The sequence below is a fragment of the Sebastes umbrosus genome, chromosome 9 (assembly GCF_015220745.1).
Source record: "Sebastes umbrosus isolate fSebUmb1 chromosome 9, fSebUmb1.pri, whole genome shotgun sequence".
In the NCBI taxonomy this organism is placed as follows: Eukaryota; Metazoa; Chordata; class Actinopteri; order Perciformes; family Sebastidae; genus Sebastes; species Sebastes umbrosus.
Window position 1 is genome coordinate 22907426 of NC_051277.1, and position 144179 is coordinate 23051604.

The window sequence follows — 144179 nt, forward strand, 5'->3', positions numbered from 1 at the left end:
AATGTCCAGTCTTTGAAATCTGTCCATTGATTTTATGCTCCACCAGAATTTATCTCCTCATATGAAATATCGTGAAATTTTGATAATAGACGCATGGGATTCCCTGTTATTGGCAACATTGACGTGTCAAAATAGAAATCCATAAACCTCCCTTGACAGTGCATTAAAGTGGACACATCCCCATGATTGATTGGACATCCAGCTGACAGATACCCAGCGATTGTTTACTGTGGTGGACCCTGGCAACGACTGGGCGTTTATTGTCGTCTGTCCCAGCAGTATTTCAACGTTGCATCTCACTCCCCGGAGCCATCAGCACGCTGGTTCACAGCAACCACACACTTCCGAGCAAGCAGCACTGGTTTGTTACCAAACTGCAGCACAGACCTGCTGTGTTTGCTTGTGCTGTCGCTTCCTCGTGCTTTCACTTGCAGGTATACTGCATTCACAGCGAGAGTAAGGAATGGATAATTTATGGGTAATTATGCATCGCACTTTGACGATCAACATTTTCGCTGAATTCCCTTCAGGTTTGTAAGTACTCTTAGAGGAATGAAAGCTTCTGTTTGCCATGTTGACATTGGGAAAAGGTAGGCACGTAAAACACTCAATGGATAATCACTTCAGTTGTAGTTTGTGTATTTTTTATTTCCTACAAGTTTTTTGCATATGAGCGGCTCAGCTTTTCTTCAATCTCGTATTCATTATTCAAAACACCGCTATATTTTTTGCAAGAGATGCTTCTTGAATTTTAAAGCCCTGAAGGGAGGGGCGGGGGGGAGATGTGCTTTTGCTGCTATCAGGTGCTGCTAAAAACATCTACACCTCATTATCTATTCAAATCACAGCAGCACATCAAGTACAAGTGACTGACAACAGCTCAAGATGGAAACCACAAATAAACGATGATGCTGGTGACATGCTCCCCACCAGGAGTCCTTACATCGGATAGAATCAGTGTCAGACCGACGGAGCATCACTTTCTCTCGCTGCAGTTTCTGTGACGTGTGAGGATTTCATGCTTTCAATGACCCATGTTTTGCACCTTATCAAAAATAAGGCTTGGACGAGTACACAGGAAGAGCAACATTACTTCCCCCCTTTTCCCCGCTGTTTCAAACGTATGTAGTTCTGTGAAGGTGTTATGTTTGGAGAAAATTTGATTCTACAATACTCTGTGTGAGATAGTTTCTAAGCAGGTCACTAAACAAACAAATGTTTGGGGGTATCAGTTCTGCTTGAGCTAGAGAGAAGAAGAAAAGAAATCCTGCATTTCAACAAGACATCATCTGCTGCGTGAGTGAGAGAGTGGGAGGATGTTCTCATTGAATTACTACACTTCTGCTGCTGCATTCAATAAAGAGTGACCCAAGCTCAGAGCGTGGTAGCTGGTTTGATACGTTTTTATTAAAGTAAATATGGCTGTGGGTGAGCTGCTACTCTCTATAGTTAGTCACATCTATTCATTTCCTTTGGATCACATGGACCCAAACAGGTCCGGATGATGTCATGGCTCTCTGCATCATTAATATTGAAAGGTCATTTCCCCTACTTGGAAGTCGTGTCGATCACAGGCCGGGTTCAATTTCCAATTTGCCAGAAGACTGCCTGGGTCATTCCTACTATTTATCTGGGAAAAGACTACCTAACAGTGTTATAAAATTTCCTTCAGAAATTAGCTGACTACTTCTTTTGTTGTCTCCTACGGAGCACAATGTACCATCTACGGTTTTCCTACTGTAGTCTGACTCAAATCGCACTATTTTCAGTGGATAGAATATATAAAAAAACTGACCAAAAGAGATTTTGATGCTCAAAATACTGATAATGTTGCACATAATATAAAAAATAAACTTTAAAGCAGCAGGAGGTAGAGTTGGAGCAAATACGATTAGAAAAAAGTTATTTTATAAAATGGTCATTATATCCTGACAGTAGTGCATGAGACAGGTAATCTGAATAAAGTCATGTTCCTCTGTGTCCTCTGGTATCCTCCGGTGCTCCTAATGGCATCTGCAAGATTTCCCAGACAGGAGGAAAAACAACCAATCAGAGCCGAGCTGGAGCCTGCCGTCCCTGAGCAGCTGTCAATCACTCACAAACTCCGATCAAATGGTCAAACTAGGCAGTGCTGATCAAATATGAATCAATGTTCTGTTACTGAATAACAGAATATTTTTCTTAAAAATGTTTTCAGAAACGTCTTGTAGTGCACTGTTACGTGTTGAGATCAGTTGAGCAAATACCAAGCACCACCCACCAGCTGGAGCAAACTTTCATGCAAGAAATAGGCATTACAGTAACAGAATATTGATTCATATTTGATCAGCGGTGCCTAGTTTGACTGTTTGATCGGAATTTGCGAGTGATTATCAGCTGCCTCCGTTGAATGAACAGCCAATAGGAATGCTCTCTCAATGAACTGACCTGTGATTGGTCAAAGTCTCCCGTCACAAGCTAGCTTTTTTAAAGCCTGAAAACAGAGCCAAGAGGAGGTGCAGAAATCTAGTTTTCTCTCAGAACACTTGAATTACAATATACTAAAAGGTTATTGTGGATTTTTTTGCCCTATGAAGCCAAAAATATTCTGCTTTTATTATGCTTTAATATTTAGTATAAAAAACACTATACCAACTCCATATGTATTGTAAAATGTTAGTTTTTTGAGGCATCAATAGTATTTGAGTCATGAACACAGGTTCGTTGCCAGTCTTAAGATCGAGTTTCTTTTGTTTTATTTCTTACATAGGTGACATAGTACAGCTATTTTTGGCAAAAGCCAAAGTCACAAGCAACTACACACTGACATTTTTTTCACAAAACCAAAACTAACTCAACTTCAGGCTGCTTTATAGTGTTCTAATTAGGAACCTAAGGCACTTTTATAGGCATAATGAGTTCTGAAACCTCAAAGAAATCTTACTTTCTCTCAGCCCAAATCCTTCTATGCATTCTATTTTATTCAATTTCCAAACTAGTTTCACTTCAAATGTATCCTGGGTATCGGAAACTCACTAAAAACGGATGATGTAATGTTTTTATTTTATTCAATTGGCAAATAAAAGCTCAACAGATACATTTGTATTTACATATGCAGATTACTACCACAAGTCACAGATTACATTTGATTTTTAAAGCCTGTGGCACACAGATGTTCTCAGAGGTCCTTATTAAAAACTGAAAGACATACAGTAATGTACCGTCTGATGTTACCCTGTCCTCAGCTCTTCCGTGCAAGTAATATTGTGACCTTGCGCATGTTTAATGCTTACAACAACTAAGTGTACTCTGTGAAGCACACTCTGATTTCAAAGCTGTTGATGGTGTCTAAGCCTCTCTGTAAGTCATTACAGCTTTGAAATGCATTATGTTTCATTTTGTGGCTTCCTCCACATTATTCACCTTCCCTTTTAGCTTGAATCCCATTTAGAAAGCAAGAAATTAGGGCAGTCGCTCCCTGGAGAATTTTGGAATAAAACGGTTTTCTGGAATAGTGCGTGCACTGTGAGTGACAAGGGTGTTTTCAGTCGGTGGTCTGCCGCTGGTAATTGCATTTCAGTCAGTGATCATTGATTGTGTAAAAATGATTATGAGCATGCTATTGTCTCCCCATCTGTGTAACATATCCGGGAACAGAGGTAATATGATCGCAAAAACAATTCCAGGGAGAGCAGGAAAAGCAAATCATACGCACGCTTGTTTAAATATTGTCAACAGCACCGTTTCCCAGAAAAGTCAACATCACCTCTTCAGGTGGAACTCTGAAGACCCCTCTCAGACTAAATACAACGCTTGAGATGGGATATAAAAACAGACAATCTGAGGGAAATGATTCACTATCAAAGGCTACTTCCTGCCTCTTCTAAAGCCGAGGAGAGGTGCTACACCAGAACAGAAGGCAACAGTCTGATACCATAGTCTAAACCAGCAGGTGGAGCTTAGACTGCCGATAATGTGTTAGCGGCAGTCTGGATATCAGACGAAGCAGCAGTTGAGTCATGAGAGCTGCGACCTTCTCAATGGTCCATTCAGATAGCAAGGCTGCCTTGTGAAACCATGACATCACTGTCCCAACATCTAACTGTAAAGATGTCATGGGACTTTCTGTTAAATCACTGCGATAATGTATGTTTCTTTTCACCTCTGAAAGAAAGAAAGTCACAGCGAGCGACTGCTATCGAGGATAATCATTAGTGTTACTAGCCTGTTGACTTTCCTCTCCAACCCCTGGGTATTGCCGTTGAAGAGCGACGCCTACATTGCACTACACTCATTTCTAATCATGGAGGTACAAGGTCTCACTCGGGCAAGGGAGAGCCTGCAGATGACATCACGCGGCTCCATGGACAGCTGTCAGGATGAGTCAGGTGAATGTGGGCAGACTGAAAGTCGTTATGTCAGGGAACAAAATCCTCCTTCAGTGAGGGAGCTTCCAATCCAGTCAACGTCAAAGTATGAGTAACTACCCTGACAGGAAGCTATAATGTACAGTAACTTCCACATCCGCGAAACAATAGATAACATAATTATGAAAGATGCTTTACCTGTGGCTGAGTGTTTCTCTTATCAGCATGGAGCGGTGCCAGGAGCGCCATTCGATAAGCACATTGTGCTTCCTGAATAGAAATGTAAAACTAATCTATAGTATTACTGGGCAGAAAGCTCAGAAAAAAATACATTTAATAACATAAAACATATTCTTTTTTCATATTTTGGAACATAACATTATGATAACAAATTCAAAAATCTTTTTTTACTTATTTTGATGCACCATAGTGCCACATACTACAGATTTGCATGTGCTGAATTATACATTCAGTGTGTGACAAACATGTGCACTTCCTCTTAATGAGAGGGAATTATTTATAGCATGCTGTGCTCTTATCATTTGTCGGGCCCAACAGGTACAAAAAGATTGAAGTTCAAGGACAACCCAAACTTGTCCTCCCAGCAAGCTGTTACTTGGACAAACATTCATCATTCAAGCACACAATTGCACCGCATCCAATTCCTCTTCACTACAGAGTATTAATTGGATAAACAAATCTCTGCTACATTATGTAAGTGGCAGGTCGTCCCGTGTCTGACTGAAATGAATATTGCACCCAAGATAGTTCGCTGATGTATCTCAGTTTGCAGGAATTTAATATTCCTATTTTATGCGCGGCCCTTCAGTTTCGGCATGGTCAAAAAAAACTCGGTGGAGAAAACAATCACTTGGCAAATTATTATTGCACAAAAAATATATTCAGGAGTGTCTTTCCAGAAGATAATTATATTTCGAGGCCTTCATTAAGAGCTTTGTGAGTACATTTGTAAACTCATTCTTTTCAGGACTGTAATTCATGCTGCACTGGTGGAGCTTCTTAATTAACACCTACTCCAGCCAACAAATAGAAGTGTGTTAGTTGTACTTGCCTGCAGAACAAAACACCATTGTTGTTTGTAATGTTCTTTGTGGCCACCTCTTTGAATTGCCGATGGCTGTGTCCTCATTTGTTTTTTTATTTTCCTCCACATATATAATTGGAATCATGACCTATCTGCCTGCATTGCTTTGACATATTTGATTATAAATTTTCTTTTGTGAATAGACTTATCTTTAACCAATGAGATTGACTGAGCACTCACACCAATGAAAAGGTGCTAAGAGGATGCAGGCTGACAAAAAAACTTTAAGTGGACTCGTCATGCTCATTTCCAGGTTCATATTTGTATTTGGGGTTTCTATTAGAACGAGTTTACATGCTTTAATGTTAAAAAAACACATGATTTTTCTCATGCTGTCTGTCTGAATATACCTGTATTCACACTGTCTGAAACGCTATGTTTTAGCGCCTGTCTCTTTAAAGGGCCAGTGTGAAACCTTTTGGGGAATCTATTATGTCTAGTTCACACTACAGGACTTAAAACCTGATTTTCCGCTCCCAGACAGTTTTTAGAGCTCCTTGTCAAAAGACACAGATCAGAGGCAAATCGGTGCTCGAGCGTTATGTGTGAACTGTTCAAAGACGCTTGCCGAAAGGCTCGCTGATGCCTCGAAGACAAATTCCAGATATCTAGCATGCTAAATATATGGACCTGTTGCGGACTTTAGTCGTGAGCTACAGCCAATGAGAGCACGACCCACGGGTTGAGGCGAAACCTGTGGGAGGAGGGGGTCGCTGTAACAAAAGGAACTTAATGTATGTGTTGCATTTGCAGCACGGAGCAAAGTTGTTGCACATAGAGGAATAAATAGTAAAAAAGACTGTGGAAAACTGGTGGAAACAGGCCTTTTTGTAAACACATGCTAACAACATCAGCAATGTGTCTCGCGTATGTTATCACGTCATTTACCTAGTGTTTCTCACGTGTGTTTTCGTGACAAAACGTAGTTTGGAAACCTCATCGAGGATTCCTCCCGGTGAAAAATCTTCTTGTGTGTGACCCTCTGTCACTGGTCACTGTGGTAAAGCCAGCTGCCGTCTGACTTCTGTTGCTCCTAAAGTAGGGTTATTATGGTAAGGATGGCCTTTGGGCGGCGTTACCATGGTTTTGCAGTCGGCACTTCACGTTACCGCAGTCTTGGAAAGGGAGGAGTGAGTGAAGGGGTACTCAGTTGGTTGCGATCTGCAACCAAACCACTATGTCGCCAAATCCTACGCACTGTATCTTTAAGCCCCCCTCCCGAAAAAGCACAGTCTGCTCTGATTGGCTTACGAGAAAAACATGGTGCACCTTTGCAAAGGTAGTTCTCAAGCTGTGGGTGATATATTCTAATGAGTCAGCATGTGACACATAAGGGGAACCAAATCTGAATGGCCTGTTCGTATGAATCACATGTTTTCTGATCTAGACAGCCCACAAAAGAATGACTGGGTTGTCTTATTTCACAGTTTGTGGGTTGGTAGGAACTCCAGATACCCAAATGTATGAGTACAAGCACTGAAAAAGTGAGGTTTTCATGATATGACCCCTTTAATTACAAAATTACCAACTGTCAGACTCTTTCCAGTTACTTTATATGACCATGAGGTAAAATCGATTAGCACTGAAGAGAGAGTGTATCCATTGTGTGTGTGTGTGTCTCTCTCTCTCTCTCTCTGTGTGTGTGTGTACGTGTGTGTGAGGTGGAAAAGTGAGACGGGAGGGGTGGCACCTGGCCTCCTTAGATAATCTATTTATGGCTTTCACACTTCATTAGGCCCAAACCAAAATACTTGGCTCTTGAATATGTTTATCAAGTGTCTCAATGTTATCAGTCACAGCGGCAACAAACCATACAAGTGTGACAACTGCATACTGCTCATAGCTTATACAGTTTTTCTTGACCTTGAAATTGTAAAATGTGAGGCATCTGCAAGCCATCTCTCGCTATCTGAATAAAAGTCTTATCTGAAATGTCAGTGCTGCTGTAGTTGGATGTTTCTTATATATAAATAAAATATGAGAAACCAGAGCTACAACTTGCTCATTGTGTGTGTGTGTACACCTGATGCTGCATCAGCTGACTTTGGAGCACTGTCTTTCTCTGGGGTCTTCTGTTGAATTTGTTAATCCAACATTTTAAACAGACAAATATATAATCTTAGGTAACGATAGGCATGGGATGAATGCAATGTAATTTCTGCTGTAAATTGTATTAACAAACTAAAAGGAAAGAAATCGAGGAAACAGAATGGTTTATATAGTAGCAATGAAGATAGGATGTAAAAAACTAAATAAATTATTTAAAAATCTGACACTTTGGGGTTGACAGACAGCTTGTTGCAGTTTGAAAAGGCCCTGTTTTGCATCCTGTGAGCTCAAACTTCAAATAAACAACAAAAAAAAATAAGCTTACTTCCAAAATGATACATCTACAATTTACAAAAATATGACACATATTCTGCCAAATATCTGTATGTAGAGGAAAAACACATTGAAGATTACAGTCACATATGATTTGAAAAGATTTAGTAATAGACAAAAGGTAAGATTTTGTCCCAAGTGGATATATATTGCTTGCGAATGACGTCCTTAACCTAAATCATTTTGTATTGTGTTGAACAAAGACTGTGTTAATGGGGGTTATAGCATATTATGTGTGATCCCATTATTCCAAAGCTGGAATAATTGGATAATTTTTTGATTAATTTGGGTTGTGAGTTTTTGACATAGTTCAACTGGACAGTAGAAAACTGAGGAGACGTGACAAAGACACAATTACATTTCCCTACAACAGAAATTAATTTAAATCCCTAACCCATGAAATGATTTACAACGTGACAATATGGAACTTTGTATGTTAAGATGAAAAAAAAAACATGGACAAGTGGAACAAGTGAACAAAATGGATAAGTGTAATTCAAAAAGTAAAAGTTATGGAAAAGGGAACTCACAAAATAAGGAATATGGAGGATGTTTTTGAGAAGAGATGGAGTCTAACAGAAGGAAAAATATAATTACATGGGTTAACACGCATGCACATATACATATGCTTGGAGGTGACCCGACGTGAAGGAGGATGCATGTGTGTGCCCATGTAAATTATATGATATTACTATATATTTGTGCTCCCCCCCTTTTTATTTTCTATTAACTTATTTGTTGATTTAATTTATTATTACTCTCGTATTTTTGTATTATTATTGTTTTTTTTAAACTCTATATTTTCTTTTTATCATTATTATTATTATTATTATTATTATTATTATTATTATTTCTTTTCTTAATTTTGTATCAATTTTGAATGTTGAAGTTGTTTTCTCTAGTGTACTTAATGAGTTTGTCTATAAGCTCATCTACTTACAAATTGGTTTATAAACTATTGTAATTACGAACTGTAAATTGCATATACAAGATAAGATAAGATATTCCTTTATTAGTCCAGCAGTGGGGAAATTTGCAGTGTACAGCAGCAAAGGGGATAATGCAAAAAACAAGATGTATCAGCTAACAGTAAAAAAAGAGCTAAACAAAGTGTATCAAAATATGAACCATTTAAATAGACGGAAGTATAAAAATAGGAGCAGTATATACAGTATTGACAATAAACAGACTATTAACAAAATTGCACAAGTGGAAAATGAATGAATGCATGAGTGAATGAAATTCCACCTCAAAATATCAGGTTATTGTCAGTTTGATGATATGAAAACAACCTTGAAAAAGGGAAAAAATAAAGTATAAAACCCCCCCAAAACATCAGTTTAATAACTCAATGACTAGAAACCAGTGCAAGTGAAATGTTTGTGTCTGCAGGCATAAATACTTTTCAAACTGTATTAAGAAATCTCATGTTCAAATTTATATGATACATCATAATTTATATATACATCAGATTTAGCACTACATGGTACCAATCACAGCTGTGGAGGCACTGGTATAGTTCTTTATATGTAAGGCATTGAAGTATGTATATATATATTTAATATATATATTTTTTAATATATCTTTTAATCATGACTTTTTATAGTGTTTCCTGTATTGTAATGTATTATATATAATGTATTGTTGTTCTTTTTTCTTATCTTGACCTTGAGTCTGCAATAAAGTTTAAATGAATGTTGTCCCACAGCTTGGCCTTTTTTTTTTTTTTAACTCTATTCTTTCTTTTTATCATTATTACCATCATTATTATTTATTTTCTTAATTTTATTTCAATTTTGAATGAAACTGTCATCTCATCAATATACATATTGTATTTTTTATATTTTATATTGTATTATATATATATATATATTTTTATATCTATATCTTTTTTTGTATTGTATTATCTTTTTTTAGCAGATTGTAATCTAATTTCGTTGTACTACATAATGACAATAAAGGGCTTGAATATTGAATCTTAAAAAAAGGGGGAAAATAAAGTATAAAAAAACAAAAAAACAAACATCAGTTTAATAACTCAATGACCTTTTTTTAAACTCTATTCTTTCTTTTTATCATTATTATCATTATTATTATTTATTTTCTTAATTTTATTTCAATTTTGAATGAAACTGTCATCTCATCAATATACATTTTGTATATTTTATATTGTATTATATTTTATTTTATTTTTTTATTGTATTATCTTTTTTAGCACCTATGGGATTGTAGCAATCTAATTTCGTTGTACTACACAATGACAATAAAGGGCTTGAATCTTGAATCTTGAAAAAAGGGAAAAAATAAAGTATAAAAAACAAACAAAAAAAACAAAACAAAAAAACATCAGTTTAATAACTCACTGACTAGAAACCATGTGACTTACTGCTATCAGGATTACTCACTTTTGTCTATCCCTATGCCTGTCTCACTCCAAGGTTTGTCATTCCTGGTTACTGCTTCCCTCTTCTAACTAAATGTTAAGTAGGTGAAACTGTGTTGTCGCACTGCATGGTCGCACACTAGCTTTTATGTAAGCAGTAATTAATCCATATATGGACACATACTGTTAGTTGCCACGCCCAAAACACCTCCTGGTCGTCGGGCCTGCTGTGTCCTGTGGTCGCCCTGCCCATGGAGGCCCTGCCCCGCTGATCCGCTGCTGCTGCCAGGAAGTTCAGGAACTCGGTCACCGCCCTCCTCCTCCTCCGCCTCCCTCATCTATTGTTGGGCAATAAGCCTGCGACACCGAAACAATCTTGACCGAAACTATTCAGGTAACTAAAGAACACTTTCAGCTCTCTATTGTCGAACTTTTTCTCGAGAGGAGGCACTTTATCAGGTTCAGGAGCAACAACAGCAGAACCGAGTCAGAGGAAGAAGGGAGTCAAACTTTTCAACCGAGGAACTCCGTAATTCCCGTTCCTCCATTTTGAACTTTTAAACTCCCAGTTTTTACTAACTAGTGGATTGTTTTCGGTAAGTTTACAACATTTACTACGCTATTTAAATATATTGTCTAATAATCCGTCGGACGGCGCTTTATTAACACGATAGTTAAAGTTTAACGCAGTAAAAGTGAGCTAAATGGAGCATTAGTATTAGCAGCGTACGTTCAAGGCCTATAGAAGGAGGTTAGGACACGCGTCATCATAACGTCATAGCTTCTGGGGGTTACTACACATGCGCAGTAAATTTCACTTACACTGCGCATGTGTTGTACATCTACACCAAGACCAGTGGCTCATCCTCCTTCTATAGGCCTTGTGTACGTTAGCAGGTAACGTTAACATACCTTTCGTTTTAGCTAGTTTGGCTCAAGTGTTGACCTATTGATAAGAAAATGCCTGTTTAAACGTATTGTTGTCAACACCTGCTTTAAAGCCTGCGTATTGGCATCGTTTAATGTTACTTTACCTGGGTAAAAACCAACGTTAATGTAGGTTAAAGTTAAGCTACAACAGGTGCAATTTAAGCTACTTAAAGGTGCTACTTATGTGTTACACACCTTGTTCTTTTCAACTAGTAATTAGCTTTTATTTATTTTTTATTTAGGACGTGGAAAAGGGCTTTTTCAGTTATCATAAACTACACCATATTGCTGTTATCTCTTAGGCTAAATGGTTTAATTTGCGGAGAGATTAAAGGGTTATTTCAGCTAAACACATTACCAGAAACCCCCCCTACTGGTGTCTAGCCTTGCAGATCAGTTTTGGTTTCATCTGAGCAGATTGTGAGATAGCTGTCTGTGAGACTTGTTCTGCCACACCCATGCAGAACATGTGCTGTCCTGTAGTCACTTGGAATAATTCATAAACCTACCAGTTTTATATGCAACTGTGGGGACAAAGGAGGACAAGTCTGCAGGACAGATAATAATTAACTATATTCAGTTTTAACAGTCTCTTCTGCACTATATTTACTTTACTTAATAGTCATGTATCACAGCTGTTACCCTGCACTATATTCAGTTTTAACAGTTTTTCTTCATCTCCTTGTATTTTTATATCTGTTATTTGTTCTTTGTACTTTGCAATACTAACTTTTTTACTGCCTTTTTACTAACATGTTTTGCACTATGGAACTGTGATGCTGGAAACTTGAATTTCCCTCAGGATAAATAAAGTTTCTATCTATCTATCTATCTATCTATCTATCCATCTATCCATCTATCTGTTGGGTAGAAGCAGTTTCAGTATACATGGTCCACACCTCAGCAAATAACACCAAAAACTATCTGCATGGTTAGACACCGCCAGGGGAAAATATTTTTAGGTGATTTGTTGTTGTTTTTGAATTATAGTGGATGAGAAACCTTGCACTGGTTGATAAGTAATTGTAGATTAAAGCCTCTGTGAGGAGTAGGGAAGTGCTTTAAGATTTTTCTCCATGATAAAATGAGTTATAACTGTTCCAGACAATCTGCATCCATCCATACTGGCTGGCTTTTTTTAGGGGGAGTAAAAATTAAAAGGGGCCATATATCATAACAAGCATACACCATCCAGATGCAAACATTAGTCAGGATTTTTTAGACAAAATTGAAAGCACACACACACAATAAATAGCAGTTCAATATTAATATTAGGTAGTCATCATTCAAATGTTGTTCTGGTGTTTTTAATATTTGAGCCTCTTTGTTGACAATGTAGGTTAGTGGCCATCTATGCCATTCTCCTCATAATACGGCTGACCAACTTTTCAGTTGAGGCCCCTCAGCCCTCAGGGCTGATTATCCCTGCCCCTCCATGTTAGATAGCTAATCGCTGCCTGAAAAGAGAAATCAAAATTGGGCCACAATGTTACTGTGCTCTGCCTTTGGCAGTCATTCTGCGAGGGATGGAGCCATTACTGTCTCAAAGAAGGACCATGATATTTTGAGTATTGTACAAACCTTTAGAGATTAGTCTGAAAATCTCAAAGGAAGCTTCATTTAGTAAGCAAATATCTCCTTTTTTTTCCATGGCAAACTAAAAGCCTGCCTTTTTTACAGACAGCTACTATCATCTCAGATAGATGTAGATATTCAGTGTTTTGGAAAAGACGTGGTTGCAGTCTAAATTTTGTTTCATCATTGTATTTGAAGAATGAAATTGACTCAGCCCTGTTCATCTGTTTCAACCTTTTTTCCTGACTTTGCCAATTTTTGTATCCTCAGAATTCCAGCCACCATGACATCAACAAACATCAACACAGCTAACATCAACTTTAAATGGGACCCAAAGAGTCTAGAGATTCGTACTCTGGCCGTGGAGAGGCTGCTGGAGCCCCTGGTCACACAGGTAATGTAAACACAGTGTGCATTTTTATTTAGAATAATGGGACACAGTCAGATAGCACACAGGTGGAATGGGCGCAGGGTCTTGGTTACAAAAATGCTTTAAATACAATAATATAAATGTGATCCTAAAGCAGAATTAGTTGAATAAAAAATGGAGCTCCTCACAGCTATATTTTCTGAAACAATAGCAAGTGACATGTTATCCCGAAGCAGCTGTTTCTGTTGTTGAACCATTTTTTATCCCCGACATAGGTCACCACTTTGGTCAACTCCAGCAACAAAGGTCCATCTAACAAGAAGAAAGGACGCTCCAAGAAGGCTCATGTTTTGGCTGCATCTGTGGAGAACGCAACCCAGAACTTCCTGGACAAAGGAGAAAAGATTGCAAAGGAAAGTCAGTTCCTTAAGGATGAGCTTACTGCTGCCGTGGAAGACGTTCGCAAGCAAGGTATATTGAAAATGCATATTGCAACAGTGTGTTGTTTCCCGCTTGTACAGAGTGCTTCTTAAGATAGGAAGGAATGATAAATAAATCATAAGCTATGTACATATCATCTGCCCCAGTGGAAGACTTTGAAATAAGAATATGCTTTGAGCCTGATGGATTTCCTTTTGCTATGGGATATTCAGGGAGCCCATTAAAGAGACTATTCATTAAAGTATGTAGAAGGTTCACATTCATATCAAGCTGTACACTGTCATTATCTTCTATCAGGATCCATGTTTCCCTTCAGAAGTGCATGTGCCCAGGTTGAGGTTAGCCAATCAGCGAAAGGGACAGGACTGTCGCTGTTGTCAAGCTTTTGTGAAGCGTTGTCAGGCTGTGCGCTGTAGACGGCATATCTTCTCAATACGGCCCAACATTGTAGTTTGTTTTTACTTTGCTCAGCTCCACTTTTAAAACCCTGGCAAAACCAGTGGCTACGCATCCTTGTCGACTTAGAATGCCATTAGATTCAGACAGATACGTTGGTCTCTAGTGATTGGTTAGGAAAATCAAACTTTGCTGTGAGCATTACTGTTGCTGCTCTAGAAACAACATTCTAATCGTGATCTGAATTTATTCTTGTCTGAAATATTATATGAAAAAGCAATTATTTAGAAATATGAGTATCGATAAAGCCAGCAGCTAAGTTTACAAGAATTTTAAGATATGTGGCAAACTAAGCTAAACAGTTAGACTACATACAGACAGCTTTTCTTTAAGCTTGTTTGTAACAATTCGTTATTAGCCGAGCTAACGCGCTGTGCTTGTGTAAAACATGGCGGCGGTGGATGGGAGCCTTCGGAGAGAGCAGATTTGAAACATCGCTTTTCTACATGTTAATGCTTGTTGAACAGCTGTTAGGGATGTTCATAATTAACCGTTTAACCGTTAACCGACATTAAGCATTTTAACCGATTAACGCTGTCGGTTAAAACGGTTAAAATAAATATTTATAATTAATTAAAAAGCTGAGCGGCTCGTCACTTTAAGGAGAAAAGCTGGTCCATCTTAACAACCCACCTTAAGAGGCGAAGCTGGAGTTGCAGGATACAGGAAGTCACACAGCTGACAACCTGCTAAACTAAACTAAATATGCGGTAGTGTGCAGCAGCGTGGCTGCTAAGTAAACGCTCCCGGACGGTGAACTGGGGTCTCAGTTGTCTGTTGTGCTCATACACTGCAGCTGGCGCGAGGCACAAATCTTGTCGGTTAACGGTTAATAATCGGTTAACGAGGGTCGGTTATCGGTTAAGAACATTTTTCAAAATGAGCATCCCTAACAGGTGCATTGATAAAGTGTTGTCTTTTTACTCGCTAAGGATTTATTGCGCTTACAGTATTGAGCATAGTTGTCGTAGTTATCTTCACTTCACCTGGTTCACTTCACTGTCTCCACCGCCGCCTCTCTGCTCTGCTGTTCGCTGACTTCAGTCCCTGTGTGTGTGCGTGTGTAGTTGGAGGAGCTCAGCCCCGACAGAGAGCAGAGTAGATGCTGCAGTGTGATAATAAATTACACCAAGACGGTAAAAAGTACAGATAAAAACACCGATAACGTCGGAGCTTATCAATACTCCGATCTTTAATAAGTTAGCACCGATGCCTGTTTAATATCGGGTTTAGTTTCCCATCTCAAGTCATTTTATCTATGTAGATTATTGAGGCAGCGTGGTGGTGGTGGGGATTTGTCTGGCATTCTGTGAATGTTATCTGTTGGTTCGCTTAGTGGAGTACCAGTTCATAGAGTCACAGAATGAACAACTTGTGCATCTCGAGACCAGATTCTACCATCGCATCACCAGCCAATTGCCCAATTAAATTACAATTTGGCTTACGATAGCGTATTCCATCATCTAGCAAGCACAGTTGCAAGTCTCATTTATTCCTCCCCTGCTCCAGATATTTGACTGTCTTTTGACACACTAGCAGACCACTGAGACCAGGGAGCTATGACTTGAGGGTGGCTGTTATCACCTTGTGAAGCGACATCTGTGTCACTGTGTCTTTTCTCCCCAGATGCCCAACGAGTTAGATGTCCCCCTGCTAGAGCTCCACTCTGAGTAGTTGGGAGGTAGATGACATGTCGCTAGATAGCCTGTGCAGTGCTCAGTGCCCAGGAATGTTACTGTAGTTGTGGTAAGCTGTCACTGGGCTGGAATTCACTGACTGTTGTTAGCTGGTGCCTGGGCCTGGCTGTCAGCTATGCCATGCTGCTCAGTGGAGCGTGCCTCGACTGATAATAAGGCTATTGAGTAGAGTAACACCCTCCCACCCCCTGGATTCAGAAAGCATTTTCCACCCAGCTGTGGCTTACCAGCTGTTTAAAGTGGGAGAAAAACATTCTGACATGATCATTAAGAATGCATACAATTCATGTTGAAGTGGCTAGTTTTTTTTCTCAAATCATTTGATATTTAGTGGATGTTTTTCCCCAGTTAACATATTCTCTGAATATTTTAAACCCTATTTTATGTAACATATGCATCACTAAAACCAGTAGACATTTCTTACTCCCTTTTAAAGACTTATTTTCTTTACGCAGCCCTTCCTGTCTGCTCTTGTCCTTGTTCTCTCTCTGTCTCGCCCTTCCCTCCCTGTCTGTGCCTTTGTTGTCCTGCTGTTTGGCGGGCTTATTGTGTGATATACATTTTAATCATTTCATCATGCACTTGGTTGGCCGCAGGTGAGCATTAGATGGATGGAAGTTTATTAAAGGAGCACTGATCACTATCTGCCCCCTGAAAATGGCCTTATTGATTTTGTTCACAGGGGGGAATAACAGCCTGAATCTGCAGACTGTTTGAGGTCTGTGTTGTCGATCATTTGCACAAACTGCTTTAGCTCTCCGTCTGGGTAAAACGATCAGATTCTGGGCGAGATCTCTGTTCTACAGGTTTGACAGTGCAATTTTTATTTCTCTTAAAGTCATTGCTTTAATGAATTTGAAAATGAATTGCAAATTGCCCATTTGAAAATACAATTTCTTTACTGGAATAGTGATGGCTGATTAGTTGAACAATAAAAAAAGTAATTGACATTTTTATAATCAATCAGTTGTAAATACCAAACACTTGAATCTTAGTGTCTCAATGTGAGGATTTGGTACATAACTCTATTTTTCATATCACTGTAACTCAAACGGACTTGACATTAGGGCTGTCCCCAATACAATTTTGAGCTTCGGTGAGAAATATTCTAAGATATTCGAAGCTTCAAGGAGCAGCAGGCTGACATGTTCTTCTGTCTGTCTGCCTTTCTGTCTGCCTTTCGGTCTCTCTCTCTCTCTCCCTCTCCATCTCCATCTCCCCCGTTTCAGTGCTCGGGACAGTGCCGCTGCCACACTACTGCACACACTCACCTCTACACATAAAAAACAGCGATATCCGTCTGAGAATAACTAATAATAATATGGGATTTATACATTATTATTACATAAAACAACCCCCAAAGCATTCGAATACCAATTTTCAGGTCGATTACCATGGCAACGGTTGAAGCTTCGAAGCATTCGGGTCATCCCCACTAAACATGTTTCAATGTAACTCTGTCTACGCTGGCTCTGTAACAAAGCATCTTTTTAAGCTTCAAGTCTGTTCTCTGTATACTTGTGCAGGTAAATATATTGATTTTGTGAATTGTGTCAAAACTCTTCCGAGCATGCTGCACAGCAGGCTGAACACAGCTACTGTAGACACTTCTATCTCTGTTTGCTTATTTGATCTTTTTTTTGTGTGTGAGCAATTCAGTTGGAAGTGTCTACAAAATACTTAATATGCATGGATGTGCTGACGAGCTAAAATAGAAATTTGAGGCAAACATTCCAGTAAGGGAAATTGTTATACCGTGGCATTAATGAGGAATCAGAATGGCACTCGAATGCCTATCAAACGTTTTTAAAACATCTATGAAAATTGCATTTGACTAGATAACTGCTAAGCATACCAAAAGTCTAAGAGTTAATTGTTTTCGTAACATTGTGATGTTCCCTGAGTTTCAAAATCTTGTCATCCATAGATGATTGGAAGTGCAACACTGTTGTTACATTTGTTTTTCTCTGGTGTTTAGCAGTGCTCGTACACTTCTAAATCTCTGATTGTTGAGTAAGTGACTATAGAGTTTCACCAAGTAATTGTTGACGTGCACATATTGAACTGAAAGTGCTAGTGGGCATGCACAATGCTGGCGTTAGCAAAGGTTGTGGGATGTGTGTATTAGCACGACCAGCAACATTTATCAGGGTTTCTTGCAGGTTGTCAGTTTACCTTTCCCTGAGGAGGGGGGGGGACTGCTGATGGCTTCTTATTGATGTTTCATTTACTAAGCCGAGTAGCCTTGTAACATTGCAACATTAGTTTACACATACAAATCAGTGTGGTTGCATTTTAGACAGTCTCCAGCTTGTTGCTACTGATTCACAGTGACTTGAAGGGGCACACATTTGACAATAAATCTTGATTTGAAGGCTTTATTACCAATAACCATCTTTATGCAATATCATATAAGTAATAAATAGAGGTTTAAAACTTTAATTATAATTCTTCGCCTGCAAGAATTTTTTATTGATTTCATTAATATATCCCTTATTGGATGCACAAAATAAGTCATGGCAGACTACTTAATCTTGTGATAACCTTATCGGATATTCTTACTTGACGAGAAATTATTGAAGTGCCAAAATGAAAAATCATGTTTTTCTTGATGAGAAGATTTATACCACTCTGTGTGAGCAGAGCTGGAGCAAAGGAGGCTAATAGCTTAGCATAAAGATGATTGGAAGCAGGGGGTATGACAAGCCTGGCTGTATCATGACTGTATCATGATGTTCTCATGAAGGTTAAGAGGCGAATATATAAACTTGGTTGGACTACTATTATCTAAGCACATCGTCCAATTGACAAACCCCAATTGTCCAAAGCAGATGCTGACAGTCAGTTAGATTTTACCTTGCCAAGTCTTATTTAGAAGTGAATGCAGAAGTCAGCAGACAGATTCAAACGTAGGCAAACAGAAGCAGATTTGCTTTAGACGGTGCAAATTATGTCTGCTCAAGTTGAAAATGTTTCTACTCGAGTGAAAATGAAGTGAGTGAAAATATGTAGTTATTCTGAGCTGCATGACTCAATGAATGGTAAGACACGGGGGAGAACGGAGATGGCTTGAGGAAAATAAGAGAAACTGGAGTTCCCGATAAATTTGGAAGTCAATCTGTCTCAGCTGTCTTACATAGAGTCGCCTTTTGTTCTCACAGCAAACATCAGTTTGGGGACTCATCCATTGACTGCTTGTGGCCAGAGCATACAGAAAACACTCCAGAGGTCAAAGCCAAAATGTCACTTAAAGTTGTATCTAAATACAGCTTCCTCATAATCTTAGAGTGTAGGAGTACAGTGACTCTTTGACGTTGAATGAAAAAACCCTCCACGACTCCTACGCTGCACCATTCACGTAGCCAGTTTATAAGATTTAGTTGATGTTGTGGCCCATTTTTCAGTGTTGCCTTTTTGTTTTATGAAAATACTATGCTGCAACATTTTGTTTACCTATTGTCTTTGAAAGCATCCATAATCGTCTAAACTGCTTACCCTGTTTAGTTTTGTGGTGGCTGGACTCAATCCCAGCATACATCGGTTAAAATGGGAAGTACAGCCTCTATCATAGCACGTCTTTGTAAGGAGTGCTTTTAGAAGAGTAGAGCTGCTCTACATACACGATTGTCACAGGAAAAGTGTTTAGCAAGATGGTAACAACTGATGAGAATTAGAGACACAACTAACGACAATTTTGATAGTCCAGAAGCACACAATTACTCAATGGCTCATATTTAGCTATCAGCTTTTAAATTTAGCTCAAGGTTGTTTTAGGCATGTGTCCTTAAAAATATTCACATTTATTCATTTCAACCGTCCCGAAGTCAGTGTAAACCGTTAACATTTCAAAATATTATCCTTTTTTTGCATAAAAACACCCAATTCAAATGATTAGATAATAAATTGTTGTATTTTTATTCAAATATTTGCTTTGATTAAAAAATATCTTGGCATTAGTAGTTCTAATAATGTATTATAAGCTGCTTAGAGCTAATGTTAGGAAGTTAAACAGGTCATAATTCCCCCTTTATCTATTTTATATTGCTATGAAACTCCTTCAAACAACTGGATTTATTCAAATATCTCGCCAAATACTACGTTTTACAAGATTACATTTGAACACATCATGGTAGCGTTACAAGTTACATTTGAACACATGGTAGCGTTATAAGTTACTGTCGCCCAATACTTGTTTTTTTTGCACCATAGTGCAAGTCAATGCAACCTCTGTTAACCTTAGCTGTATAGCTCAATGCTGTCGACAGACGAGCCGGTCACTGTGATTACTCTGAGCAACATGCATAGGAATGAATTACAATATAATACATGTCTGATTGCCGAAAACCGTCTGGTTTTGATCGGCTGCTGAGCGATCGGAGCATCTCTAGTTTTGAACGTATTTATTGATTGATGAAGGCTCCCAGTCTGTCTGTGAGCTTGTCTGTGTCATTACAGGCAGATTCCCGGTGGGCGGGGAAATTAAATCAACAAATCAATACATACAAACAATGTTGATTTCTTTCCATGGAGCCGACATGAAAACTATTTTGGTTCAGTGCATTTTCTACTGTCAGCCAGCCTGGTGAAGGCAAGTTAGCCAGTCGCTGTCCTCTCAGCTCCCCGGGAGCTGCTGCTGACAGACGGCTGAGACAGACAGAGACGTCCAAACACAGACAGCTGTTTAAGTCACACAAAGACGGAGTCAGTGTGGATTGAACAGTACAGTGAACACAGGTTTTTGGTCGAGAAGGTGTTTCCATTGCGCTTAATAAAAATGTACTGCTGCTAAATTAGTTTTCAGTTGTCTTTTTTTCCAGAGCACACCTCATCGCTGTAAGAAAATAATATATGTTGCTGCTTTCATCTTTTTTTGCTTCAGTCTCTATAGAGCTGTATCACATCATAGGAAAGGGGACAAGATAAGTACATGTCTCTTTATTGGCTTTGGATCTCCAATACAGACATAGGTGTTATAAAGCAGTTTTTAGAGTTTGAGTTTGGCTGTGCCTCCACTGTCTTGTTCATAATGTGAGCTTACAAAGTCTATTTGTGTGCCCAGTCAACTGTGCAGGCCCATCCAATGTAGGACAAAGCATGGTGCTGGACAAAACAGACAGTGAGCCCTTTGTTGTGGCTTTGACCTCTTTTTCTTTAAAGGGCTGTGTGTGCATGTCTGTGTGCAAGCAGAAATTATTACTGGACATTGAAGAGGTGTGTGTGTCTGTGTGTGTGTCTTTGTCGCTCTGTGTGACACGTGCTGACCCTAAGCAGGCCGCGGAAATGCGTTGGACTGTTGCTTCTCTCCTGCACACTCCTCCTTGTTCAAATGAAGACTTTGACGCAATTGACTTGTAGCCTGGAATGGACTGCGATTGCTCTCAGACTTCTGCTGTTAGCTCCTGTAGACTGCTACTACTACTACTACTACTACTACTACTACTACTACTACTACTACTACTGTAGCCTAGTAATACTACTATTACTATTAATAAAACGGTTTTATACATAAATAATTGTCTGATTTAATTGGTAACAAAGGAGGGCAGTTCATTGCATTGGAAAAAACATTTATTTTTGTGATTTTGCAATACATTGATATATAGCTTTTGTGTCTCATATTTCCATATCACAATCTGTTGGTGAGGCACATGCCTAGATAATTAAAATATTAGCTTCAAAATACTAAAAATTAAAGTACTAGCTTCATAGTAGGATATTTATTCTTTGGCAATTGCAAAAGATGTGAAAACTGTTTCCTTTTCACAGACAACCAGGGATTTTAGCACAAAGAAAGCAAGTTCATAGTGCAGTTTTAAACAGTTGCTGGTTCAAAAGTGTGTTTTTGAACCAGTTGAAGTTTCGGTTTAAATCTCGGAGTTACAGCAGATGTTTTGTCATTCATTCTCAGGTGACTCAATGCGGCAGGCTTCTGGAGAATTTGCAGAAGACCCCTGCTCATCTGTGAAGAGGGGCAATATGGTTCGTGCTGCAAGAGCCCTCCTGTCGGCAGTCACACATCTGTTGGTGCTGGCAGACATGTCTGATGTCTACAAACTTCTACTGCAGCTTAAACTGGTGAGATAATTCTTGATATTACACATTACAAACAAGCTTAGTTGTCATTTCAGAAAATTGAATTATACAACTCAATGAAAAAAAGCCATACTTTATCCGCTCTATTTAGAACAGCATTATCAACTGATGTCTTTTTTGAGCACTGAAATTACATGGTAGTCTATTTGCATATACTATTGATGAACACATTAAGGTATTAATTTGATTACAGCATTTACATGAGTTTGAGTAACTCCTTTTTAATAAATGGATACACAAACAAAAATTTACAATTTATCTTCAGTGGGTCTATTTCATTTTTTGACATCAATCCAAATTTATATAATTTCAGCTGGTTGGAACTTTTCACCTCTTGAAACATAAGATGACAAGCAAAGCAAATTAAAATCATAGCTCGATTGGTTGGCTTGATTAGATGGCAATTTTGAAAATTGCTCTTTGAAATCTTGATGTGTTCAGCTCCAGCTCACACCTGGACATTATAAAACAGTGCAAACATTTTCCTAATGAGTTTTATTTTCTGAGTTATAGGCTATAGGGATTCTGTAAGAATCAGAAATTGCTTGTTAACAGTGACACCTGTTGCCGTTAAGTCAACGTCAGCCAGCGTCCTGTTGCTCGCCCTTGTGCTCGCACTACTGACACATGAGACTGAACGTGATTGACAGGCGTTATGTTGATTAACGTTAGCAACATTAGCCAGCTAAAACCACAACATCACTACATATTTCACATGCGTGGCAGCAATGTTAGCTTACCTGTCCAATAGGAATTTTGCCAGCTCGGGGTCTGTTTTGATCTTAGTGTTAACTTTTCCTGCTACAGCCTCCCGACCGTGGCCAGAAGGCACAGGGGGAGACACAGTAGTTTTGGTCTCCTGGACCAGAGTCAGTAACATTACTCCGCTCCGGAGTTAACCCCTGTCACTTCACTGAGCAGCAGGGAAACAAGACACGGGAAACCTCTGTTGGTCTTGAGGAGCCGCAGCAGTTATTTCTGCACAAACCTTTTCTCACACTCGCTGCCGTTCTCTCTCTCTTGCTTCACCACTCACTTCCCACGTGCACACGCAGGGTGTTTCTCATTGTGCTAACCTGTCTCCTTGTTTCCTTTCCTCGCGTCCTCTCCTCGCGTCTTAGTCCCTCCCACGGGAGATGCGAGAAGAGAGGAAGCGAGGAAATATTTTTTTTAGAGAAATGAGACGTCCTTTCCTCTGAAGCGTTACGTGAAGAGACCTCCGTTTCTGATGATGGGGTTGTGTGTTTGTTGTCATTAGCGGACTCCATGAATGTTAACTATGGTTGCACACTGTTAGCCCTGAAGGTACTCCCGTGCGTGCATGATGACACATCCGTTGGGTTTTCCTTGAAAAACCGGCCCAGATTCTTCACATTAAAAGCAGTCTATCGGGTGATAGAGGAAACCCAGAAAGTTGCGGAAGGTCTCATTTTTTAGGTTAGGTTACAACCTGTTCACACATTGGCAATAAAAAACGATTAAAACTCATTTATAAATGTAAAAACTTACATACAGTCCTTTTTAATATTGTCGAAAGTGATCATTCAATCTGTTTAAATGTTCTATCTTGCAGTAAGGAACTGTATTATATCCTAAGTACTGTCTAACTCTTTCCACTTACCCTGCTCAGGTGGAGGAAAATCTTGTGAAAGTGCGTAATGCAGGAACAGAGCAGGACCTTGGGATCCAATATAAGGCCCTGAAACCAGAGGTGGACAAGCTGAACATGATGGCCGCCAAGAGACAGCAGGTACTGTACAGTTAGCAAAAAAGAGAGACGCGGTGAGACCGTGGGAGCAGAAGAGTCTGGTGGATTTAATTGGGTTGGGAGGTTATCGGGTATCTGAGTGGGCGTTAGTGGTCTTGTCACTCATAACAACAAAATATGCTCTCCAGCCCACATAGCAAATGGTAAGTAAAACAATGGGAGGGAGTAAGCCAGAAGAAGAGTGCCTCATGCTTTAGCTGGACGATTAGATGCAGTAAGCATGAACAATCTTCTTATTACCAATTGCAGTGAAGTGGCCCGGGAGTGCAAGAAAAGAGCATAAAGGCTTGACTCTAAATGTGACAAAACCCATTTCCTTGTGATGAGAAACAGCACACCGTTTTTTTCCACTATGCTGTAAGTGGTAGTCAACAGTAAAGGGCGTTTCATGATGCATTTTCCAGATGAAACAACTTCATAAGGTTATTGGTGCAGATCCAGGAGATGCACACACCTGCTAATTACTGGAAATGAAGAGCGCTTAGGGAATGGTATCTTTATGTACATATACCTTTCCTTTACTCCATTATTTGTCAAGATTATCATTAAACTAACTGCAAAGCAGCAGGTCTCTCCCTAGCACCGTCCTGCACTGTTTTACTCAATACTGCCACCAACAAAAACCTGAACTTGGATGAATAGAATATAGATGAACATTGGCATTTCTCTGTTTGTTAACCATCAAAAGCATTACAACTGGAACCTTGTTTGGAAGTGAAAATGAATGTGAGAATTGAAAATATTGCACAGCCTCTTGGTCAAACTTTGATTTATTACATGTGCGCAAGCAGTGTTATAATACAACTTTGTGGTGGATATTTTTCTGACTGATCCACTGCAATGCGCTAATATGCAACGTGCCACTGAAGACAATGGCACTTCTAATGTTAATTATGTTAAAAAAAAAGTTGTTTGATTTTACCAAATGTTGTTTGGTTTCCATATCTTCACACCAACTTTCACTACTGAGTCACGACATTGTTTAGTTGCAGAAAGCTGAATCAGTGATGAGTGCCAGCTTCATGCTTCAAAAGCACTTAAATAGTATCTCTTAACTGCAATATCCACCCCTAAACTAGGCAGTTCTTGTTCTCCATATCACCCCCCTCTTTAAATGGAAAACTTGCCAAAATGATCACTGATTATCTTGTGAGGAAATTGCTTTTACTTGTAATTGCACTTTTTTATGGATTGCAAAATATGTTTAACCAAAGTGAATGCAGGAAGTAATGGGGCTTAAAGACCGTCTTTTTTTTGTCTTGGAGCAGTCTCAAGCAATAGTGGAAAAAAGCCCTGGGAGTGTTCCATTTGGAGGGGAGGCTTTCATTTTGTGTATGCAAGGTATTTTTTTTTCATGCCATAAATCTATGCCAGCGATCACTATCTCCTCTCCTCTCTTCCATGAAGATGTATTTGCAATATAATGCTGAGGTCTGAATAGCAACGCATTAATTTGCAAAGGCATATTATAATGGCCTGATTATGACTGTGTTGTGTTACCGCAGGGGACAGAAATAAATCTGGGTCATCCAGAACAAACTCTGTCACACTTAGTGTCTCCATAAGGGCATGACAGGCCCATTTTGAATCTAAAGTACATTACCACCCTGCCCCATGTAAGTATTCCATCCTCCAATTTAACCCTTTCTTTTTTTCATCCTTTCCATCTCATTCTGCTAGGAGCTAAAGGACGTCCAGCACAAGGACCAGATGGCTGCTGCTCGCGGTGTGCTGCAGAGGAACATCCCCATGCTGTACACAGCGTCTCGTGCCTGCCTCCAGCACCCTGACGTGGCAGCCTACAAGGCTAACCGTGACCTGATCTACAAGCAGCTGCAGCACGCCGTCTCCGGCATCTCCAACGCCGCTCAGGCCACTGCCTCCGAGGACTCAGCACTCAATCAGCCAGCAGGGGGTGGAGAGCTCGCCTACGCCCTCAACAATTTTGATGTAAGTCAAATGAGTGGCACAACCCATTTGCCCTTTTTCACGAGTCCAGCCAGGTACCTAGCAGATTAATGAAAACATGAACTTTAAGATCATATTTTATAACAGTAGGGCTCAGTTCCAAAGGTTTGATAAAACTGTTTATTAACAGAGTTGGATGAGGGCTTGTTCAGAAAGGTTATAGTCAGGTCAGATTTTTGGTTTATGGAACTAACCCAACTGAATCATAAAATGACCAAAACCCTGGAAGGGCTCGGGGTCGAAGTGGAAATTAGGACAAGATACGTGGGCAAATTGGGACATGGCTTTGGGGTACATTGTATCTGTTCTTGAGTCACTACTACCTCATTCCTTTTTTTTTTGCTTCCATGTTAAATGACAAACACAGCTCTAGCTTTCAGAAAGAGACATAGATTTATAAATATATCTTGTAAATAAGTTGAGTTATCCACTTCTCTGCTGGTAGCGACAGAGCTTTGCTGTACTGCTGCTAGGTTGGTTGGTTCTTAAGACCACAGCTGAAGTGTATTTTTAGTTTCATCATAATTAGAAAAGCACGGCAAACTGAAATAGTACCTTAATCATTTGGGGAAGAGGTGAGAACATGCAAGGTATGGTCCTTATATTGCGAACAAAAGTGTCTTTAATTTTGACATTTCGTACAGAGACAAAACCTAATCTACTAAAACACTTTCCATGTTGCTGTCTAGTCCCTCATATGTTCATGCTTAAAACCTTTATATCTCTGAAAGCCAGTGTCATCCAGGGTCTACTCAAACTATATCAGCATCTCCCTAAAACCCACAATTGACTCAGATGAACTAACTTTTTTTTAAATTGTTTTAATTCATTTTTTATTTCTCTATTTTTCGTGCACTTGCTCTCTAATTGTTCACATAGCTGTTACGGAGTTAAAACTGCACTCAGCTTCAACCTCAAACTGAATTTTTAAAACCATATTCAAGACGAGATAGCTTAATATTAATAAGAATATGAAACTAAAAAGGTACATGAAACATGGCATACTAGTATTCATAATATTGACATGAAACAACATCAAGATAGCAGCTGGATAAAACATTGAGCTAATCATCTTAATGCTGCCTGGGGTGATAAATGCAAAGATGATTAACCTGATTTATTTTATTTTTTTTTGCTGCCTCTGACTTCTGTCAGACTTGATAGGCAGCTTTTTCTATTTACAGGGGACTGTTAATATTCAGACAGCTGCCGAACACATTGAACAGATCCACAATGACAAATTAAATCTTGCTCAATGAGCTCTATAGAAGCACAGGTTCCCATTGTGCCCACTCTTTCGCTAGACACATCACTCATCTCGTGTTGATCAGCTATTTAGTCATTTAGCGAGTAGCAGTGTGTAACTTGATGTGTTAATTCTGCAGTGACATTGTTTACCCACATGATTGATGCAATCTGCATACTCATGTTTTATGTGCCCATGGCCGTATGACGCACTGTTTAATTACTCTTGGCCTTTTGCATCCATCTTAAGAATGGTTATTGCAGACCAAGGGTTTTCTGTTGGTGGAGTATGGGATGCAAGTTTGTATTTGTTAAATATAGACGAGGAGAACAATATTTGTAGTTAACAGATGTTTATTATAATTACTTAATGATAGGATCTCAAGCAATTAACCGGATGCTCAGTTTCACACATGTAATTTGTACTTAGATGTGTAATCCTCTGTGCACATCGACAACATGACTGCTGTGATAGGATCTATGTGACTGTCTTTCCAGACAATGCTGCTTCTGAAGTGAGCACATAGGCAATCACAAAATATATTGGACAATTTGAATACGTACAGTTTGCCTACATGGATTTAAAGTTTTTATTATTGTATTCTTGCCTCTGACTTTAAAGTGTTAAGCCTATATGATTGGAAAAATAATTATTTTTATATTTAACCAGTTTCTTAAGATACATTATCTCTTTTTCAACAGCGACCTGGACAAAATGGCAGCGTAGGATAACATCGGTATCGCATAGTTGCATGCTTAAGTTACACGCCAACGTGCTTTTCCCTGTTTCAGTCAGTGAAAATACTTAGGCCCACATTGTAGATTCTCCATTTGTGTCAGGAGCTCTTAGCAAGACTAATGAAAAATTTACTCAAGCTAAGCTTTTTAAGTAGCAAATGTGGTATTTTAGGCATTACTCTTAACGCATCCTTCATCCAGTGAGCATTTCTTTCTAAAGTAATCTCAGTACTGAGTACAGGGTCTGAAAATAGCATCAGCCACCCGCCGAATGCGGGTAAATTGTTGGCAGTGGCGGGTAAAATCATCATGCCAAATCGTCAGGAAAAGCTAGGGATGGTATTAGAGAATCGGTTCCCACTGAGAACCGGTTCATAGTTGTTTGATTCCTTGGCATCTAATGCCTCTGTAACTATCGATTGCTCTTATTGATGCCTTCCGGAGGAATTATGGCCTGTTAAACTAACTTCCTAAGACCATCTCTCAGCAGTTTATAATACATCATTACTACTAATGCCAAGATTTTTTTTAATCAAAGCAAATATTTAAATGGAAATACAATTATTTATTTCCTAATCATTTGAATTGTGTGTTTTAATGCAAACCACTATAGATGACAATAACAAAGTACAGAACTGTGTACAGTACCCTCCCTCCCCCCAACACACTGGAATTTACCATACATGTAATGTTTTCTTTGTAAAATATATCAAACATTCAGTGACCTCAAATCTAAAATGTTATTCCTATTCCTATATTTAGTGCAGAAATTTCAAAAGTGGCGGTTAAAATTTCTGAGTGGCAGACAAAAAAGAAATACTTGCCCGCTACAGTGGCAGGCAGTGAAATAAAGTTGATTTCAGACCCTGACTGAGTATGAAAGCATGCCATTTCTGCTTTCAACAAATTTGTATTTTCAGTGGAATGGTAACCTGCTGGCTTAGGAAGAGAAAGTTTGTTTACTTGATATTGCAGTTAGCTGCGCTTGTTCGATTTTCCTGTTTCAAGTGTTGAAACAGTAATTTGCACGTTTTTGTATTCAGAAATGGGCTGATGGCTGTGTGTGGATCGGGCTGAGTGGGTTACAGTCATAGAAATTGATGTTACTGTTAAAAACTATAAAACCATTTCTCTCTGACAGATGGTATGCCATGATGCACATATTAATCCACATAAAGCAAGTGTCAACAATGCGGTCTCTCAGATTTAGGTTGCATCAGTGATTATTTTACAGGTAGCCATGCAGAAAGTCACTCCCCAAGAACTTATATGCAGGCCTTTTCCAGACTAGCTCTTTTCTGATGCCCAATTTCAAGTGCAAGGCAAAATTAGCAAATGAGTCAACTCCCCCCCCCCATTCTCTGTCTCTCTATCTCTCTCTGTTTCCTCCTCCGTGTCTCTCTCGTGTGCCTGTTGCCATGGTGATATGACACGCAAGCAGAGGAGGTCAGATGAGACGGAATGGAGGGGGCTGGAGGTGGCTGTGATAGAGGGCGGGCTGCCTAATAAACCACAATTTTAACAGATGAATTGTTTAATATTTTGTAGCAATACGGCATCTGCGGCGGCCCAGAGTTCGTTTGTCATTGGAGAATTGGCTTTCTTTCTTTAGCTGCCACAAGCATCATGGTGATACCTTAACCCTCTGCAGTACCTCCCCAGCATGTCAACTAGTTGCCTCTCTCAGCAGGCTTGCCCCTGTGAAATCAGACATTTAAGTGTTCTCTCTCATCCTGCAGATATAACAGAGGGGACAGTGGTTTACTATGGCACTTCTGTGACTCAAAAGAAAGGTAGCAAAGGCTATATAATCAAAGCTCATTTCACAAAAGGGACTATGTATTTATATCATTCATATTCATAGGCACATCTGTTGTCTGAGATGGATCTTGTAGTCTACATTGCAGACATGGTACTGCTGCTTTCTTGTTGATTCATTCATCAGGTCTTTAGAAGAACTTTTTACCATTCCAGCTGATTGGTTACATTTTGTGACTTTTCTTCACTAGTCAGGGCACTGAGAAAGTGCCTTTTGAAGCTACATTCATCTGCAATAAGTCAAAAAACTGATTATCAGCACAGCAGAGCAGGCCTAGTCTTATAGAGGATATACTAGGAAACAAGACTCAGTCAAAACCGAGTATATGGCTGGACCGTGTATGGTCAGTCTGTGAATTTGTGGCCAAATTGTTTTACGAATAGTCAGTGGTCATGTCTATAATGTTAGATCCAGCGCTACATGTCCACTAGGTCTGGTGAGGACCTGGTGGACATGTAGCATGTCTCAAACCGGAAACAACATGGCGGCCTGCTCGTTAACTTTGTTATTCCGTTTAAAGAGTCCACCAAAATCTACTTCTGAAAACATATTAAGCGACAAATAGACTATGCCCGGGCTGCATCTCATTTCATGTAAGAGCTGGATTGCCTAGTTTGACAGCTTGGTCCAACCTTCGTGAGCCGGATGCGTCACGCTGGACGGACTCATTTGCATAACGGACTGTTCCCCGCCTTTTCATTTTGAAAGAGCAGCGGCCAATGAGGAAACTCCAACACTCAGCCAACCAATCGTGTAACTTCATCACTCAGTCACTCAGTGACAGACTTTTGCGTTTGTTTGGCCCCTGCGGTCCAGCCAAAAAGGTTCCTCACCAGTGCTAACTTTTTTATTTGTGACTGACCAAAGTTTCTGAATAAGCCATTATTGTGTTTTTGTCTGTGTGACACAGATGACAAGAGGTCAATCCTGAGTTTCATTTAGAGGAGCCAGTTATGTTTATTGCACTAGCCAATCCAATAGGTTTTCAGTTGAGTATGTACATTGCATTAAAGCAGAAGGCTAAAGTACTTCTCAGAACTGCATTATTCATGCTTTTCTGACTACAGAATATTTACTCAGAAATGTTTTTCTTGTTTTCATGCTTTTGTTCATCAGGGTTGGAACATTTTGATGGATAAGGACATGTTGCCTTGGTTATGAATTATTTTGAAGTGAATAGAGCACAGTTTGTTTTTTCCTTTTTCCAACATTGTGCTGTATTAAAGAAAACACTGAAAATATGTTAGTTAATCCTCTAACTAGACATGTCTATTATCTTATTTATTTTTTACTTTATTTTTTAAAACCTTTATCTTTTCTTTTTTTTGTGTTGAGCACTTAATGACAAACATTCAACTCTTACTATTAAAACCCTTTATATTTCTTTATTACCCACACTGGACTGGTGACATTACTTCTAATGCATGTGGGGCAATTCCACTGAATTCAAGGCAAAAGTTACCCTACCTTAATTCCCTGTTTGTATCATAATTAGTTAAGAAATGATACATCATTTCACTGCTACTGGAACTATAGACCAAGTTATTGTCTTTTGGTGTATGGGCACAAAAAAGGCAGCTTAAAGGTGCAATGTGTAATACCTGGCCACATGCTCCAAACAAATAGGGGGCAGCATTTCCTCTACTACTGGGTCCATAAAATCAAAATTTACAGTCATCAGTTTAAAAAAAGCCAACTGCTAACTAACGACAAAGCAAGAATTTGCTAAATTTGACCAAACTACTGAAACTTTTGAAAGCAGGCAAAATTAACTGTTTTATAATCTTCACGTGTGGCGTCGGCCTATAGTTAATATTGGCCATCTGTGTGTTTGTACGGTCTGTGTATGTTTTGATATATTCTTTTTTTGACCAAGTCCAAAGTGACGAAAACAACTCGTGTGACGGCTGTGTAGCAGCTAGCGCAAACCCCAGCGCAGGGAGTCACAGCAGGCTTTGGCCAGCGGCAGTGCTGGGTCTAACCTGTGTAACGGCTGCAACAGAAAGTTTGCTGATCCGGTGGGGAAGTCCCCCCAGGATCAGACCCCCGGCACTGGGGTTTGAGCTAGCTGAATTTGAGTTGCTACAGCCACTAACTGAAGGTCTGTCTCCCTGAGCTGCCGCCTGCTCTCTGCCTGAGGACGTAGTCTTCTGGTGGCGGCGGGGAGGACAAAACGAAAATACAAGCTGTTTTCTCATTTCTTCCACTTTGGATTTAATCCAATAAACAAACTATCAAAACATACACGCTCCGTGAACCCTCCGTCCAAAGCTGTGTTCAACTTGTTAATATAAAAAATATACAATGCATTATTTAGTTTTTCTGTTTTTCGTCTGAATTTAAAAAACAGAAATAAAATAATGCATTGTATATAAGTTTATCCTGTTATCAAACAAACAATGAACATAACGGATGGAAGGTACACGGACCATATAGAGACCCTGTACCTTCAATGTAACTGACAAGCCCTCTGGGACTGGGGGCAGACTGGACGCTACAGTGACTCACCTTTGCCTCTCGAGGTACAAGTGCTATCACAAGACAAAAATTCTGGCCATATCTTACACGTTGCACCTTTAACACATTCTTCCCTTCAGGTTTTCCAGCCTCCCTGTCAGTCTGTCAAATCAGCCCTCTCCTTGCCTGCCAGGTTTCTCTCTCCGGGCTTGTAGAGGGAGAGATCAGTGATGACTTTTAGCATTTTTTCCTCTCTGAGTAATTTCCCCTCTGACCTTTTCCTTACAGAAACAAATCATCGTGGACCCCCTGGCGTTTAGCGAGGAGCGCTTCCGTCCCTCCCTGGAGGAGCGCCTCGAGAGCATTATCAGTGGTGCTGCCCTCATGGCTGACTCTTCCTGCACACGCGATGACCGCAGGGAGCGCATAGTGGCCGAATGCAATTCTGTGCGCCAGGCTCTCCAGGACCTTCTGTCTGAGTACATGGGCAATGTAAGTGTCTTACCTTTCCATTTCATACTTCTTGTCACCACATCCTACATCTGTATCATCAACACAACAGCTCTGTTAATTTCATTTTGCCTTTATCGGACAGTTGGACAGAACAATGTAATATCAAAAGACCTACAAAAGTCTAAAAAATTATTAATTTATGAGGTCTTGATTTCAGCAGAGATAAACTTAGAAAACACAACTAAGCATTACCTCTATGTTGAACCTAATTAATACTTTTTAGATGAAGTTAACTTGCTTTACAAATACTGTCATGCTTAATACTATGATCCAAGTGAATCCTAGTACTTACTTGTACAAAGCCCTGTGGAAAAATGCTAGTGTTAGAGTTTTCATCCACCTAATCACTTACCTTGCTTTATGTCCTAAAGACAAATATCAAGAGTCATCTAATTCTAAACAGATTCTGTTCCCACCCAATATCTACTTGTGTGCTGTTATGCTTACAAGTACTGACTTACTGTTACATAACCTGTGTTGAGAGAGTTAATGTTGTTTGAGGACAAATGAAAGTCCCTCTCTCAGGTCATTGTCTTGATAATAGCACCACCCTGCCTATTACATGTCATGATTAATCTATGGAAATTTACACCGTCACTGTGCCTCGAAATAAATTCAGTATACAGGGCTGCAATCAACAGTGTCTCTTGGCAATCAGGTCTTTGTAATTTACATATAACTTGACTCAGTGAAATTGAACCACTGTCATTGTTAGGATGTACATTGCTCAAAAAGTGATGAGCCACTCGTATTAGATTTATGGAGCAGATTATGGAGAGAGTCTTTCTGGGACACCCCATTGGCTGTGGGTCCACTTGGGTTCATACTGTGGATGCAGGCTGGGATGTGGCTTGAATAGATACATTTGTTTGTAAGATAAATGTTACTGTTAAGCTATTTGTTAATATCAAAATTAGATTGATTTTGTTACAGTGCATACTTGATAATATTCTTGCTTTAGTTTACAGACAAAAAATACTCTGCAGTAGAATCAGTCTGTCTGCTTCTCAGCTTGTCTTCTCAGCTCTACAACAAGCTCTACCCATGAAATGCTTCAGGCTATAAATTGTCAGGTTCGGGCCGTAGCTGGGGTTAGGCTCTGTAAATTCCAGAAAAAGGAGATGGGGTTTGTATACGCAAGAACATAGAAGAAGGTCTGCCTGGGAGGCTCACCCAGGGCCCAAATTCCCCTGGGCAACCTCCAGTGGAAACCCAAGCCCTAGGCACACTTCTTAATTGCCTCTGTGACTAGTAGTCTGTGTGACATGTGTGCTTTTTAACTGGAGTGGTAGTTTGCTGGTTTTGATGTGGACTGTTAGTGTTTGATCTGGTTTGATTTTAAGCCGCTGTGTGGTGGTACTTAAATTGGGATGGCTGCTGCTGCCGTTGTTGGAGTTTTACACAGTCAGTGAATGCTACTCCTCTAAAACTGAACGGCGAGCCGGATACAGCATTTTCAATGGCATGTCAGAGGCCCCAATTAACCTCGTCATTTCAAGTGTCTCATATCCAGATAAAATCCAGATGAGATTTAAGGCACTTCACACTTAGCCACATTTATGAGTCTCTGTAGATTAAAATATGTCTTTGTTTTCGTGGGCTACATGCAAACCAGAGTCAACTCTCCTCTAGTCCAGAAGGAGAGGTAATGCACCTGAAGCTGTTTGGTAACTGCCAAATAGCCTGAAGAAGGAATACCTCCTACACTTTAACATTTTAGCTAGCCTTGTATTTGATCATTTGTGTAGAAATCGCTGGAGACTTTTTTTTTTCTCCATGTTGCTTTAATGAGACAGAGAACAATGGCTAACTTCAGTCAATTCTGCTGTTATCACAAAGACAGAGCAGACAGACCATGGATGTCAAATCAGACAGTTAGTGTGTCTTTCCAGAGACTGCTTACAATGTTATAGTTGCACTATGGGAGGATAAAACATGGCGTATGTGCCATGGAGAGATGGACTCATTTGCACCTTTTCAACATGTGGCTACAATGTGTCAGATTGCCTTGGATTTCAATCAGTCTTGAGTGCTCTGCGGATACATTTAAATGTAGACTTTTAGAGATCTGATAGTTATCCAATCTGCATTAAGTGAGGTATTAGGTTTAAAAGCCGTTGGTGTGATTCTGAGAAACACAGATGGTCTGTCCTATTTTTTTGTTAAATAAGCTTTTATGTCACTGAAATCAACATCACTTTTCAATAGTGAGAGTAGTAATTGGGCAACTATCCAATGACATAAAATACTCTTCCTTTCAACCCAAATATATGAACTTCGCTGGAGTCCTACCTGTCAGGGGTTTAATTTTCCAACCACTCAGCTAAATAAATCAAAAGTCCTTTTTCTCTAGTTGACAGTAGATACCATTATTTCTCTAGAACACTACTGTAATAAAAAAAACGTTGAGGCCTATACACTTTGTGACGACACAAATTATGCAAAAAGTGGAAGTAAATTGCTATTCTGCTTTATTTACTTTCTTTTTTACATTTCAATTACACTCAAAGTCTGAATCCATTCTACACTGTTAAATCCACTTAAAGTTCATCTTGATGAAGTCTGATCTTGAAATCTACAAAGTCAATGTTTATTGTGTAATCAAAGGATCAGTGAAGTACCTGACTGTATATTATTGTCATATCCCTTCAAAAATATGTTCATCAGTGTTACTTAAAATTGGAGTTTTAGCAACAGAAGATTTCTGTTACTAGAACTTCCCTAAGAGATCATTTCAGTAGAACATCTTATGAGGGCTTATGTTAAGGAAGCAAAAGTGAAACTGAGAAACTCTTGTCGTTTTTCCATTTTGTCCATCAACTGCTGTAATTTTCTGTTACATTATGTTCCCATGTGCCCATTTCTGAGTCAGACTTTTTCTTTTCTCTGTTTGGAAACAGCTCTTTTTAACCACCCCTGAATATCCTCCATGTAACAGCAGAATTTCAATGTGAGCTAGTCACCCAGAGAGATTTCGTTGCTGTGGTGATGCCTTATTTATTACCATCTATGAGCTTGAACTTTATCTGTTTTCTGCTGTTCTTGCTGTCTGTTAGAGGTAAAATCATAAAGTGCACGGCTCTCCCATTTCATTAGTGAAGTGTTACAGTGGTCCTGTGGCTGTAATGGATGTCTGGCCAGGCAGAGTGAGATAGCAGTACAGGTTCTAACTCTCACACACACAGCAGTAATTCTGCCAGAGCACACATGTCTTAACAATGCAAATGCTGCAAATTGATTTCCAATTTGTGCAAGTACCTGCTATAGGCTTCAATGGTGACGGCTAATTTTAGCATGTCCGGCTAACTTGCTTACTACCTATAGTGATAACCCTCCTAATTACAGTATTTTGTGGGTCCGTAGGTTATATTATTGATTGGCCAATTTACCATCTGCTGCATGGTGGCCCGGCCAGGTTTTTTTGCTATAGCAGAGAATTGGGCAATGTCCTAACTAAGCCTGCCTGTTTAATAAATGGGTAAATCTGCACCCAAAAATAATCTGTGTCTTCTTGGACATTGACCAAACTCTCCATGCAATGTCACTCAAATATTTTCAGTAGGTTTTGAGGGATTCTGTTAAACAACAGACAAACATACGAGACCAAAAACACAACCTCTTTGGCAGATATGATAACTACATATCAAGGTGGTTCTTAAATATTTACGACAGTTGCAGTAACTCTGCAGTTTGGAGAAAATGGCTTTGTTTCAGTATGGCAAAGTAGTATTTTGTAGTATTACAGTAGTAGTTTGGCTCAGTTAGGTAGTCCTTGGGGGCAAGTATTTGATACTAAAATATACATTCGTGGCTAAATCTGTGTTTGAGAAATAGAATAATGGTACAGACTTTTGACAAGCTGGTAGATATAACATGTGTAACCTGATAATTGTTACGTCAGTTGAGTCAGTGACTGTTGACAAAAACTGTTTGATTTGATAGCAGCTCAGTTACAAAACCCTTTTTTGTATGTGTGTTTTCACTGGACATTGACAGACAAAATAACAAGCAGTCAGATGTCAACTAAGTTTACACGTCATTTTCTCTCAATATTGTCCTGTCCGTGCTCTGGCATCACAGCCATGGTTTGCTCTCATTGCTCATCCAGAACACTGCCAGTTTATTTTAAGGTTCAGGCCATTCAAGCCGCATCTCTGGTTTGCTTCAAAACAAGTTTTCTCCTTGACTGGACTCCTCCATGCCACTCATGTAGCCCTGTATGACTTGCGAACTTAGATTTACAGAGGAACACATCTCATCACCGCAGTGACGATGAGTGGATATGACAGGGATTTGGTTACTCATTTGGCCAGATGAAGGAAACCGATGAGAAGCATAATATGTCTTTGTTCACCTTTTGCATTTCATGGCCTGGAATAGCCTCTTAGAACTGTGGCTGACATGCAGTCAGCATAGTGAGATAGCTGACGTCTCGACCCGGTGCCTTAAACCAATAGCAGGCAAGGTGACAGGTAACCTGACTGTATCTGTGATTAAGCTTGACAGACTAAACAAACCTCACATTGGCTTGATGAAGATGTGTGTGCTCTCAGTCTAAAGCAGAGCTGTAGAGGTGCGATGAAATATGTAATTCATGCAGGAAAGGAAAGGCCCTCCTTGTGCAGAGTTTACACTACAAGGCCATACTTACTGACTTGGCTCTATGTGTTTTGATGGCCATGATTTTGTCCTCATATTATTCTGATTTAGGGCTGGGTGATATGGCAATACTAGGGCTTTCCTCGACCAAAGTAATTCTTTGTTGACTAACACTCATACGATTTTGACTAATCAATTGATTTAATAGACAGCTCTGTCAAACTGAGTTTCTCCACAAAGAATCACACAAAAGCACCACTTTAAATCTTGTGTTTACCAGAGATGTGCTCATAAGTTTCTTAGAAATAAGTCATTCAGCATGAAAAAAGCATAAAAAAAACAACTAATTGACTTCTAATTGAATCTTAGTCGACTAAGACCAAAGTGACCGATTAGTCAACTAATCCACTAAGTGGAGCCCTAGACGATAAGTATTGTCAAATTGATATAAAAATGTCTGTCGTATATATTTTTATGTATCGCAATGTCGAAAAACAAGTAGCCAAACTGAGTTACAACAATATTTACGTCATTTAGACGACGCTTTACATTCTGATCCTTGCAAATGATAGTGGAGCGAATCATAGAGGTGCTGTTTTGCTAACATGGAGTATACAAAAATAGGCTTTACTATGTGGTTATTTCATAAAGACTACTTATTTTCTTGAATTACCAGAAAGCATGCTAGATTGTTATCGAGATATGAAATGACCTATATCGGGATAGTAGATTTTGGCCATATCGCCCAGCTCTATTCTGATTGTAGAGGGAGCAGTGCAAGTCACAGTATGTTTCCATTACAGCATATGGGTATACACTCACAGTTGAGGCTGTTGGATGGACTCCCAACTCATTCTCTTTCTCTCTCCCATCCCTTCTGCTTCTTCAGGCCCTCCAGCTACAAGTTGTGTTCACCCCCCTTCTCAGTTTTTCTTCCTTTCCTTCAGACTCTTTGATAAACATTCTGTTGCACATCCTTACCACACCATCTTTTTAGTAAGAAATTTCAAGTATTGAAACTTGGGCTTTGTTCAAAATAATTCACTAACTCTTGGTGTGCTGTGTCTGACCCATGCATCTCTCTTGAATAGCTTCTGGTGAATGGAATAAATTCTCTACGTTTTTAAAAGTTTTTTTACCAAGAAATTCTTAGATAATTTCCAAGTATTACATGATGCAGAAGAAAGTTATTGGAGTGGGTGAATACCTTTTTTTTATTTTTTAAAAAGATCAAATTCAATTCGATGCCATGGCAGAATTAAGGCTATGTCAAGACCATGATCAGATAAAACCGCTGTTCTAAACAGAGAAGACACACACATACACACTCTCTCCCTCACACAGCTAGCCTCTTAAAGAAGACTAGAGGACAAATCAGTTGATAGAAAAAAGGAGATATCAGACTCTTCTGCAGAGTATTCAATTGATAATTTCAAAAGTACTTTTGAATCAGCTCAGAAATAAACGTCTCCATGATTTATATAGAACAGGGATTAGACTAATAAAAGCAATTAGTACAATTTCCGTCTAATAGGCTGTGGAACCTTCTTCCATTTTGTCTCAGAGCCAAGACGTCAGGTGTTTTTTTATTTAACATAATTTCTTTTTCTTTTTTTAAACATTGCCTTTATTTTTGTTAGATGTTATTTTTTGCTCTCATTTTGAACTTTCTGGGCAGTGTTTTAATGTACTTTCATATTGTACATTGATTGGAGAAGCAGCAGTACCCTTGGGTTGAACTGTTATCAGGGAAAGGAAGGCTGACCTTAAGATTTCTTCTTCAGAAATCTATTCTACGGGTGACATCATAGAGACCACGTCCATATTTCATACAGTCTATGGTTGACTGCTGTTGTGTTGTAACTGCTTTGGGGTCTATTCTTAATGTAAACATTAATATATTTAATATTAGAGAGTCCCTTGTACAATTTAATGCATTAGTTCCCTGAGAATCTCTTTCATATCCAAGCAAAATTGGTATTGTAACTGAAATATCCAATCAATCAATCTAATCGTTTTGGGACCTTGTGAATCGGAATTGAAGTGAAACCAGTGGCGATACCCCGCCCTAGTGGATAATGTCTAAATATATAGAACAAATCAAGTTGTTGTATTTCTGGGATAAGGCCAAGTGTCATGTACTGTGTTATGATGATCATTTAACAAGACTAGAGCTTGTCTAATCAGCCAGTGAAGGGGCAAGGCGGGTGGGGGTAATGAAGCCCCGGCATACCGTGGCCTCAATTATTCTATATTGTCACGACAGTTTGACATGACACGTGTAAAGTGTAACTGTTTCTGCCACTTTTTATTAATAATGCATCTCTACTTCCCAGCATCTGTCAGGCTTTTGTTTCACAGAAGATAGTGATGCCAGGTTGCTTTGACATATTGAGCTAGTGACATTTCAATTCCTTCAACTTGAAGTGATACATTATCATTTGGACCTGCATGAATAGAACTTGCCTGGCCACTGCAGTGGGATCCATGTGTCTCCTTTCACTGACCTTTATTATGTGCATCTCAATATAGTCCTCCCACTCTGAGCTTTTTAGCATTTCCCTTACACTTTTTTTTGTCATCGCTGAATCCCCTTTTCCTTTTGCTCCATCTTTGCAGTCTTTCCCTTCCCGTTTGTGTCCCTTTCTCTCTCGACAGCTCACTCTTTCCCCGACTTATGCTGTCATTTTGCCTTGGGCATCTACAGTGAGTGGCAGAATTTTGCTTTATCCCTATTCCTCTGTGCTTGCATAGTTCCTGCTCATTTTAAACACATTTTAGGTTGAGTGGATCTTGGATCATCTACCCTGCCTACCTGATCCTGAGCTATGTGCAATATAATAGAGAAAATCATGATTGGTTGCAAGTTAAAAACACCTGCACACCAAGTTAACCTCTATTGGGGTTACCAGTTGACATTTTACATACACTTTTATTCGTGCTGGGACAAGTGTATAAAATGTTGGATATGATGTCAGTCCTTAAGGGTGAGAATATAGTGTACACCCAGGGCTAGAAAACTAACAGACAATGTAGTGGAGTGGTCCAATGGGGGTTTTCTAACCCATTCTTCTGGACCAGCGTGAAAGCAATTCAATTTATCTAGTTGTAATCTCATCTAAATGCATAGTTAAAACGAATTACAGTCCACGCAATGTAACAGGGAAAAGATTTAGTGTCTCCAAGCCTTTTCGTATATTTACAGCCTCAATAAAACATCCGTCTGTCAGTAACAGCCTGTCAACGTTTCCCAGACCTGGCCCTTGATCTTTTGCTGGTGAGTTCTGGGCTTTTTGATTGGCTTTGCTGGCAGGTAGATAAGATTCGCCCTTTCCCCCCGCAACAGTTGGAACAGGATAAAGAATGCCATGGCCTCATAACGACTGAAGTATAACTTCCCCCTGTTTCACAGTTGTATGGGTGAATGAACTTCACCCAGCGGAAACATGCTCGCTCTTCATATAAGCTTGTCTGCTGCTTTTGGTAATGGCTGATTTTATTGGCAGATATGGCAACCTTTCTCTGTACAGGCTAATACATATGTATTTCTTCAGACTAATATTTAATTGTTTGCCTGTCTGATCTTTCCCCATTTTGTTTTACAGTCTGAGGCACAATGTGTTGTCACCACATAAAGCTGCAGCACTGATTTACGTATGCAATTTGCCTTCCATCCTAAAAAGCTCTCTGTTTTGGCCCATGGGATTACTTAATTCCTCCAGATATCCCTTTTGTGCACACATGGCAGATGTGATGCTGCATAGCAGTATAATTCATCTCACACTCTTGTTTTGAATTGGAGTTTTATTACTCCGAAGAAGTGAGGAAAAGTAGTTTTGAAGGTTAAAAGGAAACCCTCTGATTCCCGTTCTCATATTTTCAGATATAGAAGTTGATGCATAGAAATATATTTTTTGTAAGCCTCAAGCCCTGGACTTCACTCCTCCCTTTATGTGATCCTCATATTTCAGCATTTCTTTTAGGTGGCTAAAATACATTTGACTGCTGCCCCTGTCCACAGCAGTACATTTGCTCCTGTGTCGGTTCTCCTGCTTGTTTCTCCAAACTGGGGGCGTGCCGACCGCGGTCTACTGTACACTGACTGTTGATTAGTACTATATCGGATATGAAAGACCTGTTTTTTTAGTAAGTTGTGAAGTGTTTTGCAAAAATCATTCAGATAAAATATAATGCTGATTGAAAGCTCAAGCCCAAGCTCAATTGTCCGAAATTATAGAAGAAGTAGAAAAGAATATCTTGTAATTAGCAAATCTTGTAATCGGTGACATAAAGTGGTATTTTACAAATTACAAGTTTTTCTCACCAAATTACGATCAAATCCTTGGTTCTTATCTTCTGTGGGACTAGTTTATAAAGTACAGCAAAAATGTTAAAGCTAGGCTTCAAAAACATTTTGTTATATTAGTTGAAATTCTCATTACGTCCTGACAGCAATTAATAAATCAAATGTGACAGGAAAAAAATGTATCTGTGGCAGGACTGTAATGTGTCTACCAGCGCGCACTCTGCCCGTGCACTCGTTGTGCATCACCAGAGTTTTCCACAAGCTGCAAGCTTGACAGCTGTGAGTTCTAACAATAGCCATGTTTGTTGTTTACATTCAGTCATTCTGATATGTTTACACTGATCATAATGATAATTTTTGGAGAGTGGCTTTGGAGGGAGGCCTGAAGGGCTCTTGCTAGTTTCTCAAGATTACCATCCCTAGCTTTAAGACTCCCATCCAATAATGCTGGATAATTTCACATTGGTCATGTGTTTGAATAAGCCCCCATGTCACTTTTTCATAGTTGCATAACTTGGCCTTCTTGCTAGATTGGACCTAGTTACATTTCCATAATGCTTACCACACAGCTGAGGTCTGAATTGAATGCTGTCACATTAACATAAAGGGTACAGCATGCTAAAGATTAAACCATAACAATTTTTTTTGGCCACTTGGTAGCAGCTGAAATGAGCTGTAAACACAAAAGTGACATATAATCACCTTTAACTTGATATGGCGAGCAGTCGTCTATTTACACATGGCACACATTGGGTTTTTAGAGCTTTTTGATGCTGATGAGAGTGGTTAGAGAAACCGTAACGTTGTGGGCTGGAAAACCAATACAATGACATGCTATAAAGCTCTGTAGAGCCGAGGGGAACTGCAGAACCAGGTGATCATTTTCTGTTGGTTCATTCACATACAAGTAGTCGTGTGATTGTTAATATTAAAAAGAACATTATAGTCTCTTTAAATAAAGCGAAAGATATTCAGTGTTCTTTTGGTCCGCCTTCTCAGGGGCATTGTAAATGCCATTGTAATAAATTAAATAAGCAAAAGCATTTTTATGCTGAATATTGTTACACTTTCTGAGTCTGTTTCTCAGTCAGATAAGTAAGATAAGAAAACCTGAGTTAGAATCTGCAGTTTGCAGATGTGTTTAGCCAGTGAATCACAGTGGCTTGAAGGTGAGGTAGACTGAATTGAAGAGAAGTGAGCTGTGATGGATATCTCTGGATGGGAGGCACACCACATCTATGCATGTTTTAACACATGCACGCACGTTTGCACAGATACTCAGCTGTTGCAAGTCCCTTTAATTTCATCAGACATACCACTGCCCTTGGCAACAGGAAATTACTTTTCACAAATCTGATATTATATTGAATTAAATGACAAAGGAGAATGGGGGTTTCTTTACTATATTATATTATTAACCAAATAAAATAAAAATATCCACATTTCTTTTCCTGCTTTTCCAACATGAGTGCATTCAACACTCGAGATGTTTAATGTTCATTTGTTATACCATTTAACAATATCTATCCAGCCATAACCTATATCCTGTTCAGGGCCCAGGGGAGTTGAGTCTATCCAAGCATACATTCAGCGAGATGCAGAGTACACCATGGACAGGTCAGCACTCTATCACTGCGCATATGTATACAGGCAAACACTTTCACGCCGGGGGGAAGTCTGTGTTTCCAGTTCACCTGACCGGCATGCCTTTGAACTGAAAGACACCCCAGCAGACATGTGGAGAACATGCAGATTCAAGTCCCAGTGTGCATTTGAACGGAATACGATTTAGCTGTCAGATAACAATGCAAAGTGTTTGTCATCGGGCAGTTTGCAGAGGTATTCGTATATAATGTATCAATATTTTCTGTCATCCATTTATTTTGTACAGAAAATGTGTGTTTAGACTTGAGGTGGAGCTGTTAGAGCTGTTACTTAAAGCAGGTGCTTGTATTTTATTTAATGATGTATCACATTTTGACCCATTTGCCTATAACTTAAGAGCATTGCTTTCTGGGTAGGAGGCAGCAATGTCAGACTTGCCATCTGGAGTGCCTGGATTGTTCTTATTTTGCCTCTTTTTAACTGAGTCGACGCATCACGAAGAGGGAAACAAAAGCTAGAACAAATCTAAATAACTAAGGTCGGTGACAGCAACGTGATTTGTGAGCCGCTGGCTGATGCCATCAGTCGTTAGGGGCGAACGATTCTCCAAATCCACGGTTCAGTTTAGACCTTGATTTATGAGCCATGGTAGAGTAACATTACAGATTTTGGGGCTGTGAATAGACATCTGTTAGCAAACACTGCCACTTCCTGTATAAGATGCTTTGTTTAAACTGCAATCTCAGGTAAATTAGCGGCCATCCTGAGAGCTCCGCCTCGTAACGTAACGAGAGCTCAACAGGTCGCTGGAGGCTGCGGTTGTGGTGGCAGCGGGTTGCGGGGTTTCGATCTCGGTTTCAGAAACGTTACATCCCTATCGGTCATGGATGCTGTCAGTATGAACACTGTCTTTACAGGTGATAGCAATGCTCTTTTACAGTTGGCTCATTAGTTTTTGCTTTCAAGTGTTTATGCTCAGATGTTTGTTAACATAATGTCTACTCTCTTGCAACTTGTAGCATTAATCTTTAAAGTTGTGTCAATGTGCTGTTGCTTTTAAGAACGGAGTTTGCAGATGTCGCTTTCGTTGTTCCTGAGCTCAACAGTAATTGCATCAACACCTTTTACATTGCTTGCTAGGATAATCACAGCTGTATTTGCTGTATAGACAACTTTAATCGTGTCTTAAATGCCTTTTAAATTATGTATAGTTGTGTTCAAGAATTGTTTTGTGTCCGGGTCTGTCACTGACTTTACTCTTACTCTTGGTATGAGGAATGATACATTTATTAAGAATGCAAAGAACAAAGATTTGGATGGCCAAAATGCTCTTTTTTTGTTTGAAATGCGAAATTTGTATTTTCTCCAAAAAGATCCACTTGGATCCCCCAATGATATGGAATGGCTTTAAATGTGTTGAAGCTTCTGTATACGATATTCAGAGCATTGACATGGTTACAAACAACTATGTAACTATAGATAATGTATATTCGGGAGGTATTGCTGATGAGAGTCCAGATCAATATATCCTCTCTAGGAAGCATTAACTAGATTTATTGGAGGCCTCATACTGAGTATGTGAAGCACACATGGGCTCTGAGTCCTTGAACCCTGCAGAGTACTGATGCCATGTAGTCAGACTCATCAGTTTAGTGCCTCCCCCACCTGGGTACACTCGGCAGGTTAATTACTGAGGCTTGCTTTCTGTTGGCCTCATCAAAAAAGAGCAGGTAAAAGTGAAGTGGTTCTTACAGATAATAGCCTTGTCAGCCTATATTCCTCGCAATGTTTGCATCTTTGGAAACTCTAAACTGCTTGATGTACAGTAAGTTGCCTTCAGATAACGTAGACGTATCAGTAAACTTAACTGCCTACCTAAAGGCTTTAATGGAGACTGTTGTTGTCTTTCTTTTGAGCACATTAGGCTTGTTATGTGGACTTTCTGACACATTGGAAAAGCTAGGATTAGAGATTTCTTGGTAGAGTTGTTGTGTTTTGGTCCCCAATCTGATCAGAGTCATGAAATATTAAGTATTTGCCTGTACTAAGTCCTGATCTGATGTAATACCAGTTATACAGTTGTGCAGTATACACTAAAATCACTAAAACCAGTCCAGTAAAAAAAAAAATGTTTGGCAGAGGAAAAAACAAGTTTCTTTCTAAATTTTGTTTAGTACCCTATTGGGGCGTCTGTGGCTCATGAGGTAGAGCAGGTCCTCCACTAATCGGAGGATGGAGGGTTCGATCCCCGGCTCCTCCAGTCTGCATGTCGAATTGTCCTTAGGCAAGATACTGAACCCCAAATTGCTCCTGAAGGCCGTATGTGAATGGGCATTTGATTAGATCCTGATGTTGGCACCTTGCATGGCAGCCTCTGCCATTAGTGTATGAATGTGTGTGTGGATGGGTAAATGCTGGCATGTAGTGTAAAGCACTTTGAGTGGTCAGAAGACTTGAAAGGCGCTGTATAAATGCAAGTCCATTTACCATTTAGGGGGTAAGCAAAATATTGCAGCTTGATATTTCTTAATACAACATTGTGAAAACACTAAGGTTGGGCGATTGCTTCAATTTTCATATCATCCGATCGAAGTTATTTGAGATCGCCGATGGGCGGCGGGAGTTGGATGGGGATTTTGAATAATAAAAGAGTGTGGACATTTTATTTAAAATATTTAAGGATTCAAAAAATCTAATAGCCATGTCTCCTCTATAAAAACGTCTCCCTTTTGAAAGTCTGTGTCTGTGCTTGGTGTGACAATAACACAGCATCATGTTCTATCTAACATAATTATCTTTAATATCACAATCCAAATCATATCTATAATGTTAACTACTCCTATGGGGCACAGAGCAAAGTTTTGGTGAGCAGGCATATGGAGAACGGAGATGCTCGGCGTCAGATCCAATGAAAAGGATTTAAAAGTCATTCATCATTTGTGCTGATTAACAGGGCTCAGCTGGCGGACCTGCCACTCCACCAGAAACATTTCTAGATGCACAATAGGGTGCAGATTCTAGAGATTATTTTTTATAACATCTTACTGATAGTGAGTTAGTTAAAATTGCCTTAATATCAGTGTAGTGAAAAGAAATTGTCGATCATCCCGTCAATCGTCGATATACAGACGTAGGCAAAGTTGTTGGTACCCTTCCGTTAAAGAGAGAAAAACCCACAATGGTCACTGAAATAACTTGAAACTGACAAAAGTAATAATAAATAAAAATTTACTGAAAATGAACTAATGAAAATCAGATATTGTTTTTGAATTGTGGTTCAACAGAATCATTTTAAAAAACAAACTAATGAAACTGACCTGGACAAAAAATGATGGTACCCCTAGAAAAGATGTAAAATAATGTGACCATAGGGACATGTTAAACTAAGGTGTGTCCTGTAAATAGCATCACAGGTATCTTCAAACTTGTAATCAGTCAGTCTGCCTATTTAAAGGGTGAAAAGTAGTCACTGTGCTGTTTGGTATCATGGTGTGTACCACACTGAACATGGACCACAGAAAGCTAAGGAGAGAGTTGTCTCAGGAGATCAGAAAGAATATTATAGACCTTCATGTTAAAGGTAAAGGCTATAAGACCATCTCCAAGCAGCTTGACGTTCCTGTGACTACAGCTGCACATATTATTCAGAAGTTTAAGGTCCATGGGAGTGTAGCCAACCTCCCTGGACGTGGCCGCAAGAGGAAAATTGATGACAAGGTCAAGGTACATCAGTGTCCGATCGCACCATCCGTCACTGTTTGAGCCAAAGTGGACTTAATGGAAGACGACCCAGGAGGACACCAAATCATAAAAAAGTGAGACTGGAATTTGCCAAAATGCATATTGACAAGCCACAAAGCTTCTGGGAGAATGTCCTTTGGACAGATGAGACAAAACTGGAGCTTTTTGGCAAGTCACATCAGCTCTATGTTCACAGACGCAAAAATGAAGCATTCAAAGAAAAGAACACTGTACCTAATGTGAAACATGGAGGAGGCTCGGTTATGTTATGGGGCTGCTTTGTTGCATCTGGCACAGGGTGTCTTGAATCTGTGCAGGGTGCAATGAAATCTCAAGACTATCAAGGCATTCTGGAGCGAAATGTGCTGCCCAGTGTCAGAAAGCTTGGTCTCAGTTGCAGGTCATGGGTCCTCAAACAGGATAATGACCCAAAACACAGCTAAAAACACCCAAGAATGGCTAAGAACTAAACATTGGACTATTCTGAAGTGGCCTTCTATGAGCCCTGATCTAAATCCTATTGAACATCTGTGGAAGGAGCTGAAACATGCAGTCTGGAGAAGGCACCCTTCAAACCTGAGACAGCTGGAGCAGTTTGCTCATGAGGAGTGGGTCAACATACCTGTCAACAGGTGCAGAAGTCTCATTGAGAGTTACAGAAATCACTTGATTGCAGTGATTGCCTCAAAAGGTTGTGCAACAAAATATTAAGTTAAGGGTACCATCATTTTTGTCTAGGCCAGTTTCATTAGTTTGTTTTTTTAAATGATTCTGCTGAACCATAATTCAAAAACAATATCTGATTTGCATTAGTTCATTTTCAGTGAATTTTTATTTATTATTACTTTTGTCAGTTTCAAGTTATTTCAGTGACCATTGTTGGTTTTTCTTTCTTTAACGGAAGGGTACCAACGATTTTGCCTACGTCTGTACGATCCGATCACCAATCGACCCAAGCCTAGAGTAATTGGAAACTCAATTGGCTTTGTATGTGGTGCAGTGAGCGTGAACAGCACCACCAACCCCTGGGATGGGTTCAGTACTACAGCAGCCCCCTCACTATCCAAACTCCCACTTCTATATGTTGTTACCTGTATTCTTCATGCTTTACTTCTTACGTCTGCATATAGTTTTGTTATTGTGGAATAGAGACTTCGCAGTTTTGTTAAAAAGCAAGTCATAACAAAAACGGAAATACAAAGATTTCCTCTTATGTGCAGTGAACTCAAATTTGAACCCTCTTTACAAGTTTTATCACTCAGTTCCTCATATAGTTTTAGTTCGCTAATATTGAAAGATTGTCTAGTGCATCATAGGTCAGATTCGTGTAATGGTACATAAGCTGCTCTTGGGCTCTATTAGATGTCATATCTATAAATTGTCTCATTCTGAAAATGTCTCCTGGCAATAAAATATCCGTTTGAAGAGTTATTTTGACTTACCAGATGACATGTGGGTGTTGTTTCTCTTTTCGCAATAAATCTATGTAAACATTAAATGTTCACCCACAAATGGGTGATGCAATCTTTTCATTGATCTTTGTGTGGGTAAGATCAAATTCATGCTGTGGTCAGAAATGCTGGGCTTCTATGAAATTCTTGATGGATATCTTGCAGCTTCAGTTTATAAAACTGCTACATGGTAGAATACATAGACTTGTCTTGATTAACATGCATATAATCTGCTCAATTGGGAACCCACAGTTGCATCTGTGCAGGTAGTAGAGTACAAAGCCAGCTTTTTAAAAATCATTGTACCCCTTCTTGTTCCGAAAACCCCCACAGGCAATGAATACGTTATCTGTTGCCCTGGGTCATTTTTGGTTTTACAGGGTTGCTGAGATTATTTGCTAATCTGCAGCTGTAACTGCACTACAATTTCCCTTGCAATAAATTAATCTAGTTTTAATTTGTTAAAACCTTTATTCAATTAAATGACAAAACAAATTCATAATTGATCAATGCCAAATAGTCAATTTGTCTAAGATGCTACAGTTAATATTAATCTTCCACACTTAAATATTTATCCCAAAGATTATATAAAGGAGGAAATACAGTTTTGGTTATGCCACATTGCAATACACCAGAACATTTTTTACCTCACTAGAGCATTAACTGACAACTGCCAGCAAACACCCTGATGACTAATAGGCACTAAATTTATAATCTTAACATTTTATCTGAAGGGTGATGTGTCTGTGGTATTACTCAGAATATTGCTTTTTCATTGCATAACAAACTTAACTACTGGAGTCGTGCTGCTGATATTCAATATAGTCATTTATCCAGCTAAAATTCCTAAAACATTTGCTGCGTCCATGTTCTCAAATGTGTGGATTTAACACTTTTTTCTGTTCAAATATCAATATAGATGCAATACATTAGAGTTTTGGAATGTTCGAACAAAACTAGCAATTTTAAGACATTACCTTGGGTTCTTGAAACTTGTGATGGGTATTTGTTGACACTTAATATACTGAATGATTAACCAATTAATTGATCAAAATAATTAAGGAAGTAATTGATAATTAAAACAATCAATAGTTGCAGCCTTCTTTTGAAGCTTCTTAAAACCTTTCCTCCAGTAGACATAACGGTAAACAGCATAGATTTTTCTGCATTACCCATTATTCTGTTTAAATGCCCTCATTCAACTGTAAAAAACACTGCACCACTCTGCCTTAAAGCAAGCTTTCAAGCCTATTCACATTGTGGATCCCAGAAACATAATTTTTGCATAACAACATAACTAGAATTTTTATCTCATCGACTTGTAAAGTAGATGATCTAATCATTATGTTGACATGCATTGACGGAAGGAAATTGGAATTGAATGAACCCCTCAACATTTAGTGCTTTAAACTGTTGCTGGCAAAAATGATTTTTAGAAACTTTCAGACATTTCACAATATACTGATGCATATCAATGTCATCAAGGGTTAGGTTTGATTTTGTTTCTCTAAGGATTGCTAAAGATTTATACATTAAACCAAACTGTAATGAAAGACCAAACCAAGTTGTGAGAATCCATCAGTTAGCAAACACTCTGTAAATTATAACCATTTTATTTAAAAAATATATGTTTTGAGGGGAAAATGTTTTTTTTTTTCAGTTTGGCACATCTTATCCACTATACAGATATGAAATTGTACATATTACAATACAAAAGGAAAATGGGAAGAGAAAAAGCATTCATTTTGCACAAAGAGGTTGGGTAAGAGAGAGGGGATTGGTTCACTTGTTTTTTTTTTTCGTTTTTTTTATTTTTAGGCAGGGTGGGGACCAGGGCTAAAGGGTGACAAGAGGAAACAAAAACAGTTTACAAAGAGCCAGAGTGCAAAGGGATGCATATTTCTACAAATTTTGTGGATTTTCAGTCACTTAGTACAACTGTAGTCTTAAACAGTGAAATGTCAAATGATTGACAGAACTTCATAGGAATTCCACATACATCCCCGTTCTTGGTGTTATCAAAAAAGAGGTCTCACCATCATGTTTGCTGAATGACATTAAGAAATATTCAACTCAATTTGACTTTTGAACATGCAAGACAGATTAGAAGGGCAGTAGTAAAAGCAGTGCGAAGCTGGAAGAAAACAAAATTAGAAACAAAGTGGAGATGCTTGACTTTGGAAATCAGTATGATCATTGTATGTAATGTTTGTCATTGAATTCAAATGTGAAGTGTAATAATTTTTGGTTTACACAAACACTTTCGTAGAAGTTGTTGTAGGCATCCTATGACCATGTGCACAGAGACATTGACACAAGCATTCATTTAGAAGGTTGAAGCCAAATTTCCACAGCCTCAATAGACAAATGGCACTTCCTGGCGACCTCTAGGGGGCACCAGCCAACGAAATCCATCCCAGTTGCTCAAAGCCAGATATCTCGTTTCCAGGTGCTGTGCTATCAGAAGCGTCTTTCTCTCTTAATCACTGATTTGGTAAAACATACCCAAAAGTTGAACTGCCGACAAAATGCCACATTCTATTTTCCAGTGTTAAGAATAAAAAAGAAAAAATACATTTTGATTTCCAGTGTTAAGAATTTTTCTTGATCTTGTTGTACTGGTCAAGCATCGGATGGCTCATCAGTTTACTTGTAATGGAATAGTTGCTGCCGTGTGATCAGTGTGCATTTCATGCCCAAGGTGCTGTCAGTCAATATTTATCATTTCATTCTCCACTACCTTTACTTGGCCAGAAAGATTGGTTGGTTGGTTTTAAGAAACCAAGACATTATCCCATCGTTTTCCCCTCTCCATCGTCCCATCAATTCCTCTCAATCCCTCTCTCTTTCACCCTGCCCCCACCACCAAACTGAACACAAAGAAGTGCGGAGCTGCGGCAGCAGCTTTAGTCTGATGCTAATGCACATCCTCTCCCTGCTGCATACAAATGTGTCCTGACCCAGGCTGGCTGTTTGCTTATCACTGGATCTCCATTTGCTTTCAGGCTATTGACCGCAGTTTAACTTGACACTTGTGACTGCTAACCAAGGAACTGTTATAATATGTATTATTCACTGCAATCCCATTTTTAATACTGTAAATGACAACCCGGTATCCCTAACAAGAACAATGTCTTAAAGTAAAAGGTTCAGTGATGTTTTTATGTGGTACGGAGGGTGATTCTACTGGAACTATTTTTGAGAGGCTGAACAAGCTCAATGTTGCTGGATCACTGGTGTGGGTGACAGAATATTAGATTATTTTTGCCTTGCCTTAATTGGTTCAATCTTGAGCCTGTCAGTCCTGATTAGTGTGTAAGCAGTAAAGAGCCGGGGCTACTGGGGAACAGTTTTATTTTCAGAATGAAATGTTCTCCTATCTGGCATTTGCACTGGTCATTACCCTTTCACTTGCTACCCTCACACCTCACACTAGCTCGTCTGTATATTGATCCTATAATAGCAAATCAGCAAACTGTACTTACTAGGTTAAGCTGTTGGAAATATTATGGTCACAGTGTGCATGGCGTTTGGGGGCTAGAGAATCCGTGTACAGGTCGTTGTACATTTAAAGGTTTAATAATTTTGTTCTTGATGTCCAAGATGACGAAGACATCCATGTGTTTATGCTAAGCAGTGCAGTATATTGTAGATTAACCACAGATGAACGATGCTTAGTGTTTCCCACAGGTTGAGAATTTATTTGTGGTAATTGGCCCTCGTGGGCGGGAGCTCCAACATCCAACAAGCTGCAAAACAGCATTGCATTGATGAGCCAACGTTTGATTAAAGAGGTCATGTTTCCAATATATGTATATAATTGAACATAAATTCACCATTTTACCGGCAGTCTTTTCAATCAGTACACACTTGTTGTTGCATTTTCACACAGAAGAAATTTTGGAAAAAATCCAAATTTAAACAAACAAATTCCCTTTTGGCTAAGAAATGCTGTTTTTTTTGGGGGGGGGGGGGCTGCCCACATAAATTCTGTAAACAGGAAACACTGAGAGGCCTTTGATCTGATGGAAGATTATAGAATTGGCTAATTGACTCATGTCTGATTTGGTAAATGTAATAACATTTGTGTATACTGAATATAATTTCAGGGTTATTTTCTCCTCAAGAGGATTTATTTTTATTTGTGACATAACAATAATGACATATTTCGGTTATAATTCAGTATTTGAGTTTGGTCTTAGTGGCTTTTAATGTATGATAGTTCCTTTAAAACAATTAAACTGTAAAACAAAAACATTCTGATATTTGATCCAATTAATTTGCCCCAGTGATTGAGTGATTGGCTTACAGTGCCCATGGTGCAGTTAGAAACATGATTTCAAATATTTACTTTTTAAAAGAAATAAGACATAAATCACATTTCTCCACTTAATGTATTCTGTTAGCAGAGGGCCATTTGGCTAAGTATTTTCTCTGTACTGCAGAATATAGAGACAATGTGGAGACAAATCTCACAGTTTACAATTTTCTTGTTTAAAATGATTGCCCCTGCCTGATATGAACAACCTTGCATTCATAGAAAAATAAATTTGTGACTATCTCTACATCGTCCCTAAACTGTCAGGTTCAACCTCTGTCATTGTAGCATTCAACATTTCTCACGTATTCTCAAATCTCACTTGTAGAAATTATGCTTTTTACATAAACTGGAAAAAAGAAATAAAAAAAGCAAACCCTGTATCATCTGAAATGGTCAAATGGCAAACCATATGCTCTAGGAATAAATAAGAGTTCATACTTCACACTCTTTGTAAGGCAGTTGCTGACACTTGCACTGCCCATAGCCGTTTATGATCACGAGTGCCCCTTCTTCATGGCTGGGCTCATACTCATTATAGGGTACCTGTGTAGCTAGGTCTGCCATAGGCTGCCGCTGCTGGGTCCTCATCTGTCTGCGGTTCTGAATTGCCGAACAGTGGCGTATCCGGCGCAGGGTGGGAGGGCAGCACTTCCGTGAAATATACACAACGAAAATGATGAAAAAGAATGAAAATAGAAGGGCCATAGTTCCAATGATAACCCTATGAGTCATTACAGTGTTGTCCATTGCAGAGAAGTCCTCTGTTACAGCTGCCTCTTCAAATGTTGCGGTAGTTGCTTGAGCAGTACGTGGTGTTGTTGTGGTTGTTGTGGTAGTGACTGTGGTAAAGCTCCCAAAATCCTCTGCATAGTCCTGCGTAGGGGTCGGCTGCATAATTCCAAACAACGAGCTTGTGATCTCTGCAGTAATGGTAGCGTCTGTGGTTGTACTAATGGTCTGAACAACCGGCGCTGAAAAATTCTGGCAAAGCTGGAATCCATAAACGGCATCGAGTATCTCCTCGCCTTGGGCGTATTCAGGATTGTGGCAGAGAATGGAATGTTCCCACCTTCCCTTAAAGGTGCTTAGCCAAGTGGCCAGAGAGCAAATCCTTTTGGTACATTCCCAATAGTTACTGGACAGCCCAATGGTGCCCAGAGACTGCCACATATCCATGACTTGGGGATCCAGGCTGCTCAGTTTGTTGTTATCCAGCAGCAAAATCTTTAAATTTGGCAGCGTTTGAAACACATCAGATGTCAGGACACGAATTTCATTTCCTGTGAGGTCCAACTTCTCTAAAGTGGTCCAGGTCCACTCCATGCCACATGTTAAGTTACTGATTTTATTCCACTGCAGATAAAGAAACTGGAGGGCCACAAGGCGAGGGAAATGGGCCAAGTTGATCTTGGTCAGCTGATTGTGCTCCAAGTGGAGCTCTTTAAGCTTAATGAGCCCAGCAAATCCATTCCGGGCCAGGCTCCGGAGACGGTTGCTGCTCAGGCCCAGATATTCCAGGCTGCGGCAGTCCCAGAATGCCCGAACAGGTGTGGTGCGAAGTAAATTGGAGCGAAGGTGAAGTATCTGGAGCTTCCTCAGTCCATGAAACAGTTCTGGTTCCAACGCAGTCATCTGATTGAAGGACAGGTCCAGTATCTGGAGGTTGATGAGGTGGATGAAGGTTGTGTTGGGCAACTTGGTGATACGATTGGAGCTCAGATTGAGGTCCTTCAGCTTGTAGAGCCCTTGAAAGGCATCCTCTTGTACTGTCGTAATCTGGTTGTGGTCTAGATGTAGCCAGGTGAGCTGGCTGAAGCCATAGAACTGATCAGGGCTGAGCTCAGTGATGCTATTGTGGCGTAGCGACAACCCCAGGGCCCCCTTGTCCACACCATCTGGGGGCGCCTGAAGCCCCTGTGTGTCGCAGTAGAACTGCAGGTCCTCACAGCGGCATTTTTGAGGGCAGGTCGTGCACGATGCAGGAGGCAGCAGGCACACTAGGAGCATGCTGATCACACACAGACACAGAGCCGCTGGTGCAGGTCCCACCAATGGCCACCTTGAATGGAAACCTGGGTGGGTTCAAAGATAACAAAATGAACTGTGGGGCGGGAAAGCTTATCTCTGCAGAGCACTTATTACTTATTCATGGTGACGATTGTGCTTTTTGTGTGTGCTCTCGTTCTTTCCCATACATACACTCATTTACATATTTTTACATTGTCAACTTTCACAATGTACATAAACATGATTTCTTTGAGCTTAGGTTTAATGGAGATGTAATTTACTTAAGCATTTAATGATCAATTACATACATGAGCTAGACTTTGTTTCCACACCCTTGCTATTTATATTTAGCCTATTTTTTGTACAGATTTTATGCTCTGTCATTTGGCTTAAATACTGATTTTCTGCTGATTACTGTCATTCATCAACTATTGCGTATGTTTTTTCCTTTTTTTAGCAGCTCAAATATGCTTTGGTCCTTTTGAATTCTTAGTTTTTTTTCTTAAGTCTTCTTCATCACTTACTGCTACACAGTACAAACGGTATTTAAAATGCATATATTCCCAACGCGTATGTTGGCGAAGAAGGGAAAAAATGAAGGACAATTGCAGTAAATAGACTCGGCTGAAGAGCTTTTAGTCCTTAGCCTGCCTCGCTCTTACTTGTATTCCCTATTCATGTCCAGACCTGCCATATAAAGGGACTAACTTACCCATTCTTTTGTGCACATCGGAGGCTGCATTCAACTGTCCTTTTCCGCAGACTCTTGGAGCAACCAGATGGAAGAAAAATCCAAAGGGAAAAAACCCTTTTGAGTAAGCACAAAAGGAATCAGCCTCTTTGGAAATAAAGCAATTCTTAGCCCACCCAATTGAAACAAAATATGAAATTCCATGTCCCACGATGATGTTTATTCCGGTTATCTTGCTTAGAGTCCTTTTTAAAATCCAAGCTCAAAGAAAGGGTTGAATCTTGTCCTTCATCCCACGAATCCTTGAAATAAATATTTATATATTTTTTTTTAAGTTGATCAGTTGCATCCAGAGCGACTCCGGTGAACAGACCCCCCCCTCCTCTCCTTTTTTTCTTTTTCTTTTTTTTACCCTTTTGTTTCCCTTCCACCGCAATGATGTCAGCTCAGATGGTTAATTGAAGATCAAGCGTTCCTCTTTCATGGCTGTGGTCTTCCAACCCTAACTTGTTGATGGCAGCCAGAGATCCTGCTTTCTGAAGCCGGCTCAGCCTCAGCATAGCCTCTGCAGAGCTGTGAGCGGAGCCCTCGTCTGCTAGCTGAGACGCAGGGAGAGAGAAAAAAGCAGAGCGGGGAGTCAGGGATGTTATTCTGTGCTTTTTGTTGCAGCCACTCACTGCTACAGAGTGGTGGCAGCCTGGCGTCGATCATCACTACTGTTTCTCTCTCTCTTTTTCTCTCCCACACTCACAAACACCCTCTCACTCTCTTGCTCAGTCACTTGCTCTCTGCCTCATACGCACTGCTTGTGCACCTCAGTCTTCCTCCACCTCCCTCTTGCATCCCCACTTCCCTCCCACTGGCTCGTCACCATCAGAATATTGATATCTTGAACGTGTTGCGGCAGCTTGCTGTTGAAATTAAACACAGCTGTAAATCTCCGCCTCGCCTTGCCGTTGTTCTGCATGCGCTATGTATGGACGTACACCAGAGACATACGCAAAATATATAAAATACACAAAGCTCAATAGAGTTTGTAACATGTGGCTCTAGACAACATAAACATGTGCACGGGTGAGCAAAGATGTGCTGCATTCCCATATCTCTGTATTGCAATGCTTACATAGGACGTCTGGCTTTTATTCATAATTTACATACCCTGAGTGCAGTGCTGGCATGCGATGTATGGCCAGCTGCTCTGAAGTTAAATTAAGCTAGCTTTTAACACGTAATAGACGAGACCGGACACTTGCTTGATGATATGAACCACAAGGTGATATCAAAGAAAATGCTGCAAAAATGTTTTTGATGTTTTTTTTTACATTTAGCAAATGGATTTTAATTGTGGTTTTGTTTAAAGACGGCTACATTTCAGCACCATTTAAAGTGATAAACAGAATGAGCTGTCTCGTTCAGTGCATGAATATGCTGACTTTTTCTTAATTATTTAATGTGGGTGGAGAAAGGGTGTGAGGGTAATTTCAATGAACTAGATCTGATGCAGCCAAAGACTAGATACAAGAGACGATATGAAGCGCAGATGCTCTTAACTTTGGTACTTAAACACCTTCTGTTTTAACTTAAGAATCTTTAATTTAAACTTAACATCAGATTGCTTAAGCCCATCACTTTATACTTGTATATTACTTTGATTACCTTTAATGTATTTAATGTGGATTTTAAGTCATGTTGCAACTGTTACAGGCAATAAATTGTACTTAATGAAAGCAAATACTTACATTTCCACTGAGTGCTTTGGCAGCAGACAATAGTGAGAGTAACAACACATTTTCTATCATTCAAATTTGAAGTTGTGTGTTGTTACTAAATTTATACTTCCTAATGATATTTAATTTCATAACTCTCAGGTCTTAAGACAAACATGCATCTGGCTGTGAATTTCCAGGTCACTTGACTAGCATGCTGCTGTCATTCTCCACATTTATTGTGGTAGACTTCATCTCCCGCTGGGACTTTTATGCGAGCGTGGAAAACATGAGGGGAAAAAACTATTAAATCTCATGGGGCACGATTGGTATTCCCTCTTATTTGATGTATGCTAGCTTCCCAGTTGGAATTCCAGATGATTCAAGAAAAAAAAATAAAATTATAAATGGACGTTCAATTAAGCGAACTTGCTGACATATCACAAAATATCCAAGAACTCTGTGATCATTTCACACTTGGAGCATAATTTATTTCCATTGGATTTTTTCCATAATCCAGTGGACTAGTGGTTTTGTAGAAAAGGGATGTTCCTAAATCTGTCCTAAAGGAGATGGATAGAGACTCACTTGAGTATCATAAAAGATGCCGCAGAGAAACTGCCTCCATAATAAGCACCTGAAGAAGTGCTTTAGAACCCTCTGGCGTGGAAATGAAATATAGGATAGGCGTGAATAAAATAGGATTGAGAGAGTAGGGGCAGAGCCGACTAAAGCCCTACCATAGCACTGCATCCAACCAGCACAAAATCACAGGGGATTAGTGCCGTTGGAGCTCCCTGGCCCCTAACTCTGTACACAACCCCCCAATGGGCAAAGGGCAGTGGGGGATGGGGCAGGTCAATGCCACCACCCTCCATGGTATTATGTCGCAGTTGATTTGAGCATTATAAAGGGGATGAGCAGCCCAGAGTCCAACTGGTTCTTTGCCTTTTCTCTGTTGCCCTTTCCTGTTCATCTAATTTTGCTCTAATTTTATTATTCACCAGTATCTGTCTATCTATCTGTCTCTCTCACCCTCTCTTTCTCGCTCTCTCTCTCTCTCTCTCTCTCTCTCTCTCTCTCTCTCTCCATCCTCCCTGAAAGTTTTAGGTTTTCCACATTTCGCTTGAGCAGTTTACAGAATGTGACTGAACATCTCTCTGCTCTCAGTGGGGACCAGTAGTTAGGGCTTTGACTGCTGCGTAATGCTTAGCTGTGAGACTACTGCCAATGGTGTTGCCATGTGTAGTAAATCGTAACCTTTTAATCAACACACATTTTTCATTTAGTAAGAGAAAAATGCTCCCGTGGGGAAGAGATTAGAGTATTATATTCAGTGTTACTTGACATTAGTAGTGCTCACGGCCATTAACCTTTTTACAGCTGATTTTTATTTATGAACGAACAATAGACCTGGCGTAGTGTTGATGGAGAGTTTTTTGAAAATGTTTCCATGATTGTCGGCAACCTTTTCCCAAACACGGTCAAAGGGCTTTTGTTTAGCAGCAGTGTTGGGAAATCCACTCTTTCACTCACTCAAGTCAAGCTGCTCCTTGCTTTGCTGAGAATAGTGTTTCCAAGGTTTCTACAGTTGTTACTGATATTGGCCTATGAAGCCCAAAACACAGTAGTGTAGGTGATATTGAGCTAGAAGAATAGCTTCTTACAACAGAAAAGGATTTTGGCAACAGTGACTTAAAATGAATGGAAAGCACCAAAACAAACCTAGAATAAGAATTAGTAATTAAAATAAGGGAATCTCAGAGCTCGGTATCCATCTCATTAGGAAACTAGAGCCTGCATCACAGGTTGCCTTTATTGGTTTAGTGTAACATATTGTACAATGTGGTGGCAGGAAGGCTCAGACAGCCTCTTTTGATCCTTGCATAAATAGAAATTTGAATTTAAATGCAACAGCAGCAATTATGAGGGTGTGGTGCCCATGAATCATAGATATGTAGAGATGTAAATCAGCGTTTTTTTTTAACCCAAAGCAGCTGTGCCTTTTACTGATGCACGCTTTAAGTGTGCGTGTATTATTAATTGAAACTGTTGGCCGCTGTTTGTTTGTGTTCTTTGTGTTTCACTCACAATGCTATCAGTTAGGAATGATTCCAGTGTTTTAACAAAGGGCGATGGGGCTACTCTGACAGCTGGTCTACCACAATGGTTTACAATAAATAAAAGGATCAGAATGGATATCTATTTATGGGATTATTCATTTAACAACTAACCAAAAATGATTGTATCTATACCCCCAGCATCTAACAGCATAATATATTGACCTCAAGCAGAAATTCTTGAAACAGTCTCTTTTTTTACACCTGACATACAATTTTCAAATGTTCACTGCAGTTGATTGCAAAATAACACAAATATGACCACAAATTGCGGTTCCTTTTAGAGAAACTACAGCAAATCCTGTGATTTCTAAAGATTATTTTTTTGGGGGCTTTTATGCTTTTAATGGAGAGAGACAGTGATAGTAATGAAAGGGGGGCGAGAGAGGGAATGACATGCGGCAAAGGGCCACAGGTCGGATTCAAATCCTGGGCCGCTGCGGTAAGAACTCAGCCTTAGTACATGGGGCGCCCGCTCTATCAGGTGAGCTACCAGGGCGCCCCAACAAATCCTGTAATTTTTAGCAGCAAACACAAAAGAAATGCTGAATGACGTTAAAAAAAAAACATTTTTCGGTTGTCCAACTACCCTAGTAGTCTAAAAAAATTAAACTAAAAGAGAGAACACAACAAAGAGGAAGTAAAGCAAATCCAAGACATACATGACTTGAAACTATGAACATTCTTTTTAACTGTAAATTGTGAAGCTACATTATGTCTGCAGAATTGTTCCTGTAAATTGAATCTGATCTTTAGGGTCTTTAGGGTCATCTCAATGTATGCTATATAAGCATCCACAACAAATATTTTGGAAAGTAGTTGTAACTGCACCATACGACTCACTAATTCCTCTCCCATGTTCATGTTTCAGGCTGGAAGGAAGGACAGGAGTGATGCTCTGAACACAGCCATCGACAGGATGACAAAGAAGACCAGAGACCTTCGCAGACAGGTTCGTTTTCTCTGTTTTTCTCTGTTTGTTTTTCCATTGTGTCTTCATCTTGCACATAACCTGCTCACTGAGCCTGAACTGTAAATAGATAAATAAATAAATATTTGTTAAACATACTGTCAAATTACGTTTACTGTTTTTTAACCGTGCGAAATGTTATTGAATCTTGCTAGCATAACATTAGATTTCTGGCTGGTATCTGAGCCAAAAGGTTCTATGAGCTGAGCGGACTAGAAATATCTCTTGTTGCCAAGTCGTATCTAAGGTCCATCCTATTTACCGGAGTAGTGAACAAAGTTTCTATTGCACAAGATCTTTATAGGATAATAATAATTTTCCAGGTATTAGAACACCCCCAGGGTTACCAGGAAAACAGAGTAAATGCATTGTGGAAACACTTTAGGTTTTGGTTGCAAAAAGCATGAAAATATAAATTAATAGTTTTCATTTTTTTTCTTTGGCAAGCGACCATGGTATAAGCGGGATAATGCCCTTCGAGGTGTCCATTATTAATGGACGACGTGGAGGCCAGAACCATCCGACGCACGGGCATTATCCCGTACATATATATAATATTTTATCTGTAGTTTGGCTAATATAGTTGATAAGCTATGATCTTAGGCTCAGGCTGGTGTCTGTCTTGAATATGGAGGGAAGGTGTACTACGTAGTCAGGTCAACAAGCTGCACTGTGCATATGCACAGGGGGATAGATTATTTTAACAGTGCCTTTTCTTTTTTATTTTATTCCTCACTTCACAGCTGCGTAAAGCTGTAATGGACCATGTCTCTGACTCTTTCCTGGAGACCAATGTTCCCCTCCTGGTCCTGATTGAAGCTGCCAAGAACGGCAACGAGAAAGAAGTCAAGGAATATGCACAGGTGTTCCGTGAGCACGCCAACAAGCTGATCGAGGTAATGTAGGATTTTGAATGCTTTAAGAGCCAAAACCTGATGTGACCCAAATACAGAACATTCATATTTTCCCTGTCCATCCCATCGGTTATGGACATTTTAGCTTAGCTTCTCTGTTCCCTCTCTGTGACTCTGTTCTCAGATATCCCCTTGTGATACAATTTTAGGATTACAGCGCCTCAGAAAACAGCAATCTGTGATCTTTTTTCCCCAATGAAAACAAAGACGTAAAGATTTAAATTCTTTTCTGTGATTGTTGTCTTTGTCTTTCACTGTGTGTGTGTGTGTGTGTGTGTGTGTGTGTGTGTGTGTGTGTGTGTGTGTGTGTGTGTGTGTGTGTGTGTGTGTGTGTGTGTGTGTGTGTGTGTGTGTGTGTGTGTATCTCTCTCACACACACGCACACACACACACACACACTTTGTAAATAGAAGGTGATGCTGATTCTAATCTGATGCTGTGATGTTATAGTGAGCAGACAAGCAGAACATTGCTGTGTGGTCATAGCAACAGATCAAATTTTTTAGCAGAACCAAAGGAGTGAAATAACCACAACTCAAGGATAAGTGCTACCTCTGGGAAACTGTTGTCCTTGCCACAACAGATTGATGTACTACTTGTTGTTGGCCAGCTCCACATGTGTGCTTTAGTGATACTTAACAAAGATGAATATCTTAATGTCTTAAAAAGGGGCCTAGTCAGTGGGCAACCTCCGGGTCTGAAAAGTGAAGCCAATGCAGAAGTGCCTTAAACTTGCATTCTCTGTAATAGCCAGCAGGGGGCGACTCCTCTGGTTGTATAAAGAAGTCTGATTGTATAGAAGTCTATGAGAAAATGAGCCTACTTCTCACTTGAGTTATTACCTCAGTAAACATCGTAAACATGAGTTAATGGTCTCAATCGCTAGTTTCAAGTCTTCTTCAATCCAGTATGATATTCATTTAGTAAATTATGGTCCCATTCAGAGTCAAATAGACATTAAAAGAAGGGGTATGCTTTAGAGCGTGGCTACCTTGTGATTGACAGGTCGCTACCACGGCGTTGTCCTGTCTGGGAGTTATCTGTGTTTTCGTCTTGGAACTTTAACCCTTTCACAGTGTGTTTTCAGCTCATGAAAGTTAATTGTAACATTTTGGTGGCATAAAAAATGTCTTATTCAGCATTAGGTTGTACTTCTCGTGTCACTTCTGGTTGCAAAAAAACAAGATGGCGACGGCCAAAATGCCAAACTTGAGGCTTCAAAAGCGCAATTTACAAACCAATGGGTGACGTCACAGTGACTTATGTCCACTTCTTATATACAATTTATGGGCCTAGTGCATCCTGCTTCTTACCCCTCTCTGTGGTTGGTCTCATATCTGAAGAGAGGTGCTTGTTTTGGGAATGACAGTGCTGTATACATAGCAACAAGAATACAGATGCAAGGGGGATGGCAAGCAAAGCAGAAGCATGAGCGATCCTCAGTAGTGGTATTTCCTTCAATTTCTTGAATGTCTGTGTCAGAGCATCATATGCTGACATTTGAAAATGACATCTTCCCATGGGCAGATGACCATTAGTGTAGCTGGATCGGTTGGGAAGTATGAGCATTCTCTGGGGAAACTGCTGAAGCATCTGAGGGAAAAGGGGACCACACTGGGGAGCAGACCCCGAAGGCCTGAGTGTCAGAAGTGGCATTAAAGCATGACATTGGTGGACTCCCCTAATGCTTAAGAAAATTACTCCTGTTACATGTGAATGTCAAGAAGTAGAAAAGGCATTTTTTTAATTTGTTAAACAAAGTTGCGTGTGATTGAGTTCATCTTACAATGAACTTGAATTAATAAGCATTTAATAGGCAGTGTTGTGTGTTGTCATATTAAAGCATATATGATGAATGCCCTGCAGGGTTTTTTAGCTGCGCAAGTGACAAATGGAATAAACTGTACTCAATAAACCAACTAAAGGTCAACAATGAAATGTATATATGTCTTTAAGCCAAAATATTTGTATTAACTGGCTAATCTCCATGTCTGTAAAGTGGAGCTAAACTGCTAGCTACGTCTAATTCTTACTAAAATATCCATCAGAAAGAGTATCTTTTGTCACACACACAAATTAGGAATGGTAGTTACATATCCGAGGATCACCACATGAAAAGCATATGAGCGCTGTGCTGTGTCATTAGAATTGGCCAGACTTGAATTCTGATATTTAAATATGATACATAAAAATGTTTTGTTAGCTCAGTTAATTTGTGACTAAAACTAGGAGAGAAAAAAATATTATTTCAGGGCAATTGTGTTGTAAACACCAGTCACTTGAATGCAATCAAATCAAGATAACAGATCACGGTATGAACACAGATTATAAAAGAATCCTCCACATAATGCTGATGGTTACGTTTTAAGCACTGGGCAAACTTGGTTAAGTCCAAATCTACCTGGTAGCTCAGTTTAGTTGTGACTACAGGAGCTAATGCAACTCCTATTTAAGTCTTGTATTACACTTTGCAAGTGCAGTAACACATTGTACTACAAACGGTGCTCTGCAGAGTTAAAAAATCATGAAGGAATCTGCATTCTTTTGGTTTTTTTTCATTTGAAAGCACGTGTTCCCCCTTGGATAAGAAGTCTTAGTGTCAAAGTCAAATCACACATCTCTGTGCTGCATTAAGGCACATCTTATGAACATATTCTAAAGACACTTCAAGATAATGAAAGAAAGGTATGTTGTTCAGATGCTGAGTGCCTTATAGAGGCTCATCCAAGAGCAATGTAGAGACAGGAGAAGATACAACCAGGCGGTGAGTCATTCATGCTGCAGTAAATTGAGGCAAAGATGCGTTGAGTGTAGTGATGATGTCAGCAGCAAATTGACAAATGCATTTGATCAGTAACTAATATAGTAGTACTAATTACTTGGAAATTATATTTTATTGTTTGTAATGAAATATGCAGAAGATACATGCCATAGTGACTTTGTTGCAGCTAAGCATTGCAATGTTTTCAAGAGCAGCCGGTGTTGCATTTCATCATTTTAGATGAACTGCTTTATTTTTTTTCACAAGCTGATGTAATTGCCAAAGTACAAAGTTGAGCATTGAACCATTTTTCGGGAATAACATTTCTGTAACATTTCAGTCGTCTGGGCAATAGGTAAGTCACAGTAGGACTCTTGGTCTTCACCTCTGAATGAAATGCTTGACATTTCCCTGCGAATGCTTTGTGTAAAGTGGGTATCGAACGGTACTGTAAGTTGCTCTAAAAAAGAGCCTCTGCCAAACACTGTAGATGTAAATGAATGGAGTTACAATGTCTAGAGCGAGGTGTTACAAAATGTTAGGTTATTTATCACATAAGGCATAAATATGTTGTAAATGCAATATGTCCCCTATTCAGAGGTCGGAACAGCAAAGTGCCACCAATCTCAGGCTGTGTTTGGATGACATCATGAGTTGTGTACGTGTAGGCTGCCTTAAGGCCAAATGGTCCATTAGTTTACACACATTTGTTTGACTGCAACATTATGACTGACCCACATTCATTTGTAGGCCCCTTTAAGCAGCTCTTCTACCCTGGTTTATCAAAACATCATGCTTTTGAAACCTAGTATTTATATCATTTAGTAAAGCATAATTACAGGTTTTACTTTATGGGTTTCATTTACTTGAAGTGTCAAATCCTGCTTATACACTTTGTGTAAGCTATCAAACAACAGCATGTAATTGTTTGATGACAAAGTTCACTTCATCGCTCAGTTAATTAAATCAAGATTATTTGACCTGACAACACACATTGCCACCACTGTAACCCTTTAGCCCATGAAGTGTTATTCCACATTGCATTCATAAGCTATTCTCTTTGTTCCTAATGTTATTAGGCTGTATTCAAATGTAGTCACATCTGAAAGGAAACTATGGCAATAAATGTTCGTAGTGCCATTTGTCACCAAATGTTTTTTTGTACCATGTTACTAGGCATTTTTAAGTAGTGAAATTCATCATCATAAGAGCAGGGGTAGAAATAGACTGAGCTTAGTGTTGTTGCCTGGGTGCTCAGGATGATGTGGAGATTTTAGCACAGAGTTAGCAGAGGAAGAACGTAGCCTAGAAAAACAGCTGAATATATATATATATATATATATATATATATATATATATACACACAGCATCTGTAATGTCCTCATGTAATATCTTCTTTGAGGCTCTCGACCAGGCAAAGGGATGGTAGTGACATTAGATAGGGGGTTGCATTACGTTATTTAGATCAGTTGATGTTTGTTTTGAGTGCACATTCTGTTTTGATTATGAGCTCTGGAGTGAGAAGCCACTGTAAGTCATTGAGAATTGCAACATGACAAGTGAAGATGCAGAGATGCCTCCATTGAGGTGTGACCAGTGATCCAATGGAATAGTGTAATCAACAGTGGAAATTGCCAGAATGGGGGAAACCCTCCCCTGGATTTTTTATTTTGTACACTGTGCCAAAAGCTTCTTTTTAGAAGCGGAAAAACACCCTAATATAATAAGATGTTTTTACATTTCTTTATTTAATTGTCTGACAAATAAATAAATAATAAGCTGTCAGTTTTTAAGAATGACTTAACTTTTATCAAGTTTCCAACCTTTGTATTATTTAGAGAGCTACTAAAAAAGAAATACACCTACAGATGTTTACCTCTGATTTTATTTAATGCAATGATGACATTGCATATTCAGCTTCCAACACACATTCTCCTCTTTCCCCCTCCTCTCCTCCTGTCCTCTCTCCTCTCGTGGCAGCCAAGGGGGAAATATTTACGATCTGGTATCTAACCCTGTTTGGCTTCACTTCCTTCAGCGTTCTGTCTGCATTTTCTCAGCATTTCAATTCTCTGTTCATTAAGACGGACACATATTATTTTGCATGATATTCGTGACAAGCTGTGATTCATTGAACCTGCTTTTTATTGCATAATATTGGAATAATGAGATGGTAGTGATACACGTGTTTGTCATCTCATTTATTTAAGTCTACACAACATCGATCATGTTATACGTAGACCACACACACACAACATTTCTACTAAGCACTGAAAGGTATTTAAAGAGATGGTGTGGTAAAAGTGGTACACTGTGATAAAGCCGTAAGGATCAAGTTTATAGGAATGTCCTTCCTTTGTGTATCTGCCTAGACAGCATAATTAAATCACTGGTCCTTACTCATTTCAAGTGATTTGAAATGTTCATGGTCATTGAATGAAATGCACAGGATAGGTTTGTATAACTTTGTAGCCTGATAAAGGAAAGAAATTAAGAATTAAAACCGGTGCATTATGATAATTGTTTGCACAGACTGACTCCCCTGACACTTGAAACGGTACGGTTTACACTGTAAACCCTACCGCTGTAAACTTTACAGCATAGCAAGTGCAATGGCATTACATGACTTTAGGGCAGAATGTTATTGTTTGGCTTCCTCCACGGCCTCTTTATGCTGAAATAGCTGCTTTCCCAGTGGTGTCATGGCGAGAGGGAGAGAAAGCTTATGTGAAAGATCATGAAAGTGAAAACACGGGGTCTCTCCATGAAGTGCCAGTTTTTTTTTCTTTACACAACCGCTCTCTCAACCTTCCGCCTGGGTTCCTGAATTCTCTCCCTGTGGTTCCTGCATGTGTTTGCATAGTGATGTAGGATATTTATATCAATGTTTCAGTGCTTCACCAGCGCAGTGGAATAAGAGCTTCTCATCAGCAAAAATTGCTCAGGAATTTCGAGGCGGGGGTGGGCATCTTCTTGTAGAATTGACGGGAATGAGGAGGAGAAGAGGATCTTTCACACTCTCATTCACTCTGCCACTCTTGCAGCTAGTGGTGCATTCCACTACCAGTGCTTTAATGGAATTTCTTTCCTTCTTCATATTTTCATAGATATGCCCCACATTTCTATCCTTTTATAATATAATTTTATCTACCAGCTTCAGTATGGAGATCCCAGACCCCAGTAGGGCGAACATGAGCGATCAGAAGATCACACAGGTTGAAAATAAACCTTCTCCTTTCTTATTTTGTAGAGAAAATAATTACAAATATTAACATTAATACGCAAGCTGTGCATTATAAACATTAATTTGATCGAACGCAACTCCCTGCTTTAGCTTTGCTCCAATCCAACTTATATAGTTGTGCGTGTTATGATCATAACTGACAGTTCTGTTTTATAATATTATGGTAAAACTACAGTTTTGTTTACAACCTATGTGACAGTCACGCTGCTTATGTTGCTGCATGACCCAGATCTCAGTAAATCCATTTAAAATGAGTAAAATATGACAGATTGATGGCCGAAACTATGAAAATAAGAGCCAGGTTGTTAAAGAACAAACCCTTTCAGTCTTTGTTCCTGCTGTAGTGCAATCAGGAGATGTTTTTGCCTTTTGTAATTGATTATGTTTCAGCACATTTTCTGTCCATTGGATAATCCCACTTTGGCTCAGTTCCTCACATCCCAGGCATTCTGTTTCAGCATTGTTGCCAGCGTATCCCAACCAACAAATGGGAATATTCAAAGTCTCTGACCTAAATTTCTGTGAATATGAGTAGATGCATAATGTGGCTCTGGAAGATGCTAGAATATTTAGAAATAATTGTGCGAGAGCATGATTTGTTGGGTCAATACAAGAAAATATACTCACAAACCATAAATGTTGGCAGACGCGTGGAAGGCTTGCTGAGGTCAGCACTCCAGTTCTCACTCGTTTTTTGAAAGTGCCAGGAATATGTGCCTCTCTGATCCAGGAGCGTAATGGCAATCTGGCAGCCTCATGATTTAGTCACAAAATAAGCACGTCTTTTAGTCACCAGCTACGACTTTTACAGCATTTACGTTTGGATAAATTTCCTATTTTTTGGGAAACAAATGCAAAACTTGTATTTTTATCTATTCATTCAGCTGCATAGCTTTTGTTTTTCCCTCTTGCTTCTCCCTTTTCCCCCCTCTGTGCTATCATATTGTATCATTTTAGCAGCTTTATAAATTAATCCTCAGCAGTGGGTTTGTATTCCACAGGGATTGATTGTATTGCAGAGCTGCTCTATTTCTGATAGATAAATTCATTATGGTAGCCTGGGTTAGGGATTCTTCTCTAAGTTTAATTATGCTGTCTTTGTTTCTCTCAAAATAAGACTGTTTCAGAGTCCCTGTCTGTGGCTAACAAGTAGATTTATGTGTTTTCTGTTTAGGTGGCCAACCTGGCATGCTCCATCTCCAACAATGAAGAGGGAGTGAAGCTGGTCCGCATGGCTGCATCTCAACTGGAAGCTCTTTGCCCCCAGGTAACGGGCTGTTTTGCCCCCAACTTCCGCCCAGCTCATTGATTGTGCACCTCTTTGAGAGGCTTTCACACTGTCTTTTAATACTAGCGCTAGGAGTTGCACTAATTGCAGACTATAATTAAAATTGCAGCTCTGATGTTTTTTCCATTTTTGAAAACTTGAGCTGTTCAGGCATACAGTACTTACATGCAGTTAAGTATTTTATTACCAAATTAGAACAGTATTAATGTTTTGCAATTGCGTACACATTATAATTGTGATATCTTTTTTTCTGTGTGCTCATATGCACACCGAAAAAAACACTATGCGTATTGATTCACTCACTTTCTGCGCCCCCACCTCACCTCTCTCACCTCCTGTACTGGACCCTTCGAACACCATTAGGTCTGTAATTGCACATCCCCCTCCCCCATTTCCAAAACTTCCTTCCCTCTAAACAGTTTCGATACATCACTTTTTCATCCAAAACTGCAAATGGTTTGATCCAATTCTGTGTATTTATTTTCACACATAATATAGTGGATATTGGGGCTGTCCCGAATACCATTTTTTTGGGCTTCAAAGCTTCGGTGAGAAATATTCTAAGCGACGCAGCAGCCTGACATGTACTTTTGTATTTTTTAAGTTTATTTTGTTTGACTTTTGCCGTTATTTGAAAGAGATAGTCATGAAAGGGCTCACCCTTGCATGCATGCATGCATGGCATGCAGCAAAGGTCTGTCTGTCTCCATCTCAAAAACAAATAATAATTAATGTTGAATATGAATAATCAATAATGTTGTGGGATTATTCCTTATTTCATTGGCTATTTGGGGATTTTCTCATTAATATTACTGACTTAAATATGAAAAAAAATTAAATTAAATAACAAAGCATTCGAATAGTAATTTGGAGGTTGAATACCATGGTAACGGTTGAAGCTTCGAAGCATTCAGGTCAGCCCTAGTGGATATATAGGGGACAAGTTGGGTAGAGTAAAGAAAAACATCCATACCTCGAGTCTTGTTGTCCATCTGTCCACTTGTCCACCAGTGAGCCCATCTCTTCATACCACTTACCATTTTAACTACCAGTCCCTCATCTGTACCCCTGCCAGCTCTCTCCCCCACGCTGCCACCTCTCCTTTTAATCTCATCTAATGACTCCCATTCATCCTGAGCTTTGATATCCACAGATGTTTCTTCCCCCAAAACAAGCAGCTATTAGTTTTATTTCATTCAATCCTTCAAAACACTCAGTGTCTATAATCACTCCCAGGAACGAATTGGCTCCATGCTGCAGTCCCAACATTGGGGGTGGGAGACTGGCGGGGGCTTCGCGCAATCAACCTATGCTAATGTTGTGGCTGAGGGCTATGCTGTAATGGAGCTTTAATGGCTGTAATTGGGTGATTACAGGTGATTAATGCAGCGTTGGCCCTTGCTGCCAAGCCTAACAGTAAGGTGGCCCAGGACAATATGGATTTGTTCAAGGAGCAGTGGGAGAAGCAGGTCCGCATCCTCACAGACGCTGTTGATGACATAACATCCATTGATGACTTCCTTTGTGTATCTGGTGAGTGGTACTCATTTGCATGTCATAGCCATGTAGGCTAAATGTTTCATACTGTTGGAATGATCATTGATTTCAATTTTTTTTTCAAAAGTGAAAGCGGACAGTGCAGTGATTATTGGTAGACGGGGCTTTTGGTCAGTATCAAGATAGATTTGCAGGAAGCACTTATCTGTGGAATTAGTCTTTTCTGATGAGAGCCATATATACGGAGGCTGATTGGCCTCTACAGAGGAAAGCACTGAAGCATCAGCAGCACTACATCTGAAATTGACATCCTGTCACGTGTGTTAAAGCTCACAAATGGTTTGTCGGGCATACCCTTAAAGAGTTCTCGTTAAGCATTAAGCAGAGTGACTTCTCTCACCTCCAGCCAAGGACAGACTGTAATTTACACAGTGGACATTTGCATTTTACAGGCTCGCCATTAATAAGCAGTCTGAGAATTAGTCTTCAGCCCTCCCCATCCTATACTTGAGCCACCCGGCGGCCCTCTTAATTTGAGGACTATGCAAACACAGAATGAAGGCTGAGGATTTCCTGACTATGTGCATTTTGTCATTATTACTCGTATAAACATGTTCTATCTTTGATCAAAGCACGTCTTGGATGAAAAAAAACAAAACGTTTTATGATAAATTTCCTCTTTGCATCCGGGCAAGCTGATGGCATGTTTGAATTAAAGTGTTTGAGTAACACAAAGTATACATCACTAACTGCAACATTGTTTTTGGTCCCCAGAGAACCACATCCTGGAGGATGTGAATAAGTGTGTCATCGCTCTGCAGGAGAAAGATGTTGATGGTTTGGATCGCACTGCTGGGGCTATCCGAGGCCGTGCTGCCAGAGTCGTCCATGTGGTCACTTCTGAGATGGACAATTATGAACCTGGAATCTACACAGAGAAGGTGTTGGAGGCCACCAAGCTCCTCACTGACCAAGGTATCACATCCACTAAATTATGTAACGAGCCAAAGAATAGACTGCATTTACATACACTTAAATAATTTCACTATAACAGAGTATTCGGATAATTACAACTGTCATAACTCAGATTTAGACACACCAGGATTCTTTCTTTTTTAATTATTGTAGCGTGTTTTGCCTTAGTCTAAGTTGTTCTATTGTTTTAAATCTGCACAAGAAAGTTCATGAATACATTTAAAAGGGAGACGCTATGCTTTACATTCATGTAACTATATACAGATTATGAAACTAGAATACAATGGGCCCTCCAAGGATACCATGTTTTTGCCCAGTGTGATGAGAAAGAGGGTCCAAAATTTCTACCTGTTGTCTTATCTACCTATAGTCCCTGCTCCAACCTGGCATTAAAATGCGTCTTGGATGATCCTATCAAAATCAGACAGCTTTAAGTACGTCTGTTCACACCTGACATTAGAATGCGTCTCCGCATTCGTCTTGAGTGACCACTTCTGATCGGATCCCTCTTTCCTGCTCTACATGCAAATAAACACGTAGTAAACACACGGCTAATACAGCAGACGTTGCAACGTAATATTTCATGAATGTCTGTAGTAATTTCCTACATATTCGTAAATTTTGGTTCACATTATTAACATCAAAATATAAGGATACTGTCTACCGGCAGTCCCCGGGGACCTCCGTGCCGCCAACACCGCTGCCTTTGCCAGGTAAGAGCGGGGTATAGAGCTTCAGAGAGACGGGAATGAGCGAGCGGGCATACTTCCCATGTCTAAGCTTCACTCAAGTCTTTTCATGTCAGGAATATGATTTATTTTATTATCATTTTATAGTTTCCAGTGAGATATTCACAAGTTTATATGGTGACTTTGCTGTTGTAAACATTACTGTTGCTGCTCTAGAAACAACATTTAGCCAAGTTATATTTAAAATATATGTATAGCTAATAAGCACACTTCAATACTCGTTTATTTATCGCAAGTCATATCGTCACTGCAGTATTGAACAATGCCATTGCACATCACAGATTTTCCTCATATCGCACAGACCTAGTCTAGTCTGATAGAGAGATATGTAGCCTATAGATGGATAGATGTATTTTAATAAAGTACAGTTGTACCGACTAAAATACAGTAGTGCACAGAAGCCGCTTCCATGCCGCGAATCTCACGTCTGTCAATGCGTCCTCAATGCGTCTTGAGTGCGTTCACACCTGAACTTAGAGCTGTCCACTTGTGATCGGATCACTCAGCAAGCACGTTATTACCAGGTCTGAACAAGGCCCTAGTGTCTCTGTCAGTAAGTGGGCATGGTGAACGTACCCAACCCTCCTTGAGGTTTTGCTAATTGTTGATTGCTCATTATGAATTCAGCATGTTTCAAATTAGCTGAACCCATCTATCTTGGGATGAGTGTAGCACTGTGTCCACTTTATGCCCGATGCAGCCAGAGCCACATTCAGATCTGTCAACTCAGTTATTTCTCATAAGTCTTCTCCTAAAGACCTTTTTGTCTTCCCTGTGAATGCTATTTCGGGTTTGAATGTTATTGGCATTTAAAAAAGCCAAACATTTTTGCAGATACCTCCAGCATTGGCTTGGAAAGAGCAATTTTGTTTCTGATTCAGATATTCTGTTTAGTGAAGAAGAGGCTTGCTTTCTGCCCCTCCTGTATTTATTATGAATGCTGCATTGTGAGATCCAACCACAGGCTCTGACTCAACTGGCACTACTGATCCACACAGCCACCACTGTTCAGTTGTCAGATAGCCCCGAATATCTTAACCCCAAGTTATATCACAGAAGTTGTTTTTGTCCATATTCTGTGCTATATCATTATCAGCCAGTATGTGTGAGCTGTGTTAGCTTCCATCACGAGCAAGCTAACAAGATGGCAGGACGATTTGTTGGTTGTCAGATTTGGAAACGGCTGGGTCCTCTTGAGGGTGGGCCCATTAAAAGTCAGGAAATGCAGGCTGTAGCTCAAGTTGGATTTCTTCTGTGGCTGAGCTGTGCAGACATAGACTGTCGTGAGACTTTATGTCAGATTTTCTCGCATCTGCTCCACAATAAAGTGATGGAATTCAGGTTCAAGCTCAACAGAGTTGCTCTTTAATGTAGAATTCCTGCTCTGACATGCACTGTCAACTGTGTGATAAATATAGGCAAGTATTTGTGCATGTAGCCAGGTGAGAATTTGAAGTTTTTCCAAGGTATACTTGGGGTCAAGTGACTTGTATCAAAAGAATAACATAAGAAAAAAAAAACGCTGTCTGACTCAAAGTCATAAAAATAACTGGTAATTGCATGTAACTGTCTGAGTATGTCTTGTGCATTTATTAAGAATCCTAGTTGTAAAAAGCTAATTACAATGACTAATCCAAAGTATATCTGTATTTCACAACACTCTAGTAATAAAAGCAGCAATCTTTGTCTTAATTAGATGGTTGACTGAGTACAAAATATTGAACGCAGTAAAACAAATCACAAGTGTCTACTAGGGATGTGACGGTGAGGAAATTTCCCCACAGGTTAATAAACTTGTGACAACACCGGTGTTCCCGATTACACTAGACATTTTGACAAGAAAAGATGACGCTTAATATGTGTAGAGATTTGCGATTTCAGACGAAGCCATTTACTTTCAGTTTGTAGCGTCCGTCGTCCGACTATGTATTGATAACACGGCGCTGATGTGCGAAAATGAACTAAATGGGTCTTATTTCTGTTTAAAAAAAAAAAAGCAAAACGATAGTGGGTACGTAATGTAATCGGTGTATGCCCGAGCATCATGTGACACACTACCGCGGCAAGCTTAGGGTCTACAGATATCTATTTGAAAAACATTACGTGTGCTTATGTCGTATATTTTGATGAGTTTGGTAGTGGGATTGTGCCACTGAGGAAAAAAAAGATGTGACTGAAAGTGGGTTGCAGCCCTGGAGTTCATGAAAGACAATGCCTTTTTGCTGCTTCTTGTCTTTGAATGTGAAATGATTTGAACGACTCATCAGTAATAGGTTGAGGGAAGTGATCGCTGTGACTGAATCACAGTACTACCAGATTTTCAATTTTCTTTTTAACATCATTTCCACACAGAAGCCTGCAGGTTATAAACGCTCTGCAAGCACAAAACCAAATCCTCTTCTTTTTTTTTTTTTTTGCTCCTGCTGCTCTCTGCCTCTCCACATCTGCATCGTGACATCCATGCCTCTCCCATGAAGGCCCAGCTGAATCCTAAATGCTGAATTTGAAATAGTATTAATGCAGATGTGCTGGAGAGCCCTCTGGGGCTGTTATTATATCATCAATGGGGCAAAGTACATGCCTACTGGGAGAGCTTTGTGAAACCTAACCTTCTATTGGAGAACTCTGTTATGCCAAATCTGGGATAGATTCCCTTGGGCATTTTGTTCCCTAGTTCTCATGCAACACAAGAAAGCAGTAAGTAGACCAACAGTGCAAAATTCCATCTGTCAAAGCTGAATGTAATGACTGCACTTTTTATTAATCATTTAGAGGCCACTATCTTTACTGGCACGCTCATTTTTGTTTTCAACAGAACGAGGCCATACTAGTGTCTTTTTGGGGATAATTTATAATAACCTCGAATATAATTTCCTCATTAGACTGATTTGTGTTGATGGTTCATGTCAAGTAGTGTTTGATAACCTGCAATCTCAGAAGGAATGTCACTGCTCTGGTAAATGATCACCTTGACAAACCCATTGGCTCTGTGTTGATTTTGTGTTTGAGGTGGTGGCTGGTAGGGCTGGGTATCGTTTAAAAACTCATAATGCCAGTACCGAAACCAGTACCCCTTCAATATCCATCCTGTGAATGGAAGCTGTGTGTGTCCCACTGGCTAGCTAATAGCCGCTGCACTGCACAGTGCGGTGGTGGGACTCTTTTGTCGTGGAAGTGCACCGGCCATCCTCTGGGTCCGCCTCGTTTCGTGAGTCAAGCAAAGGTTGCTAAACTCCTCCTTACGTTTTTTTTTTGGGCCCGTAATTTGCCCCGGGTACGTTGAAGAAATTAAACTTTTGCGGCAGATTACGGACAGACCGTATACACTGTGTGCCCCAGGAGGTTAGAATATTAATGAACTGATTTATGAATGTAATACAGCTCTCTATATATATATACATTTAACATGTCATACATTGTTTTTTCAAAGTGAAAAGTTCGACCGCATATTTAGCAGTTTTGTGAACTATTTTGTTAAAAGATGTATGAACCACTATAGCTATGCACTCTATGTTACACAGCTAGCATGCTACCAATGCTAGCTAAATATACCATCACACTTTTATTACTTTGAAATTGAATGTAAAAATGTATAAATGTGACTCGTCAAACGTTAGTCTGGACGGCGAAAAACGGATAGTAACCCATAGATACAAAACACAGTTTTGTATCTATGCAGCAACTCCTCTGCCACACCTGTGGTGGTGTGTTTCTATCCGTAAAGAGATGCATTTCCTTGCTTTGAACTCTAGGGGTCGTAATCCGTATACTAGACGGATTTGCAGACACAAAACAAAACCCTGTGGAATGGCGTATGTGTTGGCTCTATCAGCACTTGTTGCCGTTGTTAGCACTGTAAGCACTGTGTTAGCTGCTAGCCGCCGGCTCAGACATCTCTGTGTTCACGGCCATGTGCGGGCAGGCAATCCTGGCTGCATGGGTTGTAGCTGCTGCGGTAGTGGGCCAATCAGGTCGCAATAAATCATTGAATGCTCGTGGTGATTGGCTGCGAGCAAAACAGTCGTCTTCTTCTAGATCTGGGCACAAAAATAATTGATTGCCGGTATCATTTGCCTGGAGAAGTTTCTATACTAGTTGGTACTGGGTTGTTTTGGTCGATACCTTAAATGTATCGCGTACTGATATCCAGCCCTGGTGGCTAGACAGTCGGTTTTTGCAACACGTAGCTCTGTCTCCAATATTCTTGTGGTATAACACATGCCATCCCTCACTCAAGGTATGCGTTTGTTGTCTGTTCTTTTAAGCTGTTCTTACTTACGGGTCACGTACCTTCCTTCTCTTTATGTTTTTTGGAGTGAATTTTCATCAATATTGTTTTTCTCTTTCCCTTCTTCCTCCACCCACCCTTCATCTCACCTTCGTCAGTCATGCCACGGTTCACAGAGCAAGTGGAGGCTGCAGTGGAGGCCTTGAGTGCCAACCCCTCACTACCTGTGGATGAGAATGAGTTCATTGACGCGTCCCGTCTGGTATATGATGGCATTCGCGACATTCGCAAGGCTGTCCTCATGATCAGAGTAAGTCGCACTGTTTTTTTTTTTCTCTGCTTCTGCAGCATAAGACTTGATTTTCACGCTGCCATGAGCTTAAAGCAAATATTTAGTTCTCTTCCTGTTCTGTATTAAATCTGGACAGTGAGAATAACCTTTTCTACCTTTTCAGCATGGACAGAGTTGAAACTGTCTAATTAAATAAATACTGTTCCACTCCAGGATGTTTTCACATGGATAGAAAGGTTTCCCTTTGGCCACATTCAGAAGCTATAACTCTTTCAAAACCACACAAAAGGTTAAATCCATTTACCATGGACAGCATTAATTTGAAGTGGTTTGATTTGAAACATTTCAATAGAACTGATTTAATCCATAACATTGTGAGAGTTAGGGCTGTCCTCGACCAAAGAAATTCTTAGTCGACTAACACTCTCCACACAAAAGCACCACTTTAAATCTTGTGTTTACCAGAGACGTGCTCATAAGTCTCTTGGAAATATGTCATTCAGCATGAAAAAAGCATAAAAAATTACTAATCGGCTAAAGAAATCTTGGTTAACTAAGACCAAAACGACCTATTAGTAGACTGATGGATCAAGAAGAGGCAGCCCTAGTGATACTCCTTGGTTATTGTAGTGTAATATAATTATATATATATACGGCCATTGGTCTGTGCACCAGATGCTACTTTTAATGGTATGTGAGAATCTGTGTATGCGTGCGTTCCTAGAAGCCAATGATTAACATGTCCCATGCAAGAGCAGACCTAATTGACCAGCCTTGCAATCTAGTGCAACAACAGCCTTAGTCGTCTGTGGGGTAATGGCCTTTGCTTGAGCAGAACTATAACTGAGACAGATGGTAGTTGCGTACCTAATTGACTGACAACGAGCTAACAACAGAACTCACTCCAGTTATAAAAAGAAATGGATAGTTCTTAAGGCTTTATAGAAGAACTAGTTTGCCTACTCAACACTGCCGTATTAGATTTTATATATATTGAGACGTAAATGGATTTATTTAAACTGCATCTCATGTGTAACAATACCTAATTATGTATTTACTACGTTGCAATACAATGTGCTGGTTGGTTGTATTATGTCATCTTCCATTATTTCCAGCACTTTAATCTTTTGAATTGGAATCATTAGTCTTGACAGCACATTTTGTGTTGACAATGGTGCTCCATAACTGTGCCCGGGCTCCCATGAATAATGCTGCTCAGACAGACAGGAACCAAAGGAGAGAGGGACCATTATGCACTATTTGCATTATAATAAGCAATTGATTTAAGATGGAGGTTTTAATTAGCATTCTTGAGTTGGACTGCGAGCCAGAGAACTCCATTCACTTTCCATCTGCCCCTGCTTCCCTCTTGTTATCCAGATTGATTAAGCTGTTAACATTGGACCTGTGGGGCTGAACACTACCTGGTGGGTGGGTGGGTTTTGTGTAGGTGTGCATGTGTGTTAGAAATAACAGAGGCTAAATGACAAAATCTTGCTTACTTATAATTAATCCGTCAGATTAATTCTGCCATTCTTAAATGTGAGAAAGAGATAGCAATGAGACTCCACTCAAACGTCATGCATTATCTTAAAAGAAAAATTCTGCAGTTACCCCGTGGATTTGCCAGGGTTTCTTGATCAGGTGTGTAAGATAATCATTACAGGTTTTGTGGTGCTTATTCAGCAGGAAACGCCTCAGCTGCTTAGCTGGGTAGTTGTGGAATTTCCAGCAGCATCTGCACAGCAGTCTACTGAAGTTTACTCTTAATTGCTGCTGTTTGTGATGAGGTTAGACAAGTGTATCAAAAACAATAATTTAAGAACCTTTGCTTGGCTGAGCCGCCCGTCAGTGGAACAGTTTACATGTGAAACTAGGCATGTTCTGCTCTGAGTCTAAAGAAATATGAGATATTGCAAATCAGCCGAGTGGAGCACTATGAGACAACTTCTCTAGAGGGCATGTCCACATGCACGCTCGCTCGCTCGCTCTCCAGCCATCTTTCTATGAACCCACACATGCATGCGCAGACACAGTGGCCCACTCTTAAATCAGAACAGACAAGTGTGTGGTCGGGGCTGCTTAAGATAGACAAGTCTTTAACCTCTGTAAGTGGTGCACAGGCAGCCTACGTTGGACGTCCGTTAGATATTTGACAGACAGACAGAGCCCTCTTCCCCACCTGCAGCGACATCAGAGAATATGCCTCCCAGACATCAAACTGTCTCAAAGTCAGGGAGCTGCTGACAGCGAGATACAGGGGGCAGCTGTCGTTACCTTATGATTTGTGCGGTGCGTCACGGCCCAAGGTGATTTTGCCGGCTCTGTCCTTAAAAAAAATATATATATATATGTTCTGCTCACAGAGGCTATGAGACGAATGTCACAAAAAGAATTGCAATGGGCAATTTTACTGTTGGACTGCCATGTCCACGTCTACATCAGCAGACACAAATACTAGATAAGACTTTCTAGCGTTGTCACTATACTGTAATTTCAGCTCTATACCTGTCTTCTCTTAAGTATAACACTTCAGATACCACGTGGTGGTCATGTGTAGGGATGTCACAATACCAGACATTGAGTAGTCAATACCAATTCCATGATTCTCAAAACCAATACAAAACAAAAGTAAAACAATGAATCCCATAGACTTCAACATACACTCCTTTATTACCGTTTGCATACTGGTTTCTGTTAGGAAGTTAAACAGGTCATAATTTCTTCTCTATTATCGATTTTATATTGCTGTGAAAACATCATCTTCAAACAACTGGATTTATTCAAGTTTCTCACCAAAAGCTACATTTTACAAGATTACAATTGAACACATCATGATAAAGTTAGAATTTACCTTTGCCCAATGCTATTTTTACTGAATTGAGCCTGATGAGCCATAGTGTAAATCAATGGCACCTCCCGTGTTGAAATCTGCAGGACGAGAGCTAGTTAATGTTAGCTGTTAGCCGGTAAGCAACACAGTCCTGCACTGAGCTAACAGCTAAAGTTAACTAGCTCTCGTCCTGCCAATTTCAACACAGATTTTCAACACAGCATTATCAGGGAAACAAGAGTCCGTCAAAACCGAGTATATGGCTGGACCGTGTACAGTCAGTCTGTGAATTTGTGGCTAAATTGTTGCACAAATAGTCAGTGGTCATGTCTATATTATTAAATCTAGCGATGCATGTCCACCAGGTCTGACAAGGACACCAGGGGACGTGCTGCTGCACTCAACTGACCGTTCAAGCGGTGACGTACCCTCTCGTGGAATGCACCTGATTGGTCCCTGGTTTTCTGCTCGCCGTTTCAAACAGGAAACAACGTGGCGGCCTGCTCATAAACTTTCTCCTATTCCGTCTAAACAATCCATCAAAATCTACTTCTGAAAACATTTTAAGCGAGAAATAGGCTAAGCCACTGCTGAAAATCATTTAATTTTAGAACTAGATTGATTAGTTTGACAGTTTGGTTAAAATTTCGTGAGCTGGATGCGTCACGCTGGATGGACTCGTTTGTATAAAAGACTGTTCCCCGCCTTTTCATTTTGAAAAAAGCAGCAGCCAATGAGGAAACGCCAACACTCGGCTGACCAATCATGTAACTTCATCATTCAGTCAGTCACTTAGTGACAGACTTTTGCGTTTGTAGGGCTGGCCCTCCGTGGTCCAGCCAAAAATAGGCTGTGTCCTCTGGATGCGTCGACAGTGAGTTTACTGCATCCCAAACACATGTTCTACTGTCCCCAAGATGACGGGACCTGAGGTACTGTAGAAAAACGGTCACGTTTTCAGTATTTTGCCATCGACCTGGTACAGAAGTACTGGTTCTCATGACATCCCTAGTCATATTTGCCATATAGAGATGATACAGGTGGAACTGAATATTTCAGCTTCCAGACAGACAGTCTGAACATTACAAAATTAAATATTGATGAATGCATTTTGCCACAGCATGAAACATAGTCTTAAAATTTAATTTACTGTGCCAACAACACTACGTTGGCAAAACCCTTTTTAATTAAACTGCAGGCTATTGTTGTCACATCTCTACAGTAGCGTCCCATCAGGTGCCCACCATGAGCCATCATTTCTGAGCCTCCCACATTCACAGGTTATCTGTTGCACAGGCCACAGCAGGTGTTATCTCTGCCCCACTGAGCAGCATTGTCTGGGTTGAAAGAGATGCCTGTGAGTCACTACAGCTTTGTATCTGAAACCATACCCCTATTCCCTTGAGAACAAGAGCATCTCTACATTTCATAAAGCAGTGTAAGGTTGTTCAGAGACCTTCAGCTATTTTTAGACGCGAGGGCTCCAAATCCATTACAGAAGGGAGGTATTGAGACAGCTGGATAAGCACAAGTAGCGGCACAGGCGTGATAATGCACCTTTATCTGTCCACATCATCTTCCCTGTGCCCATATCGCACACCGAATACATTTTCCTGTCAATCACCATTGTATTTTGCCTCAAGAATGACCTGTTGAGATAGAAATTCTTTTAAATATTAATATTCATGGGAAAAATGCTTGCTCGTAGCTTGTTTTGCATTCAAAGCTAGGGAAGAGGTGAAGGATCAGAGATGAAGTAGCAACATTCTTAAAGAACACTAACTCATGCCTCACCCGCCTTTTCTACAGATAACAGCGACAGATGGTACTCTGAAGCGTCTCGCTCCCAATATGTTTCATACCAGCTTGTACCTTCATTTTCCCTCTCAAAATGCACAGGCAGCACATTACACTTGATTTACAAATTCATTTAGGCTTTACAGTTTCTTGTACCAAGCTATGGGGGAAAAGCCATTTATCTGATGCCGCCCTGGCTGGCAGCGTCAAGGCATTTCTCATAGATAGTAAGCAGGTTGGTTATTTGATAGTGCTCAAAAGGCTGTAGTATGCCAATATTATTTTATGTTCTGCACTTACAATGAACTGCTGTTCCTGACCTTTTTCCCTTGTCTCTTTTCTCCCCCTGTGCCCCTTTCTACCTCTCTGTTGATCCATGACAGACTCCAGAGGAGTTAGACGACTCTGACTTTGAGACCGAAGACTTTGATATTCGCAGCAGGACCAGTGTGCAGACAGACGATGACCAGCATTTTGCCGGCCAGAGTGCACGGGTAAGATTTCAATTGCTTCTTGTAGTATTTACAGACGGACAGATTTCCTGAGTCTGATCTCCTGCCTTTTAAAATCGTATGTTGTTATCTGGCAATACCTGATGAGAAATGTGAGATATGTGCGAAAGGAAAACCCATATACATACTGAAAGTACGCACATTTATATTCTTAATATTTTCCATTTAGAAGATTGCATTCACTGGTGCCCCCCAGAAAAGAGACGATATGAAGATGGTTTAATATTGACTTACAAGCTTGTGTTACATGCTTCAGTTATGGAGTTGAATATTGCCATTGATCTTCAGTAAATTCATGTGACAATGTGTTAGAGGAAACATTTAATCACTTGGCTGGTACAAAACAATGTGGTTCAGAATTCTACATAATCAGAAGAGAAATTTGATTTCTCATTCACAAGGCTGTAGTTGTAGAGAATAATTGAACACATTGTTTTGTACGCTCATGTTAATGTTGTCACAGTCACTGTTGTTCTTTCCAACACTCCACCCCCGTACTTACTGTTAATGGGTTACACACAGTTGGCTTGGTGCCACCATAACTAGCGTGACCCAAGTTTGTCCTCATACAAATCTTGTTTTTACAACTGAGTCGCATTTGTTGTGTTGAAAAAAGTTGGTACCCACAATTCAAAGACGATAAATGAGTTCAAGACTTTAGAGGACTTCAAGTATACTTCAGCTTCTAATCTTATAACAGACCGTTGAGCCATCCGTGATGCAGTCCGTCCTTCCTTCAGTTTAATTTATGCCGTGACAGACTTCAGCCCTTATGACTCCGAGTAGCCATAAGAGGGTAAACACAGTTAATTCATATTTTGTGTATTACATCCTCTAATCTTTTAAATTTTTTTCAAAATTTTCAATTATGTGTGCCATCTGTTTTGTTTTTTCTTCCCAAATCTCATGTCCTCGCCTGAACCAGTGAATTGGTGTTGGTGGTTGATATGTTGAATGTTCAGGTTAGACTTTTCAAGCACTCCGTATCCTACCTGAAAAGACTCTCAGCAGATGACTCTGTAAATGATTTGCCCTCTTCTTAGAAGAAGTGAAATAAAATGTTTAAAAAATGCAGAGTAATAAATTAATCTAAGAAATCCCTATTGGTGGAGTGATCCTTCAGTACACTTCCATGCCATTTGTTTTGTTCAACGAAGATAATCTGGCTGTTTTGTTTGGTGGGGGCTTTTCATCTTTGCACTGGCCTGAACAGCTTTATTCAAGCTTAGGTGACTCTAGAGAGAGAGAGAGTCCTATTTACCAGTAATGGAATGAACGCTCTCGCGATGATATTCGATTTCCTGCTCTTAAGTGTCTGCCCACTTCGGCCTCACAAGCTCGTTCATTGAATGTCTGATTGCCTGTTTGGAAACTGCCCTTTAACCGTCGAGCCTTAGAGGATGGATAGAAACGGTGCTAAACACATTTGCACACGATATTAAGTACCGCTAAACAAATGCCCTTATATTGATCTTCTTCAGTGGCCGGAGGCACTGAGTTCAATACATGTATATTTTTCCAGAAGATGTCACATAATTTTACTTAGTGGCTGTGAACCCCATGTTGAACCCAGCTTTTGCAGTAAAAAAAAAAAAATCGGTGTGACCATTTAACCTGCACCAATCGGTGAAATGTTCATGAATACTGGTAGTGATGACATTTATTTACAGAAAAGCAATTCATGTAGTCATTTTTCAGTCTTAAGACTTCACTCCAACATGCCTATTATGCTATTAATTCTGCCTTTACAAAGACCATTGAGAATAGGAGAATATTTGAAACACATTTCAATATAACACAGTCCAGTACACCACCACTGACTACAACCTCAGTAATAAACTTCTCAGAAGGTTTGAGCAAAAAGTGAACATTATGAACTTTGTAAAGGAAGATTTTGTGGCAGAGCTGTTGTACTGGATTGCAATGGATTGTGTAGGTGTTCCTAATAAAGTGGCCAGGGAGTATAGCCATCATTTAACAAGTAAAAAACGTAAGAATGTATGCAAGAAGTTAAACAAGGAACACCGTAGTGCACCATAGAACCACGCTGGTCCTCTGCTTAAATCTCAAACAACACCATGCTCTTGCCTGGCAAGAAAATACATGTGCATCCATGGAAAACATAGGAGAGGATGTAAAACAAAACGCCCTGGAGACAGGAATGACCTGTGTAACAGTATGTTGAGGTCTAGTGTGCTAACCCTCTACGCTTCCCATAATTCCTCCTCCAGGCTATCATGGCCCAGTTGCCCCAGGAGCAGAGGGCGATTATTGCCGAACAGGTGGCTAGCTTCCAGGAAGAGAAGAGCAAGCTGGATGCGGAGGTATCCAAGTGGGATGACAGCGGCAATGACATCATTGTGTTGGCTAAGCAGATGTGCATGATCATGATGGAGATGACAGACTTCACCAGGTGAGTTCAGACTAACAGCTTGGCTCACACTCAGAACCATTTTTCTCCCCTAGCATGTGATGGCTCATTTTGTAATTGTAGATTAGGCCTCAGAAGACATCTAAATGAATGGTTTGTAGTATGGCTACACTCTTGTCATCTTACCATCCTCACATTAATATTCCAATAGTTGTACAATTTAATCAAAATGCCTCCAAGACAGGATGCATGTTTAAGTTAAAGGGTAACTTTGGTGTTTTTCATCCTGGACCCTATTTTCCCATGTTTTTGTGTCTGTGACTATTGGGGACAACAATTTTTAAAATTTTGTACAGTATTGAATAACTGTGGAACTGGCAGCTGCGAAACATTTTTCTTACCTTTCACTTGATCCGGTCTGTTTGTTATCGTGTCCAAGTCCCGCTCAAGAAGTCTCGTTGTGAAATCTGAATATCCGTATACTCTGGCTCAAATAAATACGGACAGCCATCGAATTCAAAGATCTCATCCACATTGTCGAAATCATCTAAATATTCAGCCATGACATGGAAAATCTTTTTAGATAACACTAAGCTACGCTTTCTGTACTCCAACACAACAAACTCTGCCCGGCTATCACTCGCGTTTCCACCATGGATGTATTCCACTATTCCACCGTAGTCTTCCGGGAACACGTCTCCTCATGAGATTTCAGAACAAGACTTTTCCTTAAGCGAGACTCTTTCCATGATGTCTGACACTTATAATAACAATCAGAGCCTGTCACGGCAAAAAACAGGCACTTTTAGTGGATGTAAATGACGGTGCCAGCTTGCCCCAATAGCACCATATTGCAGCCCGTTAGTGGCTGCCATCAACAGCACTCTCCCTAAATACTGGACAAATTTCAGAAATTATTTTTCCTATTTGTCAATTAGACACAAAACATGGGGAAATATGGTCCAGGTTGAAAATTACTGAAGTTACTCTTCAAGCCAAATACAATCACCCAATAAGCCTACATTTGTTTCCCAACATTTACCCATATCTACACAATAATATGCACCCAGTTTAACACTACTGTTCATGCATAAACGCTCCTCATTTCCCCTTAAGCAGCACTGTTGGTAGGATTTTCTTCTTGATTATTTTTTCCTTCCTCCCCTAATCTTAATATGCACAACCATATGCAGTGCATCAAATCTCCCTCTCTCTGGTACATGAATAAAGCTGGGTGTGCACTGTAAATCTAAAATGAACCGTCTCACTCAGCAGAGCTGCTTTGCTGTCAGTGGTTTGTTGAGACAATAAAGATGGTACAGAAATGGTTGAAACCAAAAACATCTTAGGAATCATGATGTGTCCTGGGAAACCTCTTTGCATTAAATATTTAATATCATATTAGGTGTGTCTGAAGCCTGTGGTTACAAGCAGTGTATTTGCTGAAAACTTACAAACGTATTTCTTATTTCTGAAAAATTGATTTCTGCAGAAAAGCTGCTGTTTGGCAAATCTTGACAGTGTAAACAACTAGAGAGATGAAAAATTTATTTGAATTTAATCAACATCACATCAGTTTTAAAAACATCAGTGATCCATATGAAAGGATGGCACCACCACCAAAATAAAAACAGAGGATTGGAACCGGTTTGTCACTCCCAAATGAATCAATACTCTTGCCTAGACGACATTTATGTAATGATTTCTGATATTGTAAACAAATTTTCCTAAGTACTGTCCGTAAAACCCTGAAAAACAAAACAAGATAGAACAGACATAACTAGAAGGATGTATTTTTCTTTATACTTAAACTACTCTGTTTACGATAGTGTGCATGCATGTGTGTACACAACATTGGAATTCGTCGCTGTGTGTGTGATCATATTGACACTTTCTGATTAGGGTCGGGCAGCATTTCTCTCTCTGCGTGATCGTCTAGCTCGCACAGTGTGAGTGCGTTTGTGTGTTGGTGTGTGCGGAGGATGTGAAGAGACATTAAGACTAGCTGACTGTATTTGTATGACTGTGCCTTTTTAAAATTTTCGAGCTAGTTACTCAGAGGACATTTTGTGCCTAACTCTGAGTCACATCCGTAATGGCGATGACATGCTGCTTCTCTATCTGCATCTTCTGAATGGGTCAAAGATCCCGTCTCCTCGGCCAAAGAAGCACAATACTGGAAAGCTGCAGCAGAGTTTCAAGTATTACCACAGCCAGTGATCTGACTGAGGTCACACAGAACCCTGCAATTTTTTATTTGCTGCTTATTCATCCAAAGGACCAAGAAAAAATAATTGCTGCCATTTGTGTTACATCCACTGTAGACACACATGTAAATGGGATGCAAATGATGCTGCTTCTATCTCAGAGTGCCACACGTGTTTCTTTATTAGATGGCGTCAGCTGTGTATATATATACTAAGAGGTTATTGATTGCAGTGACATCTTTATATCAACATAAAGGCTGCTTCTCTCTCAGTTTTACTATATAAAGCAGACCCAAGCAATTCAAATGAAAAAGATCTTTCCAGGAAGGAAAACAGCCCATTAAAACCTTTTTTTCATACTGGATTTACTGGAAAACACTTTCTCCATGAATCAGAATCAGTTTTAATGTTAATGTTAAAGCGTGTACACATACAATGAACAGCTAGCAGGTCATTGTTGTGAAACAAACCCTGAGAGGGCAATGTGGCACCGACGCAAAGCATCGCCCTGAATGTATGTATTTCACTACAGTGACCTGCTAGCTGTACATTATCCCTCTTATTACATGGCTACTTACTTAAGAAATCAATAATTTGACACAAAAACGGTCCTCCAGAGTCCGACATCAGAACTGCGCCCATAGCAACGGTCTGTTATACATAGCAACGGTCTGCAGGCCTACCAATACCATTTTTTGCTTTATGTTTTTTAAGTAAATGTTCTCATTTTGCATGATTCCAAATGTAGTTTAAAATTTGTTTTGTTGGACGTTTCCAATCAAAAGCAAGAAAGCCAGACTGGCAGAAAAAAAACAACAATTTCAAATGCATTGAGAAGATAGATACTCAAAGCTTTGTGAGTACTGAGTTGTCAGTATCAAACTGTTATGCACTGAATGCAAAATGTGATGTGTTTATACTAATCAAAAAGGTGTTGCGTTGGTTCTGAACATCAGGTGTCATTTTTGCTAAAATGTAGCGACTCACTTGTCAAACTGAAAGGAAAAAAAATCATTCATCAGCCAGTAAGGCTAAGAGAATGAGAACATGTGGACTATTTACGTTTCAGTAATACAAGCAGAGAAATGCTGTTTTCTTTTGGATGCCCAACGAGGCCTTTTTTTTTTTTAAGCAGTGGCTGGATTTTAAACCATAAAAAAATCCTCTAATCTCCTGCATATTTCATCTGGGATTTAATAACAAACCACCGCCCTAAATCGCCTTGAAAAACAGATGTTTTTAATTTGGAATGCCGTTCCATAGTTTGATATTATCAGCAGCAGCTAAGGTTTTTCCAAATTAAACGTGTATTGGAGATGCACCATGGCTGACCTGTGCAACGGTCACCTAGCAACTGCAACGACGTATGCCCCGAGCTTATGTTGGATATTCACGTGGTTCTCCTGATTTGATGTGCACATAGAAGCCAGTCTACCATCTGGATTTGCATTTGCAGAAACCAAATTACTAAATACCACTAAATTCACAAGTAGCTTTATTTGTTCTTTGAGTGTTTGCGTTATTCATTAAATGTACACAAATATAGAATTCTAAATGAAGGTTTTTAATACCTTAAAAACAATATTTTTGAGTAATATTTATCCTGGGTTGGCAAGTTTTGAATTCGGAGAGTGTTTTGGGGCAAACTTTAATGTCTTTGACCTTAGTGATGATCAATATGACCACATTCAATGTGGTACAGTACATTATATTCTCTCTGCTTGGTTATAGCCATTAGAAAAACAGTTTAAAACAGAAAGCTGTGGTAATGGCTTTTGTGTCATGTTGTTATTAGTGCAGTTACTCAGAGAGTTTGCTAATTTATGGGCCAATAACACAACTTGGTATCGTGACTTCTTATTTGGCACTCTGAGACTTTGGATTGCAGTCTGCCAGTGTGAGTGTCCGACGGACCACACATGGATGTTTGTCGGGATGAATATATATCTTCACATTATGCCTTGATTCTCGCATGCGGCAGCAGCACACGGAAGGTCAGTCGCCGGCTAATTCAGCCGGGCCCAAATTAATGCCCCCTTAACCTTGAGCTGGCACAAAGCCCTGCCAAGGTTAATGCTGTGTGAGGTAATTGTTCTGGACCTTTCTCCTGACAAATCTGCAGAGAGTGAGAGAGATTCTTGTCGACTCCTTCATCGCTTATGGCTGTTTGGCGGCACTCATGAATAAGGCATGTGTGGCTTGGAAGCATGCAACATATTTGCTAGCCACCTGTCCTAGAGCATTCTGTGCTCAGTCCGATGTGGCTTACACCCATCTGGAGGCCTGCCTGTCACCAGACCTGAAGTCCCCAGTTTCTTCTCCATGTACAAATCCACCACGAAAATCTTACAAGGCTCTCCTCCTGTCAGGATTTCTCTTGTCTATCTCCGTGGCCTCTTTGTGCTTTGCTCTATCGTCACTTGGCCACCTAGGTGAAGAAATTCAGCAGCTGGCTCTTTATTTCTCAGGGGGATATTTTAGGAGGGAAATCAGTGGCTGGGGAGAAATCAGTGGCTGCTGTATTTATGCATTCTGATGTAATGTTTTTTTATTGAGGCAAACTACAACATAATACTAGCAACACTCTATTAAACACACTCCATGCAGGCTTTTTTTCGCCCCAGAACTCATCACAATGCCTCCAGCTCTGTCTCAAGGGGGTTGACTTGTCCCCGGAGAGCTTCCAGTCTGTGCTCTGACGCGTGGCCTCCTACTAGGACTCTGACTTGCTTTTACAGCAGAGCAGCAGAGGGAGAGCAGGAGAGGGGAAGGGTTGGAGATGGGAGGGGAGGGAAGAGGAAGCCGAGAGAACAGAACACAAAATTCCATCTGCTCTGGGTTGGATGGCTCATTTTTTAGCCTGGAGAGAGCAGCTTTGAATCCAATTTGTGCCTCTTGCCAACTGTGTCCCAGAGTCCCTTGTGGGGGTTAGAAAACAAACGCAAATGGCTGACGAGCTTTACAGTGGGTCAGGTCAGGGCTGGGCTGACCTGTACTTGGGACGGGCTTCGTCTGGCTCTACAAGGGTCAACGATGAATGCTTAGCATTAGGACAATGACCAAAAGTCTTTAGATTGAATTGGACTCTCATCCCTCTACTTTCAATTATCTAATTTTTTCCCTTTGGCTCTGTTTCTTTGTTCCATATTTGGATGAAAATGACCATACAAATGACGAGCTGGTGTGTGCGTGTGTAGCGTTTTTGAGGGCAACCAACTTCTCTCCGCCAGCAGACATGAAACCAGTCGGATTTGCGTCTTAGCCTTCTAATAAACCCTTCAAAGCTGCCTGAATAAAAGAGGCCAAGTAGATTGAACTGAGACTTTCTGTTGGGATAGAAAGCATATGGCACTGGTAACCACTATAATATGTAGCCTCTTGAATCCTGAATATAGTGCTGCTGGTTTCTTATAACCCGTTAGCAACATATTTTATCTATCATATGCTAAAATTACAGAAAAAAATGAGTTTAACACCAGATTTTGTGATTAATGTTGCTGGAAAAGAGTGTGATAGTACAGCGCCATGGTCCCAGTCTTTAAGGACAGCCTTGAGAGTGAAGGCTGCCCCTCTGCATTTAATGGGTTATAAAACGTGCTCAGCTCTGACTGAACAATATGCTGCCAGACTGTTAGTGTTTTATGTGTGCGGAATCATCTGTGCACCCGCATACACATGTATTCCCGAACTACTCCCATAAGTCATGCTTCTCTATCCATACACAACCTAAACAACCTTCCAAAACAAACAGCCGCTTCATGAGCGAGATGCTGCTCCTGAATATTGAATGAGATCACAAACGGCGACTGATCTTTCCACATTTTCTCCCCAGGGGGAAAGGGCCACTGAAGAATACGTCTGATGTCATCAGCGCTGCCAAGAGCATTGCAGAGGCAGGATCACGAATGGACAAGCTGGGCCGCACCATCGCTGACAATGTAAGTCGTTAATGAACCTCCGTCCCAAAGGGTTTGATGCAGACTACACCTTTGTGCTAACGACCCCACTATATAATTAGAATTGTGCCACATTGACGATGTCAGGGCACGATCAAGTGCAGCAACACACGGGACAATTAAAGGAAAATTACTCATTTGCTTGTGTAGATGAATTGTAGCTCAAAATTTGTGATGTAATGCTCATATCATGTCTATAAGTGGTGCAGGTATGAGTCCTAAAACCTGGAAACGAGTTAGCATTTTATCACTGCAGGCTCCTTCGTCTCAAAGTCAATGGGTTTTTTTAATGGGTTTTTGGTTTAGCTATGCATACTCTGTACGTTAATTGGTCCTCGGTCACCCCCTGCACGGCAAACGACACCTGACGAAGCTGAAATTTGGTCCGACTCTAAAATGACATGTGCGGCTCCAAATTCGGGCCAGAAATGGGCTAAAATGGTCAAGCTTTAGATGCTTGAAATAAGCTCTGTTGTTAACACAAGCTTAAGATATTGTAACATTTCACACTCGTGAATATTGAAGCCTTTACGCGTCTTAAAAAAGGCGGTTGCTAACAAGCGGCTAAATGAAACTACTAAACGTCATCACGCCAACTCGTCCACCTTTACAGCCTCGTTGTTTATACTCCCGCTCATGCAACCAAGGTGTAGTTTGTTTATAGCCTAACGTTAGCTTTTTACTTCTGAAAAATCATAAATCATAAAAGTGGTGTTCGTTTGTGATGATTATCTTGCTGAACAAAATGTGTAAGTATCATAAACATGTTTGACACAGAGCTTATTTTCTGCAAGAATCCAAAACCCAATGGAGAAAAATAGTTTTTTTGTCAAGGGAACCAGGGTGGTTCTAACTTCCGGTTTGGCCTGCAACATGACATGTTTCAGACAGGGGGAACCACATGAAAGATGTTGTCAAATTCAGTCATTTTCTTCTCAAACCCCTGCTCCAGTATCATATTAACTTTACTTCCCTATTGCGTGTTGGTGATATAGGACCTCAGAATGCGCTCAAAGAATCAGACCTATTTGTAATTGCTGTGTTAGAAGACACATACGTCATTAATACTAGTTCGTCCAACACATGTATCAGTTGAGCATCAATAAGGGGTGCATTTCATCAATGTGATGGTCATATTCCCCCGGAGGTTCCATTTACATTTACAGTCATGAATGTTCTGTGCAGAAGTTGAGTGTACTGTAAAGTTTTTCATTACCTAAATGCACAACTCGTTCTCTGCTCCTGTGTTGCTGAAGGAACTGTCTTTGCTGCGTGCTGTTGTGCTCATGCAGAGCTGGAAAAAAGCAAAGCTTTCATACTGATTGCATCTTGACACCCCTTCCTTTTGTTTTTAAACGTTGTCCTTAACAGCGCTGTGTGTACGCCAAGACTCGGAATAGGAGGAAAACTTTTTGTTTTCTCTTGGAATATTCTGTGCTCTTATTACTTTAAGAGCTTTATACAAAAAACATCCAGTACATGTAATTTCGATTTGCACAAATGCTTTTATATTTATGTAATTTTTTTTCTCATTTGCACGTTTAGGAGCAAATCCAAGTAAAAGGCTGGCACAGCAGAACCCTTCAGATGTTAACAACTGCTATGATTTGTGTTATTCATGAGACACCCCTTACCAGTCTTTGCCAATTTCTTTCAGGATCAAACACTCCCTCCCTCGCTCTCGTTCTCCCGTCTCCCACTCCCCAATTCCCAATTCCATCATCTCTCCACATCTATCCCTTACCCCAGAGACTTTGGTCCTTGACATTGGGAAACACACATTCAATTATCCATGGCCTCATATTTCACTTAAATACTTGCACTGTACCCCTCCGCAGGGAGACACTGTACATGATTTATCCCCCAACTTATTCATTTGCCATCTCTTAGGCAGAGACTTATGGCCTCAGTGTTTTGCAATATGTATACATTTTGTTGTTAAATCATGGGCGAGTTTAGTTGTGATGTTTGCAACACGACACGGTTGTCAGATTGAGGTCTTATCCCGTAAAGACATGGGTTTGCTTCTGTGGTTTAGATGTAGCAGCTGTGGGTTCCTTCCATTTCTAGCCGAGAACACACATTCGCTCAGAAAGGCACACACTGGCTTTAGATGTTTGCTGTAAGATTTCATTTTCGATAACATCGAGGCGTTGTCGGTCTCTTTTGCTCTGGTTTTGTTGACATCTCCACTGATATGTTGGCAAAACGTTGAAACGGCATAAAGCTTCTTTGTTAAGTGATGAGTAAATTCAAGTTGAATGTTTGAGGGCTGGCTACAACACGTGGATTTCAATGCTATGCATTGGTCATTAACAAATCTGTTTAAATCTATTTAGCACCATAAATGTTTGTCTCTAAACAGTCCAGGTTTGCCTACACGAGGCTGTGGTTAATAATTGATTTAAGGATTATGTAGTTTTATCACAGCTTTTTTTCTACCGGTTGTTTGTGTAATGAGCAGAGATGTGCTGGGGCAACAGTGAAATATATTCCACGTACTGATATCAATGTATATCAAGTCCCTCATAGTCTGACAAAATGAGCTGCTGGCCTCCAAGACGCTGCATGTCTTTTATTTAAGGTGACCTCAGATTTTTAATATTACAGGCCCGTGTCTATCACAAAGTAAAATCTGTTCTGACCTAATTGCATCCGAATCATCTGAATGGGGAATAAGCCGTTCTGGAAAGTTACTTTTTTATGCCTCGCTGCCGCTTTTGAAGATGCTTATTCACTTTAATGAAAACAGTGTTATCCCCCAAAGAAAACAGATGGGCAACTGTGCAGGTGTGCGTTTGTGCGTGTGTGTGTTTATGCCTACACATGAACACGTCTGTTGACTGGCCTGCCTCTCCACAAGCACAACTGTACGGATGTGTTAGATTTGTGCGACCGTTTTATTCACCCCGGCCTAAACTCTTTTGTAGGTAACTCGTTTCTTTATCTCATCCTCTGTGTGTATATATGTTTGCGAGTGTGTACTGTACACTATTACGGGATTTCAGGGTTTGAAGCACTCAAAGTATGAATAAATGAAGAGCTTTGGCTGTTGGAACAGAAGTCTTTGCCAAGAGTGAGGACCCCTCCAGCCTGTGAACCCATCCAGCTGTCCCTCTTAGCCTCTCCCTCTCAGCAGAGACCAAAACACTGGCGGACCAGGCGACACTCACCCGTAACACATCAGCCAGGGCTCCCAGGGATGGACACGGGGTGGGGAGGAGAATGATGGAGAGATAGGAGAAGTAGAAGGAAGAGGGGAATGCATTTGTGTGGAGAGAGGAACATCCCTCCTGAGAGATGAATCCATTAAGAGTGCTTCGCCTTTTAATTAGCAGTATAATTGCCAGGTGGCAGTTTTTTTATTTTATTTATTTATTTATTTACACAAGCAGTTTATATTTAGGGCCATATCGCAAACAAAGCAGGAGATGCCACAGGCGCACTTACAGCAAAGGCATGGCATGTTGGGATGGTCTACATACTCCAGCAGCAATAGTTGAGTGAAAGTGAATCATCACCAAGATGCACACAGAGAGTCAGAGGAGCGAAGGCAGTGCTGGGACTGCTCATTAACCTAGGCATATTAATCACTTGTGCTCTGTGCCTCTGGCCTGGGGGGCTATGAGGGTTTACTCCTCATATAAAACACATCGGCAGATGGTCCCAGACTGATAGCACAGCATCTCGCCACACATTCTCCTTCGCAACACTGTGTCATCGCGTGTTTTCATACGCGCGTATTGTGGTCAGCTGAGATACTTAAGTGGACACAGTCTAGTTTTGGGTTTCTGAAAAAGGGTTAAATATGTGTAATAGAGCCTTATTAAAGTTTAAAGAAACGAGTGTAGTGCAGAGATGAGCTGCAGGATTTAGGTCAGCGCCGTACAAAGGTCTGCACTGCAGTTTATTAAGAATTTATGATGCTCCTCTGCAGGGCACCTTATGAGACTTCCATCTGAGCAGGCTGGTAAACAAATAATGCTATGTAATTGAGATTTATAATGCAAATGTGTTAGCCACCATGTAGCCCATAAATTTCCCCTGCTCGCCCGCTCACCACATAAACACTCGCATGTACACGTGCAAACACATAAAATAAGGCTTGCATATTTAGAGAATAGGCATGTGCTCGCCGTGTGCGTGCGCGTTTGTTGTGCAAGCTTTATTCTCATGATGTATACTGACATACATAGTGTACTTTTCCAATTTGCATTCAATCAGCGGAGATTTATGGTGATCCATGAGCTCTGTTGCCGGTCACAGTCTAATCCCGGCTCTGGCCCCAGACGCTTTACAGCAGACAGGGGTTGTAAATTACCTACTGCGGTGGGGAAGCAAAATCACCCAGAGAGCCCACAAATTCTCAGCTCAGCAGTTCAAGGGTCAGGCTTCAGCCAACTGCAGTTCAGCCCAACCAAGTGAAGCCGACCTTATTTGCTGGTTGAGGAGATGTATCGCCTCCCAATTGATTGTTTTGAAAGGCATTTACCCATGATGATTCAATATTTTTATGCTTTATGTCAATCCGGAAGACCCAATAAAAGGAGTTTGGCCTTGAAAGAGCCACGTTTGGTAGCCAAAGAGCTCCCAGAGGTGGATAATTATTTCGGAGGGAAATAGAAAGAGCAGCCAACCATCGTATTGGGATGTATAACCACGATTTAGGCAGGCAAAATAGCATGTAGCTGTTGAATATTTTTTTTGTAGGCTTTAGTCTTTGACTTTCAACAATCAATTGCAAATCTGAGCTTTTGGAGCAGTCGGGTATCAAGTGAGCCATAAAGCAGTCAAGGGTCACGCCAAATAAAAGTCTGAATGTCAAAATTTATGTATAAATGTTTTAACATGCCTGTTAGTACTTCCCTATTCTGTAGCAGCCGTTAGTTCTAAGTTATGCTTACAAGTACTACAGTGAAATGCCTGACTGACAGGTGCAACGCGAACATTAAAAATTGATGAGGACCATTTAATTGGTCCCCGTGGTTACCTCTAAAGTCGGTCTTTTTGGCTCGCCTCCAGCTTGATTTTTCTCCTGTCATACCCAGACACTGTGTCGGCTTCAGTGTCACATTAACATTCCCAAGCGCCGCTGTGATTGAATTGGCCCCCACGCAAATATGGAGCATCTTTTTAGCAGATGCAGCGAGGGGAGGAGATCTGGCCATCATCATTGTGTTTCAAATAGATCTTGATTGATATTGGTAGACCATGGCAGATTTATATTTAGCCATCAACGGTAACATAATCAGCACCAGACTGACAGAATCTAATGTACAGCGCATTAACTGTAAAGTCCATTAACTAGGCTGTGGATAGATAGAAAAACACCTTCATGCTTAACTTCATCAGAGGTCTTGTGAATAGTTCATCTGCTCTGTTCAAGGTTTTCTCTCCGGCAGTAAAACTCAGTCATTTTTTACCATTCTATTCACCACCACAGTTTTCAAGTTTAAATTCTGTGTATTATATTAACATTTTACGTTGCAGTGTATTCATCTTGAAGCATGACGTACAGCTTGGAATTGATCGTTTCCTATCCCCGAGTAGCCACATCTTTTACTTCAGTTTCTGCCTAGAGTAACAGTAACAGGTGCTTTGTTTCCTGTATCTCCTTAAACTTCTCCATGGATCCCGGTCACATTATTTTTCCCAATGGCACCGTGCACTTTATAAAATACACGTACTGTATATATCTCTGCCTCCCTGCAACCCCCGTGGCAGTTTTGAGGTGTAATGGCAGATAAAGGTTCCCGGTGGCTTCTTGTCCTGAAGGTCCTTTCTCAGGTTAGGCACAGTTAATTATCCACAACCCTCTACCGCACACGAATGTCTGATATCCTCCCCTCCCCCTGGTAGATCTTTTGTGTGTCAGAGCAGTAAAGCCGCATGGTGAAACGTGCTGGCTGGTCTAAGGTTTTGGATTTGTTTCCTTTTGAGCTATGAAAATCCATCCACAACACGACACCACACCACACAGTGAAGCTTGTCTGAATGATGGTTTTTGTGTTTGTTTGAAGTCTTTTAACTGTGGCAGGAGAACAAATTGGGCTGTCAGTACGTTATGATATGGGTGATTTATAGGGTTGAGGTATAATTATTGATATACTTTTGGAAATAACATTCTTTTTAGCTGTTTTGCTGTACCGTCTCTGGCTCTCCAATAATCACACCAAAGTCCAGAGCGGTGGTTCTCAACCTTTTCGAGTCACGACCCCCTAGAAATAATCAAGTTGTTGTTCGAGACCCCCCAGTTTTGTTTAGTTTGAACAGCTTGCACGTAGGCGTTGTTCAATGTTCTCCAGGCATTGTGGATTTTTGATATGCTCCATGATTTTTTCTCTCCCCCTGACCCGCCAAAAGTCCCCCGTCAGAAACTCATGTGCATGGTACAGGCGATGTATTGTAAAAAAGACATTCCTCAGTATAAAACATGTTGTTTTATTTTTGATTAGAGCTGTCAGTCATTTAAAATATTTAATCGTAATTAATCACATGATTGTCTATAGTTAATCATGATTAATTGCTTATTTTTTATCTGTTCAAAATGTACCTTTAAAGGGAGATTTGACAAGCATTTAATACTCTTATCAACATGGGAGTGGGTAAATATGCTGCTTTATGCAAATGTATGTATATATTTATTATTAGAAATCAATTAACGACACAAAACAATGACACATTGTCCATAAACCCTCACAGGTACTGCATTTAGCATGAAAAAATATGCTCAAATCATAACATGGCAAACTCAAGCCCAACAGGCAACAACAGCTGTCAGTGTGCTGACTTGACTATGACTTGCCCCAAATTGATTATCATAAAGTGGGCATGTCTGTAAATGGGAGACTCGTGGGTACCCATAGAACCCATTTTCATTCACATATCTGGAGGTCAGAGGTCTAGGAACCCCTTTGAAAATGGCCATTCCTGACAGTTTCCCCCACCAAAATTTAGTTTGGAGCATTATTCAACCTCCTTTCCGACAAGATAGTATGACATATTTTTTACCAATGAATTATTTAGGACCTAAGGAATCCATCCACCTAAGGCTTAGGTAATGTCATATGATGTTAGTATCTTCACTCTGGCTTTAAAATTGTGTCCGCTACAACCTAAAAATTGCAAGTTGTGTTCATGCTGTAAAGAAACGAGTGGCTTTAAAACAAATTTGCGTTAACGTGTTATTGCGTTAACTTTGACGACCCTATTTTTTTATGTTTTTTTTTTTTTTTTTTGTAAAACCACTCAAAATCACATCACTGGGATCTGAGAACAGTAGGAGTATCAATGTTGTCATGATAGGAAGTGACTAACAAACCAAACACCTCTACGCTCACCGCCCTGTGGCACCTCCCAACAGGTTGCCGGCAGCAACGCACATTAGAATGCTGCCTTGTCAGTAAATATTGGAAATTGGCATTTCCTCTGGGTGATGCGTCCTGAAAGGTCAGCGCCGGGCAGCAGCAGCACAGTGGCTCTGCCTCCGTCTCTGTATAATGGAATTCAGCGGAACCGCATGGCATTTCCAATGATGGGACCTGACCTTCCTGATCATCATTTATATCATGGACATTACCCAACACGTAGCACAGTGAAATCCTTTTGTTCAACATCCTGCTCTGTCATTGTTATTGCCTCATTTCCTTTTCTTATGTTGTGGGCTGCTTGTTGTTAGGGGAAAAATATGTTTGCTTTGGTTTACTGTGAACCTTCTCTAGAGCTTGAATGCTAAGGATCGCTAAATAAAGCAAGAGCTACCCTCACACTTAGGAAGAAAATCCCTCATGAATAGAGAATGGAGATTCAATTAGCACATTGTGAATAATGATCCGCTGCCCTTTGACCCAACTTTGATGTTTCACCTTTTATTTTTCTGAGAAGGCACTTAAAGCCAGCAGTGAAGAGAGACAAGGACGACTCCACAAGAATCATTGACATTTCTACCTGTACTGCTGGCTCCTTTTGAAAGATGGTGACTCACCTTTTCCATTAGTTTGCCTTGGAAAGATATCCGGAGTCTTGTGTGATGAAGTCTCTAGTGCCCCTCTGCCTGCTTTGCCATCTCTCTCAATAGTCGCTGACCAAGCAAGGTTAACGGTCCCGGTCCATAACTGGCCACACAGCATGCGGGAAAAGCATCTATATCATCAGGCTTGAGGAACATTTTACAGCAGCACTCAGAAAAAAAAAAAAACATTACAATGATGGGCTCTAATGGTTGAAGTCACTATTAGAGGAGAGCATCACTCAGTGGGAACGAGAGCGACGATCCTTTTTCTGTTTCACACAAGAGCAAATTTTGTTTTGTGAAATGGAAATGAATTGTTTGAATAGTGATGTTCTAGATGGGATTTTGAACACGACTGCAGGGTTATGGCGTTTACACAACCTGCAGATGCATTAACATCTACCTTATAGGCCCCATTTGTTATTTGCACTATTAATTATTCATACCGCCGAGTATAAAAGCAGAGAGAGAAAAAGGTTTCTTTGTGTAATGTGAGTTACCTACTGATACATCTGGTTTGTGGAAACATCGCTACAGCACAGTGCAGGCAGTCAGCGAGGTACTTTAGTAACCGAAACAACGATCAGCTCATGAATACCACCCCGAGTTAATCACACACACGCAGCGCTTCTATTTGCATTACCAAAAACAATCCAAGGTGTTCTTGTCTCTTCTCTGTGCAACTTCTGTATTCACATGTCACACTCAGAGCAGCCTTGCAGAGTTTCCTGAGTGCCGAGTGAAGCCAGCAGCTGAGCTGAGTATGAGCACAAGTGATGCTTTCACAGTGCCCTGCTCTCAGCCGTCTGAATACTTCCCCAAGCCCTCATTAGCATGGCTGCTGCATTCAGCCTCATCCCAGGTCTTTGCAATTGCGTGTGTGTGTCTGCACACATACACCCTCACTCCCTTACTTACTTAAACCCCCCTCCCAACTACAGTTGAATCCTCCTGTCTACGTCCCGTTTCCCCAGTTGGATTTCTCCCCCTTATTTACTCCTCCATACTGTTCTCCCTCTGGCTCCCTCTTCATCCTCGTCTTTTCTCCAACTACTTATTTTTCTCTGGTTCTTCCCTCTTTTTTTACACCTTCCTCCCTCTCCCATTTTCTCTAGTCTCTCAGCCATGTATGATGATCATCCCCCCCAGCTCTCTTTCCCCTCATCTCCTCCTTGCATACCTTTCTTTAATAGAATGTCAACTCTTACATTTCCCTCCTCTCTACTTAGCCCATCTTTCTATTAATCAGGCCTGGATGGTAGTTACAGAGGAGACCATTTTATTAATATTGTCAGAGGACATCTATAGTACTCTCAATAAGGAAAGACATAAATGTAATGGGTTACGTCCTATTTGTTTTTGGGTCCTTTTAATTTGTGTTTATGTTAAGGCTGGCAATGGATTAAAATATTTAATTACTATTAATCGCACACTTGTTATCAGTTCAAAATGTACCTTGAAGGGAGATTTGCCAAGTATTTAATACTCTTATCACATTAGCGTGGACAAATATGCTTGCTTTATGCAAATGTATGTAAATATTTATTACTGGAAATCAATTAACAACACAAAACAATAACAAATATTGTCCAGAAACCCTCATGAGTACTGCATTTAGCATAAAAATATGCTCAAATCATAACGTGACAAACTCAAGCCCAACAGGCAACAACAGCTGTCAGTGTGCTGACTTGACTATGACTTGCCCCCAAACTGCATGTGATTATCATAAAGTGGGCATGTCTGTAAAGGGGAGACTCGTGGGTACCCATAGAACCCATTTTCATTCACATATCTTGAGGTCAGAGGTCAAGGGACCCCTATGAAAATGGTCATGGCCGTTTATCCTCTCCAAAATGTAGCTTCAGTTTGGAGCATTATTCAACCTCCTTGTCGAAAAGCTAGTATGACATGGTTGGTACCAACAGATTCCTTAGGTTTTTTATTTTCATATGATGTCAGTATCTTCACTCTACTCTTTGAAATTGAGCCCGCTACAACCTAAAAATCACAAGTTGCATTAATGCGTTAAAGAAATGAGTGGCGTTAAAACGAATTTGCGCTATTATCGCGTTAACTTTGACAGCCTTAGTACATGTATGTAGATAGGGTGGGTTTCTTTGAGTACGGTGAAAGAAAGTCGCTCATGTTTTTTTGTGTTCTTATTCTACTGTAGCACCCCATCACTCTGATGTATGATGTGTATGAATGAGCACAGTTGTGCCTGCATGGGTGTATGTCTGCTAGTGAGCGCACTATATTCAGCGGAGCGCTCTCCACTCCCACCAGGGATACTGACGCGCTCAGCAGGATTAGAAGCATCATAAGTCCTAGTCTGTTTGAAGTGTCAAAAAAAAAAAAATCTTGATACCAAAGATGTTTCCTCCTCCTCCCTTTTGCATAGAGAAATGAGGGGTTTCCTCACCCTGTGTGGATTTAGTGCACTTTAATAGTGGTAACGGACATTATTGAGAGATGACCACTCATTTGCTTGCTTATAGCCAGACAAAGTGCCTCTCCAATTTGTCTAGACACATGCAAACACTCGTGCACACTCGTCAGCAGCGACGCCTCCTTCCTGCAGAGATTCCATCAATTAAAATATTGGCTGCTATTATCTCCCTTTCACCTTCTCCCTGCACTCCAAATTAACAGCTGCCAAAGGAGTCCTCCTTCTGACTGCCAAGCACCTGCAAATACTGGTGTGTTCTGCCAGCATTTTCTCTTGGCTTACCTCACAAACATAGTCGCCCCTGTGCTTTTCACAGGTAAAGTTAGTTTAGTTAGTAGGGGATGTGAAAAGCTGCCGCCCTCCGATTATCTGTAACATTCAGTCCCACCATGTCATGATCATTGCTAACATATACAGTTAGTGTGTCAGGTCACTCTGCTGAGATCTACAATCTGATGTAAAGCGTCAGAGCCCCATCAGGGTGTTTACATCTCTCACTTGATGAGCAGCTAACAAGAGTACTGTGGCCTAATTACTCTGCTGGCAGGGGGCTTGTTTAGCAAACTAGGAAAAAAGATTGGAAATGGTGTTTCAAGGTAGGACCCGGCTCTAATTACGATGAGATGAAATAATTCAAAAAGATTGCCAAAGCTAAATGGCATGCATTTGTGGAGCTCTCCGCATACCGCTACTATCAAGTGGGTTTTATGATAATTTATTGGCTTTTCTTGAAGTTGATGGATTTTTTTATGGCTCCATGTATTTTGTTTTGTGTTCTCAGCTGACTTTTGACAATATTGTAATGCCTTGTTGGGAACAAGAATAAGAGGCTTTTTCAACTTGATATTGAATCCGTGCCCTCTGTTTTGCCACACATTTTAGCTTCCTCTCATCCATTGCATGTTTCCTCTGAGAATTAATTGTATTTATTGAAGCCTGTTTGAGTGCGTCTCCAACTCTGAGCAGTTTATTCGTACCTTTACACCTGAAGTCATGGTTTTAAGTTGTCGGGGTGGAGGGTTCTCAAACTTCTTTAAGGCAAGAAGCCAAATTACTGACGGGGAGGAAGGTGGGATGATGACTGTTACATTTTAAAAACATTTCTTATCTACGAACAGGGCTGCTGATATTTTTGTTTCTAATAAGACTTCACACAAGATTATCACCACCAGCTAAAAGTAATTGATTGACAGCAGTATTTGCCTCCTAATAGAATTAGCATTCTGTGTGACTTGACGGTGCTTAACCCTGTGAAGATGAGATATCAATCTACCAGGTTGTGGGCGTGCGTTTGTCATTTTGGCTCTGAGCACAGCCCTAATGTGGGTGTCTACCTTACCTGTCACACTGCTACTAACTCATCTTGATAAAGTGAGAGATCAGGGCGTCTGTAGAGTCACATAAATATTCAGATTGAGTGGTACCAGCAAGTTACAAAAATTGATTCATTGTGCAACCTGCAAGCAGGTAGTATTATGACCACAAACCTGTTGGTGCATGTATACTAATTGATGTTCATGTTGTCTTCCTCCCTCGCAGTGCCCCGACTCCACCTGTAAGCAGGACCTGCTCGCCTACCTGCAGCGTATTGCCTTGTATTGCCACCAGCTCAACATCTGCAGCAAAGTCAAGGCCGAGGTGCAGAACCTGGGAGGAGAGCTGGTCGTCTCTGGGGTGAGTTCAACATCATTTTAACCATGGACACACTGTCTACAGTTTACAATCTTCATTGTAAAGGCCCAACAGTAACTAAAGAGTAGTAGAGCATAGGGCTGCATGATAATGGCCAAAATGATAATCACAATTATTTTGATCAATATTGAGATTGCTATTATTCATTGATTTTAGGGACATAATAGTTTTTATGCAGTTTCACATTTAAATAAACAGAGCACTGCCTTCCTGTTAATGTACAAATCTTTGCATCAAATTAGGGCTGTAATGATACGTTTTTACAACGATACGATATGTATCACGTTCCATGGTTCCTATACAATTCAAGGACGATATTTGGCTCATCTAGAGCGATACGATACGATTCAATGACTTGAAATCGATACAGTAACTTTTTTTTTTTTTGCCAAAAATTCAATCAGTGTGACTGTGAAATAAATAGTTGGATACTGGACAGTGCATGTCAGGATTCTGCAAAGTTTTTCTTGTAAAGGAATCAGGGATAAGCTAATTATGGATATTAACAAGTAAACAATGATTAATGGCAAATACATACACCTTTGTATTCTGACCTGCTGCTTCAGTTCTCAAGATATTAACAAAGAATATTATACAAAAAAATAAAATGCAACCATTTTCGATTTTAGATCGATATACGTTCCCCGCGAAGGACAACTTGCCGAGTACCTATCGATGTAGTTGGAACGTAGGAATATAAATCAATAAATTGATGTAGTAGATTAATCGTTATACCCCTGATCAAAATAAGACTGGTCCTTATTTCACAGTGCAAATAAAATTGTACCAAAACTTGTTACCCAAAATGAAATCAACAAAGCTCTGATTTCACTTTCATGTTGTGCTACATTCCTGCTAATGTAACAATATTTCCATTAAAATAAGACTTCAAATGTGGTTCTTTCAAGTGAATTCAGAAGCATTTTGATTTTTGTCAATCTGTTCTCTGTTAAAACGAGTAATATACAATATACTACTTTTTCTACTCTGGATTGCAGCTGCAACATTCAGGAAAGATTTTCACAGGCTGCTGATGTAGGATGCGCACGCAGCATGACAGCTCCCCAAAAGTGAAGCCAAAACATCTCGATTGCCCCCTTTTGGCTGGCGCTTGATTTGATATGCAGCGGAGCTTTCTACAAGCGGAGTGCGCATTTTAAACTTCAATATCGCAGTCGATCATGTTCGTTTAATTGTGGGAAGCTAATATCGTGATCGTGATTAATATTCGATTCATTGTGCATCCCTAGAAGCAGTTGCAATGGGGTATTAAATTAAACTATTTTTGAAGACTGCAGCGGACAGAGTTAGTGGCAGTAATGCAGCTTCAAATGTGGCAACATAACAATAACAGAGGGGGGCAAGAAGACCAAAAGCTGATGCAAGCACTGCAGGTTTCAAAGCATTCACAAAAAAAGCATTAACACTTAAAGTGAGGTCTTTTTCTGAGGATTAAGGATTCACACAATGTATTCTGGTGAGAAACAATGAATGTAAACAGAATTGCATTTGTTTACAGTGAAATCTCTAGCTGGAAAGGTAATTAAATCAATAGAATACATTAGCTACTTTCTAAACTTTTATTATCTGGTGTTTCCCACATAAATGAAAAAGACTTAATGGTATTGTTTGTTGGTTGTGATTATTAAATGATTCATTTCTCTGCACTGTAATCTGCAGTTTATATTTTATATTGAATAAACAGATAACAGAAATAATGGCTTTCTCTGTGCTAGAAAGGACTAATGTTGCCCAAATGTTTCCTAACCTTTTTACTACTTAGGATAAGAGTGTACAAGGCCAGTGTTTACAGGCCCTTTTAAGCATTAATTAACCACTTACTTGCCAGTCAAATTAATTAAAATAGCTTGTGTCTTTGTGCAGGATATAATGAATTCCTCCCTCCTTTCTGTACGGCTGAAATGAGCCCATGCTTCCAACACTTCAGTCAAGTGTCACCAGTGTCTCTGAGGCTATTAAATTGTGGAGATTAAATTAGTGTGACCTTTTTCCATATTCTGAAATTTCTCACATCTGTTTGTATGCCAGACAAACTCTGAAAGGTCGTTAATTCTCCCGTACAATCACTTGAGTCTTGGTTTTCCCCCCCGGAAAAACCTGCAGTACAGAACTGGAAGACGTTAAAAAGACGGGCACATTTCATTTTCACTGGACATGAATTCAAAACGGATGCAAATTTTCAAATAACGGGCTTTGCTTTTCCCAAATTTTCCAAGACTAACCGTTTCTCTTGTATTCTCTCCCGTCTCTTCTATGTACTCAGTTGGACAGCGCCATGTCCCTCATTCAGGCCGCAAAGAACCTGATGAACACGGTGGTGTCCACCGTCAAGGCTTCCTACGTCGCGTCTACTAAGTACCAGAAGAGCAAAAACATGGAAGCCCTCAACATGCCGGCTATCTCCTGGAGGATGAAAGCTCCCGAGAAGAAGCCTCTGGTGAAGAGAGAGAAGCAAGACGATCAAACCAACCGGGTCAAGAGATCCTCTCAGAAGAAGCATATCAACCCTGTGCAGGCTCTGAGCGAGTTCAAAGCCATGGATAGCATCTAGACTCCCAGAGAACACAACATACTGACCAATGAGTTTATATATAGATAGAGCTCGTCATTCTATCAAAAAGAAAAAAGGTTTTATCATATTTGTTCCACCTTTGCATAGACGGCTTCTCTGTTTGACCCATTATATTCCTACATTTCTATTCCATAAATTCAGATTTGCTCTAGTCTGTAGCATTAACTGTCTGGAAAAATGCAGTTAGAGGGGAAATCAACTGGACAAATGCATTTTTGTTTTTAAAATATTTCCCATTTTTTTCTGTCATGTTTATGGGATGAAGGGGAGCAGATTTCATAGATATTATAAGAACTAATTCCGAAGAGGCTTTTGGTTATTTTGTATTCTAACCAGTTTTATGATAATACTGTGGGGTCGCTGGTGTTTTCCACTACGTTGTTTGATTATGGCAACATACTTTATGTACTGCAAATATCAACTATGCAAAATCTGTCTGCCTTTTTTTTTGACTCGAGCAATAACTGTAGTTCATTTGGATGTGCTGGGCTAACTGGTAAGATTTTAAATATGTTTTGGTTCAGCTGTAAGGAACCAAAGTCTATATATTTCCATGTGTGCCTGCCTTTTTTCTAACTTTATACACATTTTTGTTATGCCACTATAAACAGTTCAAGTTTAAACCGACCTAAACACTATTTCCAGTGCTGAATGACTGATTCTTCCCCCTTTAACATTTAGACTGGTAAATGTCATTTCTTTATAATTTAAGCATCTTAAATTGTATTTTTTTTTCATGTTCACATCATGCAATCAAACCAAGGTGACTGAGTATTCCTCCCAGCCTTCTGTTTTTTGCTGCATAACTTGTGCATGTGCACACAGATCCACCCAGTTCAGTCAAACTTTGTAAATAAGCCTCGACTCCTCAGAGTCTGGGAGAACCCAGTGGGCTTAAACAATGAGAAGACCCCGTGTTGTTACTCTCCAAAGCCGACAAGCTTCATTAACTGTCAATGAGACCAAACACCTCCGCAATCTTAAGAATGTGTCCAAATTGAGGGATCAATATGTTTTCTCTCTACAGCTCTAGACGTAGGCGAGGTAAAGGAGGGGGATTTCACTGACTTTAAACTCTACATATTGTTTATATTCCTTGTCCTTAAGCTTGAACACTAATCAAGGTTTTATGTCCGGGCACAAACTTTATAGAAAACTAGAAACGATTTGCCTGGAGTTGGAGCTTTAAAAATGAAGAGAGAGTTAGAGTTTTTAACTTCAGGTAACAGCTGTGGGATGTTTTCCAGTCATACATAATATTCTGCTGCATCGTGGTGCATTGGTGGACAGCGAGGCTCTGAAGCCCTGCTGCTTTGGTCTCGGGGCTGAATCTTTGTTTTGCTCGTTTGACATCTGTGAACTATAGCAGGATGAGCACGTATGATTATCTGACAGGTGGATTTTTTTTTGTACTGTAGAACCAAACATTTTGGCAGTTTGTCTTTTGCTGTATTTGAGTTTGGATTTTAATCTTGAGTGATATCAAACAACTTTGCTGTGGATTTTTTTTTTGTTATTGAGAGCTGACTTATTAGTGCACACGTTTCTTATATTCATGTGCCTGCTTTATATCTTAATAAACAATTAAAAAGAATCCAGTTTTTTTATTTCTTATCTGCATACTGAAATGTTTTTCTCCCCTCGAACCTCTACTTTCCTTATATGCTTTGTTTGGCCATTATACCAGATTTGTGTTGTAGAAACAAGGAAAGTGTAAGCCCTAAAGAATAATTTTAGCTCTCAAAGGTGAAATGAGTTTTCGTACACCCCCAAATATGCTGCTGTGCTTAATTAAGGCATTATATTATGAATACATATGTCTCATACAATCTGCATTACTGACTTGGGGGCTATATACAGTATGCTCTTGTAACTTCTGTAATTGGGTTGCTCTACTGTTGTAGGTTATTTTCTCTTAAAAAGAAATAAGTGCAGCTTTTAACATCAAACACATTTCTTCAGTCTTCTGGTGGTGTCTTTAACAATAGCCTGTGAAGGAAAAATGCAGTGGGAGACCCAAGAAAGTGCACAATGTCAAGATAAATGCATCTGAAGCAAGAAAGTATTTGGAATGAATTGTCTATTCTTCCCAAAGTGCTGAAGTAATCGCACATCGGAGTCAGTCTGACTCATCACAGGAGAGGACGCCGAGAAGACAAATCCACTTTTTCAAATTCTTACACATGCAGGTCAGTTTAAGTATCACTATGTTTGGGGGATTTTGTGATGAGTGGTCTTTATTGAGTTAACCCAACTCATCCACATCTACTTAAGATTTTGATGTGAAATAGATGGAGAGCACCACAGTGGCAGGAGAATGAGAAGATTACCATACCCTGGCCTGAATGCTCCCTTACTTTAGGATGTGTTTTACAGTTTGTTTTATCATATCAGATGAGAATGTATATACATAGTATATCCCACTCCTGTCAAATTGCATACAGTGGGTGCTGTTGATTTGATCGTTGTTGACAACTTTTTCCACATGGTTTGGGATTGCGCAATAATACAGTTATTTTGGGGAAATGTTACAATCCCTGGGTAAGATAATAGGTCATAACATCCCTTGAGACCCAGTGTTGTGTTTAAATGACAAATTCCGTAACAAAAACAATTACAACTGGGTGTTTAGCTGCAGCAAAACATAAAAGTGACCAATGAACTGGAAGGATGCCGGAGGGCCCAACAATCATCATTGCCCCGTAATATATTTCTAGATTTCTGAAAGAAAGAAGAACAACAGTAATGGAATTACATGGAAAAACTGAATAGTTGGTAATGTAAATAAAGATACACATTTTTGAACAGATGTATTTCGTTATATATTTGTAACTATCTCATATCAGACTAAGCATTTAGATATGAAGATTTGGGGCAGTTGTGGCATATGAGTACTTTATAGAAGTTCTTCCAAAAATAAATTAATAAAACAAGCTGTGCAGACATATGGACCAGACTGTCATCAATATATTATGTAGTGATGGAACCTTTTCATGACAGACATTTTGACTTCTCAATGCACAAGTGTAAATACTAAAAGGCTGCATTCCATTTAGTGTCCCAGTTAGCCATATCAGTGAGTGAGCATGTACAATACGGCCCAATTCCAAACCACCCCCTACACCCTCTCCCTACCCAATTCCACTCCATTTGCACGATCGCGTGGAGGGTGTGCCATATTAAGTGCCAGCCCAAACCAATTCACGGGGAGTGGAAGTGGGTTATAAAACCCTCTAACAGCGAGCCTGCATCGATGGCGACTTATCCAGCTGACCTTACTGACGACATGCAGCGGCGTTTTGTGTTCGTCATGGAACACGCTCCGATGTCAGTTCCGTGCGACTACCGGTAAAAACATTTACTCGTAAACTGCTCAAACTGATAGGCATTTAATTTATTCTACTTTATTTTCATACAAATGTCAACAACATCATGTAAATAGATTGTATTTAGGATCAAATATACCCTTATTTAGTTTAGAATATATATACATACAACATATATTTATTCTTTTTTACCCTACAATAATTTAGTGCATTCATTCAGCTGTGAACTAATCTGGTTTACTCTGTCATTAACACTGCATTTATTTATACAGTACATTTAAATTAATATTCTTATTTTACACTATTCTTGAATTTTTATAAATGCTTGCAGTTATATCATATGCATAGATCCAATTTTTCAGCATTTATATTTGCACTGCTGTTATATATTCATATATTTCTTATTTATATTTTCTCTATTATCTATATACAGGAGCAAAACGGTCCTCGATCCCCCCCCCCCCCCGGGATCAATAAAGCATTTCTAATTCTGAAATGTATTTCCTTTCTGAAGAGAGGGAAGTTGGTCCCAAAGTGGCTGCTGTATTTCTACCCTCCACCTTAAAGAAGGGTGCTTCATTGAGCTGTGAGTAGGAGGGTGTAGGGGCCGGATTGGAATTGGGCCTTTGACTTCTCAATGCACAAGTGTAATACTAAAAGGCTGCATTCCATTTAGTGTCCCAGTGAGCCATGTCAGTGAGTGAGCATGAACAATGCCAGAGCGCCTGAACCACCTCACCTAAATGGAATGCAGCCCTCATTAGTTGCACCTGTGTGTTTTTTTTTTTTTTTTTTGCCTTTTCCTGATTGGCCAATCAAGTCCAACCAGCTGACATGAACATTGTGTACTAATGAGAGAGAAGCTGCCAAAATATAGTTAGCTAGCTAACTGACATAAAATGTTCTTTTAAAAGTTTTTTTTCGTTACCTAAATGTTTAAACCAGCACGGACACTTAGTGGGTTTTAACACAGGTAAAATGGAAACTGGTCAAAACATTTCAGCAAGTCACGCTTTGCACGGAGGGACCAGTTAGTTGCATAGCTGGGGGTCCAGCTGACCTTTGAGAGGAACATTACCTGCAGTGCTCCAACAGACTGGAGGGATGTGATCCTGAGATGATGCTTCAACACCTACACACTGCAGCCCTCAGCACTTCCAATGGTAAGTGAAACTTTATTTTTTTGTTTTACCACTGGTATTGTTTTGCTTCTGTGTGTTGTAGATGTTTTTTTTTACACATTGCACACACAGGAGCTGCGGTCTGTGTGGTTAGTATGTTCTGCACAGATTGCTGTGTGCATGTTGATGGATGGACACATTGGTTACACATATGTCTCACATTATGTGCTGTGTTGGTGCTTGATGTAGCTGTGTGTATATGCATGTCTGATTTGATGTCAAAAACCTTTATGTCTTGTTTGTTCAGCAGCCTTGAAGCCTATACCTGTAAATGTTGTTGCTCATGCAGTTGTGTTAGTACACTGTAAACAATTGCTGTTAATTTATAGCAGGATTTCAACAGTATTAACCTGTTATTGCTAAAAACAGTGCTTTACTGTTAATACAAAGAGAAAACCTGTTAAGTTATGCTCATCGAACTATAATGCATTTTTAAAAAACATCACTTTACTGCTGATCAACTGTCTAAAGTATCACCAGTAACAGTTTCATGCAGTATTTTTTTTAATTCTGGGACCTGATCTGCACATGTGAGGCTTGTACATTGTACATGATTGTAAAATCAGTGAATTAGCTTTATTGTTCTTCACTCACATGTTGTTATAGTTTGCATTCTGTGCTTGTAGCCAGATATAGACAGACATGTTGGGAAAAGTGTCAACAAGTCTATTATAGCCTTTTTCCTAACAAGTGCCTTTAATTGTATAATTGTGTGACTATTCCTATGTCTGTAACCTGCTAAGTCTATTCATTTAGGCAAAAAATAATGTTTATTAAAATGTATGTAAAAAATACAACCTAAATAGTGCATTAAAACAAATCAGTAAGATAATGTAAAAGAAAGGTGAAAAACAGCTTTATAATGTATCTTTAAACAGTAAATTAACTGTAAAATACTGTGAAATTAATAATAAAAGTTCAAACTGTATTTTTCATTAACAGTACAAAGCTGTACATTTCAGCAACAGTATAATGTTAATTTTACAGTGACATAAAGGCAACCCTGCTGCCAGTTCTTTACTGTTATTTTACTGGGAAATTCTTAACACTGTATGAAGTTAAAGTGGTATCTCAATCAGGGTTTCTATGAGGTTGGAGTCTTTTAGCTTTTTGTTTTGAACATAGGGCTTGTAATCCACAATTTTTACATTGTTGTGTTGCTACTTTTCTAAGTAAAGGATCTGAACACTACTTCACTACACCATCACACAAAGTTGAAACTATCAACCTCACTCTTGAAATGTCACTGACACCAGGCCCTGACTTCTTCACTGAACTTGTGCTTTATAAAATGAATCAGTTTGTGGTACCCTCCACGCTGTTGACTGAAAAAACAAAGAAAGAGAGAGAGAGGGAGGGAAAAGTGCCTGGGCAGACCTAGTCAGCATGGGCCGTACTTGTCTCAGTGGTATTTAGGCTTGTTCCCTAAATTCATTGTAGGACTGGAGTTTCATAATGACCCATTCAATATTACCCATATTCATAACCATGAGTAGAATTTTAAAATATAAATCTTCCACTTCATCTCTGTGTAAAGAGGGCTCTCACTGACTATTACGAGCAGCCGCGTAAGGAGTAAATCTGCTCCCAACAATGTATCCAGGGTGGTTTGAATTAGTCTGCCTGTAGGAAAGAAGCAGTAAAGTCTGAAACTGCAAAGGCCTCACACATAAGTGAAGGGTGATAATAATGTATGTAATAAAAAAAAAAGTATGTAATGTATTTCAGGGAGTCCTGTGTGTTGTTGTAGCCTTTGACTTGGGTTGACAGGGTGTTGTAGTGCATGAAGAAAACAAAAACAACAAGTAACCTGCTCTGTCAAAAGTTGTAATTACTTTCACTCCATCATGCACAGGTAAACTTCATAGGACAATGGAAATTGTAGCGACTTAAAATTGTACACAATGTACACACAACAAGCAAAAGTACCCAAATATGTACTCTTTTGCTGTTGTGTTCTTCTGCCCCGTCCGCGCCTGCCTAATCCACAAAGCCTTATCCATTAAGTTAAATTTTCAACTCTTGGAAGTCACTGTGGGAATTTTTTTCAATATGACTTAACATTTCATTGCAATAACTTTGGACTTTTCTTCATTACTGTTTGCATACACTTATAATACTTTGCAGTATTGTCCTTATTTTACAAGTCCCTCAAGGGCCATAGGAAACTTTTAAAATAAAAAAAACTTTGGTAGTCCCTTACAGTAGTTTTTGTCTGCCCTCGAAAAACTTTGCATTCATTTGCAATTCATTTTTTTTGTCCGGTGTTACATTTTTCAATTCCATATCAGGGCAAGTCCAACCCTCCATGGTCCAATCATAGTAGCTGTCATGTTTACATTGTAGGCTTAGGCTTCTATCAAATTACATACAGTAGGTTATTTCTGGGTGGGAGATGGTGAGCAAGCTGTCTGTATCTGTGTATTTGCAGTGGATGTTTGTTATGTAATGCTGTTTTGTCTGTATGTGTTTTTGTATTTGTGTCTATAGGACCCCCTCGAAAATGAGATGCTACATCTCAAGGGGCTATCCTATCCTTTCAATAAATTCAAATTTCTTATGTATACATGTTTGCATAGGGCTACCTTCAATCCCAGATGAGTATAGTCATGTTCTACATTTAAATGTTTAACACTGTTGTTCCTATTGGATTGTAGGCTGGTAGTGAACCTTGCTTTGCTTGAGGTGGAGCTGTCCAGTCTACTGTGGTGCTGATTACTCTCTGGGCAGAGTACCTGCTTTCCTCAGAGTCAGAATTAAATGCACAACTTCAGCTACAGCTGAACTTATCATTGTGTTCAGCCAACATTCAGCCTAATTGATTAATCACTAGACATAAAATCTGTCATCAACTCTTTTGATAATCGATTATTTGTTGCTTGTCAATGTGAATATGTGGCGTCCTTAGTCCTGTATGATAGCAAATTGAATATGTTTGGGTTTTGGTGTGTTGGACGAACAAAACAATCAATCTGAAAGCATTAACTCGGGCTCTGGGAAACAGATGGATATTTTTAAAAACGACTTTCTGACATATTATTGACCACATGATTAATAGATTTATTGAAAAAACAAAAAAAAACAATGGGTAGATTATGTTTAATCCAAGTCATGCCATTCTTATTTCTGAATGTGCATTTTATACATATTATTTTAGATGAAGCCAAACTCTGCCTTTTTACTTATGCATGGCTCATGTATTGTCTTGTTAAACAGTTAGTTGAGGGAAATACAATAGCAAATCTGCAACATTGTAAGATTCAAGAGTTTTATTTGCCATTTGCAACAAAGTACGTTGGAATTCTGGAATTCTTTACACCGAGTCAGCTTCTATTAAAAGAAAAAAGGTAGAACAGGCACAAGGTAATTACAGTACGAAATAAGCAGCACATTCAACTCAACACAATAAATAAATAAATTATTAAAATATAAAATGCCCTCAGTGTAGTCAATAAATAAACTAATCAATAAATAAACTAATCTAAGCATGTAAATATAAATAATGTTCACTGTAGCTGGGCTTCGGGTTGGTCAGTATGACTGCCATCAAATATTTTCCCATATCACTTACACCATGGTAGTTATCATTTTAATATCTCTGGCAGTATGAGGTCATTGAGGACCATGTTGGCAAATCAATAAGCAGGACTCGTTTGTGATGGTATTGCATTTTTATGTGTTTTTTTTTATAACATATTCAATCGACTGGATTAGCTGTCTGGTATTTTATCCATAAACAGTTTCTCAATTGATTCTCTATAAAATGTCCTCTATTACAATACATTGATCATGTAATATAAAAGTACATATACTGGGATAGAGGATTTTTATCCACCTGGCCCACCCTTAGCTGATTTATGCTAGAATTCTACTACCTACTTTTATACAGGTGCAGCTTCCAGGTGTCACCATGTAATCGGTTGTGAATGTTTCGAAGCAGTGGCACAAAAAAAACATCTTGCAAAATCATACATTGGAACTTTGGAACACATATTGGCAAGACCTGGTGTTACAGTCCATTATTTAAATCAGTTTCTAATAACAGGACACAATTTCAGGGCATTGCCTCAGAATGGTTTGTGCTTCGTTTCTCCCATCACAACTATTCAGGGAACTGCATGCCCTATTAGGCAAGACTTCCAGCTATGTTAGCAAAACTGTGTTCATACAAAACACGATTAGTATCTGAGGCATGTCTAAATTGTAAGCACAGGGTTAAGTGGCTAGGCGTATAGTTTGTAAACCTGGTTTAGCGTTTCATTGCTCTCACCTCACCTCGTGTTTAAGCCAGAACCCACCACGGTTTTCTCCAGACGGATACATCTCTGTAAATATGGCAGGTCCCCAGAGACTAGTTGAGTCTTGACAGATAATAAGAGGACAGGTTCCTCTCTGCTGTGAAACAGGAGACCTAAATCTTCCAAGGCCTTGTAGAGTCAAACAATACAGTGTGGCTGAACGAGACATTTGAATGCAGATATGACGCAAAGGTGACAGCACAGACCAGCCCTTCATGTCACCCCCCCCTTCCCGCTCCTATTTCCTCTCGTTTGTGTTTCGCTGTGTCACTCAAACTACTGTCGTCACATGACATGTTTGAATGAAGTTTTATCAATCACAGTGGTCAAGTGTGACAGTTTAATCAATAGAGTAAGTTTTCCCAGCGATTCCCATTATTTTAAAATTACAGGGGCTAGGTTGGGGGAGGGAGAGCAGGTTGTTGGAGGAAGGGGCAGGGTGGGCTTATAGCTGTCGATGCTGTACAAAAGCACAGGAATAGAGAGGCTTTCTGAAGTATTACCCTGAACCAAGTGAGAGAGAATTGGCAATAAACGCAGGCTGCTGGACTGGCAAATCCGTCGGTGCCAAGGTGGAGGTCTCGGATAGATAGACTTGGCTCTGTTGGAGTATAAATGTTAAATATGACTGGTTGAAAGGACCAGTGAACCCACATCATACAGATGCCAGAGTGCAATCATGCCAAATAAGGTAGTCCTTACTGAAATGTCAATAGCTTTACACAGGATCCAATAGTCCAGTGAGTTTAGCAGGACATTCAGGGTTACTGAGTTTTAATGCTCTCCACAGTGCCTACAAACACATCAGTGTGCCTCTTTATTTGTTGTGCTGAGCTTCTTTGTTATTTGACAGGTGAAGGTTTCAGATGTGAGATATCAAACCAAACGAGGTATTAGATCATAGTCTTGTTTATTCAGATGAGTTACTTAACAGTCACAGCACAGACAATGAAATGTCTCCTCTCTATTTAACAAACACTAGAGGCAACTGGGAAGAGTCGAAACTTAGAATTAAATGGGATGTGCTTAATCCAATTCGAAGGTCCTCCATCAGTTCCTCTGACCTTATAAGTTTAACCTTTCCAGGGCGTCATTAACAATGACATCTTCGCATTAATAAAAAAATTGACACGAGCTGTCTGGAGGAAAAAGGAAGTCCAGAAGTCGCCTAAAGCCACAGCTTCAGGCGGAGAGCTGGGAATTTGGGAGAACATTAATTACCTGAGGGCCAGCAGGAGAAATGGTAACTATTGTAAGGTACTGAATTGTATATTGGCCTGCCTGTGTCAGGTTTATAGTGGCACAGTAACCCATTTATCATGTTTAATGGAAGTATTGTCCTTTGGGGGATTTAATTTTGCTTTTCTTCGTGGAAGTGTAATTAGTGATGTGGATTTTTTCAATCTCCTCAGCGTTCATCTCATAAAGTTTAGAATTCCTCCCCTGTTGGCTGGTCATAGATTTTTATTGTGACTGCTGAGTCTTGCGGCCAGTCTTTTTATAGGCATGAGTCTGCCAATGGCGAGCCATGTTAGCTAAAGACGAGAAGGAGTTCTGCATGACATGCAGCGCTACCGCTCAGCCTGTCAGCACTGGTTATGGTGGTAAACCAGTGACTGAATGCTACAGTAATGGAATTAAATTTGAATTTAGACTTTTAATGGTGCATTTGAAAATTGATCTTTGTGATGATCATGAAAATGAAACATTGACTCCAGGCTCACACACACATGGTTAATTTCACTGAACACAATTTCATACCTTCTCCTTTTCATGGCATGGCTTCTGAGACCAGTTACATAAAGTCTATTTCCTAAAATCACCTCTTTCTAATGTGAGTGCAGGCCCAGGGTACTTATCCCTGGCGTTGTGGGTCTGAAAACATTGTAGAGTTGGATGATATGTAATCCAGTGAAATGGTGCCAGTATTAAAAAGAGCACTATCTTTTCATTTAAAGTCACTTTTTATAATCAGCTCCTAAGGAATCACAAAAAAAAGGGCAGTAAAAAAGTAATAGAATCAGCAGTGGCACAGACATAGGTAATTTTGTTAAAAACTCCTTTCACAGCGCAAGCTTGGGGAAAAAAAAGCTTAATACCGTAAGCCTTGCAGTGAGGGCTGCTGTCATTGTATTGCTAATAAATGGCTGTGGTGAACATGTGTGTGTGCTGTCCGGGACGATTTGTGTGATGTAATTAGATGTAAAATGCTTTTTAGCTGGCTCTTTAATTGACTTTTGGCTGGAGTGATTTGTGGCTATCAGGTTTTCCCTCGTGGGCACGGTGTTGTCTTCAGTCAAGGCCAGTGGATTATTTGCAAACACCTAAATCCAGTTTCTTGAGCTGGACTTGTTCGATCAGCTCTTCAGCTCTCTCTTGTGTGGAGGTGATTCCTATAACTGCTTTAAATGTATATTCCTTATCCTGGGTGTTATCCCCTCAATGACACTTTCCGGTGCTTTACTTGAAATACATCCTGACAGCTATTTAAACAGGCCCAGATATTAAACATTCAGTTGAGCACCTTTGCATAAGGTAATCCAGTGGTGTCATACAGCATTGCTGACTACAAATCATCTCATATGTATTCCGGGTACCCAGCACTGTATTTTAATGGCTGACATCTCAGGGCTACAATTCAAGTGTGATTTATATCTTCTCAAGTCATCAGTTACAATCAGATCCAAGGATCTGACTTTGTGCTTGCTGGACAAGCATAGCTAATACAGAGGGGAGGCAAAATAAAAAAGAGCTGTGTCACATTCCCCATTTTTCGTGAAAATTTGAATCAAAGGTGCCGCAGGAGGGGTGGAGAAGGTTAGATAGACGGAGTAAAAGAGGGGTGACGGGGCGCCGCATTGGTACACAAGCCTGTGTCTCATCCTTAAACCAATTTCCTTCCTCAATACTCTGGGGAGTGGTCTGATTTGCACCGTTTCCTTTCTCTGAGTAAGTGTTTATCCTGCTTTTACAATTAGATCCCGCTCCCAGCTGCAGCATTAATCAAATACCCAGACATATTCTCCACATCTGAAGATTGAGGGAATGTGTCCTACATGTCTTCCGCTGTGGTAACAGGCTGTGAAGCAGCACAGTTATTTGTTTAATAAGCGTCTCACACAAACTGCACACAGATTTGACTGGTCAAGAGGATCGCAGTGAGCTCTGAGAGGGAGAGTGAAGGTTATTTAGATATATGGTGCTGGGAAATGTGCTTGTGACCTATTGATTATATTAATATTGCTCTTATATATCTTGGTTTGGTATTTTGCTGTCTTTAGACTGTACAGAAAAGCATAAAAATTAGGGGTGGGAAAAAAATCGATTCACCTATGTATTATGATTTTTTTTTTTTTTTTTTTACGATTTTGAAATAGTTTTTTTAATGCCAGAATCAATATATTTGCTTCATTTGAGTCTATGCGGAGGTGGAAGGAAGTTACCGCTTTTATTGTTGTAGTCTGAGTAACGTGACGTCATATCCGTTCCGTGTCCGTCAACCAAAACAAGCCGCAGCTGGATACGACCTGCACCCTCACATTTTAAATCCTAAGTGGTAAACACCACACATACAATAAAGTATGGAAACACTTTGGGTTTCACACATTGCCAGGAAAAGCAGAGTTAGACATTGTGGCTAAAGCTACATGCTAATTGTCATAAGCAGGAAATGTTATCGTGTTGCGGTAACGTGCGGTCAAGCCAGCCTTCACTCACATCTCCGTGGTCAAATCGGCCGACGCTACAACTGTAGAGCACCCATATACTGATATTTATGGTCAAGTCAATTTAATTTCTATAGCCCAAAATCACAAATCACAAATTTGCCTTGGGGGGCTTTACAAACTGTTCAGGATAGGACGTCCTCTATCCTTTACAGTGCGACCCTCTCACCAGATAAGGAAAAACTTAACCAAAAAAAATTTTAACAGGGAAAAAAATGGAATAAACCTCAGGATGGTAAATGCATTCAAACAAACCCGATGGAACTGACGATGGATGTATCAAGAGAACGGAGCTGACGGGAGAGCTAGCGACAGACTTTGCGAAGTTGGAGGAAGTATACATGTGTGACTACGTCCGGTTTTCAAAATAAGGTGTTATCAAAGAGAACTGTATATACAAAAAACATATATGGAAATAAGATTGATTGGATTGTATTCATAATAAGTATAAAATATTACATGTCCCTTATAAATTAAAAAGAAAATACCACTAATTTGTGAGGGAAATGTCTTTATTCTTTGATTTTTGGGTTGCTGGAAAAAAAATTATAAATAATTCCTGACAACGACTGATATATTTGACTTCAGGACATATCTGACTACATACACACTGAAAATCAAACATTTTAATGTATTAATTTAGATATTTTTCAAATTAAAAGTCCCTAGAAGTGTATGATTAATCTTTTTACCATGGTCTAGTGTTTAAAAAAGTTTCCAAAAATCGCAATAAATCATAATATCAAATCGCAGTACTTAAAAATTTCAATACATATTGAATCGGCAACCAAGTATTGTGATAGTATCGAATCGGGAGATAGGTGTATCGTCCCAGCCCTAATAAAAATGATGTCCTGACACTGTTCAAAAACACATTATAAAAATATTATTTTGTAGTGTTTTGAATGATATCTTGTCCTTTAAAGTAGAGATGGTTTTCTGGACCTTGGAAGTAAAAAAAAAAAAGGAAGGCAAAAGAATATTTGGAGAGCATTGCACTACATAATAGAGTAATTTAGCAGAGGAACCATGGACCTCATAGTTCATGGTTGCAGTATTGTGTGGGTGTGTGTGCATTCCTCTTTCTTCATAGCATAATGTCAATAGAAATCCACTACAATCACTTAATGTACTCTACTGCCCCACTCTACATATGGGCTTTAAATGCTTTAATCGAAGACCGGCTCATTTTTATTGGTGTTCTTTATAGGTAAGGTTAGTGATGATTTTCAAATGCACTCAGTGATTTGTGGCTAATTAGGGCGAGAGTCAGACCACAAAAATGTATGTTCGTTTGAGGGCAGTGAGTTGGCCGTCGGTTAAGGCCACAATACACAGTGGGACCAAATCTCCTTTGTAGACCGGGTGCGAAGGCTCTAATATAGTACAGAGTGCAGATGAAAAGAGGAGCATGCAGTGTAGTTATTACTATACAAGAGGGGAGAGCAGCATTGTGGCATCTCTCAAAGAGATGATTTACCAATCGAACAGTTGCCTCTGTCACCATGGTTACCTGTGAAAGTTGTGACATTCAGCCAGGAACATGCATGAGAACCAATTTATTAGTCTAGAATTATTTCTGACAGAGCCAGAATTAGGAGTGATAGAGTGGGATAGTGAAGATATAAATCACAAATTGGTCTGTTGCTTTCCCTGTGATGCTGTGTACCGCCGGTGTCACATGTTAATTATCATAAGCGAGACCTGCAACAACAACAACAGCTCCAGCAGCAAAGCACCCAGTTTATTATTCAGTCATTAATCCCTCCTCAGTTCTCAACTTTATCTGCTGTGAAACCTGTCCCTCTACACTGGAATTGTTTATTCTGTATTTTTTTTCCCCCACTAAGAGTGCGTTCTCTGCCAACTATATAAGCAGCTATTTTGCTGTGTTGGCCTAAATTATCTGCATCCAAATGGAAGTGGCTAATGCAGCCCTCAGGTGGGGAGTTAACACTTTATGTGTATTTCAATTTTTAATGAGCTAAACGCCAATGCTTCCAAAAGAGTCTCATAAAACTCTGTGATGCAAATTAGTTCTGGTGGACAGGAATTATATGAAGATGATGTTCTTCCACCACATATTGGTTTATGGGAAGAACACAAATTAGACAAGTCATTTCCATCTGTGCGTCATGTGGAAGTTTTATTACACTAAAGTCAATGGCAAAACTAAGGCTCAGGTTAGCATTATTCAGCATGATCCTTTATGGTTTAGCATTTACAGCAGTTTGGCCGAGTTAAAGGTCAGGTTAAATAAGTAAATACAAATATTCAGCCTTAGGCATAAGAAAATACTTATGGTACTAGCTGAGATTATGAAACTGTGGCGGGCCGCATTTGACTGTTAATGTTGTTAAAATCGACACTGAAATTCATACCAATGGATTTTCAGATTGCCAGATAAAAAAACAAACTAGGAACGAATAGTCAAATCTTCTTATTGAACAGCGAAATCCGATTCAAATAAAAAGAAAAATGTGATTCATATACAGCCCTGATCCTTGCTTAACAACATTTTGGAGGACCAGACTGGTGCATTAAGAATTAATTCATTCCATGGAGGACAAGTTTAACCTTCAGAAAAAACAATGCATGCACAAGATGCCTATGCTGGCTTTACTTAGCATCTCTCTGGAGGGTCATAGACTAATGCATCGCAAAGACCAGTGCTATTCTTATTCTGCTGTCAGTTCCCATATTACTGCTGTCATGCATGTTGTAATGTTTGCAGGCCTGCAGTGACACCACCGAGCATGGGGGTGAGCACATAAACGCCACTGAACTGATCTCGAGATGCACTGAGTAACTCAACCTTCCATTGTAATGAGCTGCTGTGTAGGCTGACTTAATTAAAAGTGATGTTAAATAATTTCTCCGCGGTGATGGTGCCGTGAACTCGGCTCAGCCTCACAGCGCGACCTGGTGCTCTTCTCCACGCCTGATTTCAGTCATCATGCACACTTGAGAAGCTGTATATATCAGAAAGGGGGTATTTATCTCATTATTAAAACCACCCATAAAATTAAATTTGGATCTGGATTGAACTCCCCCTCCTCTAGGAGTGAATCAGGGTGATTGTCCGTCTGTATATCTGATGAAGCAGGAGACAGAACAACAGAAAAAAATGAGGCTCTGCTTTGGAAGAGTGCCTCAGGAGTGTCTGCTTTCTTGCCTTGATTGCTCCGTGTTCCTCGAAGGCTGTGTAATATGGACGACAGTTCAATACGAAAGTAGAGGGAGGGAGCACTATTCAATTCGTCTAAGGGTTGAGTGAACTTGTCATGGCATCACTCACACACACACACACACACACGCCCAACAGTCCTATCCTGTTTTTCTTGGAGATTGATTCCGTTGCACAGAAATAGGCTTAGGATGAAGTCATATATTACAACATGATTCAGCCTCATTAGAACTACTCCACACTGCTTTGCGAACGATTCCGCAGACATGGCTTTCAATTTAAAAGCAACCAATGGGATTTTTCTGAGCATGATATGACAGACATGATGATATCAAGTATGGATCGTGCAAGAGGATTGGTTAAATTTATGCAGGGCTTTCCTCGTAGCAGCTTAGTCCCGTTGGAAATATGGATTGTTTTTATTTTTACCCATCAACTGAAAAATGGAGAGAAAAAAAAATACATTTCACATTTAGAGATGTTGTAATTACCATGCCAAATATAAGAGAGAAAAGAGAAGTATAAATTGTCCCAAGAGAATCATTAACAATTAACCAATATCTCTTAATACATGGATGCTTAATTTAAAATGTAATTATTGTTGGAAGTGTGTAATTTAATATTTTTTTATCTTGTCATATCCTCAGTCAGCCAGTTCTCAAACAGCCCCCAGCCCCCATCAGCCAGTAGAACAGCAGAGTGCTGACAATGCAGCCGCCGTCACACTGCTTTTATAATAGCATACATCAAGCCTTAAACGCTTCGGAGAAACACTCAAACATCTGCGTGCGGGTAATTTTTGTTGCCCTATAGATTCTGCCCAGACAGACAGAGTGCAAAGTAATAGGTGTGCAGCAAAATGAAGAGCATGCACTGTTTCTAGCGGCAGCAGTGATTTTTGGACTTTGGTAATCAGTGAGTCGGTGGCATCTGCAGAGGCCTCCTGCTTTTGCTCTTGCCCCCAGGCGGTGCAACTAACTTGAAGTGCTCCAGTATGTAGAATGCTTTTCAAAGGGTCTTAATGTAAATACTTCATAGCGTGCTGAGCGGCCCTATGAATATGTGATAAGGATACGGGCACCAATTCGAATTAAACGTTAACACGAAGCAACCATTTGCATAAATGTGTACTTCATTTAGACATAAAGTCACGCCCCTATGACAGTATGTGAATAACAGCGAACGGCTGGCTTCATCTTTGAATGCATTTACTTTTATGCCATCTGGGTTTTATCTTTTTTAAATTAGTTTTTAGTGAAGTGTGATAGTGTTGTTTGTAAAATGTAATGTTTTGTAGCAGTCAGCCATAGCCAGCCAGTGGCCACCTGAACTGCACTGGTGTTCAGTGTGACAGCTGCACTGGCAGCCGTCACTGCACATCATAACTGATGTTGTGCTGAACTCAGTGCCCATGACTGCAAAAATCTCTGGTTAATTGACCTGCAATAACTCCGGTCAGCGCCCTGTCTTTGCCTCCCTGCATGGTCAGACAAGTCCAAATATATTATGAAAAGCTGGCGTTGTACCCATTTATAAATAGACACATACGCATCGTCCTGATCTTGTTTTTCTTTTCATCGCACAGGCAGGCAAAAAAAGCCTTGAAAATAGGCCTCTACTGGGGAACAGTAATGCAGTGCAACCCAAAAGCTTATTAGTTTGTCCCTCAATAAGCGTTGGTCTGAAAAGTGAAATGGATGAGTTCCTTTGAGTTCTGTCGGTTGACATGACAACCGTCCCCTGAAATAAGACTACATCTGTTCAGTCAATAATTGTGCTCCCTGTTAAAATGTCTCACAATGTCGAAGGTTGGTTGCTGCATCTCTGCAGGCAAACCTGTACATTTGAAGAATCGGCTAATTCAAGTTTCCCATAAGACTCAAAAGCAATGTACTAGATCATTGAGTATTTCATAAATGAGAACATTTCCATAGACCATTCAGCTATTAATTATTTTAGTAATCGAGTGTTCTACCGATTATTCCATTGATTAATCGAATAAAAAATTATTTTGCTTTATTAAACGTGCAGTAGGCAGAATGTTTTTGGCATCATTGGGCAAAAATTCCATAATAACCTTTCAGCATATTATCATTCAAGTACCCTGAGCAAAAACTAGACTTCTGCACCTCGTCATGGCTCTGTTTTCAGGCTTTAAAAAAGCCTGTGACGGATACTTTGCAATTGAAGGTCATTTCAAAGAGAGCGTTCCTATTGGCTGTGCTCTGACTGGTGGGCGGTGCTTGGTATTTCCTCAACTGATTTCAACATTGCTGCCGTATCACAACCTTTCTCATTTTACAGCTAAACAGCACACTACAAGATGTTTCTGAAAAAATTTAAGGCGAGAAACAGGCACTACATTAACAGAATATTGATTAATATTTGATCAGCGTTCCCTAGTTTGACCGTTTGATCGGAGTGCGCGAGTGATTGACAGCCGGCTCATAAACGGCAGCTGGACGCCAGACTCCAGATTGTCTCTGATTAGTTGTTTTCCTCCGGTCTGTGAAATCTTGCAGATGCCGTTAGGAGCACCGGAGTACACCGGATGACACAGAGTCACACAATTTGAACTCCATGAAATCTACGTTAATGTTAGCTGTTAGCTCTGTTATTTATGTAATTTGTTTTGCTTGTATTTGTTATTTTGTAATTCAGTTATTCAAGTTTCTCGAGGATTTGTCTCAGCCCTATTTTTGTTTTCTTCTAACGGCAAATGATACATACAAGCATAGCGTCAATTAATGAAGGCGTTAAATCATGAGCGGACCAGAGTTACAACACACCATTGGCCAATTAGCTTCTCCACCAGGGTGTGATCCAAGGCTTTGCACCACACTGCCTCTGGCACTTCTCTCTCTAGTTCTGTTCAGAGGGTTTTGTGAAGTCCAGCGTCTCACCCCATGTGACCTGGAACTGGCTGAGTCTTACTCTTTTGTAGCCTTCCAGTTGCAGACTGACAGTGACGCATTGGTTTGCTGCTGGCAGAATTAGATAGATAAATACAAAGAAATCCGTAACACCAGAACCTAGAGTCCGTGTCTCACTTATTGATCGGGTCATGCACCAGTAGATCTCCATTTGCCTCTGCTAAAGTACATCATGCTTTTCTTGAGGATGACCCTGAGGATTTACAGATATGAACAAAACTACCTCAATCTCAGAGCTTATGTTGTTTACATGACAGGAAACGCAGAGGAAAGATGCGACAACTGTCAAATATCAACTCCCGGAAAATCTTTCACGAAAACGTTGTTTATATATTTACAGTGCTTATTCATATTTATCCCTCTTGTGCTGAGCATGCACAGAGAGACTATTGTAGGCAGGGAGTCATGTGACAGTGTCAAGTTGCTTTTATTACGGCTTTACTGCCAAAGCCCAGTAGTGTTTAAACTGGATCATAGCAGAGCAGGGAGTGATGGATGTTTGGAGCTGCTTTTTTCACTGTGGGGTTATTACATAGCCCTAGTGTGAAAAATCCTCGGGGACATAAATTCACACATACCATTAAGTGAAATGTAATGTTAGAGAGGATATTCATCCTAAAATGAAAAGGGTAAATTACAGAGGCTATAGCTCAGGAATTGGAAGCTCTGGCTTCATACACATGACATGTATAACGAGAGTGTGGAATAGAAAAGCAGAGAGAAAAGGTAAGAGAGAACCTTGACGTAGAGAAGTGCTGAATGAGTCATCTTTTAATGTTACCGGTCACTGTGCAGAATCGACTTGTCCTCCTTTTTAAATGAATTACACACTGAACCATACAAAATCACAAAACGGAAAAGTGCATCTTTCAACCGTTTGTGTTGCTGTTGCATCACATGGTTCTTTAATCTCTGCTAAATATATCAACGCTGTGAACAGATCACTGCATTCTCACAGCTCAAAGCACAAACCTCTGCATCTTATCTGGAGGGTGTGCTCACTTTTTCACAGATTTAAGGACTCTGGACTCCTCATCTGCATTTATATAAGCAACCATAAAAGCTGGTTTCTGGGCTCTTTTTGATTCCCTCTTCCTTTGGACAGTCTTGAAGAACAGGAATAGAATTGAGATGCTGGCATAGGCTACTTACTCAACGGAGGCAGCAGCTGCATAAACAATGCTTTATTTCACATCCTCTTAATGTTTATTCACTGGCTTCCATTCGTACACTGATAGTGCTGAGTCACACCCTCATGTGCACGCTCTCTAATTATTCTGTACCATAGCAACCGTAACTTAGCAATTGCTAAACCTCTTCCATTTGAGAGGTTTAGAAAAATGTCATTATTTTTTTCTTTCTATTTATTCTTTCAAACTCTGGAAAGTATGAAGAAAAAAATACAGCAGTGACTTCATTATTATGAATTTCCATCTAGTCATTTCTCCATGAACCCTAACCCACAAAAGCCCTTTTGTGATATGCTGATTTAAGCTCTTTAGAGATGAAGTTAAATCATTCAAATTGACTTGACTGACTTGTAAATTACTTGTAATTTCATGTAAGATATAGGAATTACCCTGTTTCATTAAGGTGTAGGCCATTAAAATGTAGTAAGAGACTTATATGTGATTTTCTTTCTGCACAACCATACAGCACTATCTGGAGGAGAGCCACTATGAATTCTGGGCTCTCTGTCAACTACTGACACTCTCTCAGCTGGTGTGTCTTATACCACTCTGACACAAAATTGTGAATTGCACAAGATATTAGACACTCATTCATACAAAATGATGGTAATAGGTAAATACCAAGATGTTGGGGTCCTCGTTTTTAACTGTCGTCATGGATTTCACTGCTACACAACTGAGTTGTTATAGACAGCCTTGTGTAATGTGCCAAAACGTGCTGCCATGTTTGGATGCCGGTTTGATACAATGTATTTATTCACTCTGCGCACCAATTTACAATCCACAGTCCTTTTGTGGCTTTACAGCTGGGAAGAGTTAAAACTATCTGCTATATTATATGTACTACAGAGATGCAAATTCGTTTTAATATATTTGATGTTTACTTGGGCTGTCAAAGTTAAGGTGATAATAACGCGTTAACGCAAAATCGTTTTAATGCCACAAATTTCTTTAATGCATTAACGCAACATGCCATTTTTAGGTTGTAGCGGGCTCAGTTTTAAAGCAAGACTGAAGTTACTGATATCATATGAAACTAGAAAACCTAAGAAATCCATTGGTACCAATCATGTATTATATATCATATTAGCTTGTTGCGAAGGAGACGAAATAACGCTCCAAACTTACGCTAAATTTTGGCAAGGAAAAACCTGCATTGCCATGTTCAAAGGGGTCCCTTGACCTCTGACCTCATGATATGTGAATGAAAATGGGTTCTATGGGTACCCACGAGTCTCCCCTTTACAGACATGCCCACTTTATGATAATCACATGCAGTTTTGGGCAAGTCATAGTCAAGTCAGCACACTGACAGCTGTTGTTGCCTGTTGAGTTTGCCATGTTATGATTTGAGCATATTTTTTATGCTAAATGCAGTACCACTGAGGGAATCTGGACAATATTTGTCATTGTTTTGTGTTGTTAATTGATTTTCAATAATAAATATATACATACATTTGCATAAAGCAGCATATTTGCCCACTCCCATGTTGATAAGAGTATTAAATACTTGACACATCTCCCTTTCAAGGTACATTTTGAACAGATAAAAAATGTGCGATTAATTTGTGATTAATCACGATTTACTATGGACAATTATGCAATTAATCCTGATTAATTATTTGAATCAATTGACAACCTTAATGTTATCACAATTGGTAAATACTGTAAATACTGTAACTGCAGCCTAACCAGAGACCATACAGATGTGACTTTGTTTGGTTCCTATTTCATTGCAGCTACTTACTAAAGCATAATAAGCAGCAGAAAAGTCAGTGCCACTGAGGTATTGGTCTCACACAGATAACACCAGCCCAGCTGTCATAGCTGGTGTTATTGATGGGCTGTCGCTTCCACTGCACAAGCCAATCATTGCTAACCTGGACATGGCTCATTTAGAACGGTTTTTTTTTGTTTTTGTTGTTGACTCTCGCAATGCAAATGTTTTTAAATGACACGGCAGTTGAAAATTCCCATCTCTAATCCATACTACAATTGCTATTACTATCGTAACCCGTTGTCATCCTTTTATTAGGAATCTGAGAAGTATCCTGTGACTTGAGTAAAATGCTAGTTAGGTGTAGGTTTGCAGACTTTCTGTACATCAGATAACCTGTTAAAGTAATTTAGAACAAATCATAACGGAAAGGTGAAAGGTTAACTTTGTAATATTTTTATTTGGTTAATTTAGGTTTCTATCGACCCTTTCAGTAACACTGGTGTGACAGGTTCTCTTCTTGATCTATGACAGGTTAACATGCTACTTGTGTCTACACAATGGGCAAATATTGATCCTTTGCTGTTTGTATAGCAGCCATGAGAGGAAGCAATTGTCTCGGGGCATAAAAGAGCTTCATTCAGAAGATCTACTATTCAGAAGAATAGCGTGCAGAGTGGAAGGTGGAAAGTAGAGAGTGGATGTTTTCTGTATTGCAAGCAAAACAGGACAAAGCAGTTACACCGAGGGCTCCTTCAGTGGACTTGACCTCTGGTGACCCGTCAGACCACGACGTTGGAGATTTACACTAAACAATTCAGATTCAAACTGTTTACCCTTACGACTTCAAACTGTTATAGTTTTAGTTTAAAAAATGATGGACCGCTATCTGAGCTTCAATTGACCTTCACTGTAGTTCACATCAATTCAAAACACATTGAGAATCAGCTGAAAATGAGGGAACATCAGTCAAGGCTGTATTCATTTTGATATGTTCAGCTATCCCAGGTTTCAAAACTGAATGTCAAGATCTTTATACCCACAACATTAAGTTGTTAGCGATTGGAGGGCGGTTCGGTTTAGACTACACTGACTCGTATTGAAATGCACCACAGGAGACCAATTTTCAGGCAAACCTATTGCAGTTATTTGGTGCACCTCAAATAATGACATTGCTGACACCTGCTCAAACAACCAATTAAAAGGGAAAAAATTCTCCAGAATTCAAGAAAACGGCCACAAAAATGCTTGGTGTGAACATGCCCTCACACCTTATGGCTTAAAGTATCACCCTGTCTGTCTCAAGAGCTTCCTCTTGTTGAAGATCCCCTGAAAATGTCTCTTCTTTTCCGTCACCGACTGTCTTATCTTGTTTGTTACTGCCTAGTCTCCGAGCTCAACTGTGCTGGATGCATTCTACACATGCACACACACGCGCACACATGTAGGCACAGACTCTGAGGCAGCCGCATAACACCACACATACACAATTACACACACTTTTCCTTTCCTGCCCTCGCCCAAGGGTTTGGTTTGATTCATGCCCTTTGTCAGAGTTTGAGTGAGTCTCAAAGAAATAATGGTGTGACTTCTCTGGGAGTGTGGCGCCTTCCTTAATTGGTGTCTTTTCTCGCATGTACATCACATTCGCCCTTGTTCACTTGAAATTACACATCAAAGGACCTAAAAACTTCTCTCCTGCAGTGTCAACTTGAAGTTCATACCACTGCGGTCCTGGTAGGAGCAGCGCTTCAAAAAAATGTGAGGAAAGGGCGAAGGAGAAAACAACAAATAAGAGCAAGCCAGCGTTGTGTGTACACAGCATCCATCATTCCTTTGAAATCATCTCTAAAATATCAAACACATTCACTATCTTATTATTGTTAAAAAATTAAAACTACAATTACTGCAGTGACACGAAAACAATAGTTTGTTTTAAATGTTTTAATAGAGGGAGAAATTCACATCTGAAAGAGCACACTGTGTAACAAAACAGTGGTGTCACTTATTATTATTCCAATGTGACTTGACACATGCCCTTTAATATTGAAGAAACAAGATTTCCCTGTACCACTTAAAGCAAATGTATTGTTCAGGGCGCTGTGTTTATGTAGGCAATGCTTTGGCCCCTGAAAACCACAATTCCTTTCTTTATAAATGTTAAACAGTTATCTTTTCTACATTGATCAAATTAAATAAGTAAAGAACAACACATTTAACATAATGTATATGTTGTTTACAACTGCTGTTTGACTACAATCATGAATGAATGATAGCTCCTGAAAGCTTTTGTTTTCCACCAACCCGCACATCAGACATGGCCAATTAGATTTAGTCATACAAAAAATGACATCACGTGATCACACTAATCTGTGAAATGACGTCTAAACACAGGATGTCGGCAAGAAGACAAGTAATCTCAGAAAAAATAATTGAATAGATAACTATAATGAAATAAATGTAATGTCTTCCCCAGCTGCTGCAAACGCTCTCTTGAATGATGGGGAACATATGTCTCATTCACGATGGTTGAATTTAAGCCGTGAGCTTTTTTTTCCCTGTCACCAGCAAAAACGAATGGTCATGTTTTTATCCACTCAGGTGTGAAATTGCTGCTGTATTTGGCAGATTGGTGTGGGTTAATGTACTCTCCGAGGTCCTACTTTCCCATCCCTTTGCACCGCCCTGGCTAGCATGAGCGGTCCGTATCACACATGGTGTAGTGGCTTCACAGCGGCCACTTTGGTGATAACAAAAGATTTGTGAGGGTGCTTGTGTGCAGGAATGTGTTCAAATGCGGAAACATGGCCCGCAAACTGCTCTGATGGATCTGCCCAAATGGCCGTAACTCCTCGATGGTCATGCTGGCTCATTTACCGGTTCTCCCAAATGAGGACAAGACTAGATTTTTCTCCCGCCCCCCCTCCCGCTACAGTCAGAGTGATAGAAGTGGCCGTTTAATGGCTGGTTGTTTTTGGCGAAAGGGGGCAGGGAGCCATTAAAATAGCTCTGCACCTGCCCGTTCTGCAGCGCTCACATCTCATTCTGCTGTGCACTCAAACGCTCAGGTTGGAGTCGTTGGGTTGCCGGTCTCATCTGTGCATTGATCGCTGTGTTTTGGATCCTCTTTCATCTATAAATAATGTAGTCATCTGCAGAGTGTACTCCCTCTGAAACCCCACTGTTACCCGCACTGGGGAGGCAATCGGCTCTACCCGGCATGTCACGCCTGTCTATGATAATTGTTTTATGGATGCCACTCTCACTTACTCTGTTATCTGTCAGTGTTTAGCTCTCTCTCTCTCTCTCTCTCTCTCTCTCTCCCTCTCTCTCTCTCTCGCTCTTTCTCTCTGTCTCTCTCCCTCTCTCTCTCAGGTAGACCTACTGTTAAGGGCTGTTTTTTCCCAGTGCTTATGCATCTGTAATCCCCTCACACCTTCCCCATGACGGTCGTTCATACGATCACTAACACTGCATCAAACGGCTGAAGCACAAAAGCCACTGCTGATAGCCAACTCCTCTAGAGGGGTAAATAAAAACAAGAGTTGACTCTCTCGCCTTGTACTTGCCTGCAAATATTGCCCAAGTAACACTTTCTCTCTCTCTCTCTCTCTCGCTCTCTCCCTCATTATCAATGCTTGGCTGCGTGTCTTACCCAGTGTACTGTAAATGCTTTCAATAGCAATCTGGGAGGGCTGAGAGTGTTGTGATTTCCATTCTGTTGCACATTTCTCTCTGCTGGTCTCCAGAGAGTCGGGGGATTGCCGGGGCTCCCCCGAGGTTGGACTCCGAGCCCCAGGCAGTGTGAACAGATTAAGTCCAAGATGGAAATTCACATTCCTTCTTATTTTTTTTTTTTTCAACTAGATATAATCCATACTGTTGTTTGTGTGCCATGGGGCAGTATGGCCGATTGCTTTGTCAACTTACAGCACATTGTAAATAACTGTAAATAGAAATGCCGTCATTCATGGTATGTGTTCACATGCAATGTGTTGTGGAGTTTTCTTGAAGTGAAATGTTGTATTATGGTGACGTGCAGTTTGTTTGTTCTTCTTAACCCTGGCACTGCTTCACATTAAAGTATGCAAATGATGCAGGAGTTGCAGAGCTGCCATGAGCGCACAGAGATGCTGCAGCGTTTGTGTCATTGTAGGCTGTGTCGAGCCTTTCCAAAGCACCTGGCAAATGTGGAATACCACAGTTTGTTTTATTTCGTCAGAAGCCCAGTGCTTGTATTCCGGTTTAATCTGGTTCTTAGACTGTTCGTAAGCCAAAGAACTGTGTGAATATCACATCAAAAAGCTGTATTTATCCTTTAATCTTTTAACCTTCATTGCTGCGCCACTTGACATGGGCCATGTCCCATTATGTGGCTTTGTTGTGAGGATTAGGGGCAGGGTTCTTTCTAATGAAATGTGATATCTTAAGTAAGACAAAAAAAAGTCAAATAATGAATGAAGCAATAGGAAGAATAGCTCGGCGTCACGTGTATCAGCAAGTATGGATTCATTCTGTTACTATTTAACTCACTGCCAGCTAAGCTTACATGTTATTGCCAGAAAAGAAATTAGAATATTTCCTCACAAAAACTGGATAGGGCTGAATTCCCAGTGTTACACACAGTATGGCCAGCCTAGATATATCTAATCTCCTGACATTTCTCCTGCCAGTACCACAGTTTCTTTGCTCTGGAGCGTATCTCTGTGAGAATACTGCTGCATACTACAAACTGATAAATTATTCCGTCGAGGTTTAGAAGACACGCTTGGCTAAATGGCTGCCAATAAACAAGACTCTGTGGAACCAAATCACCCTCGCAATCATCCTGCCGCTGTCACAGTTCTTGAAGACAGGTACGAATCAGTGTAGCATTTGCTTCCCGCACAGCTGTATAGGAAAACTAGTGAGTAGAAACAACTGTAAATGCTAGTGGTGCTTTCTAACAACCAAATCTGTGGATGAAATGTGGCGACTGCTGTTGAAACACATCCAATTTACAAGTGGCTTTATGTTGTTTTTTCTATTTTTTTTTCACTGACATGCTTGAGACATGAAGACTGATAGCATGAGATGTGATAAATAATTTATATTCTATTCTGACATGCCTATGTGCGCTGGCAGAAAACCACATTTCCTTTTAAAGGTGTTTTTTATGGGCCACTAAGACATTGGTCTATACTTTGAGGTTTGTCGCATAAAACTTTATTGAAGCCACTAATGGATGTTGACACACAGCACCTAAACCTTCAAATAGGCTCATTATGTTTCTAAAATGGTTTAATCAAAGACTCAGTTCACACTTAGTGGGATCTAGCCTTGCAGATAGTTTCGGTTTAATGTGCTGAGATTTTGAGATATTTGCTTCTGAAAGTTCTGTTAAATTCAAAATACTTTTTTGGATGTAAGGAGAAAAGGCACACTTTTAATTCTTCAAGGGGAAATCAAATTTTTTCACTCTTATTATTTTTACTGTAATGGTTCTGAAACAGAGACTAAAACCACGACACAAACGTCCAGTCTCGTGTCGCGGTTTTGTCTTCTGTGTCTCCAAATGCAATGGGATGTGAACCAACAAATAAATAAAAAAGTCAAAGTATTTTCTATAAAGAGGTGTCAAAAAAACAAGTTTCCTAGTATTTGTAGGTGTGTACGATTTCAACTCTTCCCTCATTAATATCTGTTGGAATCTGTGTTTTGGTGAAATGATACAAGTTTTGTATACATTTCATCTAAAAAAAGATCAATCACACCAGTCCACAAATGATTGAATTATTGGTCCATGTGATTAATCTGACTGACTGAGAAAAGACATAACACTGTTGTCAGCAGAGTTTATAATATGTGGATTTTGACTATGACTGACATCTGTATATGAAATAAAAAAGATAAATGTGACGGGAAGCAACCCTGCATTGAGGGATTCAGATGCTAGATCATTTATAACTATCTGAGTCCTTTTGGTGAGAAAAAATATAATCCATCTGATGAGTTGATGATCTAATAATAAACATTATTTGTATAACACCTTTCATACAAGAGATGCAGCACTAAATGCTGTACAATAAGGGTAAATGGAAATAAGAAATAAGCTCTTTTCCATGTACATGAGGTTGCATTGTTTCAATTGCTCAATACAATGGTTTTCAAATTGTGTTTGCATTGCTGAAAACAATGTAACATTTATAGAATACATTTGAAAATCTCCACAACATATCCTGACTATTTGATGTTACAGAAAAACTGAAAATGATACTCTTGAGATGCTGTATTCAACATCGATGTTCATCACTTTGACAACCCCGTCTTTCTTTTAAAATTGCCTGAAGCCTATTAAAAACACAGTTTATAGCAACAAAAGAAAATCAACTTTTTATTGTTTTTAAAGATGTCAGAACATTAACAGTCGATAACGCCTAGAAAAGTTTTGAGTTCAGTCAAAAATGTTTATGATGATTATAATTATGATGAGGAGCTGTAGTGTTAGCAGCAGTAGTGGTCGTGCTTCCAGCCACAACGCAATAATTGCAGGAAAACGCAGCTTTGCTCTGCTGCAAACGGACCGGGTCGACAAACTCTCAACACTCTCAACCGGCATATTAATACTGTTTAAAATACAACAATTTTGCTAGTGCAACAAAAATATCAAAGAGAAACAAGGACGGGAGTGGGAAGGATGTAATAGCCGCTGGATAAATTGTGCTTAATAGTGTAAAAACCTTTAAAATTAATTGAGCAGCCAAATGTTACTTCATCCTTCTCATGCATGCTTGCAGCTATGGAGAGTCCTACTGCAAATGGAAATGGCTTTGTCCTTTAGTCTCAGAGCTGGGACATCTTATTCATCACATTATTCTTTTTTATTGGGGTCCGTGATATTAATGTTGCAAAGTGTATGCTAGGTTATGGTAGACAATAAACGGCACGCCGAAGTATTTTACTGTGAAGATGTTAAACACCAACAATCAGTAATAGCACAGCAATCAGCAGCTATTAACGGGATGTGGATTTGCATAAAGAGCAGATGATTTACATGATCAGACGATACCACAATTCATCATCAAAGGCAGGAGGTTCTGGCCCTTTTACACCATGAGCTGTTTAAGCAATGCACAGACATGCATGACAAAACCTTTCTAAGTGGCAGTCCAGCTTTCAGTTAAAAAAGAAATAATTGCAAAAGGAAATTTGACCTTAACGTATATTGAAAGCCAATGAGAAGACTGAACTGAAGACTGAACTTTGGGGTCAGCTTTCAGGAGCAGTTTGGAGACACAAAAAGCCTCAGTCCAATGTTTTCAATTATATCTCATCTCAGTTTGCTGGACAGTAGGTGTGGACCAATATGAAACGCATGCCACTGTATCTATGTGGTCTGAGATTGTTAGCTGACCCAGTATTCAGCCAGGGCTTCATGCTTCACAGAGCCTTTCTACAATCTACTGCTCTACTACTCCACTGTAGCACCCAAGAAATTAGAGGTGGGAGGGAGCTGTAGTAGCATTGATACATTTCATCTTAGCTCAGAGGGTCTCCAGTGTCCTGCAGGAAAAAGAGCTATGAATCCTTGCTAAGCCATTGGGGTTTTATAGGCTATTCCCTGGGAAGCAACAATTATTCCTATGTAACGAATGCACTCACAACTGTGGTGTGGCGTACCACATGACCATCTTCCAGATCATGAACACATCGAATGCCGACGGCAAACATTTCAATCTCTGTAAAAATGATTGTACGCGCTCCTGTCAGAATGGCTCAGCTGCAGTCATCACCTTACCTTATAATGTCTGAGGAATAAAAGGATAATGTTGTACCTGAAAGCCACAAAATGGCCCGAAATGACACTGATGAAAATCTCAGCTCTGATGAAACATCTTACAGCCACACAGTCATAAAGATGATGTGTATTCGTCAATGACAAGACAGAAATTGCAGTGCTCTGCGGTGACTAGGAGCACAGCAAATCTACATGTTCTATCCCCAGAGGCTCCCGGCTTCATCCTCTCTTCCAATCTTAACTCATCGAGTGAGTATCGTGGATCCCGACTAAGATACTGTAAATCATATTGGTTTAAATTGAGCAATGATCAAATTTTTGAAGTGCTGAGGGACAAGAGAGGAGGGGAAAACACTGATCCAACAAAATGCAATTTTATGACTCCTCCTGTCACATCTACTTGCTTTGTCAATTTAGCGCTAACACTGCTGCCTTCGGGCCTCAGCATGGAGACGTGGTGTGTAGATGTACCGGCCTCGGTTGCCTCAACCGCGGGGGCATGCAAGAGTGAACTTCACATCTCTTACAATATACAATTAGTTCAGGAGGTCAGGCATGTGGAAACAAATATTCAGTGCGTTTTGAAGCTGAACAGGCTTTTTATTAATATCTGTATCCCCGAAAATATTGTCTTTCTCAAAGTAAAGTGTTTACAAGACTTCAATAACTTGAATCTACAACCGGGGAGGGATCTTCTTTTTGCCACAGTGAAGAGGAATGAGTGGCCCAACATTTTCCAATTGTGGTCACTCAGTCGCTCATTAGTGAAACTGTGTGAGAATAGTGAGAATACTGCGTTTAGGAGCTGCCGGGCTGCACTTTGCTGAATCAGTTAGTTGTCTAGGCTGAGCGGGCTCTGTAATTTGTACATGGCCTTTTTACTACAGTGTTGCTGATATTGAAGCTGTTGCCAGATAACATACAAATCAAAACCAGCCAAACCACCATTTGTGTCCATGCAGCATAGAGTTATGATCACCATTAGAGATGCACCGCCACCGATCGATCAATTTGACACAGTTGCAAGTCCAAAATATGCGGTGGAGGAACAACCTTAAAAACATCTTGAAAAAACGAACTTAATCAGACTCGTATTATAATTCATTCCCATGCATGCTCAGAGTAATCACAGTGACTGGCTTGTTTGCCGACAGAACGGGTTTCTTCCGCACAATCCTGGTTATAATGGAGCTAACAACTAATGTTAACGGAGGTTCCACTGACTTGCATTGATGTGTTCAACTCCATTCAGTAAAATGAGTATTGGGTGAAGGTAAATTATAACCCTATCATGATGCGTTCAAATGTAATCTTGTAAAATGTAGTTTTTGGTAAGAAACTTGAATGAATCCAGTTGTTGATGGAGATGTTTTCACAGCAATATAAAATATAAATTAGAGAGGTGAATTATGACCTGTTTAACTTCCTCACACTAACGTTAGCTCTCTAATTAAAACTACTAATGCCAAGATTTTCTTTTAATTAAAGCAAGTATTCAAATAGAAATACAATCATATTTCCTAGTCATTTGAATTGTGTTTTTATGCAAATAACCACTATAGATGACAATAACAAAGTAAAAGGATAACATTTAAAATTTGACGGTTTTCTCTGAAAATTGGAATCAGCCAAGAAAATTGCAATTTGTGCATCTCTAATCACCAAGTAAGATATGTAAAATATGTCAAAACTAGGGCTGTCAAAGTTAATGCAATAATAATGTGTTAACTCAAATTAGTTTTAACGCCACTAACTTGTTTAACGCATTAACGCTCAGTGTTAAAGCTAGAGTGAAGATACTGGCATCATATGAAACTAGAAAACCTAAGGAATCCATTGGTTCCAAACTTACGCTAAATTCTGGCGAGGAAAAACTGTCATTGCCATTTTCAAAGGGGTCCCTTGACCTCTGACCTCAAGATATGTGAATGAAAATGGGTTCTATGGGTACCCACGAGTCTCCCCTTTATAGACATATCCACTTTATGATAATCACATGCAGTTTGGGGCAAGTCATAGTCAAGTCAGCACACTGACAGCTGTTGTTGGCTTGAGTTTGTCATGTTATGATTTGAGCATAATTGTTATGCAAAATGCAGTACCTGTGAGGGTTTCTGGACAACATTTGTCATTGTTTTGTGTTGTTACTAAATTTCCAATAATAAATATATACTGTACATACATTTGCATAAAGAAGCATATTTGCCCACTTCCATGTTGATAAGAGTGTTAAATACTTAACAAATCTATCTTTAAGGTACATTTTGAACACATTAAAAAATGTGCGATTAATTTGCGATTAATCACGATTAATCATGCTATTAATCAAGATTCAATATTTTAATCGATTGACAGTCCTAGTAAAAACACAAATTAGCTTGCATATTTATGATCTAATCTTAAACCTACTGGACAATTAGTTTGGATAGAGGGGAGTCTTGTCTATGATGATGCAGAACTGTCCTGTGTTTCCAACATTTTTACTTCAACTGACTGTGATAGAGTACGCAGTGTCTTCACACTGAATTTGACAAAATGCGGGACACCTAAAGATGTCAGTATTTGTACTGAATTTGCTATTCAGTTGAGTGTGCTGCTGATGGACTCTATTGTCCCACAATATTATTCACAAAGGAAATGGGGGTGCTGCTCGCAGTTAGAAAAATATAAAATGAGCAGATGACAGTGGTAAGACAACTCTAAGAACATCTCTGGGGGAAAAAAAAACCTTTTGCAAGAACGTTTTGCTTTTACCTTGTTAAGTTAAATTGGTAGCAGCATTTCATAGCATTGGGATAGACAAATGTCTTGGATTGGGGCTTCTCATTGGAAAATCTATGCACTTTAGTACTGTCAGTGCTCAAAAGCTTCTGTTTATATCATTGTAAAAGATACTGTGAAATGGTTTCTGGCTTTTTAGGTTTAGAACGAAAAATAATGGTACAGTGACATCTTGTACTTTTGTGGTGAAATAAGTCAAGCAACGTCGTCTCAGTTGTCTTTTTGTCTGTCTCTCTTCTTCTGCCATCAGTGTCTTATGTTGCTGCTAGTTAATATGTGAAGTGTATAGGAGGTGCTGCTCCTCATGGCCATAGCCGATTAATGTTATAAAGATATCGTGATAGAGTATAAACCTGTGGGGGGTTGATATCCAGTAATGTCTGAGTCTGCCCGAGCTCCTGGCTTGATGTCTCAAAGTGCCTCCACAGGATTCGGCGGCGGGCACTGGATATGTTTCCATTTAATATTGACCGTGACATTTCAACTTTTGTGATACATTTTCCAGATTAACATTACTTGCTATCTGTGTTTGTGTACTGGTGGGGGCTCAACAAGCGCACAGGAAGAGTTCAATACAGAGGAGAAATAATCTGCTTAGAAATGGCGGATGAGAGGCGTCAGCCTTCATCTCCTCTGTGCTCCCTGAGCTCTGTGGAGGTGTCTGTGGCTTTGACAACAACATTACATGCTCACCAGGTGAGGTATATGTGACCCCCACCATCATCACCACCACCTCCTCCTCCCCCAAACACATACACACACACATACACACACACTGTACATATCCCGCCATGCAAAGGCTTATCCTCACAAGTGTTATCTTTACTGAAGCCGTAAGAGAATCTAATCATGAGAGCTCTGTGTGGAAACCTGAGTGCAGTTTATTCTGCTGAGCTGTACTCCTAGATAGCACTCCAATACACTCCAATACTCACACAGACCACATGCAAACATTAAGTCCTCACTTCAAAACGGATGATGACCGTCAAATGGAGAACACAACACGCTGCTGCAGACACGCAGAGATAACATGGCATTGTCAAACTTTTTGTAATAGAATCGCTGCTCTTGTGGCCCTGACTGTAAATGGGCTATAGTCTGATTGCTGCCTCACAGTGCAGCGATTCTCCAGCGGATGAGTATTCATACAGCAGCAGGAGGGGCCTCGTATCCCCGGAGGACAGGCAGAGCCTAGCCATGCCTACAGATTGGAGCCCTCTGGGAGGCAGAGAGGCTGGGAAACCTCTCGGGAGAGGGATGTACATTGGGTCACATACCCTACAGACATTGTTTTTGCCCATGACTTTTTTTCTATCTACTTTCCTGAGAATGACACTTTGGCACTGCATGTGTCTCTCTGCCTCTGTCCTCAATAGTCTGAAGCCGACACAAGATGTCTGCATGCTAAATTGGTTGCTCCTTGGTGACGGTGACATTTGAGCTGCTAATTATTATGTTCTCTCATGCACTGTTCCTCCACTGACTTCAAATCACTCTTTGAACATCTCAGGTCAGGAGACAGTTTTTTTTCTCAGAGTACGAGAAAAAGCTTGGAGTGTATTATGAATCAGAATACAGTCCAGTAATCCTGAACATGCTATTAACTGCCCATTGTATCACCAAACATGTAATTTGGAAACTTGGATCTTTAATTTTCATTTAAGATTGTTTAAGGTTGGGCTCAAAACTGTTACCTTTTAATTTGGACATGACAATTTTGTAGCGGATATTAAGTTTTCTTTATCTTTTAACTTGACAGTGCTCAACCCTAGGGATGTCACGGTGAGGAAATGTTCCCACCGGTTAATACACTTGTGACAACACCGGTGTTACCGATTACACCGAACATTTTACAAGAAAAGATGGCGTTCAACATATGTAAAGCTCTTACTTTGATCTTTACCGTCGGATGGCTGTGTGTTAGGGGTGTAACGATACGTTTTTACTACGATACCATTTCCATGGTTCCGATATGATTCAAGGACGATATTTGGCTCATCTAAAGTGATACGATACGATTCAATGATTTGAAATCAGTGCGACTGTGAAATAAATAGCTGAATACTGGGCAGTGCTGATTCAGTTCTCAATATACAAGACAGTGTAATATTTAACAAAAAATATAATAAACCAATTTCTATTCAAGTTAAATGAACAGTGATTTAACCTGCTGCTTCTGTCCTCATTTTCAATATAAACGGTAGAGCAATAATACAGAGATCAATCGCTTATGGTGATCAAAAAGCTTGGGACAATATAATCATTCCTATACAAATGATGTTTAACTAACTTACTTATAGTAATCAAGTAGTCCACCTAGAGTGTTCATTTGGGGTCTTTTCATACATGAAAACATCTGTAAAAACATTTTAAAACTACATTAGACTAACGTTAGTTGAATTTCTGTTTTGATTTTTACTTTACTCCTGTGATAATTTGCCTCGCGGACCGTCTGCTCTCCGGCTGGATACGTGAGGCTGATGCTGCGTGCACATTGATATCATGACGGGGGAAAGGAAAGTCATTTTCTCTGAATGAAAAACCGACCGCACGGGGAAAGTGCCTGTGGTTGAAGCCGCCCTCGTCAAGTGGATTGATAGCGCCTGAAACTCTGCCGACCGGCTCCTCCGGTACCCGTCTCCCTCCATGCCGCTACCGGGTGAGAGAGCGAGGAGTCCAGTGCGCCGTTCATCTGCATACACGCCATGGATGCGTGCTCGCGCTGCAGAGGGCAGAGCTGGCAAGCTGGCGCATGTCTGGAGAGTGAACCGGAGTAACGTTTAACATTTCTTTACTAATAAAAGTGCTAAAAAACACTTTCATATAACGTTTGTCGTCCTTAAATACAAGATGCAAATACTTAATATCGATACAATCGATTTTTGCTTCTCAAATCGATTTTATATCGATAAACGTCTCCTGTGAAGGACAACTTGCCGAGTACCTATCGATGTAGTTGGATCGTAGGAATCAATACATTGATGTATTAGATGAATCGTTACACCCCTACTGTGTGTCTGGCCTCTCCGGTCGAGCTTTCGCTGCGAGGCTGCAGGTTTCCACCTGACGCCGTCGCGCACACCGACTGTGACTGCTCAGTCCTCCGCACAACGTTATGTTTCCCTTATAACATTGGGTTTAAATCCAAAGTATTTCCAAACAGGCGCTTTTGCTTTTCGCTTTGGCACCAAATCCTCTGCAATTGTCTCGTCTGTCAACACGCTCTCGTCCCGTGTGAGTGAAATCTGACTCCTGCTACTCTGGGCTGAGACTCCATATGGAGCAGTCACATTCACTTTCAGATTGTAGTGTCCGTCGTCTGACTGTGTATTGATAACACGCCGCTGATACGCCAGAATGAACTAAATGAGTTTTATTTCTATAAAAAAATGCAAAACGACGGTGGGGGGCGGTGGGCAAGTCATGTAATCGGTGGATGCCCGACCACCGTGTAACACCGACTACCGCAGCAAGCCTACTAAACCTTACAGCTGAATAAAACTCATAAGGGCAATTCAGACAATGCCAGCTAGTAATATCCCCACAGAAAAACTCCCTGTTCACTCTCGCTTTGAGCCTCTCATATTGCCTGCCATGCAAGTAAAGAAAACATGAGGAGAGGAGAGTGTACACATAAGATGACTTCTGTCCTCCAGAGAGCTCTTTACCTTCCAGAAGCATCTGTGGTCATGTCAGAGGAGCAGGAAACAGGTCTATGCTGTCCAGCTATAGAAATACTTCCATTATAGCTTTAATCTTGTTTTCATTCAGAGGCCACTGCATCTGAAACCATCTCTATTAGACAAGGTCGCAATCAGACGGAGATGTCTCCATCCTGACGGGGAGTCAGGCGAAAATGACATCTTCACTCACAGACATCCATCTGTTCAATTGTCCCGCGTCGTGACATGTTCTCCTTCGACCCTGTAATCATTATCCACTTTCCGAGCAGATTCTGTGTGTACCTGTTTGACCCAGTGTAGCTGTCTGACCACGGGAAATCACTGTAGTGCACCCCGCCATGCAGTCCCCACTGGGACATATCCGCTTCTTTCAAATGTAAGAGGATTTTTTTTTTTTCATCTTCAAAGGATGGCTAATTTGAAATTCAAATTTCACAGACATGTTTCACTGCACTGCTTAAAAAATATTCTATTCGAAATAACTAACGACAGAAAGAATGTTTATTTAATATCTTCAGACACCTCATTTAGGCGCAGTGAGTAGTGAGAGGTGTGCAGGACAATTTCAGGACATGCAGTCTCCCCAGCATTTCCATCAGCTAGCGCCTATACAAGAGCTTTCCCTTTGTGTCCATTATGTAGAGCATTAGCAGAAATTCTTTCAGTTCTTCAGGATTGGGGTAATGTGACATAATCAAGAGAATGAGACACATTTATGAAAGAAGCACAATATATCTTCCTCTGCTTTTAAAAACTGAGCTTATTGAGAATTTGAAAATGTAATGCAAGATGCTTGTTCAAATATCTTTTTGAAGTTAACTTACATTTAATGTTATTTTTTAATTGATAAGACCAGTCAAAATCAGCCAAAATCAAATCAGAAAAACAACAGTTTGTCACATTTACTCTGCAGATATCAACGGGAGTTGTACATGCAGTTATACAATAAACAATAATTATGCATTTTAAAACAGAGTCTGAGGGAGGAAGAAAACTGACTTTATACACCAAAGTATCCTGTAATTTAAATTATAGTATGCTTAAATGAACATTGGGAAGGATATAAAAGATGATTGACTCCAGCCTTTTGATGGATTCCTGCTGCGTGCAGGATTTGTCCCAGAAGTGCCTCACCTCCTTGATGTATGTCAGGACCGTAGGTGTAAGCTTCTTGGCCAGCGCTCCGAAGTGTGGGAAGAAAATTTTCCTTCAAAGTCCCCGCTTCTGTGACTAGCTAGTAAATTCCCAGCTTGGTCGCTGCCACTTTGAACATACATTTATTTCTGTGGGGCTGAATATTGTCCCTCCATCATTTGTTTTTCGGTAATGGCCTTTTAATCCCTAGTAGTTAGATCATGGGGCTCTAATGATGCGAATATTGGCTGGTTTAAACCACTATGGTCACATGAGCAGTGTAAGCAGCTGTACTGGCTCCATATGGGGCCATGAAGAGGGCTTTAGATTTTAATGCTTTTTTGGAAGATTGGAGGTTTTATTATCTGTCAACCCGTTAACCAGAGGGAGAAAATCAACTGCTTCTTTCTATCATTTCTCTCACTGTTTGACCTACATTCCACATTACCCATAGGCCAGTTTCAATTGTACAGTTTGAATATTATCAACGTATGCCCTTCCCACAAAATATAAAATGATATAGAATCACATTAGCTAACAAACTACTCAAACACTTGTAAGAACCAAAAGACATCGGTTAACTTGTGTGCTCACTTGATACTAAATGGTCCATCGCTGTTTACGGCCTCTGATTTTAAGCTGTTTTTGTGTACTTTATTTCAAATCATACAGGTCCAGGGCCTCAGTTACTGCTTTGAAATAATACCTGAGACATTAATGCACACGGCAGCTGGTTAAATTTTGTGCAGCCAGCATCAGACTGTTGTAAAATAACCACAGATCCCCCATGCTTATGTGCACATCAGAGTTTTGATTAATTATTCTACACAGTTTCAACTGCAAATCAACAGTCTGACCCAAGAGTCACCTGGAGCCCAACATTTTTAATTTCAATATATGTGGATTTGTGATTGTTATGAGCAGTATGATGTGATAGAGATAGTTCGGGTTCAATGTTATAGCGGCCTTCACACAGTCCCAATGTTTTTGTGGATCATTACCTGGACCATGTTTATCTGGCAATATGAAGATTAAATAGGCAACTATTCTGTCCCCAAATTGTACGTAAAACCTAACTAAAAGCTAACTGAATTCAAGTTTGAAAATTATTTCAGAAATATAAACATACCAAAAACTATACCACATATTACATCCTACTTTAATTTTATTTATGGCACTATGGTGGCATTTAACTGCAGATGGTTATTGTATGAATCGTTGTGATGACAAATAAAACTGCACACTGTTACGCACAGAAAACGTGGTGACCATTGGATCATCAACATGTGCACAAAAGTGAATTCAACTAAGACAGTAGTGAAAGTAGTGATTTTCACAGCCTCTAGTACGCCCACCTATAATGTATGAAAATGTATTCTTTCTGATCGCACTCTGTGCCCAAGTGGGCCACAGGTGCGCCAAAGGAGCTTGGCCAAGAAATTACCAAAAGTGCTCCTGACACACTTGACATGGCACACTTGACTGCAATCTTGCCTCACCACCGGGTTCACGTATATAGAGCCCTCGGTGTCCTCTTATGCACACAGAGCAGTAACTAACCCACCATCTACTTGTGGAGGTAAGGTAATAAAAACAATCCTCTGCACAGAGAAAGTTCTAACAACTGCTGATTCTGAGGACAGATAGATGAGACGGACAGGCATTAATAACATCTTGAAAAAAACACCACAAAGTAAGTTGCCCATGCGTGTTAAAGGGAAAATTCGCCACCATTTTTTTTGTGGATGTCCAATCAGTGCTGATGGTAAATGTAGTCCACTGAAGAAATTATTTCCCCAGTGCATGCTGTATTGACGGAGAACTGTTACTTGCGCTAGTTTGACTGTGGGATCGTTTGTGTTCATTCGCGTCACTCGCGCTAGACGTGCCAGAGAGGAGGAGGGACTTACCTCCATATAGATACTATGGCCAAAATAACAACTATTGCTGCTTTGTACATGATGTGGAAGTCCCAGATATGTAGGAAAACCGAACGCTGTCGAGTCTGGATTCATAACATCATCCGGAGGCGCTTGGTGAATTTCACCAAGTTGTATTTACTGTATCTAACCAGCCACACGTCCGCTGAATTAGTATGGCTTACTACAGCAATATTAACACAAAATAAACAGATTGTGCTGTGATTTAATTGCAATAAAAGGATCAAAAGGAGCTTTGGGGCTAAACCCCCTTCACTTTAATCAGCAGGTGCCAAGCAAGCCACGGGAGTTGTAGCATTTGTTCGTCGACAAATATTCAAAATCGCCCTGCTGGTCTTGGTTGTGCTTTTCCAGTTTATTTTCTGCATCCTGAAGAAGATCTCCAGCACAACTCTGTCCAAGTGGGGTCCTGCTAACTGTAATGTGGCTTTGAATGACACATCTAATGACACACACTTTGTACCTATTTTTAGATGTGTCACAAGATATGATATGAGTAAAGAAGTTTTAAACACCTACTCATGAAGTTTAGTATTGTTATACGTTGCAATCAGAAATCAAACCGTGGTTACTTGTCTGATAGAGTATATTCATCACAACTAGTGGCTTACTTATAGTGGCCCACCCATGTGTTTTGATGGTCTTCCTTATTACATATAGAATACATTAACGTGTCTGTGTTTATCATTTGCCTTTTAATTTATTCAAGAGTTTCATAGACATCTAAATGTGATTTGCATGTCCAAGTAATGCATAAAGAATTATATACAGGAACATAATGTACCGTAAAGGTGGGCTATGGAATCAAGTTACTGGTTACAGGTTTCGAGATTCAAAACTTCTATACTAACCAGAAATTTAATATGAAGCATAAAGGAGTCATTGCAAATTACATATTTTCGAAAGCAACTTGACATATTTGATATTTCCACAAACTTTTCCCTAAAATAAGGCCTGTGCATTAAAACGTTTAGAACTCAAACCCCTGTTAATGTTGCACAACTTTTTGTACATTTTATTGGATTGAACACATTGTATTTAATTTCATACGAAATACAAAGTAAAGCAGATATATTGATTCCCCATGTACGTACAACCTTCTACAATAGGTCTTTTTCACAGAGGACATTTT

The 144179-nt window shown here is 39.9% G+C and overlaps 2 protein-coding genes across 5 annotated transcripts; one reads left to right on the forward strand and one right to left on the reverse strand.

The window, feature by feature from the left end:
* The first annotated feature begins 10440 nt into the window (after positions 1-10440).
* ctnna1 (catenin (cadherin-associated protein), alpha 1) lies at positions 10441-105769 on the forward strand. Of its 4 annotated transcripts, none has more exons than XM_037779480.1 (18): positions 10441-10812; positions 12992-13115; positions 13367-13562; positions 21594-21760; positions 23409-23528; positions 25227-25496; positions 32062-32265; positions 59705-59785; positions 60547-60699; positions 67897-67989; positions 69387-69543; positions 70282-70482; positions 75618-75769; positions 80765-80875; positions 83125-83306; positions 89304-89409; positions 101430-101564; positions 103867-104154. In XM_037779480.1, exons 2-18 carry the CDS (start codon positions 13005-13007, stop codon positions 104152-104154), a joined length of 2727 nt encoding a protein of 908 aa, XP_037635408.1. In that variant the 5' UTR covers positions 10441-10812; positions 12992-13004. The 4 variants fall into 4 exon arrangements, with proteins under 4 accessions (XP_037635408.1, XP_037635409.1, XP_037635410.1 ...); XM_037779481.1 differs by having other exon boundaries at positions 10441-10610; XM_037779482.1 differs by lacking the exon at positions 10441-10812 and adding an exon at positions 11090-11168.
* lrrtm2 (leucine rich repeat transmembrane neuronal 2) lies at positions 50602-55682 on the reverse strand. Its single transcript, XM_037779483.1, has 2 exons — positions 55029-55682; positions 50602-54381 (listed from the first exon to the last, which is right to left on the reverse strand). The coding sequence occupies exons 1-2, from the start codon at positions 55030-55032 to the stop codon at positions 52742-52744; spliced, it is 1644 nt and encodes a 547-aa protein (XP_037635411.1). The 5' UTR covers positions 55033-55682; the 3' UTR covers positions 50602-52741.
* Positions 105770-144179: the final 38410 nt, after the last annotated feature.

Bases quoted from the DNA above. Each gene is read 5' to 3' on its own strand.
- ctnna1 (XM_037779480.1), top strand. From the start codon at position 13,005: ATGACATCAACAAACATCAACACAGCTAACATCAACTTTAAATGGGAC. The intron at 13,563-21,593 runs GTATATTGAAAA...ATTCATTCTCAG, and splicing joins GGAAGACGTTCGCAAGCAAG to GTGACTCAATGCGGCAGGCT. The intron at 83,307-89,303 runs GTGAGTTCAGAC...TTTTCTCCCCAG, and splicing joins GAGATGACAGACTTCACCAG to GGGGAAAGGGCCACTGAAGA.